The sequence below is a fragment of the Elephas maximus genome, chromosome 9 (genome assembly GCF_024166365.1).
Source record: "Elephas maximus indicus isolate mEleMax1 chromosome 9, mEleMax1 primary haplotype, whole genome shotgun sequence".
NCBI classification, from domain to species: Eukaryota; Metazoa; Chordata; class Mammalia; order Proboscidea; family Elephantidae; genus Elephas; species Elephas maximus.
Genome location: NC_064827.1, coordinates 41,400,185 through 41,544,363, shown reverse-complemented (window position 1 = coordinate 41,544,363; position 144,179 = coordinate 41,400,185).

The following is a 144,179-nucleotide window of genomic DNA, read 5'->3' as shown; positions in this document are numbered from 1 at the left end:
ATAGAGCACTGAAGGAAAAAAAATGCCAGCCAAGAATCATATGTCCAGCAAAACTCTCTTTCAGATATGATGGGGAAATTAAGTCATTTATAGATAAATACAAGCTTAGAGAATTTGTGAAAACAAAAGCAAACCTACAAGAATTACTAAAGCAAATTCTTTGGTTAGAAAATCAATACTATATGATATCAGCACAACACAAGGACACAGAACAGAGCATCATGATATCAACTCAGATAGGGAAATCATAAAAATAAAACAAGATTAATAATAATAAAAAAACCACTCAAAACAGAGAATCAATGATGTCATTATGTAAAAGATGACAATAATCAATAAAAAGGGACTAAATACAGGATCTTCCATATGGAGAGGAAATCAAGGCGATACAGGAAGATACAAGTTAGGCTTATACTTAGAAAAATAGGGGTAAATATTAAGGTAACCACAAAGAAGACTAACAATCCCATACTTCAAAATAAAAGCCAAGATAAACATAAAGACTCAGCAAAAACAAATTCAACTATAATGAAAAAGAGGAACACACAATTTACAAAGAAAAACTTCTCAGCACAAAAAGTAGAAAAATGAAATAGTCAACAACACACAAAAAAAGGAATCAAAATGACAGCACTAAACTCATACCTATCTATAATTAGGCTGAATATAAATGGACTAAATGCACCAATAAAGATATAGAGAGTTGCAGATTGGATAAAAAAAAACATAACCCAGCTATAAGCTGCCTACAAGACACACCTTAGACTTAGAGATACAAACAAACTAAAACTCAAAGGATGGAAAAAAACATATCAAGCAAACAACAATCAAAAACAAGGAGTGGCAATATTAATTTCTGACAAAATAGATCTTAAAGTTAAATCCACCACAAAGGATAAAGAAGGACACTATATAATGATCAAAGGGACAATTTACCAGGACGATATAGCCATATTAAATATTTATGCACCCAATGACAGGGCTCCAAGATACATAAAACAAACTCTAACAGCATTGAAAAGTGAGATAGACAGCTCCACAATTATAGTAGAAGACTTCAACACACCTCTTTCGGTGAGGGACAGGACATCCAGAAAGAAGCTCAGTAAAGACATGGAAGATCTAAATGCCACAATCAACCAACTTGACCTCATAGACATATACAGAACACTCCACCCAACAGCTGCAAAGTATACTTTCTTTTCTAGTGCACATGGAACATTCTCTAGATAGAACGTATTAGGTGATAAAGCAAGTCTTTGCAGAATCCAAAATACTGAAATATTACAAAGCATCTTCTCAGACCATAAGGCCATAAAAGTGGAGATCAATAACAGAAAAACCAGGGAAAAGAAATCAAATACTTGGAAACTGAACAATACCCAAACAAAAAACAACTCAAAAACAACTGGGTTATTGAAGACATTAAGGATGGAATGAAGAAATTCATAGAATCCAATGAGAATGAAAACACTTCCTATCAGAACCCTTGGGGCACAGCAAAAGGAGTGCTCAGAGGTCAATTTATATCAATAAATGTACACATACAAAAAGAAGAAAGAGCCAAAATCAAAGAACTGTCCCTACAACTTGAACAAATAGAAAGAGAGCAACAAAAGAAACCCTCAGGCACCAGAAGAAAACAAATAATAAAAATTAGAGCAGAATTAAATGAATTAGAGAACAGAAAAACAATTGAAAGAGTTAAGAAGACCAAAAGTAGGTTCTTTGAAAAAATTAACAAAATTGATAAACCATTGGCCAGACTGACTAAAGAAAAACGGGAAAGGAAACAAATAACCTGAATAAGAAATGAGATATGCGATATCACAACAGACCCAACTGAAATGAAAAGAATCATATCAGATTACTATGAAAAATTGTACTCTAACAAATTTGAAAACCTAGAAGAAATGGATGAATTCCTAGAAACACACTACTTATCTAAACTAACGCAAATAGAGGTAGAACAACTAAATAGCTGTATAACAAAAAAAGAGATTGAAAATGTGATCAAAAAATTCTGAACAAAAAAACGCCCTGACCTTGACGGCTTCACTGCAGAGTTCTACCAGACTTTCAGAGAAGAGTTAACACAATTACTACTAAAGGTATTTCAGAGCATAGAAAAGCATGGAATAATCCCAAACTCATTTGATAAAGCTAGTATATCCCTGATACCAAAACAGACTTATATCCTTCATGAACTTAGATGCAAAAATCCTCAACAAAATTCTAGCCAATAGAATTCAACAACGTATCAAAAAAATAATTCACCATGACCAAGTGGGATTCATACCAGCTATGTGGGGATGGTTCAGCATTAGAAAAACAATTAATGTAATACACCATATAAATAAGACAAAAGAGAAGAACCACTTGATTTTATCAATTGATGCAGAAAAGGCCTTTGACAAAGTCCAACACCCATTCGTGATAAAAACTCTCAGCAAAATAGGAATAGAAGGAAAATTCCTCAACATAATAAAGGGCATTTGTTCAAAGCCAACAGCCAACATCATCCTAAATGGAGAGATTCTGAAAGCATTCCCCTTGAGAACTGGAACCAGACAAGGATGCTGTTTATCACCACTCTTATTCAACATTGTGCTGGAGGTCCTAGCCAGACCAATCAGGCTCGATAAAGAAATAAAAGCCATCCAGATTGGTAAGGAAGAAGTAAAAGTATCTGTATTTGCAGGTGACATGATCTTATACACAGAAAACTCTGAAGAATCCTCAAGAAAACGTCTGAAACTAATAGAAGAGTTCAGCAGAATAGCAGGATACAAGATAAACATACAAAAATCAGTTGGATTCCTCTACACCAACAAAAAGAACATCAAAGAGGAAATCGCCAAATCAATACCATTTACAGTAGCCCCCAAGAAGATAAAATACTTAGAAATAAATCTTACCAGAGATGTGAAAGACCTATACAAAGAAAACTACAAGACAGTACTGCAAGGAACCAGAAGAGATGTATATAAGTGGAAATACATACCTTGCTCATGGATAGGAAGACTTAACATTGTAAAAATGTCTATTCTACCAAAAGCCATCTATAGATAAAAATCAATTCCAATCCAAATTTCAATGATATTTTTTAATGAGATGGAGAAACAAATTACCAACTTCATATGGAAGGGAAAGAGACCCCAGATAAGTAAAGCATTACAGAAAATGAAGAACAAAGTGGGAGGCCTCACTCTACCTAATTTTAGAAACTATTATACTGCCACAGTAGTCAAAACAGCCTGGTACTGGTATTGAGAATCCAGACATAAATCCATCCACATATGAGCAGCTGATATTTGACAAAGCCCCAGAGTCAGTTACTTGGGGAAAAGACAGTCTTTTTAACAAATGGTGCTGGTGTAACTGGATAACCATCTGGAAAAAAATGAAAAAAGACCCGTACCTCACACCATGCACAAAAACTGACTCAAAATGGATCAAAGACCTAAACATAAAATCTAAAATGATAAAGATCATGGAAGAAAAAATAGGGACGTTAGGAGCCCTAATACTTGGCATAAACAATGTACAAAACGTTGCTAAAAATGCAGAAGAGGAACCAGATAACTGGGAGCTCCTAAAAATCAAACACCTATGCTCATCCAAAGACTTCACCAAAAGAATAAAAAGACTACCTACAGACTGGGAAAGATTTTAGTTATGACATTTCTGATTAGCACCTGATCTCTAAAATCTACATGATTCTGCTAAAACTCAACTACAAAAAGACAACCCAATTAAAAAATGGCAAAGGATATGAACAGGCGCTTCACTAAAGAAGACATTAAGGCTACTAGCAGATACATGAGGAAATGCTCACGATCATTAGCCATTGGAGAAATGCAAATCATAACTACAATGAGATTCCATCTCGCTCCAACGAGGCTGGCATTAATCCAAAAACCACAAAATAATAAATGTTGGAGAGGTTGTGGAGAGACTGGAACACTTATACACTGCTGGTGGCAATGTAAAATGGTACAGCCAGTTTGGAAATCGATTTGGTGCTTCCTTAAAAAGCTAGAAATAGAACTACCATAGGATCCAGCAATGCCACTCCTTGGAATAAATCCTAGAGAAATAAGAGCCTTTACACAAACAGATGTATGCACAACCATGTTCATTGCAGCACTGTTTACAATAGCAAAAAGTTCGAAGCAACCAAGGTGCCCATCAACGGATGAATGGATAAATAAATTATGGTACACTCACACAATGGAATACTACACATTGATAGAGAACAATGATGAATCCATGAAACATTTCATAACATGGAGAAACCTGGAAGGCATTACACTGAGTGAAATTAGTCAGTTGCAAAAGGACAAATATTGTATAAGACCACTATTATAAGAACTAGAGAAATAGTTTAAACAGAGAGGAAAACATTCTTTGATGGTTACAAAAGGGGAGAGGGAGGGAGAGAAGCATTCACTAGTTGGATAGTAGATAAGTTTTATTTCAGGTGAAGGGAGAGATAATACACAATACAGGAGAGGTCAACACAACTGGACTAAACCAAAAGCAAAGAAGTTTCCTGAATAAACTGAACGCTTCAAAGGACAGCGTAGCAGGGGCAGGGGTTTGAGGACCATGGTTTCAGGGGACATCTAAGTCAATTGGCATAATAAAATCTATTAAGAAAACATTCTGCATCCCACTTTGGAGAGTGGAGTCTGGGGTCTTAAACTCTAGCAAGCGGCCATCTAAGAAGCATCATTTGGCCTCAACCCACCTGGAGCAAGGAAGAACAAAGAACACCAAAGACACAAGGTAGTTATGAGCCTAAGAGACAGAAAGGACCACTGAGACTACATCAGCCTGAGACCAGAAGAACTAGATGGTGCCCAGCCATAACTGATGACTGCCCTGACAGAGAACACAACAGAGAACCCCTGAGGGAGCAGGAGAGCAGTGGGATGCAGACCCCACATTCTCATAAAAAGACCAGACTTAATTGTCAGACGGGGACTAGAAGGACCCCAGAGGCTATGGTTCCCAGACCTTCTGTTAACCCAAGACACGAACCATTCCCAAAGCTAACTCTTGAGACAGGGATTGGACTGGAATATGGGATGGAAAATGATACTGGTGAAGAATGAGCTTCTTGGATCAAGTAGACACATGAGACTATGTTGATGGCTCCTGTCTGGAGGGGATAGGAGAGGGCAGAGGGGGCCAGAAGCTACCTGAATGGACACGAGGAGAGAGAGTGGGGGGAAGAATTGTGCTATCTCATTAGATGGAGAGCAATTAGGAGTATATAGCAAGGTGTATGTAAATTTTTGTATGATAGACTGACCTGATTTGTAAACTTTCACTTAAAGCACAGTAAAAATTAATTAAAAAAAAAGGAAGACTGGAGGAAGACTCATTAACAATCTGTGTTATGCAGGTGACACAATCTTGCTTGCTGAAAGTAAAGAGGGCTTGAAGCACTTACTGATGAAGACCCAAGACTATAGCCTTCGGTATGGGTTATACCTCAACATAAGGAAGACAAAAATCCTCACGAAAGCAACATCATGATCAACTATTGAAGTTGTCATATACCATATACCACAGAATAAAGAATGAACAAATTTGTCTTGGAAGAAGTACAGCCATAATGCTTCTTAGAAGCGAGGATGGCAAGACTTTGTGTCATGTACTTTAGACATGTTATTAGGAGGGGCCAGTCCCTGGAGAAAGACATCACGCTTGATGAAGTAGATGGTCAGTGAAAAACAGGAAGACTCTCACTGAGGTGGATTGATAGGGTGGCTGCAATGATGGGCTCAAGCATAGCAGCGATTGTGAGGATAGTACAGGACTGGGCAGTGTTTCTTTCTGTTATGCATGCGGTGGCTGTGAGTCGGAATCTACTGGATGGCACCTAACAACAACAGTCATAGATTAGTTTGTATTTTTTTAGAACTTTATATAAATGGAATCACACAGTAAATGTTCCTTTTTTTAGGCTCCTTTCACTCAGCATAATTATTTTGATATTTATCCATATTGTTGTGTAAACTATACATCCATTTAGTTTTCCATTTTATCGGTAGACCACAATTTGTCCGCTCACCTGTTGATAGACGTTGGGGCTGTTTGCAGTTTTGACTATTACAAATAAAGCTACTATGAATAGTTGTGTACAAGTCTTTGTGTAGACATATATTTTTATTTTTATTAGGTTTTTTTTTTAAATACCTAGGAGAGAATTGCTGGGTCACATGCTAGGTTTATGTTTAAATTTTTAAGGAACTTCCAAATTGTTTTCTATAGTTTAGTTTGCATTTTCTAGAGGTTTATATAAATGAATCGATCATTCAGTATGTACTTTATGTACTCTTTTTTTTTTTTTAAATCTAGCTTCTGTCATTCCATATAATTATTTTGAGATTCATCCATCTTGTTGCATTTATTAGTAGGTAATTTCTTTTTGATTGCTGAGTAGTATTCTATTGTGTGGATATACCACGATTTATTTATCCATTCATCTGTTGATGAAATTGGGATGTTTTCCACTTTTGGGCTGTTACAAATAAAACTTTTATGTACATTTGCATGCAAGTTTTCGTATGGGCATATATTTCATTTTCTAGGAGTGGAATGGCTGGAATCATGTGGTAGGTGTATACTAACTTTTTTTTTTAATTAACTTTTATTGAGCTTCAAGTGAATGTTTACAAATCAAGTCAGACTGTCACATGTAAGTTTATATACATCTTACTCCGTACTCCCACTTGCTCTCCCCCTAATGAGTTAGCCCTTCCAGTCTCTCCTTTCCTGACAATTTTGCCAGCTTCCAACTCTCTCTATCCTCCCATCCCCCCTCCAGACAGGAGATGCCAACACAGTCTCAAGTGTCCACCTGATATAATTAGCTCACTCTTCATCAGCATCTCTCACCTACCCACTGTCCAGTTCCTTTCATGTCTGATGAGTTGTCTTCAGGGATGGTTCCTGTCCTGTGCCAACAGAAGGTTTGGGGACCATGACCGCTGGGATTCCTCTAGTCTCAGTCAGACCATTAAGTATGGTCTTTTTATGCGAATTTGGGGTCTGCATCCCACTGATCTCCTGCTCCCTCAGGGGTTCTCTGTTGTGCTCCCTGTCAGGGCAGTCATTGATTGTGGCTGGGCACCAACTAGTTCTTCTGGTCTCAGGATGATGTAGGTCTCTGGTTCATGTGGCCCTTTCTGTCTCTTGGGCTCTTAGTTATCGTGTGACCTTGGTGTTCTTCATTCTCCTTTGCTCCAGGTGGGTTGAGACCAATTGATGCATCTTAGTTGGCCGCTTGTTAGCATTTAAAACCCCAGACACCACATTTCAAAGTGGGATGCAGAATGTTTTCATAATAGAATTATTTTGCCAATTGGCTTAGAAGTCCCCTTAAACCATGGTCCCCAAACCCCCGCCCTTGCTCCGCTGACCTTTGAAGCATTCATTTTATCCCGGAAACTTCTTTGCTTTTGGTCCAGTCCAGCTGAGCTGACCTTCCATGTATTGAGTATTGTCCTTCCCTTCACCTAAAGCAGTTCTTATCTACTAATTAATCAGTAAAAAACCCTCTCCCACCCTCCCTCCCTCCTCCCCTCGTCCCCACAAAAGTATGTGTTCTTCTCAGTTTATACTATTTCTCAAGATCTTATAATAGTGGTCTTATACAATATTTGTCCTTTTGCCTCTGACTAATTTCGCTCAGCATAATGCCTTCCAGGTTCCTCCATGTTATGAAATGTTTCACAGATTCGTCACTGTTCTTTATTGATGCGTAGTATTCCATTGTGTGAATATACCACAATTTATTTACCCATTCATCCGTTGATGGACACCTTGGTTGCTTCCAGCTTTTTGCTGTTGTAAACAGAGCTGCAATAAACATGCGTGTGCATATATCTGTTTGTGTGAAGGCTCTTATTTCTCTAGGGTATATTCCGAGGAGTGGGATTTCTGGGTTGTATGCTAGTTCTATTTCTAACTGTTTAAGATAACGCCAGATAGATTTCCAAAGTGGTTGTACCATTTTACATTCCCACCAGCAGTGTATAAGAGTTCCAATCTCTCCGCAGCCTCTCCAACATTTATTATTTTGTGTTTTTTGGATTAATGCCAGCCTTGTTGGAGTGAGATGGAATCTCATCGTAGTTTTAATTTGCGTTTCTCTAATGGCTTGTGATCGAGAGCATTTTCTCATGTATCTGTTAGCTGCCTGAATATCTTCTTTAGTGAAGTGCGTGTTCATATCCTTTGCCCACTTCTTGATTGGGTTGTTTGTCTTTTTGCGGTTGAGTTTTGACAGAATCATATAGATTTTTAGAGATCAGGCGCTGTTCTGAGATGTCGTAGCTGAAAATTCTTTCCCAGTCTGTAGGTGGTCTTTTTACTCTTTTGATGAAGTCTTTAGATGAGCATAGGTGTTTGATTTTTAGGAGCTCCCAGTTATCTGGTTTTTCTTCGTCATTTTTGGTAATGTTTTGTATTCTGTTTATGCCTTGTATTAGGGCTCCTAAGGTTGTCCCTATTTTTTCTTCCATGATCTTTATCGTTTTAGTCTTTATGTTTAGGTCTTTGATCCACTTGGAGTTAGTTTTTGTGCTTGGTGTGAGGTATGGGTCCTGTTCCCTTTTTTTGCAAATGGATATCCAGTTATGCCAGCACCATTTGTTAAAAAGACTATCTTTTCCCCAATTAACTGACACTGGGCCTTTGTCAAATATCAGCTACTCATATGTGGATGGATTTATATCTGGGTTCTCAATCTAACTTTTTAAGAACTGTTTTCCATTAGTAGCATCTGCATCACCTGTGAACTTTTTGCAGTTGCAAATTATTGGGCTCACCTGGGACTTATTGAATCCGAAAGTCTGGAGGTGAGGCCCAGCAATCTGTGGTTTAACAAGCCCTCCAGGTGATGCAGATGCATGTTAAAGTTTCCCTAAACCACTTACCTAAACAAAGCAGGTATGGCTTATGCAGTTGAGAATACACTTAAACCTCTCAAAGCAACTGGAAATTCCTATTTATCCTTTAAGAGCAGGGGCTTCCAATCAATTTATTCTGGTTTGAATCCCTGCTGAGACTTTGCATTTCTAGTAAGTTCCCAGTCTATGCTAATGCTACTGTTTGAGATCAGTTCAGAGAACCACTAGTAGAGCTGTGGTTCTCAAAATTTATTACACTTAAGAATCACCTAGGATCTTGTTAAAATGTAGATTCTGATTCAGTGTATGAGGAAGAAAGGCCTGGTGATCTACTTTCAAAAATCAGCCAGTGAAAACCCTGTGGTCACAATAGTCTGAGCCACAGCTGATCATGGATATGGTTGTAGGAGTACGCAGCCTTTTGTTCCACTGTGCATGGGGTTGCCATGAGTAGACTTGATGGCAGCTAACAACAACAACTAATAATAGTAATATCAGGATCATAACAGTATGATCAAAACTGCTCATAGGGATGGCACAGGACCAACCAGTGTTTTATTTCATTGTGCACGGGGTTGCAATGAGTCAGGGCTAACTCGACAGCAGCAAACAACAAGTGGTTTCCCGGCGTTGGCAACCTGGAGGGGAGTTTTGCTCTGGCTATCTGAAGATGGGGCAGTTGTAAAAGCTTCCTGACTGGCAAATGGGCCTGCACCCACTGTGTCGCCGTCATCTAGGTATCCCCAGCGGCTAGTGTTGTTGCTGTTAGTTGCCACAGAGTTGATCCGGACTCATGGCAGCCCCATGTGTGCAGAGTAGAACTGCTTCATAGAGTTTTCAAGCCTAGGATAATGCCTAATATATGGTAAATTCTAAATACACTTTGAATTTTTACAACTGTGAATTCCAGAGTTTGTGGGCACTACACTACATAAGGAAACCCTGGCGGCATAGTGGTTAAGTGCTACGGCTGCTAACCAAAGGGTTGGCAGTTCGAATCCACCAGGCGCTCCTTGGAAACTCTGTGGGGCAGGTCTACTCTGTCCTAAAGGGTCACTATGAGTCGGAATCGACTCGACGGCACTGGGTTGGGTTTGGTTTGGTTTTTTGGTACACTACATAAAGTCATTTAACATTTTCTTGAAGTTTGGATTGAACCCTTGTCTTACTCAAAAATCTTAATTTAAAAAGATAGAAGCAAGTAGCCCACAGCTGCATTCCAGTTTTTCTCCAGGCTAGAAACTATCATATAAACCATTTGATGGAGCCACAGATGGCAAAATTACAACCTTTGTGGCTCTAACACTTAATAGAAACCGTGATCAACTACTGCAATGGACTCTCTTGTAACCCAAATTGATGCTTTTATTGTGCTCTGATGGGCTTGTTACTTGTACTGTCTTCTGGTTAATTGTGACAAAAATCACTGTAATTACATGTATCGAACAATAAATCTTTGGCCAATATCCTTTGGATATAATTTGTGTAACTGAATACCCTCTTTTGAGTATCACTTTAAGAACTAAAAAGGAAGGAAAGAGATGACTCTGACAAATCCAGGGCATTTCTGCATAAGCGTGACTTGGATGACAATAAGCTGCAATAAGAGAGCTAGAATTTATGGCGGAATGCTTTATATTCAGCAGAGCTCTTCTGGGCCCCGGTAGTCAGGAATTTGGGGACACAGATTTTCTTCAGTAAAACTCTTAATTTATGCCCATAATATGCCTATTAAGGATGTGGCAGTAGAGTGATATGATTATCAACTCAGCTTCTTCAGGCCGAAGTTATAGATCCCAAGAGCCACCTATTCTGTTTCTGTGTGATGCTACCTGGATGTGGGCCCCACAGAGGGACAGTGAGTGAATGGAGGCACCTCCAGTGGAAGGACCAAGATGAATAGAAAAGCCTACCTTTTGCCAGCTATTATAATCAGGAAGATGAAAGTTTCCCCTGTAATACAGTTTTTGCTTCTACTTCTAAAAAAAAAAAAATGCTGCAATTAAAGACCAGGACAGAGGATGGGGACATGAATAATGGCGGAGCCCAGCATTAGCACAACACTCCATTAATCACCGCTGAAGGGCAAATGTCTGACCCTCAAAGAAATTCCTAGAAAGAGGGAAAGGGAGAGAAGTGCAGGCGCCTAGGAACAATTATTTACCCTGAGCACGGGATGTAATTTTCCATGTTAGAAGGGACCACCTTTTTTAAACTTTAACATGTATAATGATCTTTATAATGTGATTGTTGTCAGGAGTTGATTAATACCATGATTGACTTGTGGGTATTTTCAGGTATAATGTGTATATATATGATGGATACACATATACATGATACATGTATGTGTTCCCTGTTCATCCAGGGCCCCCTATATGACCTGTATCAAGTGGAAACTGAGTTCAAACTTGTCATTCACAGCAACCCACTCTCCCCTTGAATACACTCACCCCGTGCTCTCCTTTTATGGCAACATGATTATATCACATTATTGGTTTGTAGTTTGGCGGGTACAGGCTGTGAATCTTACTTTCACCATTTCCCAGTGGGTGTGGAATATCCTGAAGACTCATACAGAGTAGGAGAGCTCTAGTTCAGGTCACAGTAGATGCATAAATCTTGACTTTGGAAAGTGTAAAGAGAGTTCAGTTTAAACTAGATCCTCAGCCAGGAGCAGGCAGAGGACCCAGTATCCCAAGGGAAGAGGCTGGCATGATTTTTGTGCCCTAATCATGCTTTCATGGATTCAAGATGGTTTTAGGGGGCAGCAGGAGTACAAGGCAGGGAAACCAAGGCAGACCTTGTGTCCTAGAGTTTAGACCAACACTGCAAGGCAGGAAGTGGGGGAGAACGGAGAGAGGAGCCGTGACTAGGGGGTTACCAGTTGGCCCAGGGCAGATACCAAGTCCATGGGCCACAGGATCTGTTCCAGGCACCACCTTCTCGAGATCCGAGGCTGCTGTGGTACTTCCTGCCTGTGTCACACGGGGCCTGGGTCTGTAAGTAGGGCATCAGGAATTACCAAAGGGAGGGGTTGGGAATGGTAAAATCAGAAAAATAAGGCAGGGGCTAAGCTCTTGTGACGTTTTTCCTGGAGGGCCATTCTGACCAACTCACCGTGGACTGGAGAAAAGGCCTGAGATGGTCCCAGCAGTAGGGGATGGGAGAGAAAAGAAAACTGCAGACAGCAAATTCTCAAACAGATTCAGAGATTATACTAAAGCGGCATGTCCTCACACAGGCAAAGTGTCCCTGAATGGCGCCAACAGTTAATGTGCTTGGCTGCTATCTGAAAGGTTGGAGGTTCAAGTCCACCCACAGGCACCTTGGAAGAACGACCTGGCTATCTACTTCTGAAAAATCAGCCACAGAAAACTCTGTGATGCACAGTCCTACTCTGACACACATGGGGTTACCATGAATTGGAGTCTACTCAATGGCAGCTTGTGGAGGTACCTCAGACAGGCAAGCTTTGCCCACTATCTCTGTACTTTTGGTGGGCCAGCAATTCATTTCCCCAGGGGTACACAGCCTGACCTGTGGCTCCTGTTGTCTTCTATCTCCAACCCAGTCATGGAAGTGTAGAAAACAGTAACCAAACAGGTGATTTCTTTTTCTTTCTTTCTTTCTTTCTTTTTGCCTTATTTGTCTAACTGACTTACTGATTGTGAATTTAACCTTCTTATCTTGAATTCCATGAGCTGAGAGGATCAAGAAGGCAGGTGGAGTTATCTTCTCTCACCATTTTGTGGATGAGAAAGCTCAGAATGGCAGCACTCTGAAAGGGCTTTCTAGAAATCCCTATTCAGAAATCCTCAGCACGAAAAACCAAAGTTCTTCTGCCGAGAAGAACTCCCTTCTCTTTGCTGCCCACTGAGACCTGAAGCTACTGTTTCCAGTGGGAATGGAACCCTTCCTTTCTGCTCGTTTGTGTGTTGTATGACTCAGCCCTAGTTGGAACTGAGACTTCACATAAAGCCACTATGAGCTGGGTTGCCTGTGCTGTTTTTTGGCTTCCCTTGGTAGTACCCTATTTGGAGAAAATTATAACTGAATGGGAAATAAATTCCCTCCGGCCAGAAACCTGGCTTATAAATGCTCACTTGGGGAAGCCCATTTTTCGTTTGCTGTTTAAATAAATCCACTGATATAAATCAATGTTTGTGAGTATTAGGGAAGACCAAGTGAACAGACAAAGCTCTACACATTTATTGCAAACAGAAACACCCTAGAGGCTCTCTAGGAAACAGGGATGGGAGAGGGGTCATTATTTTCCTGCCTAAAGAAAACCATTTCATTAGTTTACATAGAAATACGTTCTGTTTTTAAAAACAGTTATTGCTGAAATCTTGCCAAGCTTGTACCTCTTACTAGGTATATGAATCATCAAGAATATGAAAGACAAACAACAGCATTAGTATTAGCTCTGACCTCAACCCCACCATCTGGCTAGTACTATTAAAAAAAGGGATAAAAGCTCCTGCTTTTGGGAACTGGCCTGACACAACTAGGCCATGGTGTTCTCTGGTTGGACATAAACAAATCTCCCAGAACATCAACATCAGACAAGGACAATCTGTGACTCTGATGAAGTGAGACCAAAAACAAGTGAGACAACTTCATAACCTTGTCTAAGCACAGACAAAAACAATGTCACTGTGCAAACCACAAAAATACTAGATGTCCTCCTGCCCTGGCTGATATGAACCACTCTTGCAGCTTTAGCCTTGATTCATTCCTCCTGTCTTGTAAAAAAAGTCTTGTAGGTAAGATTTATTAAGATGCCCACTCTTGAATTGCCTGTTTGCTCGTAGCATCCAATCCATAGCAAAGTCTCACTCCCTTTAACAGCCTCCTTAGTGCTTAAGTTTCCTCAGCTCTCATCTATGCCTTTTCCTCCTTCTTTGGACACAATTGTCTTTATGACAGAGACTGAAAAGTTGTAAAGCAGACTGTGTTTTACCCTAAGCATTTGTATTTTTGACCTAAAATAAGGGCCTCAGCTGTTCATGCATCCGGTGTAAATTCAGACAGATCTCAGTGGAAAGCAAAGAAGTTTGCTGAGAATTGTTTTGCTAAATGACCAATTTGCTAATTAGAAAAACAAACAAAGTTTGTTTTATTGTGCCTTTGCCACATGTGATGTGTGTGTGTGTATATGTGTGTGACTGAATTCTACCCTACCACTGTCTCTGTGGATTTTTCTTGCCCAGTCTAGTGACCTAGTGGGAGTAGGCAGAATGGGCCAGTCAGGGCTCTATCTGCAGAAGACTGTTGTGGACCAGAAAGGCAGATCCTCAACTGCTTGGAGAGTGTAGTCTTGGACATCAGCTGTCAGCCCCTCTCCTTCACCTTCCAGGCCGAATTGCAATTCACATTGTGGATAGGGGTAGAGCCAGGGGTACAAGCTTGTTCCAGAACACTCAGTTCTCTATGTCCCAGCCTTGGGGACCTTGTACTTGGTTCTTGAGAAGAGATAGCAAAGCTTTGAAAGTGAACTACACGAAAGCTCCATATTCCTGGGAGCGCCTTACAGAACTGAGAGAATAAGACAGGTCAGTGTTGAGAATGAGGTACTGGAAAGGACATTTCCTCACTTCAGCAAGGTCATACACGTCTGTCACTTTGCCAATATTGAGAAGTCCTGGGGCATAGTGGTTATTTAAAGGAAGTGGCTCAGAAGTCAGACTGTCTGTCTTTGACATTGGGATCTATTACTTTGCTAGCTATGTGGTCTTAGTTAAATTCTTGTACCTCTCTACATATCAGTTCCTTAACTTGTAAATGGAAACCCTGGTGGTGTAGTGGTTAAGAGCTATGGCTACTAACCAAATGGTTGGTAGTTTGAATCCACCAGGTGTTGCTTGGAAACCCTATGGGGGCAGTTCTATTCTGTTCTATAGGGACGCTATGAGTCGGAATCGACTTGACAGCGACAGGTTATGGGAACTTGTAAATGGGTATAATAATTGATTTGCTTACTTGGGGACACATCATCAGGAAAGACCAGTTCTAGAAAAGAACATCATGTTTGGTAGGGCAGATATTCAGCAAAAACAAGGGAACCTCTCAATGAGATGGACTGACACAGTAGTCACACTAATGGGCTCAAACACAGCAACGATCATAAAGATGGCATAGAACTGGGCAGGGTTTTGTTCTGTTATACATAAGGCCACCATGAGTTGGAGCTGATTTGATGGCAACTAACAATAACAACAAGCAAGACTGATATGAGGATTCAGATGGAACAAATAAAATGAACACAAAGTCATAGAAAGTGCTCAGTGTAACCTATTCTTCTTTATCATTACAATATTATTATAATAGATATTTTAAATTTATTGATCAAATTATGTTCTATGTTTTCTTTATAAATATATTGACTAATGCCCAACACTAAATTCTCACAGGTTGTAGACCATTTTATAGCTAACACCCATGCCTTCTTCTACCACCATCAGCACTGTCCTTTTACCAAAAGTTAGTTGTCCAACCCATAGATGACAGTGCTGTTTGCTGTTGTGGTTACATAATTTAATAAGATTTTACATAAGCCAATGAAATATAAATGTTAAAAGAGTTGTTTCTCATGAGCACCAAGTTTAATGCTTTGGGAAAACTTCATAATGAAAAATTGTTAAAATATTGATGGCAAATTGGATGTAAATCACATAATTCTAAGATACTGGAAAAATGTAAAAATCTAGAGGGGTACTGGATTCATATTGTCTTAAAAATGTCTTTAAGTTCATGATTCACTTAAAGAAATTGAAGTGGGAATTTTAGCCAAATATACCATGAATGTGATTTAAACAAGCAATACCTTCACAACTCCAATCTGTGATATACATTCAAGCAAAAGCTTTTGGCTGTACATCAAAAGATTGGCAGATGAATGCAAAATTATACATTTTAATTTGAAATGTTTAGTGTGTGTTAGTTTTAAGATTTCTCCATTTTTCTGACTCTTCATTAATCATGAGCCTCTGGTCCCAACTGCATCAGATGAGAGAACTTCTAAAGGGCTCAAGGGAATTTGATAGTGTATCAGAGATGAATTTCGCAGCTACCTTTATGGTAGAGAAATTACCCCATGTTATGGTTTTAATTGCAGCCCTCGTGGTGCAGTGGTTACGAGCTCAGCTGGTAACCAAAAGGCCGGCAGTTTGAATCCACATGCTGCTCCTTGGAAACCATCTGGGGCAGTTCTTCTCTGTCCTATAGAGTTGTTTTGAATCAGAATTGACATGATGGCAATGGGTTTATGGTTCTAATTGTGTCTTCCCAAAAGACATGCTGAACTCCTAATCCTTATATTTGTGAATGTGACCCTGTTTGGAAATAGGGTTATTCTTTTGTTAATGAGACATACTGGAACAAGGTGGGTCCTAAACCTAAATCCCTTCTGAGTGGTGTCTTATAAAAAGGGAAAACAGACAGGGAGAGACACACACTCATGGGGGGAAGAGACCATGTGAGGGACCATCTACAAGCCAAGGAATGCCAAAGAATGTCCAGGGCTATTGACAAGGAGGGACCATACCCTAGAGCTGATGCCCTGACTTGAACTTCTAGCCTCTAAGTTGTGAGACAATAAATTTCTGTTCTTTAACACCACCAATTTGTGATATTTTTGTTATAGTAGCACACTTTGGGATACAGAGAAATTATTGCCCAATATCACTCACGTCAAAAGTGGCAGGGCTCAGACTTGAATCAGCTTGTCTAATTTCAGTGACTGTACTTTTTTTGACTAACACCTGCTACTCAAGGGAGCTAGAATATGGGAGACAGGCAGGACACTTAATTAAAAAAAAATAGAAACATAGAATGAAAGTTTATTAGAAGATCTATTAGAGGGTGATGTTGAAGTAGATCGAGCAGAACAAAATCAGTCATGGCAGGGCCAGGCTATGGAGAACATTTGTTACTTTTACTCAACTTTAGAGGAAAAGACATTCCAAGACTAGCACCAAGCACTCACACTCCTAAGTGTCAGAAGCAAGTAGAGAATTTGTGGCCAGAAGGAGCCCTGTGGAGGAACACATGGAAGAGAGCTGTTAACTCCCTCAACAAGAAAGGAAGAGTGACATTGGCCTGGAATGGATTGCACTGGTGAAGGCTGAACCCGAGGATTTCTTACCAGTCTCATAGTCCTAGACTGAATGTTCAGTTTGACTGCCAGCACTGGCTTTTAGCATAGTTAGGGTTTTCTTGGTATATATCAATTGACAAAATATAATTATAGCAACAAATTCATGGTTACAAAATTTTCATCACTCAATAAGGTAGTCATACTGCAAGTTCTATAAAACAGACAAATGTAATGTACACGCATTATACAAAAAACTCCAGTGGAGAACAAAGCTACGCTTGTCTTAATGATGTCCAGTGGGCTACTTTCTCGCTCCAAACCTGGTTGTGTTAGAAGTCTTCAGCCTTTTTATTCCAAACTTAAAAACTAGTTGCTGTTGAGTTGACTTGGACTCATGGCAACCCCATGTGTGTCAAGTAGAACTGTGCTTCGTAGAGTTTTCAGTGGCTGACTTTCATATCCAGGAGCTCTTGGTTCCTGTGTTAGAAGGGTCACGCCCCTGATCAGACTGCAGGTTGCAGTAGAGTGTCTACATCCTCCTGGGGCCAGGAGGCTAAATGGGATGATCTTATCCTCTCCATTGTCGAACTATTCATCTATTGAGTATCTGAATGTCTCCTGGGTAGGAAAGTGTTGCCAGGTCCGTGCCAGAGGCCTGAAAAGTCCAAAAGAAGGAAGGGACTGTGTTTTATCCAGAGTAGTGACCCACATTAGAAACAGTCCATGCACTATTTATATTTATGGAGAGATTATATAAAAAGAATATTATGTAGGACTGTATGAAAATTTTAAAAAATTTAAGATAAATAGAAGAAATTAAAAATAAGGCTGTTGCTCTCTCTCTGTCTGTATCTATGTCTCCTTTCTTCCTTTGTTTCATCTACTCTCTTTTCTCAGTTGCCTCTTAAAGTGTGGTATGTGCTTTTCCAAATTTTGCCAAATTCGTATTTCTCAAATCTATTTTCTTGACTGGATTTTATCACGAGAAAAAGCAAGGTGCAAAGACTCCTATAAAACCTTTAAGAAATTATTGTAGCATTCACTGTAATGCTAGGCTGTTGAGATGTTTTTCACATTAAAGTCTATTGTCTATTTCTAGCGCTACTCTGATAACATTGCCCCTTTGATCTTGCATGTCTTCCATCCCTTCAATTGTGGTTGTTGTTGTTAGGTACCCTCAGTTTTGACTCATAGTGACACCACGTGACAGAATAGAACAGCCCCATAGGGTTTTCTTGGGTGCAATTTTTACGGAGGCAGATTGCCAGGTCTTTCTCCTGCTGGGCGGGTTCAAACCACCAACTTTTTGGTTTGTAGCCCACTACTTAACTGTTCTGTCACCAGGGATCCCTTCCTTTCCATTAGAGCTTTGAATATATTAACCAAAGGTATTTTAAATTCCCTGTCAAATCGTTTGAATGTCTCTGTCATATTTGAATTTGGTTCTGAGGATTGCTTTGTCTCTGAGTATGTCTTGTCTTTTCCTATGCTTCGTAATTAAAAAAAATCGGGACATCTTGTATAGACAGTAGGCACCATAGTAAACAGTTTTATTCACATAAATGGACGTGACTTTCTTTGCAGGTTTATTTTGCATGCACTGTGTGTGCACGCGTGTGTGTGTACAAGTTTGGGTTGGTCCACTTTCGAGCCGTGCTGGATTTGACATTTGTTCTTGCTATGTTTATTCCCAGTTTACCACAAGCTTCAAATTTCAGTAGAGATTCCTTGTGTGTATGGTGGGGGTGGTTTTGCCAGAGCAACGTTTGCTCTCTTCTGAGTTTAAGTCTTTCCTTTTCACTGTGCCTCAGAGAGTGCAACTTTGCATGTTCTCGTTCCTCTCTTTTATAGCGGTTTTCCGATGTTGCTTGTTTTTCAAATTTTGTTAGCTTGGCAGTGAGTGGAATGCAACTTCTGTTGTTCTGATTAAGCCTCTGAATGCACTGTGCCCCTGGGTCTCAGAGGTATTGCCTTCTTAATTCTCGTACTCATGCTCTACATGTATTTGTGGGCTCCAAGTATAATCCTGCCCAGTAGAAGAGATTTTTCCTCATTCACTTCCCCCTGTTGCAGTAAGGTTTCATAAATGACCTAAGGGCAACCGTGCTTGATTCCTTTTTACCCCAGATGAAGGCTTTTGTTGTGACGTAGAGATAGGGGAGAAGGATCTGGGCAGTTTGTTGCCCCTCCAGCATGGCTGCAGTTGCCCTTCCCCAGGCCTGAACACAATGGACATCTTAAGACTCTTTCTAGTGAGGTTTGTGGAGAAAACGGCAGCAAGACTCCCCAGTTTCTGCAGCCTCCCCCCTCCCAAGGCGAATCACATGTTCTGCCGACCCCACTTGGTGTTCACCCATTTGCAACTATTCTAGATGAACTCTTCTTACCAGTGTCTGGTTGCCTCTCCCCCAGGTGGACATGTGCTCTGTCCCCTTTCTTCTGCAGACACCATCTTTCTTAGATTTTGGGCCAGCTGCTTGATTCTGCAATCTCAGGTCTCAGGTTTAAAAACAACCACAAATTTGAAGGTAGCCTAGCTCTTACTTTGTTGTAAGGGTGTGAGTGATTCTCCTTCCAGCCCTATACAGCCTGGGGCAGAAGGTAGAAATGGCATAGGGTTTTAAGAAGTGCTCTGAGTTGCCTATCACTGTTGTCACTTTATAGGGAACTATCACAATAGACCAGCAAGTTCACTTGGCCAGCTCACCTGGAGTGAAATTGAAATAATAAGCCAGAAGAAACACTCTAGCACTCTCTCTGCTACAGTATGATTCTCACCAGAGTACTCAGACGTGGTAAGCGCCGCAATTCATCGTTATCTCCATCACAAGATCTTTTCCTTCCTCTAGCTCTTAGATGAATCTCCTGAGCATTAATTTAAGTATAATTTTTAAGGAGTGTATTATAGCTTCTTTTTGACCCCATCTGTTAAAGCTGTTTCTTTTTCCCTGTCATAATCTTCCTTCGCTAATTTCTACGGGCAATATTTCTTCAGTAAATGTTCCTGATGCTCCTGTGCCTGCCGAGACAACTAACAGCAAGATTTCTTAAAATAGTTTTTTTTTTTTTTTAAATCTCTAAAACAGCTTTAAAAATTATGAGTAGTTTTGAGGGATATGCACACACACAGTAAAATACAGGTAGTCCCTGACTTAGGACACATTTGAATTACAATGAGCTAGACTTAATTACCATCCTTTTCGGTTTTTTTTTGTCCATCTTATTGTTAGTAATATGGACTACATACAATGTTGCAGCCTCTAATTTCCAGATGTTATTATTCTCATGCCAACCACCAAAGATAAATAAAAATAGGATTTATGAAGGTACTGATAATAATAATAAAAAAAAATAATAAAAGGCAATAATAATTAAAACTAAAAAAAATATGAGGGATTCAACTTACGTCAGAACAGATTTATGATGGCACGGTTGAAACAGAATCCCATTGTAAGTCAGGGACTACCTGTAGTTTTTTTAAAAAAGACTTGGAGATGAGAAGGCAGAAGGGGACAGAAGCTGGTTGAAAGGACATGGGAAATACAGGGTGGAGAGGAGGAGTGTGCTGTCACATTGTAGGGAGAGTAACTAGGGTCATATAACAATGTGTGTATAAGTTTTTGTATGAGAAACTGACTTGAATTGTAAACTTGCACTTAAAGCACAATAAAAAAAAAAAGGGAAGATTAAGTGCAAATAAAAAAAAGACTTGGAATAGTTTGCTTATCTTGATATTTGGGAGTATGTTTCACCGGGAGCTATATTTTTTAAATGTGTGAATAATACAAGCTTTACTTCACTAGGTACTCCCTCATTCATCCATCCACCCATCTATTCACTCACTCATTCATTTATTTAACAAACATTGTCTCAATGCCTCTTTACCAAATACTTCATGAATAATGCAAAAATGCTGCTTGCAGGGAGTTTATCATTTACTCAAGGAGATAGGACATAATAACAAGTAACAATAATATGCAGTAAAATGTGACATTCTTACCATTCCCTAGAAGCAGAGCCTGCCTGGAACAGCGGTTTGCCCTTTCAATTGCTAACTAATTCCACCCCTCTTCCCCACAGTCTCTCTTGTGTACAGTTGCACAACTCAGGCTCCCTCAGAATGAGGTTGCTGGTGTTCCTTTCATGTTCCTTGGGGTTAAAAATCTTTCCCTGATGTACATGCACAATTCCAATAATATTTATGAGAGTTACTAGCTCCAGCAGGAGGCTCTGCCCCTGAAGCTGTTGGAAGGCATTTGAACAGCTTTTCAGTGAAGATTAATGGTTACAAAAAAGAGGGGGAAAAAAAATGAATAGCTTGGTCTGTCAGCTGGAAGTTAATTCAAAGGGATATAGCAGAGGAAAGCCAGAAAGGATACTTCACAAGCAAGGTGTGTCTGAGGAGTTTATGTTGGAGCTGAAGCTTTGATGAATTACAGGGATAATGGGACCGGTAGGAAGATGTCAAAGTTTTGGATAACAACAGAGAAAATAATGAGGGCTACTATTGCAGAATGCCAAGGCATGCCAACAATCTGTTTGTCCAAGAGAATAGTTAAAGTGCATGCGTTCCTCTGGGTTTAATTCATTTGCCAAGATAGCAAAAAGCTGTCCCAAGTGGAACTGTGCTGCCTTAAAGGAGAAGCAGATTATACTTCCCATAACAATTCAGACTTTCAAACTTCCTGCAATTAAACAGAGTTTCGCTCTTTCTGTATTTCTGGTCTTTTCCTGTCTCTTAAGGTTAAGAATCAAGAAGCGAAAAAAGTTAACTATACTGAAGAATAAAGTAAGTAGAGCTTCTGTCCAGGTATTGTAGTTATCCACCAATAATTATTGTTTTGACCATTTCCTCAAACACTGTTGAGCCAAACTTAACCATTTGATCTCCTTTGAATTTTGCATTTTCTCATTGTGGCTGAGAAGCTTATGCCTTCTTAAACAGAAGGTTCTGACTAACAAAGACCTCTGTAAACTTTGATTCAACAAACAGTTTGGTGTTATGTCCAAGTGATCCTCATTCCCTCACTCATTCTACCCACCACCCACTGCTGTCGAGTCAATTCTGACTCATAGCAATCACTCATTCTAGGGAATCTAGAATCTCAGACATTCTGCTGCATTCCATGCTATAGAAAGCTACAAGGAAGAACTAGGTGGTGTGTTGCCATCTTTAAGATCACAACAGAGTTCTCTCTCCTATCATCATCTTGCTATCAACAGAGTCAATTTGTTACTGGAATAAGGTTCTTGCCTCTCACTGGTCAAGAATGAGCAGGTAAGTCACGTAGTTTTCCACACGAGCAAAGCTTTATTGAAAAGGCTTGCAAGCGGAGCCGAGGAGGGCCTGGAGCATTGCGTACCCTCATCTCACAGAACGAAAGACAGGCCCTAATTTTTAAAAGTTCTTGGGTGGGAAAAGATTCATGTTTATTCATAGGCCCGGGTGGGGATATGTTAACTAAGGTGCTTGTGCAGCAGCTTTCCAAGATGGCTCCTGTTTTGGAGGCCTCTGGGATTTGTAGCAGGACTTATTATGGGGTGTTGCATCTGTGCAGTCTCCTGCTCCCTGGGTTCGATTCCCCGGCTGGGGCTGTAGCCCCTCATTGCCCCTGGTGGGAGGTCACACAGCAGTAACAGGTGGATGTTCTGTGTATGTTCCTGGGCCTGGTTTTCTGCAGCTGCTTCTGAAAGGCAACTTTAAAGAAGTTCGCGGGCTGTTTTTAGATACCCTGCCCCATTGTTCTGGGGAACGGCTTTGTTTCTGTGCCCTGGCCCATTTCTTATTACTTTGTTTGCAGATTTGGGGGCCCCTCTGTTCTGTCTTACTAAGTCTCTAGGTTCCACACTCAATCCCCATTACCTCCCTGATAGTATAGTCTTTTTCTCTGTTACTTGTTTCTCCTCTAACCACACCAGTCTCTTCGCTGTTTCTCAAACAGGCATCCTCCGATCTCAGGGTCTTTGCTCCCTGTCTTAAATTTAGGAAAAGCCATTGCTTAAAACAGAATCTGCCAGAACAAGCTGTCCTATCACACTGCCTCGGAGGAAGGCCAGCTTCAATATGGGTCTGAACGGATGTTATCCTGCCCCTCAGAGATGGTCTGCTTTTTGTAGTTTGTGACAGGTCTTTTTCTTTTTTCTATTTTTTAAAAAAAATTCATTTGAGCAAAAAATTCTTCCTGAGTAATAAATATGAAAAGTATACATATCTATAGGCAATTAAAAAAACTATATATTGTTGCTTGCATTTCATGAACCTTAATGAGATTTATGTATTTAAAACAGGGAAATTAACATTAGGTAGTCTTAGAATATCATGTAACATCAGAGATTAACTGCACATGAGGAGAGAATTATATTTTCTGGGTTTTGAATTTGGGCAAAGAGAGTTCTGCTCTGAATGACTAATTCTTTGGATATTTCAACAGGAAATTTTTGTGAAATACAGGTGCTAGAAACTGTTTTGTGAGCATAACTCTTAAGTGACCATAACAACAACAATCATATTGGTGGTTTAGTGGTCGAATTCTCGCCTTCCACGAGGGAGACCTGGGTTGACTCGTGGCCAATGTACTCCACGCACAGCTACCATCTGTCGGTGGTGGTTTCTTTGTTGCCATGATGCTGAGCAGGTTTCAGAGGAGCTTCCAGATAAAGACAAACCAGGGAGAAAGGTCTGGTGACCTACTGAAAATCAGCCAATGAAAGCTCTGTGGTCATAACGGTTCGAGCCACAACTGATTATGGGGATGGTGCAGGACCTGACAGCATTTTGTTCTGTTGCGCTTGGGGTTTCCATGAGTCGACTCAATGGCAGCTAACAACAAAAAATAATATCATACTGCATTCTAAGATTTTTACATGCATTATCTCATCTAATTTTCATAATAATTCTTGACCTTAAGCAATATTTCATATGCTTCAAAAAGAGTGATTTGCTAAAATCACACAGCTTTTCATCATTGAGTCAGAATTCAAATCCACACCTTCATGCCCTTACGCTATATTATATTGCCTCCTCAGAGCTGCTAATTTAGTGTTGAAGCTTAAACCAAAGGCAAATCATCTTAGAGTCTCCTTAAATATCATTACCATCTCGATCTTGCTATTTTTTTTTTTTTTTTTTAGTAGCCCATGGCTGGATTATTCACACACAATTATTTCTGGAGGTTGGGGGGAACTGCAGAGAATGCCAGGAATTCGTTGCTTCCAGTTTGATGTTTTTTCGCTCAGGAGGTCATTTATGCCCTGAGGTTCAAATATATACAACCGAGGGCATAGTATAAGAACAACTGAAATCCTGGCAGTACACATGATGGTAAATACTAGACCGAAGCATTGTAATGGGGTAAATGAACTGCAAACTGAGAGAACAGGAGCGTGTAATTTTGCATTTTGGCTGTGTTTTATTCAATTTAGTTCTGCCCTATGCTTTAGTTGAATATTTTTGGCCAAATTTAGTACTCTATAGTTGGGAGGTTTGCTGATGTTAGCTCCATGCCTTTTCTTGACTTAAAACAAAATTTTGTAAATTTGTTTGGTGCACTGAAACTTTAGGTATTAATTTGTCTGCAGTATTTCCAAATTAAATAAGTTTTTCCTGATTGTAGAAGCTTCCAGAAACAATAGTGCCTTGTACCAAAAAATACTGAGAAAATCTTCCTAACCTGTTTAAAGGCTGCCTCTGAAAATCAGAAAATGTTCCACTGGTTCGTATTTGAATTTGACATTCACACACTCATTGCAGGGTTTGGATCCAGACCACTGTTGTTAAGATCCTTTTCCTTGGCTGACAGAAAGTCTTTTTTTTTTAAATGTAATTTTATTTACTTAATTGTTGTTGAGAATATACACAGCAAAACAGAAACCAATAGTTTCTACATTTACCATTTAGTGACATTGATTACATTCTCATCCTCCTTTCCTGAGTTGTTCCTCCTCCATTAACATCAATTCATGGCCCCCTAAGGTTCCTATCTAATCTTCCGAGTTGCTGTTCTCAATTTGATCCTGTATAGATAGTTTTTAAAAGATCATAATGCTCAAGGCAGACATTTTTTTACTAGTGAAGCTAATCTATTGTTTGGCTTTAAGAAGACTTCAGGGGATGTTTTTGGTTTAAGATTTAATGATTATCTTAGGGCAATATTTTCAGGGGTTCATCCAACTTTCTTGGCTCCAGAAGTCTGGAGTCCGTGAGAATTTGAAATTATGTTCTGAATTTTCTCCCTTTTGATCAGGATTCTTCTATGGAATCTTTGATCAAAATGTTCAGTAATAGTAGCTGGGTACCATCTAGTTCTTCTGGTCTTATGACAAAGGAGGCAGTTGTTCATGGAAGAAATTAGCCACACATTCCATATCCTCCTCCTATTTCTGATTTTCCTTCTTCCTCTGTTGTTCCAGGTTAATAGAGACCAACTGTTGTGCCTTGAATGGCCGCTTGCAAGTTTTTAAAACCCCAGGCCCTACGCATGGAACTAGGAGGTAGAATAGAAGCACTAAACATGTTATTAGGCCAATTAACTGGGATGTCCCTTGAAACCATGACCCTAAACCTCCAAACCAAGGAACCAAATCCCGTGAGATGTTTGGTCATACATAAGCAGCCTCAGCAGCTACTCTTCTTTTGGTTGTTGTTGTAAATATATCTAGCACACAGCTTTTGCCTATTCAACTTTTTATAGGTGTGCAGTGTACTGACAGCTATTACAATAATTGCCTGTGCCACCCTACCCTTAATCAACGTGATATTTCCATCACTGTTAACCCTCCCTTTCCTCCTCCCTCCTGCCCCTGGTAACCACTGATAAACTTTGTTCTCCATACATTTGGCTTTTCTTGTCTTTTTTTTAATAAATGAGGTCAATATTTATCCTTTTGTGATTGACATTTCTCTCAGCATAGTATCTTCCAGCTCCCCCCATGTTGTAGCATCAGGACTTCATTTTTCCTGTTGGATGAGTAGTATTCCATTGTATGTATGTATCACATTTTGTTTATTGAATTTTGCATCTTCTCATTGTGGCTGAGAAGATGATGGGCATTGAAGTTGTTTCCACATTTTGGCTATTATGAATAGTGAGTGCTGCAGTGAACATTGGTGTGTAAGTCTCTGTTTGAGTCTCTGTTTTCAAGTCCTTTGGGTATATACCTAGGAGTTGAATTGCTAGGTCAAATGGTAGTTCTATTTTTAGTTTTTTGAGGGACTGCCACGTTGATTTACATAATGGCTGTACCATTTTGCATTCCCACCAGCAATGAGTAAGGGTTCCAGTTTCCTCACATCCTCACCACTATTTGTTATTTTCTGTTTTTTTTTTTTTTTTTAAATCTTAGACATTCTAGTGGAAGCGAAAGGGCATCTCATTCCGGTTTTGATTTGAATCTCTGATGGCTGATGACACTGGGCATGTTTTCATGTATTTGGTGGCCATTTGAATGTCCTCTTTGGTGAAATGTCTATTCAAGTCCTTTGCCCATTTTATGACTGGGCTATTTATCTTTTTGTTGTTAAATTGTTGAAATTTTGTATATTTTTGGTTATTAGACTCTTGTCAGATATATGGTTTCTGAAGATATTCTCCCAGTTAGTAGCTTGTCTTTTCACTTTTTTGGTAAAGTCTTTTGATGAACAAAAATTTTTAATATTTATGAGGTCTCATTTATTTATTTTGTCTTTCGCTGTTTGTGCTTTTGTTATTATATTGGATAATCCATTGTTAAAAGCTAGGCCTAACAGCATTGCCCCTGCCTTTTCTTCTACGAATTTTGTTTTAGTTTGCACATTTAGGTCCTTAATCCATTTTGAATCTGTTTTTGTGTATGATGTGAGACATGGATCCTGTTTCATTTTTCTACATGTGAAAATTCAATTTTCCCAGTATCATGTTTTGAAGAGACTCTTCTTTCCGCATCACATGGACTTAGCACTGTTGTCAAAAATCAGTTGACCATAGATGTGTGGGCTTATTTCTGAACTCCCAGTTCTATTCCATTGGTCTATGTGTCTATAGGGGCACCAGTGGCACAGTGGTTAAGAGCTATGGCTGCTAACCAAAATGTTGGCAGTTGGAATCCACCAGCCGTTCTTTGGAAACCCTATGGGGCAATTCTATTCTGTCTTATAGGGTCGCTATGAGTTGGAATCGACTCGATGGCAACAGGATGTGTCTACTATTATACCAGTACGAGGCTCTTTTGATTACTGTAGCTGTATAAACCAAACAACCCATTCCTGTTGAGTTGGTTCTGACTCAAAGCTCTATGTTTTAGAAATTGGAAAGTGTGTATCCTCCTACTTTGTTCTTTTTCAACATTGTTTTAGCTATTAGGGGCCTCTCGCCATTCCATATAAATTTGAGGACTCATTTTTCTGTTTCTTTAATGAAGGTTCTTGAAATTTTGATCAGGATTGTGTTGAATCTATAGATTGCTTTGGGTAGTACTGACATCTTAACAATATTAAGCCTTCCAATTCATGAACATGGAATGTCTTTCCATTTATTTAAGTCTTCTTTAATCTCTTTCAGCAGTATTTTATAGTTTTCATTGTATCCGTCCCTGGTTAGGTTTATTCCTAGGTATTTTATTTTCTTCGATGCTATGGTAAATGGATCTTTTTCCCTGTCTCATTGCTGGTTTATAGAATCCCAACTCATTTTTGTTCCCTATCTCATTGCTGGTTTATAGAATCCCAACTTATTTTTGTTTGTTGACCTTGTATCTTGAAACTTTGCTAAACTCCTCTATTAGCTCTAGAAGTTTTCTTGTAGACTTTGGGATTTTGTATTTTATGCCAATAGAGACATTTTGCTTCTTCTTTTCCACTCTGGATATATTTTATTTCTTCTTCTTGTCTTGTTGCTCTGGCTAGAATTTCTAATACCGTATTGAATGGAAGTGGTGAGAGCAGGTACCCTTGTCTTGTTCCTGATTTCAAGAAGAAAGCTCTCAGTTGGATTCACAATCAATGCCCTTGGAAGCAGCAATCAAGAAATCAAATGACAGAAGGTGGAGGGAAGATGGTGGAGTAGTCAGATGCACTAAACCATCCTGGTGTAACAAAAACCCGAAAAAACAAGTGAAACAGATACAGACATCAATCCTGAAACTCTGAACCTTAATGAAGGGATAAAGTGTTAGACTGGAAGTCTCTGAGGAGAAGAAACAACTTACAGAAAACAGGAAAGGAACAGAGATACAGAGTGGAGGTTCCTGGCCAAATGGCATGACTCAGTTAACCATCTTGGAATGAAGAGAATAACCCCATAAACAGAAAGGCATGCCCACAGAACTCCCAATAGGAGACAGAGGTATGGTGTGGACACACCCAGGACTAAATAAGACCACATTTGCTGGCTGTAACTCAAGGAGAAGCCCAGACTTTCTCACTCATTAACCACAGGAGCACACTTCTACGCACACTTCTACAATCCCCACCCCACTGGTGAAGAGTGGCTATAACTGTACCATCATGGCAACCCCAACTGTTGGGAACCACAGTACCAACCCACACTACTGCCCTCCTCCATCTAGTCCCCTCTGCCCCTGCCTTCGCCCCTCTCCTACTTCTCTCCTCTTACTTGCCAGCTGTGGCCCTGAGGGGAGCTGGCCTGGACCCCCAGACCTCTTCGCACTGTCTCTAGACTCCTCCCACCATCTGCTGCAGCCCCAAGGGGACCTGACCTGGACCCCAGGCCCTTTCCTGCTGGCTCCAGACCCCCCCTCTCCACCTGCCATGGTGCCAAGGGGTCCTGGCCCAGACCCCAGGCTCCTTCCCTTCAGATGTAGACCTCTCCCACCACCTGCCTTTGTCCCAATGGAATAAGGCTTGGATCCCAGGCCCCTACCCACTGGCATGGGACCCCCCTGCCTACCACCATGGCCCCGACCCGGCTCTTGGCCTCGTTCATGCTGCAGACAAATGGCCCATCTCTGCCCTTTTCCCCTCTGCTGAACCTACCTTGTTGCACCATAGCTGAGCCACGGGGCCTGAACACCCGGACAAGGTGGTGAGAACTATTGTGCCAACAGACAAGCAAGGAACAAAGTATGCCTGGCTCACCCACGCAGACAAAAAAGTAGGATGAGACAAACAAACCTACAATCAATAAAGAAAATAATACCTCAATGTTTTGGAGATAGCAGATAATACCAAAACATATAAAAAAGCAGGACAAGATGGTTCCAGTAAGCGACCAGAATAAAGCACCAGTTGACCTTCTGGCAGAAGAAAAGGCACTGGAACTAGCTCATAGGAAATTCAAAAGTCTAATACTCAGGGCTCTCCAAGAGATAGAAAAGAGATCAAAGAAAAAGCAGACAAAATCATGGAAAGCACAGACAAAACCAACCAATCATAATCAAAATCAAGGAAGATGTAGACAAAGAAATGGAAGAATTCAGGAAAATAATACAAGAACAAAATGTCAAAGTAGATAAACAATCAGGAATCATACAAAAACAACAATTAGAAATCCAAAAGATAATAAAATTTCAGAAATGGACAACGCAATAGAAGGTTTTAGGAGCAAATTTGAAACAATGGAAGATAGAATCACCAAAATAGAGGACAAATCCATAGATGCCACTTTGAGGAAAAAGCTGAGGAAATAATGAAGAAAACATAAGAACAATGTGGGATACAATCAAGGGCAAAAAATTGCATGTGATCAGAGTTCCAGAACAGGGGGAGAGAATGAAAAACACAAATAGGATCATTGAAGATTTGCTGACAGAAAACTTCCCTAATATCATGAAAGATGAAAGGCCAACCATCCAAGAAGCTCAATGAACTCAATATAGGATAGAACCCAAAAGAAAGTCACAAAGACAAATCATAATTACACTCACCAAAACCAAAGATGAAGAAGCAATCCTGAGAGCAGCTTGAGAAAAATGAAAAGTAATATACAAAGAGGAAACAATAAAGTTAAGCTCTGATTACTTGCCAGAAACCATGCAGGCAAGAAGGCAATGGAATGATATATATAAAACCTTGAAAGAAAAAAATTGCCAATGAAGAATAATGTATTCTGCAAAATTCTCTTAAATATGATGGTGAAATTAGGACATTTCCAGATAAACAGAAATTAAGGGAATTTGTAAAAAACAAACCAAACTTACAAGAATTATTAAAGGGAGACTTTCGATTAGAGAACCAACAATATCAGACAACAACCTGAATCTAGGACACAGGACAACATCAGCCAGATACTGACCTAAGTAATGAACTCTCAAGGATAAAACAAAACTTAAAAGATTCTAAGCAAGGAACTAGAGATGTCAATCTGTAAACAATGACAATGTCAGAACAACAAAAGGTGGAATACACAGTGTTATGGATTGAATTGTGTCCCCCCAAAATATCTATCAACTTGGCTATGCCATGATTGCCACTATTGTGTGATTATCCACCATTTGTCATCTGATATGATTTTCCTATGTGTTGTAAATCCTATCTTTAGGATGTTAATGAGATGGGCTTAGCAGCAGTTATGTTGATAAGGCAGGACTCAATCTACAGAATTGGCTGTATCTTGAGCCAATTCCTTTTGATATATAAAAAAGAGAAGTGAGCAGAAAGACATGGGGACATCATACCACCAAGAAAGCAGTGCTGGGAGCAGAGTGTGTCCTTTGGACCCAAGGTTCCTGCACAGAGAAGCTCCTAAACCTGGGGAAGACTGATGACAAGGACCTCCCTCCAGAGCTGAAAGAGAGAGAAATTCTTCCCCTGGAGCTGAGTCTCAGTAAACACAAAAACTACAATAATGAAAGAAACAAAAAGAAAGTTCACAAACAAAAGGAACTCAGCACAGGAGAGTCAGAGGAACAAAGAAAATGTCAGCACCACAAAAATAAATAAATAAAAGCACTACAAAGTGACAGCAATAAACTCACACCTATTTATAATCACACTGTAAATGGCTTAAATGCACCTGTAAAGAGACAGAGAGTGACAAAATGGATTAAAAAGAAATGACCCAATGGTATGCTGTCTACAAGAGACATACCTTAGACACAAAGACATAAATATATTAAAAACCAAAGGATGGTAAAAAATGTATCATGCAAACAGCAATCAAAAAACAGCAAGAGTGGCAATACTAATCTCAGATAAAATAGACTTTAAGGCGAAATCCACCATAAAAGAAAAGGAAGAACATTATGTAATGATTAAAGGGACAATCCACAAAGAGGACATAACCATAACAAATATCTTTGCATCCAGCAACAAGGCTCCAAAATACATAAAATAAACTCTAACAGCACTGACAAGAAAAACAGACAGTTCCACAATAATAGTAGGATACTTCAACACACCAATCTTGTGTAAAAGACAAAGCATCTAGAAAAAAACTCAGTAAAGGCACAGAAGTTCTAAAGGCCACTATCAACCATCTTGACCTCATAGACATTTATACAATACTCCACCCAACAGCAGGGAGTATACATTCTTTCCCAATGCACATGGAACATTCTCCAGAATAGACCACGTCTTAGGCCACAAAGCAACTCTCAACAAAATCCAAAACATTGAGATAATACAAAGCATGTTATCTGATCACAATGCCATAAAAATAGAAATTAACAGGATGAGCAAGGAAAAAAAAAAAAATCAACTACATGGAAACTGAATAACACCTTGCTTAAAAACCACTGGATAATAGAAGAAATTCAAGATGGAATAAAAAAAATTCTAGAATCAAATGAGAATGAAAACACATCATATGAAAACACAGCAAAGGCAGTGCACAGAGGTCAATTTATAGCAATAGGTGCACGCATCAAAAAAAGAAGAAAGGGACAAAATCAAAACGTTAGCCCTACAACTCAAACAAATAGAAAGAGAACAGCAAAAGAAGCTCATAGCCACCAGAAGAAAAAAAATTATAATAATCAGAGAGAAATAAATGAAATAGAGAATAGAAAAATGATAGAGTCAACAAAACCAAAAGTTGGTTCTTTGGAAGTATTAACGAAATCGACAAACCATTGGCCAAATTGACAAAAGAAAAACAGGAGAGGAAGCAAATAAACCAACTAAGAAATGAAATGGGGGCCATTACAACAGGCCCAACTGAAATAAAAGGGGTCATAACATGGTAGTATGAAAACTGTACTCCAACAAATTTGAAAACCTAGAGAAAATAGAGAAGTTTCTAGAAACACACTACCTATGTAAACTAACACAAACTGAGGTAGAAAATCTGAACACACCCATAACAAGAGAAGAGATTGAAGAGGTAATAAAAAAAACTCCTGACAAAAAAAGTCCTGGTGCCAATGGCTTCACTGGAGAATTCTATCAAACATTCAGAGAAGAGCTTGCACCAATACTACTCAAACTATTTCAGAACATAGAAAAGGAAGCGATACTTCCAAATTCATTCTATGAAGCCAGCATGACCCTGATACCAAAATCAGGCAAAGATACCACAAAAAAAGAAAATTACAGATCAGTATTTCTCATGAATAAAAATGCAAAAATTCTTGACAAAATTCTAGCCAATAGAATTCAGCATCATATTAAAAAAATAATATACCACAATCAAGTGGGATTCATACCAGTTACGCAGGGTTGGTTTAACATTAGAAAATCAATCAACTTAATCCACCACATAAATAAAACAAAAGCATCACATGAAAATCTCAGTCAAGCAGAAAAGGCATTTGATAAAATCCAACACCCATTCCTGATAAAAACTCTCAATAAGGTAGAAATAGAAGAGAAATTCCTCAACATAATAAAGGGAATCTACAAAAGCTACACCCAACATCATTCTCAATGGAGACAGGTTGAAAACATTGCCCCTGAGAACAGGAAAAAGACAAGGATGCTCTTTATCACCACTCCTATTTAGTACTGTGCTGTCCCAGCTAGAGCAAAAGGCAAGAAAAAGAAATAAAATGCATCCAAATTGGTAGAGGAAGTAGTAAAACTATTTATAGTTAAAAAAAAAAAAAAAACTAAAAAGTTTTATAAGACTGTAAATAGTAAACCTATTTACAGATGGTGTGATACTATAGATTGTTGTTGTTAGTGCTGTTGAGTCATTTCAACTCAGAGTGACCCTATGTACAACAGAACGAAACACTGCCCAGTCCTGAGCCATCCTCGCAATCGTTGTGATACTTGAGCCCATTTTGCAACCACCATGTCAGTCCATCTTGTTGAAAGTCTTCCCCCTTTTCACTGACCCTCTACTTTACCAAGCACAATGCTCTTCTCCAGGGACTGATCTCTCCTAATAACATGTCCAAAGATTGTGAGACGTAGTCTTGCCACCCTTTCTTCTAAGGAGCGTCCTAGTTGTGCTTCTTCCAAGACAGATTTGTTTGTTCTTTTGGCAGTCCATAGCATACTCAATATTCTTTGCCAACACCACAATTCCAAGGTGTCAATTCATCTTCAGTCTTCCTTACTCATTGTCCAGCTTTTGCATGCATATGAGGCTTGGATCAGGCACACCTTACATAGAGAACCCTAAAGATTTCACAAGAAAACTACTGATAGGAAAGTTCAGCAGCATAGCAGGATACAAGATAAAAATACAAAATTAGTTGGATTTCTATACACCAATAAAGAGAACTATGAAAAGAAAATCAAGAAAGCAATGCCATTTATAAAAAAAAAAAAAATTTATAGTAGTCCCTAAAAAAAAAAAAAAAGAATAAGTCTAATAGGGACATAAAAGACCTATACAAAGAAAACTACAAAACACTACTGCAAGAAACCTACATATATGGAAAAACATACCATGCTCATGAATAGGTAGACTCAACATTGTGAAAATGTTAATTGTACCCAAAGCAATCTACAAATACAATGCAATCCTGATCTGAATACCAATGAGATGAAAAAACTAATAATTAACTTTTTATGGAAAGTAAAGAGGCCCTGGGTAAGTAAAGCACTATTGAAAAAGAAGAACAAAGTAGGAGGCCTTGTACTACCTGACCTTAGAAACTACTATACAGCTATGGTAGTCAAAATAGCCTGGTACTGGTACAATGACAGACACATCGACCAACTGAACAGAATCAAGAGCCCAGATGTAAATCCATCTACCTACAGACACTTGATCTTTGACAAAAGTCCAAGGCCTATTAAATGGGGGAAAAGACAGCCTTTTTAACAAATGGTGCTGGCAAAACTGGGTATCCATGTGTAAAAAAATGAACAGGATCCATACATAAAAACTAGATAAAAATGGATCAAAGACCTAAATACAAAACCCAAAACTATAAAGATCATGGAAGAAAAAATAGGATCAACACTAATATATGGCCCTAATAAACAGGACACCAACCATAATTAACAATACATAAACAACAGAAAATAAGCTAGATAAATGGGATCTTCTAAAAATTAAACACACTCATCAAAAGACTTCACTAAAAGAGTAAAAAGAACCTACAGACTAGGAAAAAATTTTTGGCTATGACATATCCAACAAAGGTCTGATTTCTAAAATTTATAGGAAAGTCCAACACCTCAACAACAAAAAGACAAAGAACTAATTAAAAAATGGACAAAGGATATGAATACACACTTCATGAAAGAAGACATTCAGGTGGCTAACAAATACATCAGGAAATGCAGATAAAAACTACAATGAGATACCATCTCACCCAGCTGTTAGTGGCATGAATCAAAAAAAAAAAAACAGAATATAACAAATGTTGGAGAGGCTGATGGGAGGGTGGAACTCTTATGCACTGCTGGTGGGAATACAAAATGGTACAATCATTTTGGAAAATGATATGGCACTTCCTTCTAAAGCTAGAAGCAGAAATACTGTACCATCCATCAATCCCACACCTAGGAACGTATCCTAGAGAAAAAAGAGCTGTCACATGAATAGGCATCTGCACGCCTATGTCCATTGTAACACTATTCACAATACCAAAAAGATGGAAACAACCTAAGTGGCTATCAACAGGTGAATGGATAAACAAACTATGGTACACACACACAATGGAATACTATGCAACAGTAAAGTACAATGATGAATCTGCAAAACATTGCAGAATATGGATAAATCTGGAGGACATTATGCTGAGTGAAATAAGTCAAACAAAAAAGGACAAATACTGTATGAGACCGCTATTATAAAAACTCATGAAAAGGTTTAAGCACAGAAAGAAACAATCCTTGATGGTTACTAGGGAGGGGAGGTATGGGGAGGAAAAGCACTAACTAGATAGTAGGTAAGTGGTAACTTTGGTGAAGGATTAGACAGTATACAATACTGGTGAAGTCAGCACCGCTTGACCAGGACAAAGTCATAAAAGCTTCACAGACACATCTAAATGCATCGAGGGACTGAGCTACTGGGCCGGGGGCTGGGAATCATAGTCTTGGGGGACATCTAGCTCAACTGGCATAACTTAGTCTATAAAGAAAACGTTCTACATCCAACTGTGGTTAGTAGCAACTGGGGTCTTAAAAGCTTGTGAGTGGTCCTCTAAGATGCCTCTGCTGGTCCTGTCTAGACTGGAGCAAAGGAGAATGAAGAAGACCAAAGACACAAGGGAAAGATTAATCCAAAGGACTAATGGACCACAACTACTACAACCTCCACCAGACTGAGCTCAGAACAACTAGATGGTGCCTGGTTACCACCACCAACTGCTCTGGTAGGGATCACAACAGAGGGTCCTGGACAAAGAGGGAGAAAAATGTAGAACAAAATTCAAATTCACACACACACAAAAAGACCAGTCTTGCTGGTCTGATGGAGACTGGAGAAACCCTCAAAGTATGGCCCCTGGACACTGTTTTAACTCAATACTGAAGTCACTTTTGAGGCTCACCCTTCAGTCAAAGTTTAGACAGGTTTATAGGGCCAATAATAACACATATAAGGAACGTGCTTCGTAGTTCAATCATGTGTATGGGACTAATGGATACACCAGCAACAAAGCAAAGATGAGAAAGCAGGAAAGGACAGGAAAACTGTACAAATGGAAACATGGAACAGAGTAGAGTGTTGACACATCTTGAGGTTGGCAATCAATGTTACAATACAATTTGTGTATTAACTGTTTAATGAGAAACTAGCTCGCTTTGTAAACTTTCACCTAAATCACAAAGAAAAAAGAAAGAAATCAAACGAGGTATTGCACTGGGGATATCTGCTGCAAAGACCTCTTTAAAGTGTTGAAAAGCAAAGATGTCACTTTGCGGGCTAAGGTGCACCTGACCCAAGCCGTGCTATTTTCAATCCTCCTCATATGCATGCAAAATCTGGACAATGAATAAGGAAGACAGAAGAATTGACGCCTTTGAATTATGGTGTTGGCAAAGAATATTGAATATATTGTATTTTAGGCAAATAATACACACCTTCTACTTTCATTTGCCAACCCCACCCTGCCCTCACAAGGTATTTTCATAAATGCAGTATGCTATTTTTTTTTTACAGCAGCATGTAAAAAAAAAAAAAAAATTAGCATAGTACGGTTTAAGAAAACACATTGTGGGGCAGAGCACACCTTGGCAGACAAAAGCAGAGGCACACATTATTTCCTTAAAAATATCATACTATGGGCTGCCCGAAGAATGAACATCCATCTCAGAAGAAGTACAGCCGGAGTGCTTCCTATAGGAGAGATGGTGAGGCTTTGTCTTATGTACTTTGGACATGTTAACAGGAGGGACCAATCTCAGGAGAAGGACATCATGCTTGATAAGGTAGAGCATCAGCAAAAAAGAGAAAGACCTCCAATGAGGTGGATTGATACAGGGGCTGCAACAATGTGCTCAAACATAGCAATGATTGTGAGAAAGGCATAGGACAGGGCAGAATTTCATTCTGCTATACGTAGGGTCGCTGTGAGTCGGAACCGACTCAAGGGCACCTAACAACAACAAGAAAAGTGATGTGATATTACTTTGTAGAATATATTTCTTCTAGACTCAATGAACTTTGTACAAGGATAATATATATCATCTAAAGAACAAGCATTTCTCTAAAAGCACAATAAAGTCCATGCATCTCCCTTATTGCTTGTTTCAGCAACATAAAATAATTGTTTATGGCCACAAACAATTTTTTATTAAAATATCAGCCAGCCCTATGCAGGTAGTCCCTGACTTGTGATGTATTCGAGTTGACTAACCACTCTTACTACTGTCCGTTTTTTTTTTTTTTTTTTTTTTGGTGCACCTTATCATTAGTGATATGTACTACATACGATGTTGCAGTGCATAACTTGCTGATGTTATTATCAAGTGTTCATGTGAAGATGTTCGAAGATCAAATTTTTAATGATAGTGATAATAAAAGGCAGTAATAATGAAAATTAAAACAAAAGAGATATTCATATTACATCAGAACTGACTTACAGCAGAGTTGTCAGAACAGAACACCTATATTCTAATTTTGAACCAAAAATTTCAACGTGAAGGGGGTTGGCTTAACCAAGTCATGCATCACAAAGGACATTGATAACTGCAGGTGTGAACATCCATCTCTAACAGATTCTGGCTGCTTTCAAGAAGAGCAGGTTAGTTTCCAGCAATAGTGACTCATTTAAGGAAATGTGGTATTATGGCCACGACCTTATGGACTATGTGAATGGCATTTTCTAACGCCGTTAGTGCACAACCTGCATAACCATACGCAGCAGCCTTGAATGCTCATGAATTTCATGGTCAACACTGAACATGCCAGCAAAGTTAACATGAGCACAGGTTTTGAAAAAGCAAAATGTGTAATTGCAAATGAATCAGAAACATCTTTAGATTCTCAGTTAAAGAAGGCTTTACTTACATTTTGTTATAGTACTGAAGGATAGAGTGATATATAATTGTATGAATAATGTGTACTTTTATATAGGTTATAAGGAGCCCTGGTTGCACAATGGTTAAGCGTTTGGTTGTTAACCAAAAGGTTGGTAGTTTGAATCCACCCTATGGCTCTGTGGGGAAAAAACTGGCCATCTGCTCCCTGTAAAGAGTACAGCCTATGAGTTGAAATCGATGGTGCCTAACAACAACATGTAGGTTAGCAATTTTTTCATTCACTGTTTCTACATTAAAATTCAATTGACTCTATTTAAGGATTGAAGAATGTGGTAATTTAATCTATGGTGTAGGCAAAGAATATTGAATATACGATGGACTACCAGAAGAATGAACAAATTAGTCTTCGAAGAAGTACAGCCAGGATGCTCCTTACAAGGGAGAATGGCAATACTTCGTTTCACTTACTTTGAACATGTTATCGGGAGTGACCAGTGCCTGGAGAAGGACATTCTGTTTGGTAAAGTATAGGGTCAGGGAAAAAGAGGAAGACCCTCAATGAGATGGGTTAACACAGTGGCTACCAAAATGGACTCAAATATCGCAATGATTGTGATGATAGTAAAGGACCAGGCAGCTTTTCATTCTGTTGTACATAGGGTTGCTATGAGTCAGAACCAACTCAATGGCACTTAACAACAACAATTCTTATAATACTACCGTTGTTCTCATTTTGCAGGTGTGTACACTGAGCCTAAGAAAGGTTGGTTAACTTGCTGGAGGCCATACGGCTCTTAAGGGATAGAATCAGGATTCAAATTCAGCTTGGCCTGACTTCTGAGCTATACGCCATTGGCTTGACCTATACCATTCCACCTTCTTTTTTTTTTCCCCTGCAGAAGTCTGTGCCTGTATTGGCAGGCAGGGTTACTTGAGGGGGACGAAATGGGAGGAGTGGGTGGCCCAATGCCAGGCCTGCCTTACTTCATGGGCTTGTAAGTAGTGGAGAGCTCACCCCGTAGTGGTGGATCGTCTTGGAAATCAAGGTTCTGCCATTGTAGATGCCTACCATCTGGAGCAAGATGATTATATTACAAAAGTGCATTTTCCCTACCTTATGCCTCTCCACTGGGAAATGCCTCCTTTTTAGCTTTGCGCAGCCATTTGCATAGCAAATGCTACTTCCACCACAGGTTGAAGATCCACCAGACCCGCTTTGTCCTGCATGGGCTGTGCAGCTGCATCAGTGGCTTGTAGGACATTCTGTGGTAGGTGAACTTGCAGAAGGTCCTTGTATCCTTTTGCTCTACTTCCGTCATCTTATCAGCTCTTCAGAAAGGCCTATCCCACCTTCATGAGGGAAAGTGACTCTTCTAAGGGCATAGAGTTGGCAGTGGTGGTTCAGTGGTAGAATTCTTGCCTTCCATGTGGGAGACCCCATTTAATTCTGGGCCAATGCGCCTCATATGCAACTACTGCTGGTTTACCAGTGGAGGCTCACATATTGCTATGATGCTGAACAGGTTTCAGCTGAGCTTTCAGACTAAGACGGACTAGGAAGAAAGGCCTGGAGATCTATTTACAAAAATCTGCCAGTGAAAACTGTGGATCACAATGGTGTGATTGGCAACTGATCAGGGGGGTGGCGTGAGACCAGGTAGTGTATTGTTCCAATGTGCATGGGGTTGCCATGAGTAGGGGGCTCACTGGAGGGCAGCTAACAACAACTAGGGCACAGACTTGGCTCTTCAATCTGTCCAAAGAGGCATGCTTCTCTTCGGATGAGCTCAAGCCAAGGATCACACAGCTTGGAAAGAGCTCAAGTCCCTGGGGGAGGGGAAGTAATTAAAACAATGACCTTGACTGTTCCACCCATGGCTGTGAGAAATTTTCTAGGGAAAATTTGGATCAGGTTTTCTGGCTTGGCTGAGGCGGTAGGGACAACTCTGGAAAGGGCACAGGGTTATAGATTTGGAGCCTGGTCTTCTAGTTAGCAGTTTCCACTGATGAAGGGAGAGCTGGCCAGATCATTAAGAGTTCAGATGGGAAGGAAATTAGCCAGTCTTTTTGAATTAACTGCATGTTCCATGGGTCAGTGGTTCTGAACTAGTTGGACACAAAATTGGTATACTGGGGACACAGAGCTTTCCTGACATTTCAAAACTTACTAAGACTTCTCCACTTCTCTGTTCCGTGTTTACCTGCAAGTGAGATGGATACCCTGTAATTATTTGGCATGCAAAGGGAAACCTTGGACATAGTCTTTATCCTAATTATCATCTCTTTCCTGACTTCTTGCTATTTTTTTCTGCCAGACTTATTTACCAGAGGTTATCAGCTGGTTTTCTGCCCTCCCACAGTCTAGTACCAGGTGCCATGTATGCATGTGGGTCTGACCTTGCTGGAGTGAAAGGCCACTGTGCTCATTCACCAAGGCTACATGAAGAGGTCTAGCCAAGTGGAGGTCAAGAAGAAAGCCAGTCAGGGATTGTACATCAATGAGGCCTGCACTGATCTCACATAAAACCCAGTGCCCTGATCTCACATAAGGGTTAAAAATCCAATGAAAAGAGATTTTGGTAGTTCCATTCTCTTTCTCCTCACCAAATAGATTAATTAGTGGGATGTGAAACATGCTGACTGAAAATTACCACTTTGGGTGACACCAGGAATGTTTTCTCTGCATTTGTGAAACCGCTATTTCCATAAATAAGGCATGTTTTGTGGGCAATAATGTTTAGAAACAGCGCTGAATGAGTCAGAACTTGCAATGGTTCATCTTTATTAAAAAGCTTAACTTGACAATGATCAATTTGATTATGACCACAATGGTGCAGGGAAAAATTAACTCGTTTAGTACCTTGAAGGAGCTTCATCACATAGGCTAAGCCATTTCACATGGCTCTTATTGATAAGAGAGATCAAAAACCTAATGATTGGTTAATGAATTACTGCTTGGTTGACAGGAAACTATGTTGGAGGCATTTAAAAAAATTTTTAAAAATAATGCGTTCGGGGGAAAATGAGGCTGTTGTACACTATCTGCTAATAAGAAAAGGATAATAGATTAAACAAGTTACTTGTCCGGGGTAACCATTAAATATTTATGCAGGACACAGCAAATAAGCATAAGAAGGGGTTTGGCAAGTTAGCAGCGCAATTTATCTTTAAAACATTTTACAAAAACAAGCTAATTAATCCTCCCACCCTCTACATGATAAAGTTCAAAAAAATTAGTACACCCTTCTCTCTCTCTTTTTTGTTCAACAGTTTTATTTAAATAATTCTTAATATGAGTTAGGTTTTTATTCTACTTGATGCCTTAGTGATAGATTCATTGTTGCCCCAGAGACCCATCTGATGAAGTGGTACTCCTAAAGAAAAGAGAAAGCCAGATATACTTGGCCAATCACAGCCTGAGAGCTCATTTATAACTTTCTGAATTGGAGCCCAGGGGACTATGGCTCTTGACAAATAAACGATTCTTACCATACATTTCTGGTTTGGGAGTGGGGGTGTTAGGGGAAGTTAAAAATTAAATCCAATAAAAATGACTGTCATGACTTGACTAAGCCATCCAGTATCTTTCTACAGACAGCCTGCCTTATATTTACATAAATGAACTTTGCAGCTAGTTCATCATCTTAGTCTTAATGTCTAGACCTTTGATCCCACCCCCCACCCTTGCCTGGTTGATCGCTTTGTACAGATGAGATGGGCAATTGAGAAAGTAAGACATCACTGCCTCTTTCTTTTAAATACATAGGGATTGAGCACCAGGTGCTGTTCTCAGCAAACTTCTTCAATCCTCGCGGGGTTGGCTATAGCAACTTGGAGCCTCCCTGGACTCAGTTTTCCCTTCCAAATCACTATCTCCAATACTGAACAAGGCAGAACCTGGTCACATTATTTTCTTGCTTACCACATTTCAATGGTTCCCTAAGATTTTCATAATATAGTTGAAACTCCTTAGCTTGGGAATAAAAATCCATTCTAAACCCCTGGCTTTTTCTTTATTTTTGAATTTAAACTTTTTAGAATTAAAAAAAAAAGGAAATATTTCAATAAGCAGAAACCTGCAGAAAGTCATCCACCTAATGCCATGTTCCTCTAGTCTTCATCTCCTGCTCTGTGCTCCAGCCATGATACAGTATTTGTAATCCTCAGATTCCTCTTACTGTTTAACACTTCCATAATTGGGTCTTCTGTTTTACTGCCCAAATATCCTCCTCACTTCCTGCTCATTTCTCAATGCTCAGTACACCTCTATGACATGTTTTCTGAGGTCTCCATGTAGAAATGTCTACTCCCTTCCCTGCTCTCCAGATTCACACTCTATATACTTCTATTATTGCACCTGGAATACTTTCTTGGAGTTAATTACTACATTGTAACCTCTAGTTGGAAAATGTGGCCTTGGTGATAGAAAAGATGCTGGAGATCGAATGATAGAATTTTGCAAGACCATTGACTTCTTCATTGCAAATACCTTTTTTCACCAACATAAACAGCAACTATACACATGGACTTCACCAGATGGAATACACAGAAATCAAATTGACTACATCTATGAAAAGAGATGATGAAAAAGCTCAATATCATCAGTGAGAACAAGGTAAGGGGCTGACTGCGGAACGGACCATCAATTGCTCATATACAAATTCAACTTGAAACTGAAGAACATTAGAACAAGTCCATGAGAGCCAAAGAGTGACCTTGAATATATCCCACCTGAATTTAGAGACCATCTCAAGAACAGATTTGATATGTTGAACTCTAATGACCAAAGACCAGATGAGTTGTGAGAAGACATCAATACCACCATACATGAAGAAAGCAAGAGGTCATTAAAAAGACAGAAAAGAAAGAAAAGACCAAAATGGATGTCAGAAGAGACTCTGAAACTTGGTATTGAACATTGAGTAGCTAAAGCAAAAGGAGGAAAAGACAAAGTAAAAGAGCTGCACAAAAGATTTCAAGGGTGGCTCAAGAAGACAAAGTAAAGAATTATAATGACTTGTGCAAAGAACTGGAGATAGAATACCAAAAGGGAAGAACAACTCAGCATTTCTCAAGCTGAAAGGACTGAAGAGAAAATTCAAGCTTCGAGTTGCAATACCGAAGAATTCTACAGGGAAAATATTGAACGAGGCAGGAAGCATCAAAAGAAGATGGAAGTAATACACAGAGTCACTGTACCAAAAAGAATTTGTTGATGTTCAACATTTCAGGAGGTAGCATATGACCAGGAACAGATATTAGTGAAGGAAGAAGTCCAAGCTACACTGAAGACATTGACAAAAAACAAGGCTCCAGGAATTTGTGCAATACTAATTGAGATGTTTCAACAAATGGTTGCAGCACTGGAAGTGCTCACTCATCTATACCAAGAAATTTGGAAGACAGCTACTGGTCAATTAACTGGAAGAGATCCATATTTATGCCTAGTCCGAAGAAGGGTGATCCAACAGAAAGTGGAAATTACCGAAAAATATCATTAATATCACAGGCAAGTAAAATTTTGCTGAAGATCATTCGAAAGCAGCTGTAGCAGTGTATCGACAGTGAACTTCCAGAAATTCAAGCTGGACTGAGAAGAGGATGAGGAACCAGGGATATCATTGCTCATGTCAGATGAATCTTGGCTGAAAGCAGAGAATACCAGAAAGATGTTTACTTATGTTTTATTGACTATGCAAAGGCAGTCAATTGAGTGGATCATAACAAATAACGGATAACATTGTGAAGAATGGGAATTCCAGAACAGTTAATTTTGCTCATGAGGAACCTCTACATAGATCAAGTAGTCCAAACAGAACAGGGGACACTGCGTCCAAAAAAAAAAGGGGATATTGCTTGCTGAAAGTGAAGAGGACTTGAAGCACTTACTGATGAAGAAAATCAAAGGCCACAGCCTTCAACATAAAGAAAACAAAAATGCTTACAATTGGACCAGTAAGCAATATCATGATAAACAGAGAAAAGATTGAAGTTGTGAAGGATTTCATTTTACTTGGATCCACCATCAACACTCATGGAAGCAGCAGTTGAGAAATCAAAAGATGCATTGCGCTGGGCAAATCTGCTGCAAAAGACCTCTCTAAAGTGTTGGAAAGCAAAAATGTCACCTTGAAGACTAAGGAGCACCTGACCCAAGCCATGGTGTTTTCAGTTGCCTCATATGGATGCGAAAGGTAGATGATAAATAAGGAAGACTGAAGAATTGATGCCTTTGAATTGTGGTGTTGGTGAAGAATATTGAATATACCATGGACTGCCAAAAGAATGAAAAAATCTGTCTTGGAAGAAGTACAATCAGAATACTCCTTAGAAGCAAGGATGGTGAGATTACATCTCACATACTTTGGACATGTTATCAAGAGGGATCAGTCCCTGGAGAAGGACATCATGCTTGATAAAGTGGAGCGTCAGCGAAAAAGAGGAAGGCCCTCAACGAGTTGGATTGACACAGTGGCTGCAATAAAGGACTCAAGCATAACAGTGATTGTGAGGATGGCCCAGGACTGGGCAGTGTTTTGTTCCGGTGTGCACAGGGTTGCTATGAGTCAGAACTGACTCCACGGCGCCTAACAACAACAGTCTCTTTGAGGGCAGGGGCCATGTTGTTCATCAATCCTCCAAAGTCTAACATAGAATTTTACACATGGTGCTCAGCAAATACTGATTGATTAGATAAATGTATGAGCCCTATATAGAAAATAGTGTTTTAGGCTGAGTTCTCTAGAGAAGCAAAACCAGCAAATTGTGTGTATATACAAACATAGAGGGATTTATATCAAGGAAATGGCTCATGCAGTTGTAGAGGCTGGAACGTCCCAAGTCTGTGGGTCAGGGTGTACCCAAGATCAGCAAGTCAGAGAGCAGGGCTCTTGCTCACAAACTGTGAAAATTGATGAACCCCAAGATCAGAATTCATCAAGACCCCAGGTAAACTGCTAGCTCAAGTCCCAAGAACTGGAGGTCAGATGAACAGGAGCTAGTTGCAGGACTCAGAGCGAGTAAAAACCCCTGAGCCCTGCCAGAATGTCCACTTACATTCAGGCAGGCCACATGCTCAGGGAAACTCCCATTCAACTGATTGGCTACTCACAGCAGATCCCACCATGGAGGTGATCACATCATAACAGATCTCATCATGGCAGTGATCACAACATCATGAGACCACCAGATCACTGAGAACCATGGCCCAGCCAAGTTAACACACAAACTCAACCATCACACCCAGAGTCTAACACAGAATTTGATACGTGGTGCTCAGCATATGTTGATTGATTAGATACATGTATGAGCCCTATATAGAATTTATTGGAAGGACTGGACACTCACAGGATACAAGGGGAGGCTTGGAACACATGGTAGCCAGAGAGCACTGAGCAGTCCTGAGGAGGAACTGCACAGCAGTCTCACTTGGGCATCACTACCGAATGAGTAGACTCTAGTCACATGTATCCAATTCCCAGAAGGCAGAGTAAGTGTGGAACTTAAAGCATGTATTCCCTTTCTACTCCCCCACCTCCCCAGTCCAGGCCACGGGGTAGTGGAAGAGAGCTCCTAGATTCTCTTTGGGTTCTGTAGCAGGAGGGCAAGCACTCTGTTGTGCTGTCTCACTAAGACTGCACAGTGGGTGAAAGGTAGCTTCCCTAAAGCAAATCAAAATGCTGATAGAAAGGGGGGATGGATGCTGGGTGGTCATAAATAAATCAAGCCTCTTCTATGAGGTCTTCCCTGACTTGGTCAATATGATGGTTTAGATTGTTTGTCAATTGGCTGGGCCATGTTTCTCAGTATTTATATGTGATTACCCCCATAATGGGATCTGTTGTGAGCAGCCAATCAGTTGAAAGGGAGTTTCCTTGGGCATGTGGCCTGCATCCAAATATAAGTGGGCATTCTGGCTTTTGTCCTCTCTGGATCCTGCAGCTGCCTCTTTATTTGTCTGACCTTTAGTTCTTGGGACTTGAGCTAGCAGCTTATCTGCTGATCTTGGGATTCGTTGATCTTCATAGCATGTGAGCAAGAGTCCTGCTCTCTGACCTGCCAATCTTAGGTTTGCCAGCCTCTGCAGGTATGTGAATCAGGAGAAGCATCTATCCTGATCCACAGACTTGGGACATTCCAGCCACTACAATCATGTGAGCTGTTTCCTTGATATAAATTTTTCTCTCTCTCTATATTTATATGCTTTACTGGTTTTGCTTCTCTAGAGAACCCAGCCTAGGACAGTCAAGTAGATTTGATCAAGTCTGCCTTGTTGCCACCACTGCACTTGAACCTGGCATTAGGGGAGAAGCCAGTGGTGGCAGCAACAGGAGGAAATCCAGGAGAGCAGGAAGGGAGTACCTGCCCAGTGTTCTGGTATTCATGCTGGTTGGAAGAGCTTTAGGAAGGCGAGGGAGAAATAGCACCAGACAAAAGACCTATGTCTCCACATTTCACAGGCAATTGGAATCAGTGGTCTGACAACAGGCAAAGGTCTCCAGTCCTAGAAGACATGGGGTAGGTATTGGGGAGTTCGGGATGGATGCAGGCATGGAGATGCATTAGCAAGGGGGTAACGCAGGGCTCAGGTCTAGAAGAACCAACTCAGAGATTTATGGGGTAGTACAAGATATAAAAGGATCTTATTACATCTTGGCACCTGGAGTTCACTTTTTCCTGGCAATACTTCCAGTCTCCCTGAATACTCTAGCTCTTTAAAGGTGAGAAAGGGAAAAAATATTTCAAATGTTGCTCTTCATACTACAAGGGGTGGGGTAGAAAGAACTCTGAGAATAGCCTGAGAGAATCTGGGCTTCATGGTTAGCTCAAGTAGATAGGTTCAGAATTAGTCTAAATTAAAAAAAAAAGGGGGGTGGGAGGAGAACACGTTCTGTTTGGGAGTGAAGAGGGATGTTTGGAGATGGGGAAATCAGCAGAAATTATTTTCATATTATTTTCTAAATGATAAGAGAAGTAGCAGTGTGCCAAAAACTATGCCAAGTGTGTCATACCCATTATCTCATTTAGTTCCTGCAAGTACCACTTGAGGAAAATTTTATCTTCCCATTTAAAGAATGAGGAAACTGAAGCCCAGAGATGTAGTTAACCTTGTGTCTATTGATTTGCCCAGGCTACAAAGTTAGTAAGGGGCAGAGCCAGACTGGAAGTCAAGTTTACCTCCCTCCAAAGCCCGTGCTGCTAACCACCTCAATGCACTACCTTTTTAAGAAAGCTATGATAGTTGAGAGGGTTATAAATTAGGCTAAGACACGAAGAAAAGACCAGGATAAGATAAACACTGTCTTCAAGATTAAGAAAAGAGAATTAAATAAAATAATCTCACTTCCCTTCAAACTAGATGCATTTTTAAACTTTTGTTAAAGATGAGTGTGAGTGACTCTGCCTCAGGGGAGGTAGAACTGCCCAAGAGTGGGAGACCAAGGAGGCTGTGAGAGCTGCCAAAGTTCACATTGTCCTGCGTTAAAGAGTGAAAACTCACATTTCGAACTGGGAGATTTCTCAGTTAAGACCTTTCTTGGTCCTAGCACGTTGCTTTGGCCCAGCTCTAAGTAGGACAAGGTGGAGTTAGGGAAAGTGGCAGAAATTATCGAGTCCATGGTATAATGCAGCCCTGTGCTCATTTTAAAAACCCTGGATTGAAAGAAAGTCTTGTGTGTGGTATCAGGGGAAAAGTTAATTGAACACTGACATTGCTTTTTAAAACCTGCAAATTATAGGCTCATTATTTGCTGAGAAAAGATGATCTTTTAAAAATTTTGATTTTTTTTTTTTTCTTGTTGATACCACTGGAAAAATTCCTCACAATTTCACAATTCTATCTGGTACTGAACTTCAAGATTGATAAAAGAAATGTTCATGACATCATCCACACATTGTTGGATAGGAAAATTGTCTTTTTCTGGCATGCACCTGGGTCAGGAGTTTCAGAAGAGCAATGCCTACTCTTTTTTTTGATCTCCTGTAGGGTAAGCTGAAAAGAACTGTTGTCTAGCGAGTCTGTAAACTGGATGAACATCATAGGGGCCAAATATCCTGGTGAGAGGGTGGCGCAGAGGATCGTGGAGGCCGTGGAGGCAACGTCCACAGTCTATGGTAGCTCAAGCCCAGGAACAAAGGGAGATTTGGGCTGTAGTGCCAGGTCAGCCTGTAACTAATGACTCGAACAATTAATTTAACCCCAGAGAACCTCAGGTTTTTCAAATGTATAAAGGAGAGAGATTAAATGGTCTTTAAAAAATCTCTAATTAAGAGTTCTTTTCTACAATTTTAGGATAATTCCTAGAGTTGATTCAGGCTCTATTTTTGCAATAGAAAAGGGACAAATAGAAAATTTGGAAGGGATTTAAGCTTACGTTTTTTAAAAAATTTTTTTTATTGGTAGCTGTAATTATCAGAGAAAAAGGAGAATTGGACCTTGTTCATAAAAACATGTTTTTATTGAGATTTAGGTCTTGCCAGGACTTCTTTTCTGAATTACGACCTAATCATGTCTCCTGCTTGTTTCTTATTCCAGACCTGTTCTCTGTGAATCCCCAGCAGTGAGGTGGCCATTAGCAGAGGTGCGGCAGTAACAGAATGTCGTCCTTTGTAAACACACCCTCCTGACTGCCAGAAGCACTGGTAATTTCTCCTAGGCCCTGGCACCTACCGGCTGCAAGCAGCGCTGAGTCAGAGGACAGAGACCAGAAATCCCATTAGCAGTCGGAAGAGGCAGAGGGCAGGACATACTCTTGTTCTCAAAAGGGAGATGAGCAGATGAGCGCTGTGAGAACACCCTGCAATTTTAAACAGGCTAAAACCTCCAGCTCCTCATCACCTCACTTGGCAATTCTGGGTTTACTGGCTGTTCCGGAACCACTGTTTACAGAGACAGGATTTGATCAGCTTGGGCATTGCTTAATACCTCCCTATGAAGGAAATAATAGGTGATGGAAGGATTCTTGGAAACTGGTTCTTGGGAAAAACGGAGGATCTTGGAGAAAAGGACAGTGAGAAAGAGCGACTAATAGGAAATCAACTAGAATTAGGAGGAGGCTGGGGCTGGGAGGAAGCCAGGAAGGAGAAGATGGACCAGAGTGGGCAAAATTGAATAGCAGAATAAAGGGAAGAGAGAAATTGTCACCTGAAGAAACAGAGGATTTAGAATTCAATATTTAATTGATTTTAAACCCGCTGAAGATGCATTTATTAAGTTGTTGTTTTTAGTTGCTGACTTATACGGAATAGTATAAGTCATTTTGTACAGAATAGAACGGCTCCATAGGGATTTCAAGGCTGTGAACTTTCGGAAGCAGATCTCTAGCCTCTGAGTGGGTCCAGACCACCAACCTTTTAGCTCGTAGTTAAGCACTTACCTGTTTGCTCCACCCAGGGACTCCACTTATTAAGTAGCTATTGCATATATAACTGTTTAGATAGTATGTGTACGATTATAGTAGTTTACCAAAACCTGGTTTAACAAGGGATTTATGGGAAATACTTTTGGGTATGAGAGACAACCTGGGAAACAGTTTGAATAGCAATATATTAGAATTTCTAAAGCATTTTAATGTTTTGTAGGGACATAGGAGATACTCTTACAAATCTAGACTCTGCGAGGAAATCTAGAATTAATTCAAAATTATTGGGTGAGTGAGCTTGGCTATGAGGGATTAAAACAACAACAACAAAACTCCCCAAATCTAGTTTATTCTAGAGAAGGTTACAGTATGGTTGGGGAAATAAGAGACAGGAAAGGAGTAAAAACACACAAGGGAAATTAGAATGGTCCAAACTCTCAAACTGGTCCCAGGTTCACTCCTTCGCCCCTACTCTGAAACCCTTTTATCTGGCACTTCATTGCTCTCGTCTGTTTCAGGGACATCTTGCTGAAGTGATACAAACCAAAAAGAGCCATCGGTGATATTTGTTGCTACCAATGACTGTACATTTGGAAAAGTGAGGTGGAAAAAGGATGGATGAGAAACCAGAAGGCCTGGATTCTGTGTCCTGCCTCCTTGACTTAGCCATATTTGATCAAGTTTCATTACTTCTCTCCCTTTTCTCATCTGTAAAATAGGGATGATAATGTCTGCTCTTCTTAGTATCTGTTCTTACTTAGGTAGTGTACACCAGATGTGAATGCAGGTTTCTGGAATGAATGGATGGATGAACGGGCCTTGTGCATTATGAGCAGTGCAAAAAATGTGTCGTAATTATGGGAAGTGTTTCCAGCTCACTGCTTTTGTCCAAGGCAGGAAACACAGGAGGATGCAGCTGAAGTTTCTCACCAAGAGCTATGAGAAAGAAAATTTTCTCCCTTTTTCTTGCTAGTGCCTGATCTCTCTCAAATCCAGGACTTGGTACGTGCTGTAGCCTCTTAGCAGCATCTGTGGATTTTTTCTCTGTATTTTCAGGAAGTCTACTTTGACCTTTATGCCGGGTTAGATGCTTCTCTTACGTGTCTCTGCTGCTGGACTTAAGGCAAGATGCTAGGGCAAGGAGAACCCCTCCCCCTTGATTGATTGTGATTAGTTAGAGAACAAAGATAGCAAATCGCTGTAGTTTTCGCTTCCCTTATGCCATCTCTGGTTATTGTATTCGTCATATTGTTCTTTTAGAACTGCAGAATCTCATGTTGACTGAATCAGAGTTATTTCTATTTTAACAATATATTCATGTGATTTATATATACATTAAATTTTGAGAAGCACTGACTTAAAACAGGGTTTAACTTTATGCTGAGATGTCTTAAGATTATTAATTAAAAAATTTTTTATTGTACTTTGGATGAAGGCTTATAGAACAAAATCATTAATCAATACACGTATTATTTTATGACATTGGTTGCCAACCCCAGGATGTGTCAACACTCTCCGCTTCTTGACCTTGGTTTTCCAGATACCAGCTTTCCTGACCCCCCTACCTTCTTGTCCATGTCCTTGGGCTGGAGTGTCACTTTAGTCTTGGTTTGTTTTATAGGCCTGTCTAATCTTTGGCTGAAGGGTGAACCCTAGGAGTGACTTCGTGACTGTGCTAAAAGGGCGTCCAGGTGCCATACTCTTGGGGTTTCTCCGGTCTCTATCAGGCCAGTAAGTCTGATCTTTTTTTGTGAGTTAGGATTTTGTTCTACATTTTTCTCCAGCTCTGTTTGGGGCCCTCTATTGTGATCCTTGTCAGAGCAGTTGTTGGTGGTGGCAGGGCACCATCTAATTGTGCTGGACTCAGTCTGGTGGAGGCTGTGGTAGTTGTGGTCCATTCTTTGGACTAATCTTTTCCTTGTGTCTTTGGTTTTCTTCATTCTCCCTTGTTCTAGGTGGGTGAGACCAGTGGAGTATCTTAGATGGCTGTTCACAAGTTTTTAAGACCCCAGATGCTATTCACCAAAGTAAAATGTAGAACATTTTTCTTTATAAACTATGTTATGCCAGTTGAGCTAGGTATTTCCGAAGACCATGGTCCCCACAGCCCTCAGCACAGTAGTTTGGTCCCTCAGGGATTTTGGATGTGTCTATGGAGCTTCCATGACCTTGCTTAAGGTTATTCTTATGGATTGAATTGTGTCCCCCCAAAATGTGTGTCAACTTGGGTAGGCCATGATTCCCAGTATTATGCAATTGTCCACCATTTTGTTACCTGATATGATTTTCCTGTATGTTGTAAATCCCACCTCTATGATGTTAATGAGGCAGGACTCAATCTACAAGATTGGGTTGTACCTTGAGTCAATCTCTTTTGAGATATAAAAGAGAGAAGCAAGCAGAGAGACAGGGGGACTTTATGTCACCAAGAACCAGGAGGGGAACAAGTCTGTTGGACCTGGGGTCTCTGCTCTGAGAAGCTCCTAGACCAGGGGAAAATTGATAAGGATCTTCCCCCCAAACTGACAGAGAGAGAATGCCTTCCCCTGGAGCTGGCATGCTGAATTCAGATGTCTAGCCTCCTAGACTGAGAGAATAAATTTCTCTTCATTCAAGCCATCCACTTGTGGTTTTTCTGTTATAGCAGTACTAGCTGACTAAGACATTTATTTAGGACCTCTTGTTTTTTGATGGCATCTAGCTGATTATGCCAGATTCACTATCCCTTTTCTCTGAAATACTCATGAAGACAAAATCATACAAAGCTAAAAGGCCATGGAAACTGGGAATATTTTTTCAATGATTTGATGAACTCCAATAGAAAATTTCATTAATTAAAATGTTACTTGTGCATACCTGCCTCTAACCCAGGTGGTAACTTTGTGCAAATTACAGTAAGGCGTCCCTCCCTAAAGACATTTTGCTGCCATTTGCAAGAAAGCTATCCTAATAATTATATAAATCTAGGATAACTACAAAATGGGTGGTGCTTCCTAAAGTTATGAAAAGAACAACCTGACAATCATAAGAAGTGGGCTGGAATAGAGTTCTGTGGCAGAGACACACTCACTGTGTATTCCTATTTCAGTAACATGAATCCTTTGGTATTCTGATGGGAGCAATTTTTATGGTGGCCAAGATTGTTTTAACCCCCACTTTCACTTTCTTTTGCTGTGTAAAAATAGAAAATTAGTGGTTCTCATGATTCTTTGGGTTGGCCAGGGCAAGGCTGGAAAGTTCTTCTGCTGGTCTTACCTGTGACCTCTCATGGATCTACCAATTGGGCGATGTTTGAGTACTGGAATGTTCAAGGTGGTTTCGCTCTTGTGCAGTCTTATCAGGTAAAGTTGGAAGGTTGGGTCTGTCTCTCTACCTGGTATCTCCACCTAGTCACTCCAGCAGGATAGCTGGACTTCTTAATGGTACTTTGGGGCTTCTGAAAGTGCAAACATAGAAACTTCCAGGCTTTTTTAAGGCTTAGAGCTGGAACTAGCTCAGTGTCACTACTGCCACATTCTACTGGTTAAAGTGAGTCCCCATTCAATTCAGGTGGAGACTATACAAAGATGTGAGTATGGGAAGTGTGGTTCATTGGGACCATCATAAGCTATTGTCCACCACCCTACTTCCCACCACCCCCAACCCATTTTTATGTTGTTGTTGTTAGTTGCCCTTGAGTTGGCTCCAACTCATGGAGACCTTGTATATAACAGAATGAAATATTGTCTAGTCCTGTGCTATCTACATCATCGTTTGTATGTTTGAGTCTACTGTTGTTGCTGTTGTATCAATCCATTTCATTGACAGTTTCTTTCATTTTTTACTGACCATCTACTTTACCAACATGATATCCTTTTCTAGTGATTGATCTTTCCTGATGAAGTGTCCAAAGTAAGCAAGTTGAAGTCTAGTCATCCTCACTTCTAAGGAACATTCTGGTTATATTTTAAGATATCTTTCTTAAAATCCATCACTAATTGCCTACTATTTTTTATTGTGGTGAAAACATACACACCAAAACATCTGCCCAACCAACAACTTCCAAATTTACAACTCAATGACATTGATTACATTTTTATGTGTGCCACCATTATGGCTATCCTTATCCAAAATATTCCATCACCATTAACATAAGCTCCCCTGAACAAAAACTCCCCCTCTCCTCTCCCTCCCACAACTGATAACCATTAATAATCTTTGGTTTCTATATATTTGCTTATTTCATGTGAGATCATACAGTATTGGTCCTTTTGTGAATGACTTATTTTGCTCAGCATAATGTTTTCAAGGTTCATCCATGTTGGGGCATACATCAATATTAAATGCCATCAACAGATGAAGGATAAACAAATGTGGTACATACATGCAATGGAATACTACTTAGCTACTAGAAGAAATGAAGTCTTGATACATTCTACAATATGAATGAAGCTGGAAGACATTATGCCAAGTGAAATTAGCAAATCCCAAAAAGACAAATATTGTATGACCTCATTTATATAAAAAAGATAAGAAAAGGCAAATGTATAGAAGACTAAAGACTATTATTAATGGTTATCAGAGGTGGGAGAGAAGGGAAAAAATGGGGGTTAACAATAATGGAAAAACTACATTGATTAAGGGTTGTGCACCTGTAAAAAATTGAATTGGCAAAAGTTGTGTGATAGATATATTTATAACAATGATGGGGGAAAAAAAGAGTAGCTTCTAAGGCTGTTTATGTACAACCAAACATCTCATGAGATTTGGTTTCTTGATTTGGAGGTTTAGGGCCATGGTTTCATGGGACATCCCAGTTAATTGGCCTAATAACATGTTTAATGCTTCTGTTCTATTTCCTATCTCATTGCATAGTGCCTGGGGTCTTAAAAGCTTGCAAGTGGCCATCCAAGGCAAAACAATTGGTCTCTTTTCACCTGAAGCAGCAGAAGAAGAAGGAGAGTAAGGAATAGGAGGAAAATATGAATGTGTGACTAATTGCCTCCAGGAGACGAGAAGAACTAGATGGTGTCCAGCTATCATCACTGAACATTTTGATCAAGGAGTCTATAGAAGAATCCTGATCAATAGGGCAAAAATACAGAATTTCAAGTTATCATGAACTCCAGACTTTCAGGAGCCATGGAGGATGGAATAATCCCTGAAGCTATTACCCTAAAATAATCTTTAGAACTTAAACCAAAGATATCTCCTGAAGTCTTCTTTAAACCAAACAGTAGTTTAGCTCAGCTAGTAAAATATGTCTGCATGGAGAATTATGCTCTTTTAAGAACTACTCATAGGGGATCAAATTAACAACAGCAACTTGAAAGAGTAGATAGGAACCTTAGGGAGCAGTGAATTTATGTTAATGGAGGAGGAACAACTCAGAAAAGGAGGATGAGAATGGCTGTACAACTTGAAGAATATAATCAATGTTACTGAATTGTACATGAAGAAACTGTTGAATTGGTATCTGTTTTGCTGTGTATATTCTCAACAACTACAACAAAATAAATAAAATTTAAAAAGCCCAACGACTTCATTTTTCTTTATGGCTGCATTATATTCCACTGAATGTATATACCACATTTGGTTTACACATTCATCTCTTGATGGACCTTTTGGTTGTTTCTACCTTTTAACCGTTGTGAAAAATTCTGCAATGAATATCAGTGTATAAGTTTTTGTTTGCATTCCTGCCTTCACTTCTGGGTATATACTGAGGACTGGGATTCCTGGATCATATAGTAGTTCTATGTTCAACTTTTTGAGAAGCTGTTTTTCACAGTGGCTGCACCATTTTACATTCCTGCCAGCAATGGATGAAGGTTCCAGTTTCTCCATGGCCTCACCAACACTTGTTTTCCATTCTTTTTGATCATTGCCATACTAATGGGGGTGTGGTGATATCTTATTGTGGTTTTGATTTGCATCTCCCTGAATTTTTTTTTTTTTTAATAGCTAATGATGTTGAGCATCTTTTCACGTGATTCTTGGCAATTTGAATATCCTTCTTGGTAACCTGTCTGTTCAAGTCCTTTGCCCAATTTCTGATTGGGTTGTTGGTCTCTTTATCGTTAAGTGGTAGAAGTTTTATATATATTTTGGATATATGATTCCTGAAAAAATTTTCCCAATCTGTATGTTGTCTTTTCACTTTGTTGATAAAGTCTTTTGACGTACAAAAGTATTTAATTTTTATGAGGTCTCATCTATCTGTTTTGTCTTTTGCTGCTCAGGCTTTTGTATCATTCCATAATTTTCATAAAGCAACAAGAGTAATGAGAATAAATACTTGTTTGACCCTAGAATAAAAAAAATAGGGGGCCCAAAATATGACTGAGATGTAATTTCTTACCTACTCTTTTGTGTGAGGTGGTCAACCATATATATCTTATTTATAAAAGTAAAACAAATTGCCATTTTCTGCACCAGAATGTTAAGGAGCAATTTCATTATTGTTACATAACTTTTGCATTATTTATTAAACCAACAGTAGTGTGGTGTCAGGGCTAAGGCATGGACTCATAGTCAAGAGACCGTCCTAGTACTGCTTCACTATCAAATACGTGTAGAATTTCCATTAAGTGACATCACCTCTCTGTGCACTGGTTTCCTTTCTGAAAAATAGAAAAGGTGTAACCAGAATTTCTTAGAATTATTCTCAGTATATAAGTTTTCAATATTTAAACAGATGACATGTCCTTAAGACAAGAGACTCATTTATTTTAAATAGTAGTACTCTTTAATAGAGCCAAATAACTCAATGACAAAAACAGACAGCTTGCATTTGAAATAAATCCCTTAAGGTTAGGACCAGGTCTGGCACGTAGTAGGTATTCAGGTATTCATTGAAAAAATGATTATAAATCATTAAAAAGAGTAAATGTGCAAAAATTCTTTATATTTCCTCTTCTTAACACACTTCCCTGTGACAAGGAGATAAATGAGAGTAACCTTTACTCTAAATTTAGAACACGAGTGTTTAACCTTTCAAACTTGCTTAATAATACAAACCACAGACTGATGAGTTATCTTTTCATTACTGAATCAATATATCATGTTTCTTTAGCTTCTGCTTAAGCCTAATAATGCAGAAAGTCATTACATATACAACTGTGGTAAATCTTAAATTCATTTCAGTTTGGCTTAGGACAGAATGCATATATTGTTAAGAAGAATACGATGACATAAAAAGTCTGAAAACTTCAAATAAACTTGAAGGTATCTGAATCAGAAGAATGCCCCCATTATTACTTCATTGTTTTTGGTAAGAAAGATGGCATGAGATTACTTGTGCCAATGTCTTTTTTGACAGAAATCTGTGATTAATTGCATTGTACAAATAGTTTTTCAGTCAGGGCATTTGGCATTTAATTTTCCTTCCAAGTATATAGTGATTAATGTTTTATTAACAAAAATTGTTATTGACATAATTGATCTATAGTTTCATAATAAATTACACTATCATTAGATAAATATTCTAAATATTCTATTTGTTATGGAGGACATCCTTTAAAAGACATCTGTCTACCTCATAGTCACTTCTTCTTTTTCTGCAATTGTCCTTCAATTTGCATTGATAATTCTTGCAGCAATTTTGTCCTATGTAAACACACCCCACACCCCATCCCCCAGTCACAGTTGAGGTGCACACCTGATCTGAGGTGGGCCCTTCAGGTAATTTCTCCTTCGAGAATTAGAAATCGGGTCTGAAGTAGACAGGGAAAATTGGAGTTTCCTATTTGCTTAACATGTAATGTTTAGGCTTGGCAGTTGTGGATGGCCATCTTCTGCTATGGGAGTGAGAAGCAGAGAAAATTGGTCTACAGAGACAGCATAGAGTGACAAAGATGAAAAACAAAGAAAGGGTTCCTGACCAAACTCTAGTTCCCATTCCCATCCCTTCCTGAGGCCTGCCTTTTGGTTCCTTGGGATACCCCTGTATCACACACTCTACTCCCACCATTTATTTCATTTTGTACTTATGATACCTAAAGTTGGTTTCTCTACTTGCATAAATTGCCCATCAATTACATTGGCCCAGCATATTTTTAATCTCTTCTGTGCGCTTGTCCACTAGAGCCAAAGAGAAAGTCAAAGGAGAGTAGAGTGGAAACCTGGTCAGGTATAGCTCATTGAGAAGCAACCATTAAAATTAATTTTGGAACTTCTCTATGAGTCATTCCTAGTTTGAAGCCATCATTTTCATCTAGTAGCCTGAAGGGGGACTTCACTTATATTAAGAAAAATGTCCAAGACGGTATATATTGCTTAATTTATTTTTTAAAATGTTGATTTCATACTGTCAGACCACAGATGTACTTTAAAATTTTGTTTTCTCTGTCAGTTGTTTAGCATTTTGAATTCAGAGTTAAGGTTTTGTTTCTTGTTTGTTAAAGTATTGCTCATTAATTGTTAAAATATGCATAATTCCTCTGTGGTATTATGAAAAAATGTAAAATTCATTAGGCGAAAACTGTAGTACTCACCTTGGGATTAAATAAGATATATGCCCAGTACCTGGCACATAGTAAGGTCTCCATAAATATTGGGCTGTTATTTTCAGGTTCAGAAGAAAACAGCTCAAGACTTTATTTATTTATTTTGCAATCATATGTGATTCTTCCCACACACAGTTTAAACATGATTCTTTTACTATACACCTATCTGCATGGAAAAGTACTGCAAAGAAATGTGGAGAAATAATGTGCTAGAGCTTCTTGCCAACATCTAAACAAAGGCATTCCTGCTGCTTGATCTCCTTAGGAGGGCTATTGAAGATAAAGACATAAAATAATTCCTTTTAAGGGCAAAATGAGAATAGGATTTTGGCATGCTCCAACTCCAACAACAACCTAGAATTGTGAAGTCTTCAAATCTTGCACTTAACCATTCCTTGCCAGTTCTTCCTTCTGCCAGTTGGTTGTTGATGCCTGGGAATGAAGCTGATAAAGATAGATGGGAAGGGAAAAGGTGGGCAGAATTCTTATTACAGTATTTCTATTTCCGGCAGATAGCTACTTGGTTATGTAGAGCAGCAGATTCATCTGGAGGCCTTTTTTTTAGTGAATGTTGCCTTATAATGAATGCTAAATAAAACAGATAGAATCCAGATTAATTTTTAATGAGCAGCAGTTGCGTACTGCATGTCATAATATTAAAATTAGTACATAATTAAAGTAGACTCGTACAGAATAGTTCACTTGAGAGTTGAGTAGTGGAGAACAAAATTGAACATCTCCAAATGCAACCCCCAGCTCTGTATCCAGATTTTTGAGACATGGAAGGTAATCAGTATTTTCTTGAGACAAAGTCACACTTAACAGAGACTTTAAGAGATCTTTGGGTACCCTGAGTAGGGCTAAAACTTTCAATGTTCGTTCATAAGAAGGTGACACTGGACACTAATTAGGACAAAATCGGCATATGTCACAGCCTTGCCCCGAGCTCTGTTACCATCATAATGACTTTTCTTCTTCCATGTTTTCACTGGTTAATGATTTCCACCTTTCTTAGGTCAGATTGTAGGGTCAAACCTTGTCCCTCTGAGAAAGTAAGCAACCATTGTTACCAGTTGACACAGTTTTAAGTATAGATTGGAGTTTATTACATTGTAGATATTATAACAGAACAATGGGCATCCCAAAATGACAAATACCCTGAGATAAAATTCCTTGCCCTGCAGTTCCACTGTGATTACTCTAGCAGCTATGTTATTGCTTCTGGAGAGAACACCTGTTTGTAAAGAGAGAGTGACTCTGGATTTCAGCAGAAACGTGCCTTAGTGAACAGATGTTGCTTTTCTCTATTCAGCATCTATCTTCCCTTCCTCTGCCATCAGCACCCAAATTTTCCTTGCAGATATTGTTACCAATTGCCAATCTGACACAAAGGGTCCTTGTCTATTCCAGAGTAAGAATACACACGAAAGACAAACTTTGTCTTCAGCAAGCTTTATTTCGCTTGAGTCAAGCAAAAGGAGTCAGCGTGGATCTAAGCCACGCTGACTCAGAAAGGGAACAAGGCTAGGGCTTACATGGGTTCAGTGGAGACAACGGAGTAATGAATATTTAGCGGGCTTCTTTCAAGAGGTGGGTATGTCTCAGAATGGCGGCATAGGTTGCGTGTCAACCAACCAATCCAACATGGAACCTGCTGATATTCAAGATGGAGTCCTCTCAGCAGACCTTGGCATCACTTATTATGGGATATAGTACAAGTGCACTGATCTTTGGCAGTACATTGCCATCTTCAGAGGGCTAAGAAAGGTTAAACAGTGGTCACACTTTGTTCTTCTGCCCATGCGGGAGCCTGTAAAGGCGGAAGGGACTAGAAAAACACTAAGAAGGAGATAGTTATTCACCCTTATCTCATGCTGACAGGGTGTGGTTCCTGTTTACCCAACTTCTAAATGGCAATCTTTTAACATCTCTTTTGTTCCGCCAGCATGGTTAACCCTATCTGTCTCAATATCACCCCTCTCACACTCTCAGTCAATACACTTCAGATGGGATTGACTTTACCCTCATTCCAAGAGTGGGCTTGTGATTCAGGTCTGGCTAATCAGAGCATCACATCACCACGTCAACTGTGATCACATCACCACGTCAACTGTGATTGGTTCAGGAATGAGCATGTGACCCAAACCAGCCCAAACAGAGCCAATAAAACCAGGGGCTGATTACCCAATAAGCAAGATGTGCATGGGCTTACTTGTGCTTCCATACTAATCTGTAGTACACAATTTCACATGGGTTTCACCACATAGTACATACTTTCACCTGTTTCTCACCACATCTTTGATGAAATTGTGCACTACAGATCAGTAAATGAACATAATTAAGCCTGTGCATACCTTGCTTACTGGTTAATCTGCCCTTGAATAAAATTCGGTTGTAGAAATATTAGGAAACTGTTAGAAAAAGCCCTCATTCTGTGGCATTACACCTGAGAAGAGGTACACCTGGAACTGGAGGCCACACCAAGGCACAAGCATTTTAGAGAATGAAACCAACACAGAAAAATAGCAAAAAGGTTGGGGTAACTTTCTATAACATTGTTTAAATACATAGACAGAACTGTGCCTGGAATTGATCTATACCTGGACTTTTCAGTTACTAAACTGATAAAGTCCCATTTTTGATTAATTTCATTCGAGTTGGATTTTCTACTGTAGCAACTCAAAGAGTCTTGACCAATACCATGCCTTTTCTCTAACACCAGTTTAACAAAGTTCAGGATACTTTCCCCTGCCAAGTTCTCCCGGTTGCCACTGGAATATGGGAACTGCAGCACTTAATTTGGTCTTTAGAATCACTCCAGAATCCTACTTCTATGGGTAACCCATATAGCCTAGGAAGTGGTGGAGGAGGAGGAACTAGAATCATGTAAAGTGGAAGAAGTTAATGATCCAGCTGTCCTTTTTTCCTGCAACACCCAATTAGAGAAAATTCCCCCAGGGCTGAGCTTCTCAAACTTTAACATGATCCAAATCACCTGAGGATCATCTAAAAAGGTAGATTATGATTCAGTAAATCAAGGGTGGGGCATCAGATTTTGCATTTCTAACAAGCCTCCTGGTGGTGTAGTGGTTAAGAGCTCAGGCTGCTAACCGAAAGGTGGGTGGCTCAAATCGACCAGTCACTCCTTGGAAGCCCTATGGGGCATTTCTACTCTGTCCTATAGGGTCTCTATGAGTCCAGATTGACTCAGTGGCAACGGGTTGTTTTTTGTTGTCCAGGTGGTCTGGATGCTACTGGTCCAAAGACCACTCTCAGAGTAGCTAGATGTGAGGGTTTTGCTTTGGCGTGGCCTGTTCTCACTTCACCCTATCTTCAGTCTAGTCTAGACCAATGACTGGAATTCTCCAAGGGACAGAAACAAGAGGTTATCCTTTAATCTCTTACTCCCCTCATTAAAAAAAGCTGTTGGGCTGGAAGGAGTTTTTCCTAGGTTGCATGGGTTCAGGAGCAGATTAACCAGTAAGCAAGGTATGAACTGGCTTACATTAAGGAAGGTATACACGGGTTTACTTGTGTTTACTTACTAATCTGTAGTGAGCAATTTCACATGGGTTTCACCACATCAACCCATGTGAAGTTGTTCATTACAGATTAGAAAATATGAACAAGTAAGCCTGTGTATACCTTGCTTGTCAGGTGATCTGGCCCTGCATGGGTTTATAGCAGGGCTTGGAACTGGTTATTTTCTGGTTTGACCCCCGATGAGAATTTGAATTTCAACCCCAGATATACTAATCAGAATCTACATTTTAATAAGATCCACAGGTGATTCTTAACTTAGGGATTATAGTTATGGATGAAATGTTAAACACCCCTGCTTTCTAGATGACAAATCACTTATTTTTATTCTGAAATAATTTATATATCTAACTCTAAAATAAAAACTCCTACTTACATTCTTGCTGTTAACTTTAAAGTTTTCCCAGGAGACAGAGCCCTTATTACAGATGATCAAAAGCTAGTTTTGCCCTGACCAAATTGAAACACACAGTGTCTTTTTCTCCCCCCAGGCAACTGTGAGCATCAATATAGATTTTCCACACCAACTACAAAGTGGGAGCCCAAAATCTGTTTCACAGTTTTAGGAGAATGGATTAGTGGTCAGCCCTTTATTTAATGAACACTTAGTTATACTGAGCCCACACTTTTTAAATGTTTTTTCCAAAAATTACAGAATAAGTGTAATGATAGGGATAATTCCATTGCGGTACTGAAAGAGAGGAAAGAGTGAAATAGAGGATTTGAATAATTTCTGCAACATAGAAAAAAAAAAAAAACTGTTGCTGTCAAGTCGATTCCGACTATTGCGACCCCATAGGACAGAGTAGAACTGCTCCATAGTTTCCAAGGAGCACCTGTTGGTTTCTAACTGCCTGCTTCTTGGTTAGCAACAGTAACTCTTAACCACTATGCCACCGGGGTTTCCAAAGCAGATAGTAAAGGATGGAAGAACAATAATTTAGAGGCGAGGAGCCTTCAGTACAGCACAGATAGGAAGGAGCCCTGCAGAGGGGAATGGATGATTCTAGTCTCTAGCACAGAGGTGACTGTGAGTTGGACCAGCGCTTTGTTCCATGAATGTGGTTGGCTGGCTACTGCTGTAGGGGTCATTCTCTAAAGCAAAACCAGGAATTGCCACTGGGTGTGTGTTTTGGGTGCACTGGATTAAAAACTAGAATGTAGGTTGTTTTCCACCACTTTCAAAGGTATTTTAGTAGCAAGTTGGTAGCAGATACCATGTTAAGCCAAAAGTCTGGGAAGTAAAGCCTTTTAAAAAATATGGGAGAGGTTTGGGCATATTTTAATATAACTGGAATTGGGGAAAAAAATCTGAAGAACCGAAAGAAAGAGGACAGCAAGGCAATTAGTAATGAGGTGGGGCGTATGTGTCTCTCTGTGTGTATTTCAAAGCAGTGACAATAATTTCTCAGAAAGAAGGTTGAAAGGAGACGATGTTATAATAATTAGACTTCAGGAATCTGCACCTTCTTAGAATTATTAGACTGTGATACAAGCTTTATTAGTATTCCTACTGGGCCTTTTGCTTTACTTCAGGCAAAGGATTTTATTTCCCTGAAATATGATTCCAATATAATGATCATAAGCCTTGGTTAATTTTAAGACATTTCACTTCTCTTATGAAAAAGGACTCATCAGCAGTCCCTGCCAAAAATTTCATTAAAATACCTTTTAAGCTTGACTTTAAGGTCATTTTTAGTATTCGTTGCACCGTTAGTTAGAAAACTTCAGTTTCCTTTATTCCTATTAGAAACCTTCTTCGGTAGCATCTTTGGCTTAGTTTGGCATTTTGCTGACTGCCCTGTTTCCCTGAATTTAACTCTAATGGAATAAATGGCTCTATTTTTGCTTTGCTCTATTTTCTTTAGCTATTAGTTTTGCAGTGCCAATTGCTGATAAACCTAAAGCTGTCATTTATTAATTTATCGAGATGCTTGTCACATTCTCCACAGTGTCAGGGAAGATGCCAATTAAATTCATTACAGCAAAAGTGAGGTCACAGAAAATAAATTTATATATTCGGAGTACCAACTCACGTTGAATTGAATCCCAGTTTCCTGAAAGTGCAAAATGTCTCATCTGTAAATTTAATATATCCTTATTGCTACATCCGTGCAGATGTTCAGCAAATATAATTCAGTTACCGCCTTAAGAAAATGCATTGAGGAACAGTATAAACTTTATTGTGTGTGTGAGAAAGTTCTACCAAAGAGAACACAGGTAACCTAGCCTCTAGTTCCAATTACATGCCTGTTTCCACAGCAAGCCAGAGTTTACAAAGCCTGGCCCATGTCTCCAAATTACCTGGGAGTCCTTTAAAAATACAGCTTCTTGGACCCCACCTAGACCCCACTGAATTAGCCTCTGGTGTTGAGGCCCAGGACCCTGTATGGGTGTAAAGATGCTCTGGTGATTCTGAAACAGTTATTCCTCTGAACACCGTTTGACGACCAGTATCTTATACAGGGAATACATAGCTCAGCATTCAGATTGATTAAGTATGGTGAAAGGACACAGCCCTGATGCACATCTTTCTTGACTTTAAAACATGCAATATTTCTTTGTTCTCTTCAAACAACTGCCTCTTGGTCTAAGTATAGCACAATTAATGAGCACAACTAAGTGCTCCAGAATTCCCATTTTTCTCAGTGTTATCCATAATTTTTTTTTATGATCCACACAGTGAAATGCCTTTGCATAGTCACTAGAACACAGGTAGGCATCTTTCTGGTGTTTTCTGCTTTCAGCCAGGATCCATCTGACATCAGCAGTGATATCCCTTGTTCCTTCTTCTGAATCTGGCTTCAGTTTCTAGCAGTACCCTGTCGATGTGCTGCTGCAACCACTTTTGAATGATCTTCAGCAAAATTTTACTTGCGTGTGATACTAATGATATTGTTCAACAATTTCTGCGTTCTGTTGGAGCGCCTTTCTTTGGAATGGATCCAAATATGAATCTCGTCCAGTCGGTTGGCCAGGTAGCTGTCTTCCAAATTTCTTGGCATAGTTGAATGAGTGCTTCCAGTGCTGCATCTGTTTGTTGAAACATCTCAATTGGTATTTCATCAATTCCTGGAACCTTGTTTTTTGCCAGTGCCTTTTTTTTTTTTCAGTGCAGCTTGGATCTCTTCCTTCAGCACCATCGGTCCTTGATCATATGCTACCTCCTGAAATAGTTGAATGTCAACCAATTCTTTTTGGTACAGTCACTCCATGTATTCCTTCCATCTTCTTTTGATGCTTCCTGTGTCATTTATTGTTTTCCTTGGCAGAATCCTTCCATATTGCAACTCGAGGCTTGAAATTTTTCTTCAGTTCTTTTGGCTTGAGAAATGCTGAGCGTGTTCTTCCTTTTTGGTTTTCTATCTCTAGGTCTTTGCACGTTTCATTATAACACTTTGTCTTCTCCAGCCGCCCTTTGAAATCTTCTGTTCAACTCTTTTACTTCATCATTTTTTCCTTTCACTTTAGCTACTCTATGTTCAAGAACAACTTTCAGAGTCTGTTCTGGCATCTCTTTTGGTCTTTTCTTTCTTTCCTGTCATTTTAATGACCTCTTGCATTCTTCATATATGATGTTCTTGATGTCATTCCACAACTCATCTGGTCTTCGATCATTAGTGTTCAACTCGTCAAATTTATTCTTGAGATGGTCTCTAAATTCAGAGGGAATACACTCGAGGTTGTAGTTTGGCTCTCTTGGACTTGTTCTAACTTTCTTCAACTTCAACTTGAATTTGCATATGAGCAATTGTGGTCTGTTCTACAGTTGGCCCCTGGCCTTGTTCCGAATGATGATATTGAATTTTGCCATCGTCTCTTTCCACAGATGTAGTTGATTTGATTTCTGTGTATTCCATCTGGCAAGGTTCATGTGTATAGTCACCATTTATGTTGTTGAAAAAAGGTATTTGCAATGAAGAAGTCATTGGTCTTGTAAAATTCTATCATGCGATCTCTGGTGTCATTTCTATCACCAAGGCCATATTTTACAACTACCAGTCCTTTTTCTTTGTTTCTGACTTTTTCATTCCAATTACCAGTGATTATTGATGCATCTTGATTGCATGGTCAATCAATTTCAGACTGTAGAAATTGGTGAAAATCTTCAATTTCTTCATCTTTGGCCATAGTGGTTGCTGCATAAATTTGAATAATAGTCATATTAACTGGACTTCCTTGTAGGCATATGGATATTATCCTATCACTGACAGCACTGTACTTCAGGATAGATTTTGAAATGTTCTTTTTCTGGAACTAGTTGTAATTTAATTCACTTCATCAGCTTACAAACATGTATTAAGTCCTGCCATGTGTCAGACCTTGTGCTAGGATCTAGGACTTGAGGAATGGAGTTTAATTCTCCTGGAATCCAGATTTTCGGGGTCCATAGATTGACCCACTCAGGGCATTACCCTGTGATCTCCTTTTCAACCTCGAGTCTTAAGAAAACTGCTTTCCTAAAGCCACATTTGGAGCCCTAGTGGAGAAGTGGTTAAGAGCTCAGCTGTTAACTAAAAGGCCAGCAGTTCACATCCACCAGCCACTCCTTGGAAGCCCTATAGGGCAGCTCTACTCTGTCCTATAGGGTTGCTTTGAGTCAGAATCAACTGGATAGCATGGGTGAAGTCACCTTTAAGTCAAACGCTAGCCTAGAAGTAGCTGAGTAAAGATCGTTTTGCCTTAGGCATTGTACTCTTTTGAAGAATTATCTATGTGTAGTCAGTTTAAAGAAACAGAAGCTCCAAGGTCAGGATAGAAGCTGTGTTTTAGGATAAATTGTTATTATATAAACACTGTTCTGACTCCGTTTCCATGGCAATGTCAATAACATGGAGTATAAGAATCTTTGAAAATTCTTTAATCTTTGGAACATTTTTGACTCCCTTGTCGAAATGTTACCCTGATTTGCAAATTATATTAAATAAACTTCAATCAATTTCTATTGTTGGCTTAATATTTTTGTTTTAACAGACTAAAATGATGAAAAGTCATGTGCCTGATTTCTAAGAGCTTCAAGTAAAATGGGAGAAAGCTTCAAACAAGTATATGTTGTCCACCATGATGATTCTATGACAGAAGCAAAGTATAGGACATTGTTAATTATAAGGAAGAGAAGGGAATATTCTTCCTAGGCTGGTAGGGGCTGCTTAAGTTGAGTGCCAAAAGATGATGTGCTAGTTATCCACTGTGGTGAACAAATTGCTTCAAACCTTAGTGGCTTCAAATGATAACATTTGTTATCTTATAGTTTGTGTGGGTGAGAAATCTGGGCATGACGTAGCTGGGTGGTTCTTGCTCAGAGTTTCTCATAAGGCTGCAATCAGTGTGTCAGCCAGGCTGCAGTCATCTCAAGGCTTGATGGGGGAAGGGTCCATTCCTAAGTTCACTCATGTAGTTGTTGGCAGGATTCATTTCCTCACAGGCTGTTGGACTGAGGGCTTCGGTTACTTGCAGGCTGTTGGCTGAAGTCTGCTCTCAGTTTCTTGTCATGTGGTCCTCTCTGTAGGGCAGTGACAACATGGCAACTTGCTTCATCAGAGCAAGCAAGAAGAGACAGAGAGAGAATTTGATATCCTATCACTTTTGCCATATTCTGTTCATTGGAAGGAAGTTCGTAGGTTTAGCCTGGTAGAGGCATAATGATGGCAATGAGCACCCAGGGCAATCTCTAAGTTGTGCCCCCTACAATTTCAAGGTGAATAGACGCGGGTAACTGTGACAAGTCAGCAGAAACACCTTCCCCTCTTTTGTCTAGCTGCCTCAGTCAGGGGCCTTTCATATTTGTGGTGCCTTGGAATGTCACTCTGCACCTCGTCTGGTGCCCTCTTGGACCCGGGTGCAAGTGCCCCTTACTGGTCCCCTCGCTATGCCTCTGATCCCTGGGGCTCATATTGGAGGCTTCCTACTACAAATGAGTCACCATTCATCCAGGCGGACTTGGGGTAGTGGAAAAAGAGAGTCACATTCAGGAAAGAGAGGTCCATGAAAGCATGAGCAAAGCATGACTGGAGAATTTCAAATATTTGACTGGAGTCCAGGCTGCAGGGGTGGGATGAAGAGTGGTGGTGGTGGTGGTGATGATGACGGCAGAAATTGAGGCTAGAAAGGTAGGTAGGTCAGATACTGGTTTTGAAGGGCTTTGTATAGAGAAATAGAGAAAATTGAACTTTATCCCAAGGTTCTGGGGAGCTATTAAAGAATTTTAAGCAGAGGCGTGATTCCACCTTTGCTTTTGAAAGATTACTATTTTGGCCCTGTTGATAAAGAGGTTATTTATCCTGCTTATGGCTGATCCCATCAGACCCTCCTAATCAACCTGCATGACAGATTTTCTGGTCTGTGGAGGCAAGGAGCTCAGGGCTATGTAATGAGCCATCAATAATCTATCACTAGATTATGAAGCTGCTTGGAAATAGCAGGAGGATGGGAAACTGATCTCTTTCTTGCCTTGATTTCAGGAATACCGAGAAAACTTAATCAGATGAAGTTGCTGGTTCATCCCTTGGTGGGATAAAATTTAATTAGTTTTTATAGATTGCTCACTTCAACTCCGCTGTTCGAGAACCATCCCACTGTCTCCATCTTGAAGCCTTATTGTTCTACGGTTGGGAAGTTTTGAAAAGCCCTTAGCAACATACTAAAAAACACAATAAATACAGGCATTCTCTGGTGACCTTTTAGAGATTCAGAACTTTTTTTTTTAAATAGAAAACTGTAAAACTGTTTTGTTTCTCAGTTCCTTGTTTGTAAAGCGAGAGGGCCTTGAACACTGTGGTCTCTGAGACCCTAAAGAGTTCCACATTCTGAGATTCTATGTAGTAGGCATAATTACTTAGAAATCTGCTTGTTTATGTTACTTCCAGAGATTATTCTTAGGGCAGGGTATAGTCTTCCTGTTCTAGCCTGACACATTAATTCTTTGATGTTTTTGGGTCATGGTATTGTGGAAAATCTTTCTTCTGGTATTATTGTAAAATGTTTAGAAAAGCAGTTATTACAATAATGCTAGAACTTGTAAATACATTTACTTTCCACTGTATTCCTGACAGGCTGAACTTTTCTTCTCTTCCAGTAGAGATACTGCCATTTCTAACAAGGAGTATATAATGCATGAAAAGAGGGACAGCCTAGAGTGATAGAGCTCAAGTGGCAAGTCTGTCCCAACTTTGTCAGTCAGCTGGGAAGTAAAAAGAGGCCACGGGTGCACCTGAGTTTGCCCAGAGCCATCTCTAATGCTACAGAGAGCAGTGCTGTAGCTGTGCAGTACTGTGGCTAATCCAAGCATGTTTCTTTTGAACTGAGAAGAGGACTGGGAGATTAGATTATATGGAGGTTAGATTACAAGGTCTCTCTATTTGTCACTACCCAAAAAGAGTTTTTGACCTTAACACCACACGAAGATGGCAAAAGAGTTCGTGGGGGCATGATTAATCCCTTGCTATGCAATGACAGCTACATATAATTTGTTATACATATTTATCTACTAAAGGAAAATGTGGGCTATCAGGAGGCTTAAATACATTTTTTTTATTAACTTTTATTAAGCTTCAAGTGAACATTTACAAATCCAATCAGTCTGTCCCATATAAGTTTACATACATCTTACTCCGTACTCCCACTTGCTCTCCCCCTATTGAGTCAGCACTTTCAGTCTCTCCTTTCGTGACAATTTTTCAGCTTCCCTCTCTCTCTATCCTCCCATCCCCCCTCCAGACAAGAGTAGCCAACAAAATCTCAAGTGTCCACCTGATATAATTAGCTCACTCTTCATCAGCATCTCTCTCCCACCCGCTGACCAGTCCCTTTCATGTCTGATGAGCTGTCTTCGGGGATGGTTCCTGTCCTGTGCCAACAGAAGGTTTGGGGACCATGGCCACCGGGATTCCTCTAGTCTCAGTCAGACCATTAAGTATGGTCTTTTTATGAGAATTTGGGGTCTGCATCCCACTGATCTCCTGTTCCCTCAGGGGTTCTCTGTTGTGCTCCCTGTCAGGGCAGTCATCGATTGTGGCCAGGCACCAACTAGTTCTTCTGGTCTCAGGATGATGTAGGTCTCTGGTTCATGTGGCCCTTTCTGTCTCTTGGGCTCTTAGTTGTCGTGTGACCTTCGTGTTCTTCATTTTCCTTTGCCCCAGGTGGGTTGAGACCAATTGATGCATCTTAGATGGCCGCTTGTTAGCATTTAAGACCCCAGATGCCACATTTCAAAGTGGGATGCATAATGTTTTCCTAATAGAATTATTTTGCCAATTGACTTAGAAGTCCCCGCAAACCATGTTCCCAGACCCCGCCCTTGCTCCGCTGACCTTCGAAGCATTCATTTTATCCTGGAAACTTCTTTGCTTTTGGTCCAGTCCAATTGAGCTGACCTTCCATGTATTGAGTGTTGTCTTTCCCTTCACCTAAAGCATTTCTTATCTACTGATTAATCAATAAAAAACCCTCTCCCACCCTCCCTCCCTCCCCCCCTCATAACCACAAAAGTATGTGTTCTCCTCAGGTTTACTATTACTCAAGATCTTATAATAGTGGTCTTATACAATATTTGTCCTTTTGCAATTTCGCTCAGCATAATGCCTTCCAGGTTCCTCCATGTTATGAAATGTTTCACAGATTTGTCACTGTTCTTTATCGATGCGTAGTATTCCATTGTGTGAATATACCACAATTTATTTACCCATTCATCCGTTGACGGACACCTTGGTTGCTTCCAGCTTTTTGCTATTGTAAACAGAGCTGCAATAAACATGGGTGTGCATATATCTGTTTGTATGAAGGCTCTTGTATCTCTAGGGTATATTCCCAGGAGTGGGATTTCTGGGTTGTATGGTAGTTCTATTTCTAACTGTTTAAAATAACGCCAGATAGATTTCCAAAGTGGTTGTACCATTTTACATTCCCACCAGCAGTGTATAAGAGTTCCAATCTCTCCGCAGCCTCTCCAACATTTATTATTTTGTGTTTTTTGGATTAATGCCAGCCTTGTTGGAGTGAGATGGAATCTCATCGTAGTTTTAATTTGCATTTCTCTAATGGCTAATGATCGAGAGCATTTTCTCATGTATCTGTTGGCTGCCTGAATATCTTCTTTGGTGAAATGTGTGTTCATATCCTTTGCCCATTTCTTGATTGGGTTGTTTGTCTTTTTGTGGTTGAGTTTTGACAGAATCATGTAGATTTTAGAGATCAGGTGCTGTTCTGAGATGTCATAGCTGAAAATTCTTTCCGATTCTGTAGGTGGTCTTTTTACTCTTTTGGTGAAGTCTTTAGATGAGCATAGGTGTTTGATTTTTAGGAGCTCCCAGTTATCGGGTTTCTCTTCATCATTTTTGGTAATGTTTTGTATTCTGTTTATGCCTTGTATTAGGGCTCCTAGGGTTGTCCCTATTTTTTCTTCCATGATCTTTATCGTTTTAGTCTTTATGTTTAGGTCTTTGATCCACTTGGAGTTAGTTTTTGTGCATGGTGTGAGGTATGGGTCCTGTTTCATTCTTTTGCAAATGGATATCCAGTTATGCCAGCACCATTTGTTAAAAAGACTATCTTTTCCCCAATTAACTGACACTGGTCCTTTGTCAAATATCAGCTACTCATACGTGGATGGATTTATATCTGGGTTCTCAGTTCTGTTCCATTGGTCTATGTGCCTGTTGTTGTACCAGTACCAGGCTGTTTTGACTACTGTGGCTGTATAATAGCTTCTGAAATCAGGTAGAGTGAGGCCTCCCACTTTCTTCTTCTTTTTCAGTAATGCTTTGCTTATCCGGGGTTTCTTTCCCTTCCTTATGAAATTGGTGATTTGTTTCTCTATCCCCTTAAAACATGACATTGGAATTTGGATCGGAAGTGCGTTATATGTATAGATGGCTTTTGGTAGAATAGACATTTTTACTATGTTAAGTCTTCCTATCCATGAGCAAGGTATGTTTTTCCACTTAAGTATGTCCTTTTGAATTTCTTGTAGTAGAGCTTTGTAGTTTTCTTTGTATAGGTCTTTTACATCCTTGGTAAGATTTATTCCTAAGTATTTTATCTTCTTGGGGGCTATTGTGAATGGTATTGATTTGGTTATTTCCTCTTCGGTGTTCTTTTTGTTGTATGTTAATTTTATAACCTGAGACTCTGCCAAACTCTTCTATTAGTTTCAGTAGTTTTCTGGAGGATTCCTTAGGGTTTTCTGTGTATAAGATCATGTCATCTGCAAATAGTGATAACTTTACTTCCTCCTTGCCAATCCGGATACCTTTTATTTCTTTGTCTAGCCTAATTGCCCTGGCTAGGACTTCAAGCATGATGTTGAATAAGAGCGGTGATAAAGGGCATCCTTGTCTGGTTCCCGTTCTCAAGGGAAATGCTTTTAGGTTCTCTCCATTTAGAGTGATATTGGCTGTTGGCTTTGCATAGATGCCCTTTATTATATTGAGGAATTTTCCTTCAATTCCTATTTTGGTAAGAGCTTTTATCATAAATGGGTGTTGAACTTTGTCAAATGCCTTTTCTGCATCAATTGATAAGATCATGTGGTTTTTGTCTTTTGTTTTATTTATGTGATGGATTACATTAATGGTTTTTCTGATATTAAACCAGGCTTGCATACCTGGTATAAATCCCACTTGATCAGGGTGAATTATTTTTCTGATGTGTTGTTGGATTCTGTTGGCTAGAATTTTGTTGAGGATTTTTGCATCTATGTTCATGAGGGATGTAGGTCTATAATTTTCTTTTTTTGTAATGTCTTTACCTGGTTTTGGTATCAGGGAGATGGTGGCTTCATAGAATGAGTTGGGTAGTATTCCGTCATTTTCTATGCTTTGAAATACCTTCAGTAGTAGTGGTGTTAACTCTTCTCTGACAGTTTGGTAGAACTCTGCAGTGAAGCCGTCCGGGCCAGGGCTTTTTTTTCGTTGGGAGTTTTTTGATTACCATTTCAATCTCTTTTTTTGTTATGGGTCTATTTAGTTGTTCTACTTCTGAATGTGTTAGTTTAGGTAGGTAGTGTTTTTCCAGGAATTCATCCATTTCTTCTAGGTTTTCGAATTTGTTAGAGTACAATTTTTCATAATAATCTGAAATGATTGTTTTAATTTCATTCGGTTCTGTTGTGATGTGGTCCTTTTCGTTTCTTATTCGGGTTATTTGTTTCCTTTCCTGTATTTCTTTAGTCAGTCTAGCCAATGGTTTATCAATTTTGTTAATTTTTTCAAAGAACCAGCTTTTGGCTTTGTTAATTCTTTCAATTGTTTTTCTGTTCTCTAATTCATTTAGTTCAGCTCTAATTTTTATTATTTGTTTTCTTTTGGTGCCTGATGGATTCTTTTGTTGCTCACTTTCTATTTGTTCAAGTTGTAGGGACAGTTCTCTGCTTTTGGCTCTTTCTTTTTGTATGTGTGCATTTATCGATATAAATTGGCCTCTGAGTACTGCTTTTGCTGTGTCCCAGAGGTTTTGACAGGAAGTATTTTCATTCTCGTTGCATTCTATGAATTTCCTTATTCCCTCCTTGATGTCTTCTATAACCCAGTCTTTTTTCAGGAGGGTATTGTTCATTTTCCAAGTATTTGATTTCTTTTCCTTAGTTTTTCTGTTATTGATTTCTAGTTTCATTGCCTTGTGGTCTGAGAAGATGCTTTGTAATATTTCGATGTTTTGGACTCTGCAAAGGTTTGTTTTATGACCTAATATGTGATCTATTCTAGAGAATGTTCCATGTGCGCCTCAAAAAAAAGTGTACTTTGCAGCAGTTGGGTGGAGAGTTCTGTATAGGTCAATGAGGTCAAGTTGGTTGATTGTTGTAATTAGGTCTTCCGTGTCTCTATTGAGATTCTTACTGGATGTCCTGTCCTTCCCCGAAAGTGGTATGTTGAAGTCTCCTACTATAATTGTGAAGGTGTCTATCTCACTTTTCAATTCTGTTAAAATTTGATTTATGTATCTTGCAGCCCTGTCGTTGGGTGCATAAATATCTAATATGGTTATGTCTTCCTGATGAATTGTCCCTTTTATCATTATGTAGTGTCCTTCTTTATCCTTTGTGGTGGATTTAAGTATAAAGTCTATTTTGTCAGAAATTAATATTGCTACTCCTCTTCGTTTTTGCTTATTGTTTGCTTGATATATTTTTTTCCATCCTTTGAGTTTTAGTTTGTTTGTGTCTCTAAGTCTAAGGTGCGTCTCTTGGAGGCAGCATATAGATGGATCGTGTTTCTTTATCCAGTCCGAGACTCTCTGTCTCTTTATTGGTGCATTTAGTCCATTTACATTCAGCGTAATTATAGATAAATAAGTGTTTAGTGTTGTCATTTTGATGCCTTTTTATGTGTGTTGTTGACAATTTCATTTTTCCACTTACTTTTTTGTGCTGAGATGTTTTTCTTAGTAAATTGTGAGATCCTCATTTTCGTAGTGTTTGACTTTATGTTTGCTGAGTCGTTACGTTTTTCTTGGCTTTTATCTTGAGTTATGGAGTTGTTATATCTCTTTGTGGTTACCTTATTATTTACTCCTATTTTTCTAAGTAAAAACCTAACTTGTGTTGTTCTATATTGCCTTGTATCACTCTCCATATGGCAGTTCTATGCCTCCTGTATTTAGTCCCTCTTTTTGATTATTGTGATCTTTTACATATTGACTTCAGTGATTCCCTGTTATATATATATGTATATATATATATACACATATATATATATTTTAATTAATCTTAATTTGTTTTTGTGATTTCCCTATTTGAGTTGATATCAGGACATTCTGTTTTGTGACCTTGTGTTGTGCTGGTATCTGATATTATTGGTTTTCTGACCAAGCAATATCCTGTAGTATTTCTTGTAGCTTTGGTTTGGTTTTTGCAAATTCTCTAAACTTGTGTTTATCTGTAAATATCTTAATTTCCCCTTCATATTTCAGAGAGAGTTTTGCTGGATATATGATCCTTGGCTGGCAGTTTTTGTCCTTCAGTGTTCTGTATATATCGTCCCATTCCCTTCTTGCCTGCATGGTTTCTGCTGAGTAGTCTGAACTTATTCTTATTGATTCTCCCTTGAAGGAAACCTTTCTTTTCTCCCTGGCTGCTTTTAAAATTTTCTGTTTATCTTTGGTTTTGGCGAGTTTGATGATAATATGTCTTGGTGTTTTTCTTTTTGGATCAGTCTTAAATGGGGTTGGATGAGCATCTTGGATAGATATCCTTTTGTCTTTCATGATGTCAGGGAAGTTTTGTGTCAGGAGTTCTTCAACTATTTTCTCTGTGTTTTCTGTCCCCCCTCCCTGTTCTGGGACTCCAATCACACGCAAGTTATCCTTCTTGATAGAGTCCCACATGATTCTTAGGGTTTCTTCATTTTTTAAAATTCTTTTATCTGATTTTTTTTCAGCTATGTTGGTGTTGATTCCCTGGTCCTCCAGATGTCCCAGTCTGCATTCTAATTGCTCGAGTCTGCTCCTCTGACTTTCTATTGCGTTGTCTAATTCTGTAATTTTATTGTTAATCTTTTGGATTTCTACATGCTGTCTCTCTATGGATTCTTGCAACTTATTAATTTTTCCACTATGTTCTTGAATAATCTTTTTGAGTTCTTCAACAGTTTTATCAGTGTGTTCCTTGGCTTTTTCTGCAGTTTGCCTTAGTTCGTTTGTGATGTCTTGAAGCATTCTGTAAATTAGTTTTTTATATTCTGTACCTGATAATTCCAGGATTGTATCTTCATTTGGGAAAGATTTTGATTCTTTTGTTTGGGGGGTTGGAGAAGCTGTCATGGTCTGCTTCTTTATGTGGTTTGATATGGACTGCTGTCTCTGAGCCATCACTGGGAAACTAGTTTTTCCAGAAAATTCGCTAAAAAAAAAATGCAGTCAGATCCCTATCAGAGTTCTCCCTCTGGCTCAGGCTATTTGGATGTTAATGAAGCTGTCTGGGGAGGGTGGGGGAGGGATCAGAGAGATAGGAGAGTAGCACTTCAGAATATAGCCAGAGTTGCTTGTCTTGCTTGGAATGACTATTATATCTGAGATTCCCGCGGGGCGCGTCACCTATGTGTGCTGGCTGTGTGGAGATTGCCCCCGGGGGGTCTGGCCCGCTGGAGTCACGGTCAGATCCTCCGCTGCCAGCCCCACGCCCAACGTTAATGTTCCCCTGCTGGGACGGTGCACTCTCGACTCCAAAATCAGTCGCTGCCTCCCGGGGACTTCTCGTCCCGCCAGCTGCGTCACCGTGCCGCCTCCGCGAACTGGCTGGGCCCCCTCCGGGGTTAGTTCAGGTGAGTGGAGCAGCTCCCCGTGCTTGTGCCGTGACCGCATGTCCCAGCTGGGACGCTGCTCTCTCCGCTCCAATACCAGTCGCTGCCTCCTGGGGACTTCTCCCACCGGCTGCGTCGCCACGCCACCCGCGTGAACCGGCTGGGACCCCTCCCGGGGTTAGTTCAGGGGGGTTGAGCAGCTCTCCGTGCTTATGCCGTACCTGCGCCCAGTCAAAATTCCGGCGGGACGGTTCGGTTCCCCGGCTGGGACGCTGCTCTCCCCGCTCCAAGACCAGTCACTGCCTCCCGGGGACTTCTCCCACCGGCTGCATCGCCACGCCGCCGGCGCGAACCTGCTGGGTCCCCTCCCGGAGTGAGTTCGGGGACTAGGGCTGGGCCCCTTGTTTGTGCCGTCTGCTCCCCTGGGCTCTGCCCCAAATCGGGCGCCGAAGGTTACCTGACTGTTACGCTGGCTCCAGGCTCTGAAAACAATCGCTGCTTCCCCGTATTTGTTCGTTCTCCGTCTCTAAATCTGTGTTTGTTGTTCAGGGTTCGTAGATTGTTATGTATGTGATTGATTCACTTGTTTTTCCGAGTCTTTGTTGCAAGAGGGATCCGTAGTGTCTACGTAGTCCGCCATCTTGGCCCCCTTCTTAAATACATTTTTAATACTTTATTTTTAAGCTGGGGGAGGTGCTAAATACACTGGTGTTTATTATATTATTCTCGTTCATTTTCTTAAATGGAAAAAGAGTAGGTAGCAGTGGGATTTTTAAATAGCTAAATTTTTGGTCATCTATTTCTGAAAAAAGAATGAACTATTATTACATAAAAAACACAACGGCACACAACAACAACAACAACATTCTTAGTGTATGTGAAGAAAATATATTATTTTAGAAATTTAAGAGTGGCCAGGTCAATTGGATTGCTATGAGTCAGAATCAACTAGATGGCAATAGGTTTGATTTTTTTTTAGGGCAATTGGAAGTGGCAGATTAGGGACACAAGGAATTTGGAAAATTTGATGGGAAGAAAGGATGAAAAAAGTGGCTGTGGATACCTCTACTTTTGAGAAGGACAACAGTGGTGGAGATGGGATGAGACTTAACATAATGTACATTCATGATGATGACAACGAATGGGATGTTAGTATGCTAGGGCGTGGGTGGTGCATATACTTGCATTTAAAGTGAAAGGTCAGTCACAAAGTATTAGTGATCATCACCTCATTCTGTGAACAATTACTGGGAATCATTTTGGGTATGAAAAAAAAAATCACTAATATAACTTCTTGTACACTTACCCAGCAAAACCCAGTTTAAGATCCATGGAAAAATTCTTCTTCCTTTCTCTTACATACAGTGAACTATCCTTGGTCAGAATCTTTTTCCATTCCAAATCTTTACTACTTTCCTTAGCCCCTCAACCCACAAGCCTCCTTGATTTCTACCTCACTGAGGCTATTAGGGAAACCCTGGTGGTGTAGTGGTTAAGTGCTACAGCTGCTAACCAAAGGGTCGGCCATTCAAATCTGCCAGGCCCTTCTTGGAAACTCTATGGGGCAGTTCTACTCTGTCCTATGGGGTGGTTATGAGTCGGGATTGACTTGACGGCTCCAGGTTTGGTTTTTTTGGAGGCTATTAGGTGTGTCCCCTGCACCTAAATGCATATCTCTGTCCACAATCATCCCTCCAACTTTTCCTCCAGTATCAGAAAAAGAAGATATTACTTCTTCTTGTTCCAGGCCATCACCCCCAGCTCCCTCTTTTCTGGATGCTCTTTCCCCTTGATTCCAAGATGACCTACGTGGCTCTCCTATCCTAAAAAAAAATTCCTCTTTTGGACACTGAATTCCTCTTCATTTTTTTGCTTCTGATTTTATCAAAGCTTTTTGAAAGAATGTTGCTATCTCCACTTTCACAGTTCCAACTCTCTCCTCAGTCCACTACAGCTAGGCTTCTGCCCTTGTCGGTCCATTGAGACTGCTCTCCCTAAGGTCCAGTGACTCCTAAATTGCCATATCTAACGGGCATGCTCAGAACTATTTTACTGGACTTCTCTGTTGTGTTTACTTCGTTTTTTGAAACTATATTCCCTTAGGTACCATGAAGTTTTACTGTTTGCTCTCCTTCTGCTTCTTAGACTAATTCTTTACGTCTACTCAATGAATTTGCCTTAAAAAAAAAATTAACTGACTCATCTAAATGAATGATAAATATTGGATACACACTGAAGTTATTTCTTGTTTCTGTTCAAGTTTTTAAAAAGATTGGGTACCCAAATGAAAATCTTACTGTTAACTTTTGTTTTTTATTTTAGTAGGTCATACGTTTATTTTAGTAGGTCATTCTAATTTTATTAAATTAACTTTTTACTTAATATTAGCTTAGTAGAGAAAGTATCCTCTTGGATCTGCTTACCTGTTCTCTTTGCAAGAAGCTGGGTGGGCTTTAAATTTGTTCAATAAACAGCTGAATTCAGAGTATTCAACTTATAGGATAAAAATATATACTGTAGTTTGGGTAGTGCTTTAAAAATTATGCAAGCATTAAAATCTGTAAATGAGAATTCAATTTGAGCCCTAGAGGTAGAAAATGTGATTAAAGAGAACATAAGAGCTTTCTTTCTCTGTCTCTCATTCTCTCTCTCTCTTTCTCTATCTAATCTTTTTTTTCCTGGGCAAGAAGAAGAAAAGACAAATCTTACTGGCTTTTTTCTCCATCAGCAGAAAAAAGGCAACACAAAGACTTAGAAATACAAAGTTGCTTTTGGCAGTTTAATAGATTTTCAGCATATCATATTATTATATACTAATCCTGTGTTGGCAATGTAATGTGGAGAAATGGAGTTAAGGATAAATTTTTTACACATATAATTTATTTCATTGTTGTCTTTTATAGAACAGAGAGAAAGCGTTGAATGTGAACATATTTTTCTTCCATCAGTAATATTATCTTCTTACTGGATAGAACTAGCCTCTTAAAAATCTAGCCTACATAATTCAAGCCACTTTTGGTCATTTTATTTATTCAAAAATTTCAAATATAATGAATTTTTTAAAAAGAAACATCTAAATGGCTTGAAAAGAGGGCTGTGAAGGCTTACGCAGGATAAGGCAATAGTGTTTATATTTATTCTTTATTTTATCACAAGAGATTTTGTTTCCTTTCACTTGCTCACATGCAATATAGCCGGTTTATGCCCCATAAACACCAGCAGCCTTTTGCAATGGAGAGGAGGGTGGCAGAGCTGCCTGACTAATGGCAGCTTAACGACTCTGATGTGCAGGGATCCGATTAAATAAGGCTTCTGTGTTGTCAAGATTTAGAATCTACTGATGCACCAACACTTACTCATCTGCTTTTTATTTATCTTTGAAGGTTCGCAGGTCAGCTCCGTCTGATTGCTCTGGCTCCGTTCCAGGTCTAGCTGAGGCCAAAGGACAGGCTCAGTTACAGTTTCACCAGGCGGCAGTTTCTGAAGGATAAATACTCTCATTTGCAACCACCGATTGCTATTCTCTTTCTCAGTCTCTATTTCATGCTACTTGATTGAATTTTTGCCTTTTACTCACAGGGCATGTTTTATTTATGTCTTTATAAAAGTGGAAACCCTGGTGGTGTAGTGGTTAAGTGCTAGGGCTACTAACCAAAAGGTTGGCAGTTCGAATCCACCAGGCGGTCCCTGGAAACTCTATGGGGCAGTTCTACTCTGTCCTCTAGGGTCTCTATGATTTGGAATCAACTCAAAGGCAGTGGGTTTTTTTTTGGGTTTATGAGTATGTGTGTATGCACATATGTATATAAGCAAATAAATTATAAGTAGATAATTTATAGTTAACTACATATAGAGATATATTTACTTATTATCACAGCCTTCTTTCTGTCTCTGGAATAACAAGGAGCGTTTCTGAATCCCATACTGTTGGGAGGGACTGTTCCACTTAATGGAAACCCTGGTGGTGTGCTGGTTAAGTGCTATGGCTGCTAACCAAAAGGTTGGCAGTTGGAATCCACCAGGTACTCCTTGGAAATTCTACGAGGCAGTTCTACTCTGTCTTATAGGGTCACTATGAGTTGGAATTGACTTGATAGCAACAGGTTTGGTTTGGTTATTTTTCTGCTTAGTAAATATACATACAATACATAAAAGGTGACCAGATTAAAAAAATCAATCACAAAAGCCTCCACTGAAAAGAAAACTACACAAAGTCATCAGAGACCCAGTGCGAGTGTAATCCATCCCACACTCAGTGCCTAGGAAGGAAGCGACTGGTGAAGCTGAGGACATGTGGTTCGTTGGTCAAGCAGGGGTTACTGCCTGTATTGCTGGAGCAGGCATCTCAGACCGAGACGTGAAAATCTCCTCATGTCCATTTGGCTTCTGACCTCTGAAGCAGTCTATTGCTTTCACCTTTGTTGACAGTTTATCAGTGAAGCTGGAGGATGAACAGAAGCTTGGTCTGCCCTTCCGGGACTGGATGGTTTCTGCCTGAACAACAGCAGGGGAGAGGGGCCTGAATCAGTAAACATGGTTTTACTAAACCATGAGGTTGGCTGCAAGTGAGAGGGGAGATGATATATTGTTTTGTTCAATTGTCATAACTGTACTCGAGATTATAGAAGAGAAAGCTAAGACTCATGAAAGCCAGTAACTTGCTAAGGCTAGGAGACCCTGGTGGCGTAGTGGTTAAGTGCTATGGCTGCTAACCAAAGGGTCAGCAGTTCACATCTGCCAGGCACTCCTTGGAAACTCTATGGGGCAGTTCTACTCTATCCTATAGGGTTGCTATGAGTTGCAATAGACTTGACGGCACTGGGTTTGGTTTTTTTGGTTTGGTGCTAAGGTTATGCAATGCATCATTAGAGGGAGCATTTGTTCTGTTATGCATGGTGTCTCCAGGAGTTGGATGTTGACTGGATGGCAGCTGAAAACAAGAAGTAGGAGTAAACCATAAAAGTGGCTCATAGGTATAAAAAGATTAGAGACCCTAATCTTGCTCTGTACCATACAAGGGAATGGGGAAGGTGAGGAGTGGGTATGAATTCTACCTTTTACACAGAGACCTGATGGTCCTGCTCTGCCAGGAGCTCTGCCTTGAGTTGCCTTTTCACCAAAAATGATGGGTGTGTGCTGATCTACTGACTCTCTTTCTCTGATAAGTGCTCTAAATTTCCTAGTGTTTGGAATGCAGTGTGTTGCTTTGAAGCCTGCCCAAGCTCACTCTCCTAAACTAATCTCACATGTTTCAGGCTCATTAGCTCACAAGTTAGGTTCATTTGAGTTACATTTGTTAATTTACACTACTAGGGAATTACACTGTGTGTGTGTGGCTATGCCCCAGTGGCCTGAGAGAATGATCGTTGTTTATTACCTGAGTCATTTCACCAAGGGGAAAGATTGGTCTTAATCAATTTTATCTGTACACCATAATTCAGCTTTCTATACTTGACCTCCTGCAGCCAGAAACCACTTTTGAATAAAATCAAACCATTGAAGTAGTAGAGAAAATCCAGCACACTGAAGGGACCAAGTGTTAGGATAGGGACGTTACAGCATCTCAATTATGAAATAATCATTTTGAACAAAAGCAAAACAAATGTCAGCTTCTCTTGTGGTTCAAACAGAATTATTTTTCTCAGATTTTGCAAGATGTGAACTGTACTAGTATTTTAAGATTCTGATATTTTTCAAAAAGAAACCAAAACACATATACAATATCACTTCAAGACCAGTTTAAGAGAGCATATTTTTGTTGGAGCGAGGTCCAGAAATGGGCTGGCTTTTGTTTGAAGACCAATACCTAAATTCCTTTTTTTTAATTAAAATATTTTCTTGTGTTTTCGGTGAAAGCTTACACAGCAATTAAGTTCCCACTTAACAATTTCTACACAATTTATTCAGTGACATTGGTTACATTTTTCAGTGTGTCAACTTTCTCATTTTCGTTCTGGTTCCATTTCCAGTAATCTAGTTTCCCTGCCCTCTGGCCTTCTTGTCTTTGCTTTTGAGTAAATGTTGGCCATTTGGTCTCATGTAGATGATTTTTTGAAGGAGTACAGTAGTCACAACCTAAATTCCATTTTAAAATCTGGCCTAATGCTGGATTCAAGTTCCGCTCAGCTGACTCAGTGGGTAAAATTGGGAATAGACTGAGCTCATACAGACTGGTTTGAGCTGTACAATTCGGCAGTTTTAATAGCTCAGAAAGAGGATGATTGCCTGTATTATCTCTGTCCCTCTTGTCTCTCTCTCACACATGCACACACGAGAGCAGGAGCCACAGAGTGAAATAACAGAAACTATTTCTGAGGTAACTGTCTTGGGTCACCTGCAGAAGAAATCTACCCTGGCGGAAATCAAACGTCCTTTACTTTTGAGCCCTGGTGGCAAAGTAGTTAAAGAGCTTGGCTGCTAACCAGAAGGTCAGCAGTTCAAATTCACCAGCTGCCCCTTGGAAACCCTATGGCACAGTTCTACTCTGTCCTATAGAGGCTCTGTGAGTCTAATTGACTCAATGGCAATGGGCTTTTTCTTTTTCTTTTTGTTAAGTCTGAGTTTTTGAGGAAGAGAAAGAAGTACAGTAGATAAAGACACTCAACTTAAACTCTAAGTCTTGGGCAGTTGTAGCCAAATATTGAGAATTCTCTGTGAGTACTTTACAAGCCTGGACACAATGAAGAGTCAATTCTTGTGTCTATTTGCAAGGGGAATAAACACTGTGCACCTAGGGATTAATAAAAAAAAAAAGGGATTAAGAGCATCAGGAAAAATGGCAGGTTCAGGAAAGGAAAAAAGGAGGATCCGGACCAGAGCAGGACAGAGCTATTTATTTCTATTATCTATGCTAAATAAAGGTCTCCCTACCCCCTTTTTTCTCTTTTTTTAGTGAGGAGGAAGTAGAAACTAACACCAAAACCATACTGAATATTATGTGCAGTTCATTATGTACATTAAGTAGTGTGCTTTAATTATTTTTAGGAAATTGTCAAGTCTAATCCATTGCGTGGGGTCACTTATTCCCACCTAATATTTTCCTTTGTTATTATAAAATTTGTAGTAGAATGTTTTCATGTATTGTTGAAGAGAAATGGCTGAACTTAATGGACTCCCACTGATAGTTTTATTCAAGATCCTAGTGGGCAGAGCAGGTCAGTAGCATCCCCTAAAGACTGGCATCTACTTAAAGCCTGTTTCTTGGCTGGGCATGCCACATGATTTATTTGTACATACAGGAGGATCCTAGGGACCATTGGCTGATTGAAATACTTAGAATCAAATGATGGATGTGTTCACGTTTGATTTCATTTGGAAGGAGAAAGAACTACAGCAGTATAAACAGTGAAAGAGACTTCAGACCTCATCTCTAATTAAACACTAGAATTCTAAGGAATTCGAGGTCAGGGCAGTAAATGAGTTATCCAGGGAGACACACACACACAGACACACACACACACACACACAGACACACACACAGACACACACACACACACAGTAGCAGGGCTAGGACTGGAACGTAGATCTCCAGACCTTATTTCTTGGCTCTCCACCTCCTGCTTCTTGATTTCAGCAAATTTGCTTGTTCCGGCAAGGGAGAAAGCCTTTCTTAATCCGTCCCTGGAATAAAATTTCCTCAGCCATTTGCAACACTTCAGAGAATAGAAACATAACAGCATCATTGTTTTGCATTAATACTTCCATTTTCAGCCATCTCGGCTATCAATCAGAACTTTTATCTTCTTGCTTGAAGAGACAAGGGCATTTAATTCACAACAATTTCCTTTTCTCTTTCTCTCAGCAACTCTACTAAATAAAACATGATGGATCACACTCCACATTTGCATGCCAGCTAAAACAGGGCAGAGGCTCTGCTAGAACAGAGAGGAGCCTGCCCTTGCTCAATACGACAGGGTGGAATGGAGGTTAGAGCTGGGAAATGCTCAAATTCTGCACATGTGAGCATTTTTAACCTAAGGAAAGGGATCCAGTTAACAACCAGAATGCAAACTAGAAGCCATGCTAAACTTTAATAAATAATTTCCAGTCAACTGGGAGCTTAAAATCCATTGCCTTGATCCGGTTCTGACTCAGTGACCCTATAGGACAGAGTAGAACTGCCCCCATAGGGATTTGAATTGTTGACCTTTTGATTATCAGCCAAACTCTTAACCACTGTGCCACCAGGGCTCCAACCAGGAGTATAAAGTCCTGCCTAATTAAGGCTAGTTTTTATAACACTTGAATCTTAGAAAGCAGAGCTGGGGTAAAATCTGGCTAAGTATTCATGTTTCTGTAGTGGTCCTTTGAGTTAATTCTCTCCTTCCCACAGCAATTAGAATAGAGATTTTTTTTGAACCTGTGCATTTACAGAGACTATTCACATCTCTACTTTTCTTCAGAATGCCCAAGAGTGCTTGTCTTGTACGTGTTTTAGAGCAACCCATAAATATGGTGCCTTGCAATTTCTTGCACATGGAGCTATATATAGATTGTACAGTTGACAAAACCATAAGGGGTTGGTCCAGTCCAGCTACCTGGCTTTGTACAGACAGAAGATTGCATTTGTACTTCTACATTCTCATCCAAAGGGAGTTTATGGTTTGCTTAAGATCAAGGGTAAATAATGAGGTGGTGACTTGAATGGAAGTCTCCTGCTTTTTGGTGACAATGCTGTTTTCATTAATTCATTCAAGAGATCCTGTGTGCTAACAGTGTAAAGATAAACAAGGTGCAGTGTCTTCCCAAAAGAAGTATGCAGGCTGCTGAGGGATTAAAGATAAATAAGAATTGATAATACAGTATGATAAGTGCCTTTATGGATAGAGTATGAGATTCTGTGGAAGCACAGAGAAGTTCGTAATCTAATTTGAGGGTGAAGGAAAGCTTTCCGGAGAAAGCAAAATCTAAGCTACAATTGAAGGAAGGAGATGAGTTAGTTTAGTGAAGGGGTCAGGGAACCAGGCAGAAGCAATAATCTTGAGGTGAGAAAGCCTGGCTAATTCAAGGGAAAAATGTGCAGTATATGCACATTAAGAATGATGAGAGAAAAAGTTGGGGGGAGAAATTGTTTAGGGCTTCATAAACCATGCTAAAGAGTTTGGACTTGCTATTTACTGCAATGGGAACTGACTAAACGATTGTCAGAAAAAGAATGACAAAAATAAGTTTATTTTATAGAATAATTACTAAGGCTAGATTAGAGAAGGTCAAGAGAAACTTGGAACAGACACCACCTCTCTAACCCTGCCACAGCCGGTGATCTCTACAAACTCTTCATCCACAATTGACAGAAGGAGACTTATTTTATTAGGAAATGAACAAACACTGGAAATTCTACTGAACTGTTAACCAAATTTCTTAGTCTCTTCAAGTTCCAGAAGTAGGATAGTCCATTGTTCTGTTCCCAGAGGGCAAGATCTTGCCAGTTGCCGTGGCCTACCGATTACATCTGCGCTTTCGGATGTCTCACTCCATCTTAGTCTTCCTAAGTCTTAAATTTCCTACACTGGCTGGTGATTACAGCTTGAGTGATTACAGCTCTAACAATAAGCTACTTCATCCAACGTTCCCCGGCAGGACTCTTAAGTTTATAAGCTTTTGAATATTCAGAGGTTAATCTAATAGCACAGCAATTTTTTCCTTCCTTGAAATTCTCTATTGTTTGGCTCTTGACTTGGGGATTTTCTGTCCACTTGGGCTCTATGAAATCCTAGACTTTTTGACCCTCTAATTATGTTTTAAAGATTTGTCATCCTTTTCCCAAGGTGTGTGGTCCTGTTCCATGGGGTCTACCAATCTACTTTAGGACCAGTTATGTTTGCTAAGTCTACATATTGAGAAATAATAAATCCCCATCCATCTCCACAAGTAATTAGGGGAAAATCAGAAATAATTATCTTGCAGGATTCACTAGCTCCTCATTGACCATGACACTATCTTAGCCTACCTAGTTTGGACCTCACATTAGTAGAGACCAAGATAGCTCTCAGGAACAGTCCTCACACAAAGCACACCAGAGGAATGTTTGTTCAGCCCCATTCACTTTTTTTTTTTAAATAATTTTATTTATTTTGTCATTGTTGAAAATACACACAGCAAAACAGACACCAACTCAACAGTTTCTATATGTACCATTTAATGACATTGATTACATTCTTCAAGTTGTGTAACCATTCTCACTCTCCTTTTCTTAGTTGTTTCTCCTCAATAACATAATTTCACTGCCCCCTAATGTTCCTATCTTTCAACTTGCTTTTGTCAATTTCATCCCCTCAAAACCCTGGTGGCATAGTGGTTAAGAGCTATGGCTGCTAACCAAAAAGTCGGCAGTTGGAATCCACCAGGCACTCCTTGGAAACCCTATGGTGCAGTTTTACTCTTTTTTTTATAGGTTCAGCTCTACTCTGTCCTGTAGGGTAGCTATGAGTCAGAACTGACTTGATGGCAATGGTTTTGGACTTTTTGGTAGGTAGTTCTTAAAAGAGAATGATGCTCAAGGCAGACATTTTTAGTAGTTAAGCTAAACTATTGTTTTTTTTTATTGTTTGGTTTTAAGAAGGCTTCAGGGGATATTTTTAGTTTAAGTTTTCAGAATTATTTCAGGGCAATATTTTCAGGGGTTCCTCCAACCTTTGTGGCTCCAGGAAGTCTACGTGAATTTGAAATTCTGTTCTGCATTCTCCCCCACTTGATCAGGATTCATCTATAGAATCCTTGATCAAAATGTTCAGTAATGATAGCTTGGCACCATCCAGTTCTGGTCTCATGGCAAATTAGGCAGTTGTTCATGGAGGCAGTTAGCCACACATTTCATATCCTCCTTGTATTCCTGAATCTCCTTCTTCCTCTCTTGCTCCAGGTGAATAGAGACCAATTGTTGTCACTTTTTATTTAGATAGACTTTATTTTTTTCGAGCAGTTTTAGGTTTACAGGAGAATTATCCAGAAAGCACAGAGAGTTCTCCCATGTCCCCTCCCTCAGTTTCCCCTAGTGTTAACATCTTGCGTTGGTGTGGTATATTTTTATAATTGATAAGCCAATATTGATAAATTATTAACTAAGGTCCATAGTTTACATTAGCCCCATTCACTTTTCAGTCCCAGTATGAGTCTGAATTTAGAGCTTGGGATAGGTCACTTCTAAAGTCAAGAAAGGGTGGTACATACCCATTCTGGGGGCTTAGAGAGTAGCCTAACCAGGAGGGAAGTGGTGGGAGGATCTGGGGAAGGCTGGAGCTGCTGAGACCTCCTCTCCCATGACCGGGCTCCCCTGCTTTCATTTTGGGCCGTTTTCTGTACTGAGCAGAAAGCATTGAGAGTGCCGCCTCCTGCATTCCTACATGGGTGCTCCTGTTGAACCTATGGTTGATCAGATCTCGACATCTCTTATCCCCCTCCATGTCGATTGCTGTGGAATTGCCTTGTCAGAAAATTGACCTGATATTACATCAGCCTAGTTGCCTGAAACAACCTAGATAACTTTCATGAAAGGCCATTCCATGATCTTAAACCCATTTCTTCCGAACCTATAATATTTGTTCAGTTAACATTTCCTGAGTTGTATTAAGTCACTTACCTTCCAAATTATGCAGATAGAAGCAAATGGCTCAAAATCTCCGCACGCAGTCTGTACCTTGCAGTGTCCCAGTGCTGACTGTGCAATGGGGGGTGGGGGTAGGGAGTGGGGGGTCAGGTCCATCATTTGGGACCAGAGATGTTGCTGGGCACTAGGCTGGCAAGTACCTGTCAAGGTGAAGTTGATGGATGGATATGCACAAGGGAGGTGGTTATTTTAATAAGGTTTATCTGAGTTAGCCCAGAATAACCAGCTGACTGTCTCCACAGGGAACGTCATTTGACATAAATGAAGACAAGGACAATGATCAAGTCTGAAAGAGAGTTAATTGAAAAGGAGTAGCCTGCTCTGATCTGCAGATTTAGCTTCCCAGGATACTTCAGGGAAGCCAGAATGATTCAAATGATTTTACATGCAGGGATTTCCCCTGGGTGACACAAATGCCATAACTTTATTGCCCTCAAATCAGGAAAAGGCTAACATCACAGCAGCTGAAAGGAGTTAGTTTTGGTTGCATCTCTTAATTGCAGTGCTCATTAAAAGGGTGTTTTTGTCTTTTAGAGTTAGATGAGCTTTTAAGAAATATCAAAGGAAAGAGAAATGGGTGAGTAAGGCAGTAAGTATCTGATTCTTTTTCCTCTTCTAACCAAATGTCTCAGCCTTTTGGTTGAAAGATAAAATTGGTTAAGAGCCCATTTCTCTATTAATTCATATGGAAATCAAAAATTAGTAAGCATCTGTTTTGGAAGAGCTGACATTAATTTTGTCTTGGTGACTATGAACTTTTTATAGTTTATTCTTTACCAAGTCACTGAAATCTCTGCTGCAATGTCAGAGAATAACAATGTCTTCTGTAGTAGAGACGTCATCTCAGACCACCACCTGATTTACGCCAGTGTCCCCATCCTCCTCTATCAATAATTACTTGAGTACATTTTTCTTTATGGTATTTAGTAATACATGATATTACATACTTACTTGTCTGTCTTTTTTAACCTGGTTGACTGTGACTTCCTTGAAGACAGAGACTTTAATGCACTACTGTACCTTCAGCACCTAAAATAGTGCTTGGTGCTGTTAAAACGAATGACTGAATACCCTGGGCAAGAAATATCAAGTTTATTTATTAGCTATTTTCACTTTTTTCCTTTGTTTTGAAAGTCATTTTATTACAGATTTCTTTATTCTTTTATGATGAAAAATAATAACAAACAGGATAAAAATACCATTAGCAATAAACAGTCAAAAAACCAGATATACTGAACCAGAGCCTACAGTTTAACAAGATCCCCAGGTGATTCTTAAGTATGATAAATTTTGAGAACCACTGCGCCACTGTAGTTCTCAGAATCGGTCCCTTAGCGGCATCATTAGCAACACCTGGGAACTTGTTACAAACGCAAATTCTCAGCAGGGGTTTGAACTGGAATGAACAGATTTAAAGCCCTTCCCAAATTAATTATACTGGGGGAAAACACCAAAAATTAGTGGGTGAGGAAACTTTAAAACCAACTAGTTGCTGTTGAGTTGATTCCAACTCATGGTGACCTTATGTGCTGTGGAGTAGAACTGCACGCCCTATAGTTTTCATGTTTGTGACCTTTCGGAAGCAGATCACCAGGGCTTTCTTTCTACGCACCTCTGGTGGGTTTGAACTGCCAACGTTTTGGTTAGTAGCCTAGCACTTAACAGTTTGCGCCACCCAGGAACTGCCTTTAAAAAGTGCCAACAGATGAGCAGCCTAAATATAAATATACCGCAAAAATAATTTAGGTAAATGATGTAAGAGTTGTACCATAAATTTCATCACACAACTGGCACATACGATTAATTTATGGTTGTCATTGTTATTCAGCTTTGATTAATAAACTTTGCTGTGATTAGCTGTGGATTTTTTAAATTGAAATTCTTATTAAAATAATTGTAGATTCACATGCAGTTGTAAGAGACAATAGAGATCCTGTGTACCCTTTACCCAGTTACCCCCCAATGGTAACATTTTGCAAAATTGTAGTACAATATCACAACCAGGATTTTGACGTTGATATAATCCACCTATCTTATTCAGATTTCCTCAGTTTTACTTGTACTCATCTGTGTATATGTGTGTGTGTTGTGTGAGTATTTAGTGCTACGTGATTTTATCACATGTGTCGATTGGCGTATCTGCCACCACATCAAGATACTGAACAGTTCCATCACCTTTTATAACCACACCCACCTCCTTTTTACCCTCCTCTCAGGTCCCTCCCCCCATATCTTATTCCTGACATCCTCTAACCTCTTCTCCATTTCTATAATTTTGTTATCTCGAAAATTCTATATAAGTGGAATCATACAATATGTAATCTTTACATAGTTCATTCATTCCTTTTTATTTCTGAGTGGTATTTATGGTATGTATGTACCACAGTTTAACCATTCACCTGTTGAAGGACACCTGGGGTGTTTCCAGTTTTCGCCTATTATGAAAAAAAGCTGTTATGAACAATCATGTATAGGGTTTTGTGTGAGCACGAGTTTTTATTTCTCTTGTATTCAATTTTAAGCCAAGCGCATTTAAAGAGGGAAAAGGGGAATATGAAAGTTTTCTGCCAAAAATATATTGCAAAAATTGTAGTTGTAAAGGTTTATTGAGCTTTGGACAATTGTGGATGGGCTGTATGGGACAAATTGACATCATGTGCCTCCCGATGTGATGCACTGAGAGGGACATAACATCACTTATGTAGTATTCCTGCCAAAAATTTATAGCCAGAATCTAATCATAAGATCAGACAAACCCAGGCTGAGGAACATTCTTCAAAATAAATGGCCTATGCTCTTCAAAGCGTCAAGGGAGATTAAAGGAGAGTGAAGGGATGTGGAAACTAAATGCAATATTTGTTCCTGGCTTGGATTCTGGACCAGAAAAAAACACTTCAAAAAAAAAAAAAAAGGACATTATTGGGACAATTGGTGATATTTGAATAAGGTCTATGATTTGATAACTGTATTGTATCAATGCTAAATTTCCTGTTATTGATAACTATACTATGGTTAAATAAGTGTATGTCCTTGTTCTTGGAAAGTATATGCTGAAATAGTGTATATGCAACTTATTCTCATAGGGTTCAGAAAATAATTATGTATACATATATGGAGAGAGAGAATGATAAAGCAGATGTAGCAAAATACTAGCAATTGGCGAATGTGGTAGGAGAGTATGCAGGAGTTTTTGTATTCACACAACTTTTCTGTAAGTTTCAAATAATTTAAAAATGAAAAAAGAATCATCATTCCCTTTCAACTGGCTCAGCATTGAGAGATGTCAGGGAAGGACATCTGAAGAAGGAAAGGGAGAGGATTCTAGAAAAAAAGGATAGAGTTAACTAGAAACTTGTAGAGAAGAGGATGAACAATTCCCTACTGAAGAGAAGTGAATTCACACAGTGTCTTAAAGGTGCTGGGCAGGGGTCTGTAGAGGTAGACCAGACCACAGAGCATGTGCAAATCACATACCTCTCATTCCTTTGAGAGTCTCAGCACTTCAGAATAGTGCCTCAGATATAGTAGGGGGCTCATTATTGGACACTATCCCACATGGTTGATGGGAAGGAAGCAGTCAGACTGTAGGGCAAGAGGTACTGCACATGTATGTGCTTGTTAAAGATAGTCCCTGGAGAGAAGATGCTACTTGGAGCATCTTGGAATTTCTTGGAGTTGTCCTTACAAAGAAGCCTAAGTGTTTCCATCTTGCAGGACCTTGAGTACCTTTTGATTTCACTTCTCAACCAAGGCTTTCAGTAGCATCTCTATTAGCCCTCGATGTTTCCTGGTTGAGGTTCCAGTGAGGACCCTGAACCATGGTTTTCATCCATGTATGTTAGCACAGAGTTGACATTTTTTTTGTTGCTAGTTTCTCATTAAAATAAAGAACTTTTATTATTTTATTTTTCTTACTAATGCATGTACATTTCGACAGTGTAGAAAGGATGGACGTATAAATATGTAATGAACTCTCAAAACTTCTCATCTTGTAGAAACAATACTATCTTACTGAAATTATCAGTGAGAACGTTTTGGTGTCTATTTTCATGCATATACATGCATGGGTACTTATTTAACAAAAATGTGACCATATTGTGAATACCATTTAGTAATCTGTTTCTTCCCCACATTTCAGTACGTTGTTCACATTTCTCCACATGATTACATTTAATTTTACAATGTTATTTTTAAGGACTTCATAATATTCCCTGATATTAATGTGCATGGAGTAGTTTATTTACCCAGTCTTTCAAAAAAAAAAAAATTTTTTTTTTTTAATTTTGGGCTTTTAGGTTGTCACCAGTTTTCTCTTGTTATAATCAGTGCAGCAATTAACATTTGTGTAGCTGAATATTGTCACTCATCCATAATTATTCCTTAGGCTAAATTGTTAGAAGAATTGTTAGATTAATTTCTATGGACATTTCCATAGATATGCCAAAGAGCCCTTCAGAAAGGTTTGGAAATCATTTTATTCTCTCTCCAGTAATGTATGAGAATGGAAGTCTCCCCTCACCTTTGCCAATATTGACTTTTTGTTGTTTTAAGTCTACGAGTATTGGCCATTTTCTCATCAATATGATTGTGGATTTTGTCTGTTTTGGTACCAAACCTGTTGCTGTTGAGTCGATTCCGACTCATAGTGACCCTATCAGACAGAGTAGAACTGCCCCATGGGGTTTCCAAGGAGCACCTGGTGAATTTGAACTGCCCATCTTTTGATTAGCAGCTGAACTCTTTTTTTTTTTTTATTGTGCTTGAAGTGAAAGTTATCAAATCAAGTCAGTCTCTCATACAAAAACTTATATACACCTTGCATGCATACTCCTAGTTGTTCTCCTAATGAGACAGCACACTCCTCTCCACCCTGTATTCCCTGTGTTTGTTTAGCCAGCTCCTGTCCCCCTCTGCCTTTTCACCTCGCCTCCAGACAGGAGCTGCCCATATAGTCTTATGTGTCTACTTGAGCCAAGAAACTCACTCCTCATTAGTATCATTTTCTGTCTTATAGTCCAGTTCAATCCCTGTCTGAGTAGTTGGCTTTGGGAATGGTTCCTGTCTTGGGCTAACAGAAGGTCTGGGGACCGTGACCTATGGTGTCCTTCTAGTCTCAGCCAGACCATTAAGTCTGGTCTTTTTATGAGAATTTGAGGTCTGCATCCAACTGTTCTCCTGCTCTCTCAGGGATTCTCTGTTGTGTTCCCTGTCAGGGCAGTCATCGGTTGTAGCTAGGCACCATCTAGTTCTTCTGGTCTCAGGCTGATGTAATCTCTGGGTTATGTGGCCCTTTCTGTCTCTTGGGCTCATAATTACCTTGTGTCTTTGGTGTTCTTCATTCTCCTTTGCTCCAGGTGGGTTGAGACCAATTGATGCATTTTAGATGGCCACTTGCCAGTGTTCAAGACCCCAGACGCCACTCACCAAAGTGGGATGCAGAATGTTTTATGAATATGTTTTGTTATGCCAATTGACCTAGATGTTCCCTGAAACCATGGTCCCCAGACCCCTGCCCCTGCTACTCTGGCCTTGAAAGTATTTGGTTGTATTCAGGAAACTGCTTTGCTTTTGGTTTAGTCTAGTTGTGGTGACCTCTCCTGTATTGTGTGTTGTCTTTCCCTTCACCTAAAGTAGTTCTTATCTACTGTCCAACTAGTGAAAACCCCTCTCGCCCCTCTTGTAACTATAAAAGAATATTTTGTTCTCTGTTTAAACTATTTCTCAAGTTCTTATAATAGTGGTCTCATACAATATTTGTCCTTTTGCAACTAACTAATTTCACTCAGCATAATGCCTTCCAGATTTCTGCAAGTTATGAAATGTCTCATGGATTCATCATTGTTCTTTATTGATGAGTAGTATTCCATTGTGTGAATATACCAGAATTTATTTATCCATTTATCTGTTGATGGACACCTTGGTTGCTTCCATTTTTAGCTGTTGTAAACAGTGAGTAGCCGAACTCTAAACCACTATGCCGCCAGGGCTTCCTTTGTTTTGGAACAGTGGTTCTCAACATTGGCTGCACGAGGATCTTCTGGTAATCATTTAAATAATACTGATGCTTGATTCCCAGCCCCAACCTATTGAACCCATTCTTGCCCAAGTTATTCTTTTTTTTTTAACACATTTTTTTTTTTTGTACTTTAGACAAAAGTTTATAGAACAGACTAGCTTCTCATTAAACAATACACATATTGTTTTATTACATTGGTTAACAATGCCACAACATGTCAACACTCTCCCTTCTCAAACTTGGGTTCTGTATTACTACCTTTCCTATTATCTCCTGCCTTCTAGTCCTTGTCCCTGGGCTGGTGTGACCCTTTAGTCTCATTTTGTTTTATTTTCTCCAGTCTTTGGTTGAAAGGTGAACCTCAGAAGTGACTTCATTACTGAGCTGAAAGGGTGTCCAAGGGCCAAAGTCTCAGGGCTTCTCCAGTCTCTGTCAGGCCGGCAAGTCTGGTCATTCTTTTTGAGTTAGAATTTTGTTCTACATTTTTTTTCCAGCTCTGTCCAGGACCCCTGTCATCCCTGTCAGAGCAGTCAGTGCTAGCCGGGCACCATCTAGTTGTACTGGAGTCAGTCTGGTGGAGATCGTGGTAGTTGTGGTCCATTAGTCCTTTAGACTCATCTTTCCCTGGTATCTTTAGATTTCTTCATTGTTACTTGCTCCCGAAAGGGTGAGACCAGCATCTTAGATGGCCACTCAATTTTTTAAGACCCCAGATGCTACTCACCAAGGTAGAATGTAGAACATTTTCTTTATGAACTATGTTATGCCAATTAAGCTAGATGTTCCCCAAGTCCGTGGTCCCCATAGCCCTCGGCCCATCAATTCAGTCCCTTGGAGAGTTTGGATATGTCTATGGAGCTTCCATGATCTTGCCCAGGCAATTCTAATATTCGGCCATGGTTAACAACAACTGTTTCGGGCTATGATGCTAGCTGATGTGGGAACAAACTGCTGCAATATTAATCCAGTTTTCAAGATCATAGTAAGGTATGAGCTCATATCAGAAAACCCATCCAAAGAGCCAAATCAGCTGATGAATATTATTTAATGAGGTTGCTATGAGTCAAAATTGACTCAACAGCAGTGGGTTTTTTTTTTTGGTGGATAATCAAGGCTGATTATATTTCCAGTGACATTAGTTCAAGGCAATGTTTGTGACAGTCAGAGAGCTGACCAAGATTGGGCATCACAGTGAGAATCTCTAAGCTCCTGTTCAGGAACATGAGCTTAACGAGCATACGAATCATCAGGAATAGAGGGATGGCTTCTCAGCAGACTATGCATTTGTGTGTGTGTTTTAATTAAACTTTTTGTTTTGAGGTCATTGTAGATTCTTATGCAGTTATATGATACATTACAGAGAGATGCCACATACCCTTTAACCAATATCCGCCAAAGGTAGCATCTTGCAAAACTATAGTACAGCATCATAACCAGGATATTGACTTTGATACAATCAAGATAGGAACATTTCCATCACCACAAGGATTCCCCCATGTTGCCTTTTTATAGCTACATCCATTTCCTTCCCAACCTCACTCTCTCCCGAACTCCCGGCAATCACTAATCTATTCTCCATTTCTATAATTTTGTCATTTCAAATACAGTATAAATGTAAGCATGCAGCGTTTATTTATTTATTTTTTGCTCAGAAAAGTATCTCTGGAGATACATTCGGGTTGTAGCACATATCAATAATTTGTTCATCTTTATTGCTGTGTAGTATTCCACAGTATATTTAACCATTCACCCATTGAAGGACATCTGGGTTGTTTCCAGTTTTTGACAGTTAAATAAAGCTGCTATAAATATTCATATACATGTTTTGGGTGAGCATAATTCTTAATTTCTTTGAGGTAAGTGCTTAGGAGTGCAATGCTGGGCCATATGGTAGTTGCATGTTTAGTGCTAAAAGAAACTGCCAAATTGTTTCCCAGAGAGGTGATACCATTTTTTACATTCCTATCGGCTGTGTATTGAGTTATCCAGTTTCTCCACATCCTCATGAGCATTTGATGTTTTCACTATTTTTCATTTTAGACATTCCGATAAGTGTGTAGTGATAGCTCATCATGACCATAATTTCATCTCCTTAAAGACTAATGATGTTGAACATCTTTTCATGTGCTTATTTGCCATCTGTATATATTTATTGAACTATCTATTCATGTCTTTGTTCATTTCCTAATTGAATTGTTTTTTACTGTTGAGTTTTGAGAGTTCCTTATATATTCTAGATACTTGTTCTTTGTCAGATAGGTGGTATGCAAATATTTTCTTCCACTCAGTAGCTTGTCTTTTCATTCTCTTAACAGGGTCTTTTGCAGAGCAAAGATTTTAAAATTTGATAAAGTCCAGTTTATCAACTTCTCCTTTTATAGATTGTGCTTTCAGTGTCAAATCTAAGAACTCTTTGCCTAGACCTAGATCCTAAAGATTTTCTGTATTTTTTTTTCTAGAAGTTTTATACATTTACATTTAAGTCTGTGATTCATTTTGAGTTAATTTTTATATAGGTTTTTTTCCCCCTTATTGTCGTTCAATTGCTCCAGTACCATTTGCTGAAAAGCTATCTTTCCTCCATTGAATTGGTTTTCCACCTTTGTCAAAAATAAGCTGCACACATTTCTGTATCTATGTTTGCATTACCTGTTTTGCTCCATTGATTTATGTGTTTATCCCTCTGGCAGTATAACACAGTCTTGATTACTGTAACAATATAATAAGTCTTGCTCTTGAACATTAAGAGTGAAGTCAGGGTGAGAAGGTATTTTGTAAGGGTTGAAAGATGATGGATTTTGGTTATACATGTTCAGTTTAAGGAGCCAGGCAGGTGTTGGAAATGAAAGTTCAGAGCTCAGGAGAGAGGTTAGGGCTAAATATAAAAATTTGGCAGTCACTTTCACAGAAGAGAAGAAAGAGAGGTGAACAAAGTCAACAAAGAGGAAGGATAGAAGAACTAGGAAGGTGTTATGGCTTGGAGATCAAGAGTGGAGAAAATGTTAAGGATGCGGTCAGAAGTTTTAAATGTAGAGAGGTCACAGATCATGAGGTCTGAAAATAGGCTATTGGGTTTTGTGCTTTTCTACATGGGTATTATATTATATTATAGTGTCTTTCCTTTCTTTTATCTGATTTTTTCCTCAAATAAATTAGTATCAAGGAATTTATCTTCAGTCTCACTAATTGTGACTTCCATTGCCTCAATTCTGCTCCTACGACCTTCTATTGATTGAGTTGGGTAATTCTGAAATTTTATTGCTTATTTTTAGATTTCTATTTGCTGTTTCTCTGTGGTTCCTAGCAGCCTGTTAAATTTGTCGTTCTGTTCTTGTATTGTTTTCCTGAATCCTTCCATTGCTTTGTCTGTGTGTTCCTTGGCTTGGTCTAAGTTTTGCCTAATCTCCTTCCTGATCTGTTAAAGAGCTCTGTATATTAATCTTTTGAATTCTAACTCTGGTAATTCCAAGAATTTATCTTCCTCTGGAAGGTTTCCTGGTTCTTTGTTTGGTTGCTTATTGGAGCCATCTTGACCTGCTTCTTAATGTGATTAGATATTGACTGTTGTCTCTGAGCCATCAATAAGTTATTATATTTATTTATTTTTTGCTTGATGTGTTCTAATTTTTTGTTTTGATATGCCCAAGTAGGCTGGGTGTGTGAGCTACTATGGTTATTGGCATTTTTTGAAGCTCTCATGTCCTGTCGTTAGGTGTTTAGAGCAGTTACTAGGTATGTGAGCGCAGGAGTCTGTTCAGTTTTCTTGTGTGGATCAAGCCCAAGTGTCCAGATAGTCAGTCACTGAGTGTGTGGTACAGACTCTTATCTACAGTCCTAGATGGGCAGAGCTGCATAGGGGTGTTCGGGGCAGGCACAGATATCTGACTGCAGTAGGGGGTTATGTGCTGAGCACAGCAGGGACTGACAGCTGCCACTGAGTGCGTGGGTGGAAGGTGTATCCCTGTCCCCTAGAGTGTGTAAGTGTGTGGATTTACAACCGGACTTTGGGCACCCAAAGTTGTTGGGTGTATGGACTGGGAGACACCACTTATTTTTGGACCCCTGTCGTGAGTGGTGAGATGGAATGGGTGATACCATCAGTCCTCAGGCCCCTGATGTGGGTGGGTGAGGACCCTGCTTAATGGGCAGGGTGATGTCAAATGTCATGAATCTGCAGCTCCCCCTTGGCTGCTGTATTTGAAAATAAGCTTAAGGTATATGCCCTGTTGTTCTGTGCTGATGAAGGCCTATGCTGTTAAATTGGCCTGCAGGGGTATAGGGCACCAAATGTCTGTAGACCCTTTATGCCAGTGTCTAGGCAAAAGGGCAGTGCCTTCCCTGAGTTCCCAGCTTAGGGGGCATGCGATTTTTAAAGCCATAAGACTTGTTTGGGTGTGGATAGTTCTGAGTTCCTGGCTTAAAGGCTTGGCTTTAATGAGGGCCTGTAGTGTTGAATTGGCTCACACAGGCCTAGGCAAGGGTGAAGGGCATTACAAGCCCATGGATCCTTTATGCCAGTGCCTACGCAAAGGGGCAGTATATGCCATGAGTTCCTAGCTAACGAGGCGTGGCAGTTGTTGAATACTGCCAGACTGGTGTTGGAGTGGAGCAGGGAGGGGGGCAGGTGAGGGGAAGATGGCACTTCTCTGCTGTGAAAGCCCCAGAGAGGGAGGGATTATTTTGACCCTGCATGGTAGGTTAGATGCTTGGGCTTAAATTTTGCAGGTCCAGTACCACTTCCCCCTGGCTCTGGAGGCTTGTACAGACTCTCTGCTGCCCGGTCTCTCCCTACATATGAAACACTTTCCGAGTGCTACTGCTCACCTTAGCCGAGTGCACCAGCTGACCCAGCCTTCAGGGTGCCATTTATCTCACAAATGGCACTTCTTTGCTGCTTCTGAACTGTCTCTCCTTTCCTCTACCACTCAGTCCAACTTCTCAACTATGTCTTTGATGATCGGGGCTCCTAGATTGCCATATATAATTGATTATCTTGTTTTTTCGAGTCATTGTTGTAAGAGGGACCACGGGAAGCATCTAAGTATTCTGCCATCTTGGCCCCACCCCTCCCAATGGGTACTGTATTCAAATTGCATTCTACAAACTGAAGAGATTAATAGGAGGGAGTGATAAATTACTTCTCTGGTCTACTCTTGCCTTTCTCATGTGGGGATACCTGGAGCCAATGAACAGGACAGGCAGGGAAGGGGAGGGGTAGATGTCCCAGGTAATTTTCAGCTGTTCTAGTGAAGTGACATGATCAGACCTGTTTTTAAAGGGAATGGTAGATCCAGTACATGGGCAGAAGCTGGAGTCAGTGAGATGAGGTAGGAAACTAATGCAATATTTCAGCTACAGGATGATGAAGTCCTGTACTAGGTCTGTGGCTGTGGGAATAATTTTCAGGAGACAAATGTTAGGCACTTTGCATGGCAACGCAATACCTTGATGACACTTGTTTAGCAGAAGTTTTCTTCCCAGAGGTGAAGTTGATGCAGGGCATATGGCATGGATTACAGGAACAGGAAGAAGTATGCTCATTGTGCTATTTATAGTTCTGGTACCCAATATGGAAAAATGCACTTGAGAATCAACATCCTAAAATAAAGAGGATATCAAGATCCTTCCCTTCATTATTCAGAAGTAAGAAGTTAATTTTCAATTTTTTTAAAGCAGAGGAAGGTGAGATTGGTCCAATTTGGTGCGTCTCTTTTAATGGAAAGATGTTGGGATTCAAGGACTCTCCTTTCTTTCTCCGGTTTGTGTTTGAATTCTCCTCCATGTGTGTATGAATGTGGTTGCTGTCTGCTCCCCAGCTGGTAGCAGTGTGGGGGGAGAGGACGTGGAGCTTTGTTCTGAGAAGCAAATGAAATGATGGGTATGAACATAGAGCAGCCAACTCTAAATGCACTCTTTGTTTTGGAAAATAGAGCAGAGGCAGTTTGCATCCAGGCTCGGACTTCATGGGCAATTTTGTTCTAATATGAATGTTATTTCACAGTTTACTCAGTGCTTAAATTTCACTACATGTGCCTCCAAATGACTTTTGCCATAATTCATCATTATTTAAACTGAACAGTTTTCCTTAAGATTCCAGGAGAGATTTTAGTAAAAAGTAACCCTAAGTTTTGAAATGACATAATCACAGTACAGATGATACTCAGCCACTACTGAGTACTGCTGGCTTAAAAATGGATTCTCATTGTAACAAAGTAGATTCTCATTGTAACAAAGCAAGAGGAGTCAAGTCAACACCTCCATGTTCCCAAGCCACACTCACATCCAGGATTTTCATCTTCTGGATCTTGCTCTGATAATTCTTCAATACCTTATTTGCTCTCTGATGTCTTCAAGAACATTCTAGATTTTCTAATTTTTCTACAAGGGAAAGTTAGTCCCAGTCACCTGATCTGCTATTACCAGAAGTACAAACACTGAAATGGCTTCTTTTTCAAAGAGCCAGCCTAAAAATAAATAGTTACAGTAAATATTAATGGCAATACAGCAATGATTGTGAGGATGGGGAAGGACCAGGCAACATTTCATTCCTTTATACATAGAGTTGCTATGAGTCAGAACGACTACAACAGTGACAACATCAATGTCAATAGCCCTTATGCCAACAAGTTCTGTTACTCAGTACGATCCTTTCTTGAAACTAGAACACCAGAATTTTAGAGTTGGGAGAGATATTACTAGTCACCTTGTCTTTGCCCTGAATTTACTGAGGACAGGGAAGAGGAAGTGATTTGTGTAGTAGTGGTTAGAGCCAGGATTATTACCCAGGTCTGACTATACCTCCCCACTGCTACCCACACAAAACAGCTATTTTTAAAATTGTTTAAGAAAAATATTTTTTAATTTTATAAAATAAATGAAGCCACTCTACAAACCACCAGTAGGAAATGCATTTTGCAGGATGATTGAAATTTTCACATAAAATATTCTCTGATATTAGGAAATATATATATATATATATTTTAGACACATCTTAGGAGCCCTTGTGGCACAGTGTTTAAGTGCTCCGCTGCTAACTGAAAGGTCAGCAGTTTGACCCTACCAGCTACACCACAGAAGAAAGATATGGTAATCTGCTTGCATAAAGATTACACCCTTGGAAACCCTATGGGGCAATTCTACTCTGTCCTATAGGGTTGCTATGAGTCAGAACTGACTCGATGGCAACGGGCTTGGTTTTTGGTTTAGATACTCCTTAATGGTTCCATCACTACTTTTTTACCAAAATTTCTTCCTAGCCTCTTTGGCAAATTTCCAAAGTCATTTTAATTCATAGCCTTTTTTACATTAGAAAGAGCTGCTACCCTCCAGGTTGCTTTTCCTACAGGTGTTCCTTTTGACAATGTTGCTGCTCTTTTTTTGTTCCTGTTCTGCTTTGGTTGAGCAGTCAATTTGTCTTTGATTATTCCATGGACCTCTTCTGTTTACCTGTACGATTTTCTCTTATATCTTTCTTCAATGAAATTTAAGTAAATTTCACCAGATTATAGGGAGAGGAATCTTTATTCTTTAATCAAAACTTACTAAATCCAAATGATCTATTCAGCGATATTTCAACAAAATATAGAAAAAAGTTTCTAAACCAAGTAATTATTATGATGCATAACTTCCATAACATGCATTTCAGAAATATAATTAAATTCCATGTAATTTACTGACTTCATCATTGTATCTGCATGAATGAAGCTTAATTACTAAGCTACTTATAAGCACATTTAATTTATAAAGTGTCATGCCAAACAATTGACTTCTTTGCTTCAATTTCTGTAAAATGGTTAAAACTCCAGAGGAAGGAGAATGTTACAAGCCTGTATACAGGATTATTTATAGTATGAATCTGGGTTTCAGGTACTTCTGACTTCCAAGTTTTGTCTAGATTACCCGAGAGGATTGCTCTTAATTATGTTTTCTAACTGAGACCACTGGAGAATTGTCTTCTTGCTCAGTGCCTGTGCTAATTGTACTTCTTCTCTTGCGGAAAATAGAAACAACAATTTTTTTGTAATTTCTCATGAATTTGGAGAACATCATACAAAATCGGAGTAAAGGGGAGAAATAGCAAATTCTTATGGCTGTGGCATGATAGAACTGGAAAGGCCCCTGGGGAATATTAGACAAATACTAATCCATTTTCCTCTTTTTTTAGATGGGAAAACTGTAGGTGGTTTTACAAAAACTGTTATTTATTTATTTATTTTTGTAGATGGTAAACTACCACCTGTCAGCTTGCTGTACTATGGTGGCTTGTGTGTTGCTATGATGCTAGAAACTATGCCACCAGTATTTTAAATACCAGTCATCTATGGTGGACAAGTTCCAGTGAAGCTTCTAGACTAAGACAGACTAGGAAGAAAGTCCTGGCAATCTCCTTTAGAAAATTAGCCAATGAAAAACTTATAGATCACAACAGAATATTCCCCATATAATGCTGGAAGTTGAACCCCCCTAGGTTAGAAGGCATTCAAAATATGACTGGGGACACAATAGCTGCAAAAATGAACTTAAACATACCAACAATCATGAAGGTTGTACAACAACGTTTCATTCTGTAATACGTTAAAGTTTGCCATAAGTCAGAGATGACTTGATAACAACTAAGAACATTACAGAAATTTCCTCTTTTTGTAGGATGGGTTAACTGTACAAATTCCAGAGAACTGCGTGACTTAATGTAAATGCCCACCAGCCAAAGACCACCAGGGTCACCTATAGTCACAAAAAGTTGAGTTTGTTACTTGATGAAATGGAGGAGACTGACCTCATGGCAAGTGTGGGGCATCTCAATATAACCCAAACTATAACCAAACAAATTACCATTGAGTTGATTCTAACTCATAGTGAACATATAGTACAGTAGAACTGCCCCATAGGGTTTCCAAGGAGCACCTGGTGGATCTGAACTGCCGATCTTTTGGTTAACAGCTGTAGCTTTTAACCACTATGCCACCAGGGTTTCCTCTCAATATAAGGATGTTATAAAATTTGGCTTTATGGTACATGATTTGAGGGAGGGCTCAAGGAGGCAGGGGTTTGCTATGGATTGGGTACTGTCAGGAAATGGAGTAATTCTATGACTGGGAATCAGTAGTTTTTATCCTGGAGGCAGGAGGAACAGAGTGGGGCCAAAGCTATAATTAATAGGTAGAGAAGCATCAGGCACTCATGACATCTGGGAGAAGAGGATGTGTGGTCATTTCTGTGGTTTGCACAATGTATTTTTTTTTTTTTTCTGGGCTCAGACATAATTGCAAAGTGGTCTTGTTTTTGTCTTGCTCCATCATAATCACAGAGTGACCTTGTCTGATGTTGGTGCTCTGTGACATTGTTTAAGTTCTACAAGAGAACCACTTAGCTGTCAGTGCCAGGCTAGCTCCCAGGTGACGGACGTCAAGGCTTCTTTATTTTTTCTCCCTGAGTCACCCAGAATGACAACAATGGGAGTGGTAGGGTCCTGTCTTAGGCATAAAATCCTTTGACTTCTAGGACAGAGGTCTTTTCATTAATGCACAGCAGACCGCAAACACCTACAATGTGGGAAACTAAGTGAAGTGGAACAAAGTTTAAATTCTGTCTCCACCACTTAAGTGATGTCTCTAAATTTCTCTTTCCTCAGCAAGGCCGTCAGTCTCTATCTGGTAGGGGTATTATGAGAAAAAAATGTGACACTGTATGACCAGACCGCGGTAGATTCTGAGGCTTCTCCTGATCCTTTTCTTAGATGCTATTCTACTTCTTCAGCCTTCTTATCCCTACCCTGATTGAATCAATTAGAATTAGATTCAATTTCAAACAACAGAGATCTAAATGAAAGTGGTTAAATAAAACAGAAGTGTATTTCTCTGTCGTATCAAAGTCCAGAAATAGGTAGGTTAGGGCTGATGTGGTGGCTTTGCTTCACAGTGTAGTCAGGGATCCAGGCTACTTCTATCTTTTTGTTCCACTGTGTAGTTTTTTTTCTTAAGGTTACTTCATAGTCCAAGATAGCTGCCCCAGTTATAGCCCTTACATATGTATTCCAGCCAGCAGGGAAGAGGAAGGGATGAAGAAGAAAAGGGACAAAAACTTTGCACCAGTTGTCTTTTAAGGAAGTTTTCTGGAAGTTGCTACACCACTGTTATGCTCATATAATAACCATATCTACCTGAAAGGGAGACTGGAATATGTAGTCTTTATTTTTGGTGGCTATGCGTCCAGTTAAAATTGGGATGTTCTATTACCACCTAAAAAAGGGAGGACCTATTGAACAACTGATCACCTCTCTCACTTTTGCATGGTTTTTTTTTTTTTTAGTGTGCTTTAAATGAAAGTTTATAGTTCAAGTTAGTTTCTCATACAAAAATTTATATACACATTGTTATGCAACCCTAGTTTCTCTCCCTGTAATGTGACAGCACACTCTTCCTTTCCACCCTGTATTTTCCGTGTCCATTCAACCAGCTCCTGTCCCTTTCTACCTTTTCTCATCGTGCATCCAGACAGGAGCTACGCATTTAGTCTCATGTAGGTACTTGAGCTAAAAAGAACACTCTTCACTAATATCATTTAATGTTTTATAGTTTTTTTTTTTTTAGTCCAGTCTAATCTTTGTCTGAAGAGTTGGCTTTGGGAATGGCTTTAGTTTTGGGCTACTAGACAGTCCAGAGGCCATGTGTTCTGGGGTCCCTCCAGTCTCAGTCAGGCCATTAAGTCTGACCTTTTTGCTAGAATTTGAGTTCTGCATCCCACTTTTCTCCTGCTTTGTCAGGGACTCTCTGTTGTGTTCTTTGTCAGGGTGGTCATTGGTGTTAGTCAGGCGCTGTCTAGTTCTTCTGGTCTCAGACTGATGGAGTCTCTGGTTTATGTGGCCCTTTCTGTTTCCTGGGCTCATATTTTCCTGTGTCTTTGGTGTTCTTCATGCTCCTTTGCTCCAGGTGGGTTGGGACCAATTGATGCATCTTAGATGGCTGCTTGCTAGCTCTTAAGACCCCAGACGCCACTCTCCAAAGTGGGATGCAGAACGTTTTCTTAATAAATGTTGTTATGCCATTTGACCTAGATGTCCCCAAAACCATGGTCCCCAGACCCCTGCCCCTGCTACTCTGTCCCTCAAAGTGTTTGGTTGTATTCAGGAAATTTCTTAGCGTTTGGTTTAGTCCCATTGTCCTGATGTCCCCTGTATTGTGTGTTGTCCTTCCTTTCACCTAAGATAATTGTTGTCTATTATCTAGTTAGTGAATACCCTCTCCCCACACTTGTAACCATCAAAGAATGTTTTCTTCTGTGTTTAAACCTTTTCTCGAGTTTTTATAATAGTGGTTTCATACAACATTTGTCCTTTTGAAACTGACTAATCTCACTCAGCATAATGTCTTCCAGATTCAACTGTGTTATGAGATTTTTGAGGATTCATTGTTGTTCTTTATAGTTGTATAGTATTTCATTGTGTGACTATACCATAATTTGTTTATCCATTCATCTGTTGATCGGCACCTAGGTTGTTTCCATTTCTTGCTATTGCGAGTAGCGCTGCAATTAACATGGGTGTGCATATATCTATTCATGTGAGGGCTCTTATTTGCATTGTTTTCTGACCTCCTTCTCATTACCAAGGACCTATTCTGCATCTTAGTCCCACAGAATTTGAAGACCTTGCTCCCTGTCCGTCCTGGCCTTCCATAGATTCTCTCTGGAGATGTCACTGACATCTCCCACCTGTCTACCTGCTCCTTCTCTTTAAATCAGGGTACCATGGAGTTTGCTTTTGCTATATTCAAGTGGAAATCCTCCTTTACACTTGTCTTAGTTATCTAGTGCTGCTATAACAGAAATACCACAAGTCAATGGCTTTAGTAAAGAGAAATTTGTTCTCTCACAGTTTAGGGGCTAGAGTTTGAATTCAGGGTGCCAGCTCCAGAGGAAGGCTTTCTCTCTTTGTTGGCTTGGGGGAAGGTCTTTGTCATCAATCTTCCCCTGGTCAAGGAGTTTCTCAGTGGAGGGACCCTGGGTCCAAAGGATACACTCTGCTCCTGGCTCTGCTTTCTTGGTAGTAGGAGGTCCCTCTCTTCTCTGCTCATTGACTCAAGATACAACCTAATCCCGTAGGTTGAGTCCCACCTTATTAACATAACTGCCTCTAATTCTGCCTCTTTAACATCATAGAGGTTAGAATTTACAACACATAGGATAATCACATCAGATCACAAAATAATGGACAACCATACAATACTGGGAATGTTGGCCTAGCCAAGTTGACACACATTTTGGGGGGACACAATTTAATCCATAACAACACTCATTCCTACCACTTCTAGTTCTGATTCTGTTTCTAGTGTGGTCTGCACATCTGGGTTTTGGACCTTTCCTCATTCCCACTTCAGGTAACAGAACTTGGTCTCCTCAGAGTTCAAACCTCAGCTTTCCCTATCTGGCTTGGCATTCTCATGGCCTTTGGCCATCAGGATCAACTTTGGTAGAAATCATTCACACTAGCCCTGGCTTCTATGACCTTGTTGGCTTCTTTAATGGACCACATTGCCCCTCCATCCACCCTCAGGCCCATCCTTTCTCGATCTATGCTGACTGAGCAAGGCAATGTGTTGGCAGCCTCAGTGCCACTATTGAGCAGGTCTGAAATTTGTCTTTCTGGTACTTGGTGTATCTGTAAATGAGCTCCAGGCAGCCATATTATAGTTTGCTTTCCCAGTGTACAGCCTGAGGAAAAGGTGTAAGAGATGCCAGACTCTAAAGCTCAGACTCAGATGGATAAGACTGAATTTGTATCAGTAATGAGTCATACCTGAAGCCCCTGTTGCTAGCTTGTGAAACATAGTAGGCAGAAAATTATTCCACATAAAGAATTCAAATCATGTACAGAAGTCAGGTTGGAAAAATATTACAGCCTATATATCTTACATAAAAAAATCTGGAAATATTAATCAATATGCATGTTATTTTGATATTTTCTTTTCCCATCTTTATTCTAGCATGAGCATGCAACCATGTGATGAGAGAAATTACTATAGTCCTACCTTTATGTTACCGACCTCCTCCTTCTCCATCCCCCAATACGTTACCAAAACTATGCCTCCATGTTCTGCTGGCTAGTCACAAGATGGGGTCAATTTGGAAACGAAGAAAGTGCTATTTGGAAGAATCCTGTCAACCCTAATATGTTCTGTCTGAGGCCTGATTGGAATACATTTTCTCAACACAACATACAAGGAAATCATCTGATGAGAGCAATTCCTATGCACAATAATATTTATTCCCTTAGTCACCTAGTAACTACAGCATGCCAAAAAACCCGACTCAAATCAGCAAACAAAAAAACTGTAAATGTGTTAAAAACTTCAGATTTCTAAATAAATGCTTTCTCATGTTGATGAGAGTATGAATCTAGTCCGAACACATATCTAAGATGAGAATTTTCGATTCCAGTAAAACATCACCAGTAAAACACGTATTTTATCTTCCAAAATATCACTGAAAGCAGATGATTAATAAGAGACTGATGGTAGTAGATGGTAGTAGAAGAATGTTCAACAGGAGATATGACCAGTTTTGGGGATGATATCAGATAGAGGAATGGGAACTGATTTAGAGCAGAGGAGTTACTGATTGGACAGATTGGAGAAGCCAGGCCACTCACTTTGCAAACCCCAGAAGATGTTGGACTTGCAGGAACTGGACAAGAAAAAATGAGGGGTAAGACATGAATCTGGCACTGAGGGATTTGTTCAAACTCTGTGTAATTATACCCACTTCCTGGTTTCCAACTTGTACCTTGGCGGGGCTACATTACCTTCCTCTTCTCTATCCTACCCCCTACCCTATATACTCACCCCTGCCTCAAGGGGACTGAAGGATTGAAGGAATTAAACTCACAACACCTTGAGCCCAGGGATTGAGGGATAGCAGATGCTGGTTGAGATGCAGAGATTAAGTGAATGTCTGTGTGCAGAATATTAGACTTGAACTCCTGTCACCTGTCAACCACCAATCCTATACTTTGCCCCAGAAATTCCAGCTGTGGGCCCATAAGCCCGTGTAGGAGAAAATGGAGAGTTTCAGATGGAAAACCCTCTAGATAACTAATATTTGATGTCTCAACAAAAAGCAGCTCATCCCTTAACCACTTTTTTCAATGAAACCCCTCCCTCCAAATATTTAAAGCCTTACTGTTAAGGCTTACTCTTAAGAAAGGCCTTTCACATAAAAGAGACTTAGAAGAATGCAGGGGAAAAGAAAGAAGCAGGGGGAAGAAAAAGACTTTTAAAAAGAAAGCTGTCTATTATTATCCTCAGTGAGATAACATAAGATACTTTTTTTTTTAAATAAAAAATACAGTGCCACAAAAATGATCAATCAAAGGAAAAGAAAGTGCTCTTGAAAATTGAAAATGATTTTCCCAAACTGAAAACTTCAATAAAAGGTTTGGGAAATAATGTTTAGGGAGTCATTAAGAAAGTAGAACCAAAAGACAAAATGATGAATGACTGGAGATAGAAGATTGGATAATTGCAGATTGTGTCCGAGAAAACCAACACCCAACTAATTATGACTTCTAGATAGATGAGAAGAAATTATTTTAAAAAGCATTTTCAACAGTATTACTCGAGCTGCTTTGTAATTGAAAAGGCCCACGAGTGCCATGATTACAAAATGAAAAAGGTCAGCAAAGTCTGGAGTAATCAGAAATACACTGGTCTTCTCACTAGCAGTGTAAGAAGCTAGATAACTTCCAAATCTCAAAAAAAAAAAGAATTTTCTACCCTGATAGACTATTAATGAAAAATGAGGATGGAATAAAAATATTTTCAGACAGGCAATGCCTCAAAATATTACCTTCTATGCACTCTGTCTCAGAAAACCACTGCCAGATGTATTCCTACCAAAACTAGAGGGAAAGAAAATGCTGAGATAAAGGAAAATATTGGATCCAGAATATAGGGTTCTAAGACAAGAGAGCAGAAAATCAAGGTCCCCAGATGACAGCTGTGTGGCAGGACTAGGAAACAACCCAAACCTGTTGGACTAGAAGAATGGAGCATTGTAGGAGGAAGGAATTCAGGGATTAGTTGATGGTTCTGGCCATGTAGTAAGCAGGATTGAGAGACTATAGGTACATAGAAAAACATGTAAATAAAAAAAAAAATGGGAAAAATTATTCACTGCAAGTAAACTAATGTTGTATAGGAGAGGAAAATAATTAGAAATTATTACTTGGCACAATAGTGAAGTTATATATAATCATTAATAATCATTATATAGTCATTAATAATACTGAATATTGATTTCAGAGAAATTATGATACCATTATTTTAAGATGATTGTTCAATAAAGTTCATCGTTTCAATCTCATAATAAAGAAGTCACCCTTTCCTCGACTTTTTGTTTTGTTGTCCAAGGTGGTATATGACAACTGGTAAAAGGTAAGAGTCAGCTGCAAAGTGCATTATGGATCCTGATTGTAATGGAATGAACCCATTTGTAGAATCTATTGTTATTCAACATTAGTGGGGAATGACTTCGAAATTCAGTGGCCAAAGGGGAACAGTGTGACATACAGGAAGTATGTTTCTTTAGTAAGAGAAAATAGAGAATTTGTAATTAAATCATTTTAGTCAATTAATAATTTAAGAGACAAGTTTAATACATCCTTTTTTTTTTTGCCTTTGATGTCAACTGGAGTTTAACATATTAATTGCCCCAATCCGATATGAAATAATGCAAATTTAATCCTATAAATGCTCTTTCCTATAAAAATGCTAGGATATAAAGCAGTTCTAGGTTGGGAACTAAGTTCCTATTGGGAGATGTCTCATTTTGGGATATCAAATATTTTAAATTCAGTCTGGCTGAGGACAAATTATTCAGAGGATACCTTTTGGATATAAGCTTTTTATACATGGCTAGGAATTCTGCCACGTATTTTGCCCCAGATTCCTCTGGTTTCATTGATAGTGGACAGGGCTGGTAGTCAGGCCTGGTGCCAAGGCCGGATAGCCCTGGACTTGACCTGACCATGCTTTTCAAGAGAACTGGTGCCTTCTGAGCATAAGCCCAAGGAGAAACCAGCCCCAGGTAGGGGCAGAATGCTGAGTTCCTTTTCTTTTCCCTCCAAAAGCTCTGTCGTTAGCCAGATGTGACACAGTGAGGTCAATCACTAATGTACAAAGACACTTATCCTTAAGTCAGGGAAAGATGACGTGACCAACATTACTCCTTGTCATGGATTGAATTATGTCCCTCCAAAAATGTGTATATCAATTTGGCTGGGCCATGATTCTTAGTATTTTGTGATTTTCCTATATGTTGTAAATCCTGCCTCTATGATGTTAATAACGGAGGATGGAGGGCAGTTGTGTTAGTGAGACAGGACTCAATCTACATTATTGGATTTTGTCTTGAGGCAATCTCTTGAGATATAAAAGAAAGAAGCGAAAAGAGAGACGGGGGACCTCATACCACCAAGAAAGTAGTGCCAGGAGCAGAGCACGTCCTTTGGACCCGGTGTCCCTGTGAGGAGAAGCTCTTAGTCTGGGGGAACATTGATGAGAAGGCCAACAGAGAGAGAGAGCCTTCCCCTGGCGCTGACACCCTGAGTTTGGACGTTTAGCTTACTTTACTGTGAGGAAATAAGTTTTCCTTTGTTAAAGCCATTCACTTGTGGTATTTCTGTTATAGCAATACTAGAGGACTAAGACAGCCATAATTCCCAGTATTGTGTGGTTGTCCTCCATTTTGTGATTGTAATTTTATGTTCAAGAGGATTAGGGTAAAATTGTAACACCTTCTCTAAGGTCACATCCCTGATCCAAAGTAAAGAATTTTTCCTGGGGTGTAGCCTGCACCACATTTTGCCTTACAAGAGATAAAAGGAAAGGGAAGCTAGCAGAGAAGGGGGACCTCATACCACCAAGAAAGCAGTGCCAGGAGCAGTGTGAGTCCTTTGGACCCGGGGTCCCTGTGTGGAGAAGCTTTTGCTCCAGGGTAAGATTGATGAGAAGACCAACAGACAGAAAAAACCTTCCCCTGGAGCTGATGCTCTGAAATTGGACTTTTAACCTACTCTACTGTGAGGAAATAAACTTCTCTTTGTTAAAGCCATTCACTTGTGGGTATTTCTGTTACAGCAGTACTAGATAACCAAGACAGTCCTCATTTTGCAGATATCTGTAGTTATTTATAGAGGAACTATAAGGTGCAAGGCAATGTGCTAGGAACTGTCACCAATGCACGTGTGAGGGTCTCTGTCACTGAGGAAGTTATAATCTAGTAAAAAGTAGAGAATGTCAGGTTGGCCAGAGGTAAATATTCAATAGAATTTTTCCCCAACCAAGTTCTAGAACAATTGAGAAAGACAAAGTTAACAGAAAGGTATGATTGAACTACCAGCTTTGGTATTCATAGAGTTGCTGGAAAATGTGGCTTACATATGTGGCAATAATGGGATTCTTATTAATGTACCCAGAATCAGGCAGATGTGGCTTCCAAGCCACTTCTCCACCCCTCACTTAGGTAAACCACAAGCATAGAGGAGCAGCCTTCCGACTATGCTTCCAAAAAAAAAAAAAACAGGAAAGTGTTAATTCCTGAGGGAAGCTATGCATATTCTGTTGATTATTTTAACTTTACCAATTAGATAGGTCTCTTGTGTTCTCATAGGAGACTCTATTGTAAAAAAAATTATTTTTTTCTAACATAATTATCTAGATTCTATCTTGTGGAATTTCCCAAACAAGAGATAAGAAATCAATGAATTTTGGGTGTGCCAAAAAAAGAAAAAGGAGAAGAAGAAGAAGGGGAGGAGGAGGAGGAAGAAGAAGAAGAAGAAAAAATTCATTGTTGAACGTATCTTTTTTGCTTTCACTTTTCTGGTTTATGTAATTCCACCAGGTAGAGCTCTCTCATCAAATCAACATCTAACCCAGGACTTGATGCAACCCAATATTTTCCTTCCTGGCTTCCATTTAATATACTTCATCTTTAGTATCCTTACTATATAAACTTTTGGGACATGCTCTCAGTTCTATCACCCCACCATCAGTAAAAATCTTTCATTTTAATTCACTCAGAATATTTCACTCTGCTCATCTGATGTATTCTCCTTCTGTGGCTATTTTAAGGGTATAGATGACACAACCTTGCTTGCAGAAAGTGAAGTGGACTTGAAGCACTTACTGATGAAGATCAAAGACTACAGCCTTCAGTGTGGATTACACCTCAACATAAAGAAAACAAAAAATCCTCACCATTGGACCAATAAGCAACATCATGATAAATGGAGAAAATATTGGTCTTGTCAAGGATTTCATTTTACCTGGATCCACAATGAATGCCCAGGGAAGTAGCAGTCAAAAAATCAAATGTTGTATTACATTGGGCAAATCTACTGCAAAAGACCTCTTTAAAGTGTTCAAAAGCAAAGATGTCACCTTGAGGACTAAGGCGTGCCTGACCCAAGTCAAGATGTTTTCAATTACTGCATATGAAAAGCTAGACGACAAATAAGAAAGACTGAAGTAGAATTGATGCCTTTGAATTATGATATTGGTGAGGAATATTGAAAATACCATGGACCGCCAGAAGAATGAATAAGTCTGTCTTGGAAGAAGTATAGCCAGAGTGCTCCTTGGAAGCCAGGATGGTAAGACTTTGTCTCATGTACTTTGGACATGTTATCAGGAGGGACCAGTCCTTGGAGAAGGACATCATGGTTGGTAAGGTAGAGGGTCATCAAAAAAGAAGAAGACCCTCAATGAGATTGACACAGTGGTTGCAACAAGGGGCTCAAGCATAACAATGAATGTGAGGATGGCGCAGGACTGGGCAGTGTTTGGTTCTGTTGTACGTAGGGTCACTATGAGTTGGAAACAACTGGACAGCACCTGACAATAACAACAACAAGAACAGCTTAAGGATTCTCCTTCTGTGGCCATTTAAAGGGTGTGTCTTAATAGTTTTCCTGGATCTTGGTACCCTCCAGAGAACTCATTCCAGTGTGTTCTCTGAGATCGATTTTCTCTGCTAGATTTTGTTCAGTGCTAGGCACACTTTCTAATTTAGTAACAATGAAGACAATTAAACAGTCTCCTATTTAAACATTGCTTCTGAAGCTTGTCTGCTTGTTGGCACCACCTAGAAAGCTTTAAAAACACTGATGCCAGGTCCTTTCCTAAAAGAATCTGATATATTTGGTCTAGGGTGCAGTCACCAGGTAATTCTATATCAGTAACATTTGAGAACCACTTAACTAAAACATGTCCCCTGTTTCTAATACTTTAGGAGCAGTTAGACCCTTTCCCACTTTATGTCCATCTATTCTGACTTAGAGTTGTGATTTCTTCCTTATCTGTTTAGCTTGTTTATGAACATCTGAACAGTCCTCTTAAGGAAATCTCTCTCTTGTTTTGGCTTAATCAACATGTCTGTTTTATTGAATTTTCATTCATCAATTGTTCCTATTGTAATAGAAAGACTGAAGCAATCCAAGAAGTTTGCATACTTTCTTTACCCTAAGGATAAAGCAGCAGTATATCGACAGGGAACTGCCAGAAATTCAGGCTGGTTTCAGAAGAGGACGTGGAAACAGGGATATTATTGCTGATGTCAGATGGATCCTGGCTGAAAGCAGAGAATATCAGAAGGATGTTTATTTGTGTTTTATTGACTATGCAAAGGCATTCGGCTGTGTGGATCGTAACAAACTATGGATAACATTGCGAAGAGTGGGAATTCCAGAACACTTAATTGTGCTCATGACGAACCTTTACATAGATGAATAGAGGCTGATGTTCGGACAGAACAAGGGGATACTGATTGGTTTAAAGTCAGGAAAGGTGTGCCGTCAGGGTTGTATTCTTTCACCATACCTATTCAATCTGTATGTTGAGCAAATAATACGAGAAGCTGGACTATATGAAGAAGAATGGGGCATCAGGATTGGAGGAAGACTCATTAACAGCCTACGTTATACAGATGACACAACCTTGCTTGGTGAAAGTGAAGAGGACTTGCAGCACTTACTAATGAAGATCAAAGACCACAGCCTTCAGTACGGATTACACCTCAACATAAAGGAAACAAAAATCCTCACAACTGGACCAATGAGCAACATCATGATAAACGGAGAAAAGATCGAAGTTGTCAAGGATTTCATTTTACTTGGATCTGCAATCAACAGCCATGGAAGCAGCAGTCAAGAAATCAAAAGACGCATTACATTGGGTAAATCTGCTGCAAAGGACCTCTTTAAAGTGTTGAAGAACAAAGATGTCACCTTGAAGACTAAGGTGCTCCTGACCCAAGCTATGGTATTTTCAATCGCATCATCTGCATGTGAAAGCTGGACAATGAATAAGGAAGATCGAAGAAGAATTGACGCCTTTGAATTGTGATGTTGGCGAAGAATGTTGACTATACCATGGACTGCCAAAAGAACGAACAAGTCTGTCTTAGAGGAAGTGCAGCCAGAATGCTCCTTAGAGGCAAGGATGGCGAGACTGTGTCTTAGACACTTTGGACATGTTGTCAGGAGGGATCAGTCCCTGGAGAAGGACATCATGCTTGGCAGAGCGCAGGGCCAGCAGAAGAGAGGAAGACCCTCAACGAGGTGGATTGACACAGTGGCTGCAACAATGAGCACAAGCATAACAACGATTGTAAGGATGGCCAAGACTGGGCAGTGTTTCGTTCCGTTGTGCACAGGGTCGCTGTGAGTCGGAACCTACTCGACGGCACCTAACAATAACAACAACAAGGATCCCGTGTCTTTTTATTTGGTAATTGAAAAATCCGCCACTCTTTTCTGGGTGCAACCTAATTTGGCTCTAAAATCTAAAGTCAGCTTGAGACCAAATGGTGGGGTGGCTATTGGGCCTATGGACAAGTATCATGAATTCAGTGTTAGTTGCTCTGTTGTTCTCTTCTGATCTCTAATGCAGAATGGAATTAAAGGCTGGGGACCAATCCTGTATGGTCTATCTAGGTAATTTAAACATTTAAAGCTCGAAGCTCATTAATGCTCTGTAAAACTCACCTGCACAACAGATCTGTCTGGAAAACAATAAAATGAATATTATCCATCCATTGATGCCTTAGTAAGTTTCACACTGTCAAAACACTGCAACTCAACAGCAGGCAAAGCTGTACTTGTGGAGCTCAAAGTCACACTGCAGCAGCCTCCACCCAACGTCCATGTGGCAGATCTCTGGATATGTTGCTATGGCCTGGTACCTGCAGCTCAGTCTATATAAAACAGCCACTCACCTAAGTTTGAAGCTGCTATAAGCTTTGATGAACCATCAAGGTTCAAGTGCCACATGATAATCACTTGCACAGGCAACTCTGCAAGAGTAGAGGAGCCCTCTTCTGTAAAACCGAATGCTTGAAGGAGCAGATCACAACATGTGCCTCCTGTAGTTAGGCTGGCCCAGCTTTGGTTTTATCCCAAATTCACCAATCATCTAAATCACTCTTCCAAGAGTGGGCCACTAACAGAGGCCCCTCAATATGTGGACCTGAAGCCAGGGGAGAGGACATTCCCTCCAGCAAAGGAGGTGAAACCTGAACACAAATGCCCTTTACACCAGCAGCATGAGAGTAACACAGCTTCTTAGTTCTGAGGAACAAAGGAGGACTCATTGAAGACTGTGGTCATGAGAGAGACAGACCTTGTACTAGATCTCAGAGGGCAGGAGGTGCAGCACAGAACAGGGCAACTGTAGAAGCAAGAGACTGAGAAAAAAGGCACAGAGGTGGTGTGGCCAATGAGGTGAGCCGTTTTGATTCTATCGCCACTGTTTAAGCTCTGTCTCTCCTCTGGCATTCTTTCCTTAATTAGCTCATCTTGCCCTGTTTATCAAGGTATTCCTGTTTAATATTTTATAAGATACCTTTTGTGAAACTTCTTCTGTGGCTTTTTGGGTGCAAACGATGGAGCACTGTATCTCAGCACTTCTAGCTCGGCAAACTTTCCAGTTTGGTCTCCAGTGAGAATCATGTCCCGGAGAGTTGTGGTCTCAAGTGGCTGAGCTCTGGATGTTGTTAAAGGTCATGAGGAAGTCAGAGATCTGCTGGAGAATCTGGCTTTCTTGTGGGATCGTGTGATAGATGGTATTGGTATGAGGAGAAGGGTCATGTGGTAGGTGCTGTTGGCACAGGACCAGCCTGAAGGAGGTAGTTTCTTTGAGTGAGGCTGTGAGTTTGTATTGAAATCAGGTATGAGTCTCTTGCCCAGAAACAGAGAAAAAATGGCCAATTAAGCTTCCCTTCATGGAAAAACACCCATCCTGTATTCACTGCACTCTTGTGAAAAGCGGCACAAATGATCTTTAATGTATAAATGTTTTAGCATATGAACAAATTTTGTAACTCGTAAACATAATTGGGAAAAACATTGTGACTTTTCAATGACGTGAATATCTTCTAGACAACACACACCCAGATACAGCAGAAATTTAGTCCTCCTTACAATCTGTAGTTAGCTAGCTGTCAGGAAAAATACATAAGTTGAGAATTATGAAGTATGCAAATTTAAACATTAAAAATTCATCTTAAGTGAAAGCAGAGAGGTGAGCCCAGTAGAATGTTAATCATCTTAAAAGGTAATATCTTTATTTTTTAATAATCGTCGTCATTGTCAGGTTCCGCCTGAATCTGGCCTCTGTAGATCTGCATTTCCCACATCTGGAAACATCTGGCCTCAGACTTTAGGATATCACTAACACCGTATCTTTGTGACTTGAAATGGAGAAGCTCATGTGGATAATCAGGCCGTGATTGTTCCAGTTCTGATAGCTGAGTGGTCTGTCCCCTTTACCTTTCAGTCTTTGGATTTGGCCTCCGCCTAGAAGCCAGACTTCTCAGGATAGGGTTTATTTTACACTCACTCCTTTTCCTCCCCAGATAGACTCACAGTACCCTTTTAAATCTTATTACTGGTCCTATTTTAAATATAAGGAAACCTTTTGCAGAGACTGTTGTGAGTATTAAATGAAATATAATGCACGTGACACCATCTAAATCATAGGTACTCAACAAATGTAAGCACCCACCACCCTACTTTCTCTTCCTGGGCATTTACTGGGGAAGGGCAAACATTGTACATATTATCCCAAGGATCTAAGTTATTTGGTAAGAAATCTCAGCTATCTACTATAGCATTCCAAACCAAAACCAAGCATATGGCCGTCAAGTCGATTCTGACTCATTGTGACCCCATTGGACAGGATAGAACTGCCCCATAGTGTTTCCAAGGCTGTAGATCTTTACAGAAGCAGACTGCCATATCTTTCTCCTGGAGAACTCTGGTGAGTTTGAATCATTGACCTTTTGGTTAGCAGCTTAGCGCTTAACCACTGTACAACCAGGATTCCTACCATATCATTAAAACAAACAAATAAAACAAGACAACCTGTTGCCATTGAGTCAATTCTGACTCATAGCGACCCTATAGGACAGAGTAGAACTGCCCCACAGGATTTCCAAGGAGCAGCTGGTGGATTTTAATTGCCATCCTTTTGGTTAGCAGCCATAGCTCTCAACCACTGTGCCAACCAGGGCTCTGAGTGGAATATCAAAGGAGAATATTCACAGTTATTGGAAAAGGCTAAAAGAGCCCTGATAAACCACAAAACAAACCCACCGTTGTCAGGTAGATTTGGACTCACGGTGACATCATGTGTTACAGAGTAGAACTGCTTCATAGAGTTTTCTTGGCTGTAATCTTTATGGAAGCAGGTCTCCGTGCTTTTCTTCCACGGAGCCACTGGGTGGTTTCAACTGCAAACCATTTGCACCACCCAGGTTCAAATGAGATAGTATAACTAAAAGTATGAATCATACTTTTCTATTTCTTTGTGGCTCTCAAACTTTTTTTGTCTCAAAACCCCTTTAAATGCTTAAAATTATTGAAGACCTCAAAACATTTTTTATTTATATGGGTTATATTTGATGTATTTGATTTGATATATATTTATATGGGTTATATTTGATGTACTGGTTCAGTGGTTAACAGTTTGGCTGCTAATCAAAAGGTCAGCAATTTGAATCCACCTGCTGCTACTTGGCAACCCTATGGGGAAGTTTTATTCTGTCTCACAGGGTTGCTACGAGTCAGAATCAACTCGATGGCAATGGGTTTTGTTTTCGTTATTTGATGTATTAGAAATTAAAACAGAAGTATTTTATACTATTTATTCATTTAAAAATAACAATAATGAACTTATTACATATTAACATGAATGACACATTATATTTTCCAAAAAAAATGTAGAGAATGACATTATTTACTACTTTTGCAAATCTCTGTAATGTCTGGCTAATTGAAGACTGCTGGGTTCACATATATACTTCTACATTTGCTTTGTTGTAATATGTTGCTTTGGTTGAAGTACATGAAGAGAATGTGGCCTACACAGATATGTAGTTGGGAAAGAGAGGAGCACTCTTACAGGCTTTTCAGATAGTTGTGAATATTTTCCTTTGATATTCCACTCAGACTCAACAGATGGTCATTTCTAAATGGTGAGTTGCCATCTGGGATCTTAAACCATATCATGAACATTTTGTATTTTATAACATTAATGTCCATTGGTCTAGCTTTCACTTTAAATGGATCTTTCACCCATGTATGATTTTATACATTGTGCAGAGGTTATTTGGAAAATATTGGTCTCCCGAGTTACGCAAGTCTTCCAAAAGTTAACACTTTTTATTACAGGATATTAAAAAAAAATCACATTTGTTAAAGTTACCATGATCTGATCAGAAAAATCTTGAAGTATTGGAAAGACGTCAAGCTCATGCTGGTAGATACGAGTTTTTCAAAATTCTAACCTTCACTTGAAAGTCCAAATCTTGTCAGTGACCACAAATGTTCTTAGTTATTTTTCCAGAAGTGACAGGTTTACTCTGTTCATTTTCAAGTAAATATCTGTCAAATACCCAAGTCTGAAAACCATTGTTTGTCTACCAGCTGTGTTTTCAATTAAAAATGGTGTTCTATGAAAAAAAGCAACAAGATCAGACTGTAACTTAAATACTCGTGCTTTTCCCTCAGACAACCATCTTATTTCAGTTTGCAGCAGACATGCTTTATGTGTATGTCCTATTTCATCACAAAGAACATTAAAAAGATGTGTTCTCATGTGGTAAAATTTAATAAAATTAATAACCTTATTTCTTTATTAAGGACATTTTTAAGCAAAACTAGCTGTTTTCTCTCCCTGAACATGCTTGACTCTGAGGAGTATAATTACAACTGGAACATGTTCATTTTGATGTCACTGTCTTGGTTTGTGCTAAGGTGCTGGCAGTTTTAGCCATGATTGATTTTGCATCATATGTACAAATTTTGTACGTCAACATATTAAAAAATAAAAATAACTTCTTAGCACTTTTATGAAATTACTTTTGACTTTGCAGAGTGCCTGGTAGGGTCTTGAGGATCCCAGGGGTTCTCGATCCATATTTTGAGCTGCTAATATATGCTTTAGATATTCTGTGGTCTAATACAGAATATGTACACAATAAGGAACGTCAATTCCATTATTATTATGTATTATAAATTTTATTGTGTGTGTGTGTATGTGTGTCTGGACCTATGGTAATAAGGGCTGAGTTGATTATACACCCCAGTTTCTGGCACATTACCATCACAGGTCTATAAGAAAGGCCCTCTCTTCAAGCTTCTAAGTTTTAATAATTTCCACCTCTTTTCTTTGTTCCCCCAGACCTAGGAGAGGTATCTGTTTCAGCAGTCACATCCTCTATGATAACTTTAGTGTTCCCTCTGTGGCTGTTCAGCCATCCAATACTTGGTGTGGGAATAAAGAACACCTAAGTGAGAACAAACAGTCTGTTTATTCAGAGCTTACTAGAGCAAAGGAGTCAGCCACCATCCCTTGCATTTGGCAGAGGTTTGAAGGCAGAAATAGCTTTATAGTGATAAAAAGGGAAGGCTTCAGGTATGCTCTGACTGGGGGCAGGTTTGGCATGAGAAAGCTGGAGGCAGGCTAACTAGAAGTGGAGCATTCTATGTGATTGGTTTGGGGGGCATATTTGGCTTTCTCTGGTCTTGAGTTGGGGGCACAGGCAAAAAATTAGGGAAGGTGGCAGTCAGTGAAGGAGCCCTGGTGGGGCAGTGTTTAAGCACTCAACTGCTAAACATAAAGGTCAACAGTTCAAACCCAGCAGCTGCTCTGTGGTAGAAAGATGTGGCAGTCTACTCTGTCCTACAGGGTCCTACAGGGTCGCTATGAGTTGGAATTGACATGATGGGTTTGGTTTTTAATGGTGATTGGCCAAGTCCTGACCATCTGGGCCAGTTGCTACAAGGTTGTGAACCTTACATGTGTGAATATATAGCAATAGAACATTGTATGTTCTGTTTTTACGTATTGTCTGGCCATTGTCCGTTTGTATATTCAATCTGTCCTTTGTTAATGCTTCTTTATATTAAGTTTTCCCTGTTAAAATAACTGCTTTGGTTATTGTTTTCTGATTAAATGCTGATAAAATCACTAATCTGTGTGCCCATAGTTATTGTACCCACATATAGTTAATCTAACAAGATTGCGTTTAATAGAGCAAAGTAATTGGGTAAATTATTAGACGAGCATTTAAATGACCATATTTCACCACAAAAATGAAATATGAAAAAGGATAAAGAAAGAAGGTGCAATGCTAGGGTGACCAACCATCCTTGTTTGTCCAGGACTGAGAGGTTTTCAAAATGCAGGACTTTTTGTGTTAAAACTGGAACAGTCTCAGGCAAACTGGAACAGTTGGCCACCCTCTGACAATGCCCAGAGGTCTGCTTCATTAACAATTGTCAAATAAAAAACAAATTTGGACTTAGTAAGGAGAGATTATATTTGAAACAATTATTGCAAGTGTTGGCAGGATTACTGCAATATGAAGAATGCTCTGATCACAAGATTTATAGGTGTCTTGAGGGTTAGGCAAAAGGGTTTTTTTTTTCTTTCTTTAATAGGGAAGAGTAAATAAGAGTATGCAGCCCAGGTGGTGCAGTGGCAGTGATTAAAGTGCTCTGCTGCCAACTGAAAGCTAGGTGGCTTGAACCCACTAACAGCTCACAGGAGAAAAAACCTGGTGATCTGCTCTTATAAATGTTTTGGCCTAGGAAACCCTGTGGGGCAGTTCTACTCTGTCCTATTGGGTCGCTAGGAGTTGGGATCCACTTGACGGTACACAGCAACAACAAAGAAAACTGACAGAATCAGGTGTAGAGAAGTGGGATAAGGTAGTCATTTCGTTGATCCAAGAATGTTTTTACCCTGAGGCCAGAGGGGCTGTTAAGGAGAGGTTGTACCTTGCTCAGGCTGAGAGTGTGCCAAAATCAGGGACCTGGGGGAAGGAGAGAATCCTAACCAAAGTCTGATTATCAAGTATTTTGTTCCAGCTGATCAGTGAAGACAAGTAGTTCAGCTAATCACTTATGAGGCAAAGACTGGGAATTTAGAGGGTCTGTGTCTAGCCTCGTCGTGGGTAAACAAGGGAGGCATCCATGAGACTTATCTAATTCATTTGGGGGAGGGTGGGGTTCTTTGTAGGAATCCGCTTCCCAAAACACATAAGGTTGGGGTGGATTTCTTAACCTTTGCTATTTTCCAGGATTACAGGGCTCCGGTCAAGTTCAACATTGTCACAGCCACTGAAGTTTTCTCTCTACCCAAACAATATGATGCACTCCAATCAATGACAGCAGCATTCTGTCCTTGATTCTCCATGGGAGGGGAAATCTAACACCAGACTTGGTGGGGAGGGGGTGAGCAAGAGTAATTTCATAGCCTAACCACCACTGAGGGTGCCCTCTTTCTCCAGGGTAAACAATGGCCTGAGTTTGGGAGGAGACAAATTATTCCCTAAATCTAATCAGCGATAACAGGTGTTAAAAGTGTTCAGAAAACCATACAGTACTATAGGGGATGCTCACTTTCCCTCCACCTTCTTTATATCATGTTGACTGAGGATGATTACATTCATAGGTGATCTTTAAATTAGGCAAAAATGTACATTTGTTCTAAAACAACGGAACAAAGGAAATGGAGATAAACATTTAATGTTTCTGAAGACATTTGCTCAGGCTCCCTAACAGAGGGCAATTTAATTCCAAAAGATTGCATGTATTGATCGAAGTACTAGCCCCTAGATACTTAACAGGTGAATGAAACCAATGAAAAGGGTACTTACTGTTCACATTTTCCAATATCAGAAAACAAGTATTAATAAAGGGAGAAAGTAAATTTTAGGAAATGATACTTTCCCCAAAAGGTTTCATTTATTGAAAATGTTTTCTGAAATAGGCTTGTAGATTATTAGCATAAAACAATATTTGCCTTTAAAAGAAAATGAGGTCAGAGAGTACAACTTCCGGAAGATTACCTTCAGGTGCCGCTCTGGAGAGAGAAGATAGCCTTAGCTCCTGGAAGCAGAGCTGGGCCTTAAGGGAGCTTCAAATCTTGAGAAAGCCCCTTGCAGTATTGTGAAAATGTGTTTGTCCCTGTTTTTCACTTTTCTGTTTCCTCTCCATATTTTTCAGAACCCTGGTAGCACAGTAGTTAAGAGCTACAGCTGCTAACAAAAATGTCAGCAGTTTGAATCCACCAGCTGCTCTTTGGAAATCCTACGGGGCAGTTCTGCTCTATCCTATATGGTCGCTGTAGTAGGAATCGACTTGACAGCAACAGGTTTGGTTTGCTTTGGCTTCTTTATAGGTCTCTTTAGAGGAGCCCTGGACTGCTAACTAAAAGGTTGGATGTTTGATCCCATGAGCTGCTCCACAGGTGAAAGATGTGGCAATCTGCTTCCATAAAGATTTACAGCCTTGGGGACCCTATAGGGTAGTTTTACTCCATCTTATATGGTCACTATGAGTTGGAATTGACTCAACGGCAGTGAGTTTGGTTATGGTTTTTGGTCTCTTAATCTGCACCCAATTGTTGTCTACCTACTGACTCCAAAATGGTGCCTACAATGGACCTCCCTTGAACAATGGGATATGTAATCCCTTCCGGGAGTTTCTATCTGAAGATACTTCATTAAAAGAAAAAAAAAATTACATGCAGATCAGGTGCTATGCTTTTTGCCTATGAAGGTTAAAGTAACACCTTTAGCATTTGTTATCTGTGGTATATAAACAAATCACCTTGCAGTGTGAGAGACTGAATATACAAATGGACAATGGCCCAACCGTATGTAAAAATAGAACTCTGACCTACTATCTTTGCAGCAACCAGACCAACAAGTCAAACCACAACTTCTATAGCAATCAGTTCCAAGTGGCCAGGACTTGATCAATAACTGCCAGTTTCCCTAATTTTTGTTCCTGTTTCCAACTCAGGACCAACCAGAGAATGCCTGATATGTTCCCCAGACCAATCAGACAGGATGCCCTACTTCTAGTTAGCCAGCATCTAGCTTCCCCATGTCAACAACCTCCAATCAGAGCATATGTGAAGCTTTCCCTTTTTTCCACTATAAAGCTTTTACACTCTCCTACCAGGAACTGACAGAATTCCAACTGAGATGTTTCAACAAATGGATACAGTGCTGGAAATGCTCACTCATCTATGCCAAGAAATTTGGAAGACAGCTACCTGGTCAACTGACTGGAAGAGATCCATATTTAAGCCTATTCCAAAGATAGGTGACCCAACAGAATGCAGAAATTATCAAAACAATATCATTAATATCACATGCAAGTAAAATTTTGCTTAAGATCATTCACATCATTGACAGGGAACTGCCAGAAATTCAGGACAGATTCAGATGAGGACATGAAACCAAGGATATCATTGCTGATGTCAAGATGGATCTTGGCTGAAAGCAGAGAATACCAGAAAGATGTTTAAACCTGTGTTTTATTGACTATGCAAAGGCATTTGACTGTGTGGATCATAACAAATTATGGAAAACATTATGAAGAATGTGATTTCCAGAACATTTATTTGTGCTCATAAGGAACCTGTACATAGATCAAAAGACAGCTGTTCAAACAGAACAATGGGATACCGATTGGTTTAAAGTCAGGAAAGGTGTGTGTCAGCATTGTATCCTTTCATCATACTTATTCAATCCGTATGCTGAGCAAATAACCTGAGAAGCTGGACTATATGAAGAAGAATGGGGCATCAGGATTGGAGGAAGACTCATTAACAACCTGAGATATGCAGATCACGCAACCTTGCTTGCTGAGAGTGAAGAGGATTTGAAGCACTTACTGATGAATATCAAAGGCTGCAGCTTCCAGTATGGATTATACCTCAACATAAAGAAAACAAAAATCCTCACAACTGGACCAATAAGCAACATCATGATAAACAAAGAAAAGATAGAAGCTGTCAAGGATTTCACTTCACTTGCATCCGTAATCAACACCCAAGGATTCCTTGATCAGCAGTCAAGAAATCAAAAGACACATTGCACTGGGCAAATCTGATGCAAAAGACCTCTTTAAAGTGTTAAAAAGCAAAGGTATCATCTTGAAGACTAAGGTGCCTGACCCAAGCCATGGTGTTTTTAATCACTTCATATGCATATAAAAGCTAGGCAATGAAGAAGGAAGCCTGAAGAAGAATTGAAACCTTTGAATTATGGTGTTGAAGAAGAATATTGAATATGTCATGGACTGCCCAAAGAATCAACAAATCTGTCTTGGAAGAAGTACAACCAGAATGCTCTTTAGAATCAACGATGGTAAGACTATGTCTCACATACTTTGGACATGTTATCAGGGATCAGTCTCTGGAGAAGTACATCATGCTTGGTAAAGTAGAGGGTCAGCAAAAAAGAGGAAGACCCTCAACAAGGTAGATTGACACAATGGCTGCAACAATGGGCTCAAGCATTGCAACAATGGGCTCAAGCATCACAACAATTGTGAGAATGGCACAGGACCGGGCACTGTTTCACTCTGTTGTACATAGGATCACTGTGAGTCAGAACTGACTCGACTGCACTTAACAACAACTACAACCCACCTTTGAGAAGCTCCTGTATGTGCAAAGAGTTAAGCCAAAAGGCTGGTGGTTGGAACCTACCCAGAGGCACCTTGGAAAACAGTCCTGGCCATCTGCTTCTGAAAGGCCACAGCCTTGAAAAGCCTATGGAGCAGTTCTACTCAGCACACATGGGTTGTCATGAGCTGGAATGCACTCAAGGGCTACTAACAACAGCAACAACAGCCTGCCTTTCAGTTTCTGTCAAATGTGAGTGATGATGGTTGACTCTCACTGTTATTCTGACTAAATAGCCTGTTTGTTCTCATTTGTTCTTTGTATATTTCTGCCAATGTTTGTAATGCCTGTTGAGTTAAGAAGTAGAGGAATCAACAGTTATTTAGATTGTCAAGTTCTTTGGGCATGATGTTTGGTTTTAGAAATATTACTGCTTTTAACCTTCACAAAAATCCCATGATAATGCCCATGATTGAAAAGATGAGTGGACAGAGGCTCAGAGAGGTAACTTGTCCAGGGATGTTCAGGTTGCTGTGAACTGGTTTAATCAATTTGGTCCTTCTTAACTATTAGGCTCTTTTTACTAGATCATGATAAACCAAAAACCAGTTGCCCTTGAATTGATTCTGACTCATGGCAGCCCCATGTGTGTCAGAGTAGGACTTTGCTCTGGAGGGCTTTCAATGGCCAATTTTTTAAAAAGTAGATTGCCAGGCCTCTGGACACCTTTTGGTTAGTAGTTGGCCATTTTAACTGTTTACACCATCCAGAGATTCTCTGTCTCTCTCTTTACCTACCTACCTACCTACCTACCATCTATCTAATCTATAATTGTTTAATATATGCATATAGTAATTGTCTCCTTATCTGTCTATACAAACTAGGTTGTGATATCCTTGAACGCTGGAACTGTGGCTTTTATCTCTGTATCCTATATGCTTAGCTTAATTTCAGCATACCAAAGGATCACATAAATGTTTTCAAATGACTGAGTGAATGAATAGCACTAACTCCCTTTGCTAGGTAAGGCCACTGAAAACAGAGCTGACATAAACCTTCCCATGTGGTAGCTAAGAAATCAACTAGGGCTTTGGAAATTCTGGTATACAAACAACTGTAGAGTAGAAAATTCTGATAAATGAAGGGCAGTGGAGATTAGAGTTGAGTGCCCACTGTAAAGCAGTAACTCATATCAAAGAGAATCATTCAAAAGTCAGTGAAAATAGGTGCTGTGGTTTGTTTGAATAATTTAGGCAGTTCTACACCCAATACATCAGTGGTGGGTAATTTTCTGCTGTATTTTTCCAGAACATGAGATGAAGCTATCACTGACATTATTTCTACTTTCAAAAATGTTCCTGAAAGGGAAATCTGAGATAAGTGATAAAAAAAAAAAAAAAGCTCCGTTTTAGATATTGCTGAGCTATTTAAATGAGAGGAGCAACGATTTGGTTCTCTCATTTGGACCATTTCACTGAAAGTAGGATGTGTTGTTTTTGAAAGTCTTGGTTTCTCTTATTTGAAATTCTTTCCTGCTTTGCTAAGAAAAAAAAAAGCTTACCTATTTTATTGTGTATAGTTTTTTCAAGTGTCCAAATAGATTTAACTGTGGATAATAAGTGGAGCTAAAATTAAATTGAACTAATTTTAAAATCACTTAGAGATGTTTCTAATAGCTTCCTCCAAAGAGATTTAAGTAAGATTGCCATGGGATGGGTCAAAACCATCTCCACAACAAAAACAACAACAATTAGTATGCAAAAGAGGAGTATGTGCATTTAAAATATATTCCTGGTGATAAGCATTGATAGTAGTAGAAAATGTAGACCTTATTTTAACCCTCAACTCAAACACTCCATACACACCCCACAAGGAAATGAATGGACAAGGGACAAAGCCTGCCTGGCAAAGAAAAAGAGTAGTTTTTCCTCATCAAGGTTAAAAAAAACTCAACCTTAGATACATCTACTGTTCCCATCCTGTCTGGAGCAAAGGAGAATGAAGACAACCAAAGACACATAGAAAATGTTAGTCCAAAGGACTAATGAACCACAAGCACCACAGCCTCCACTAGCCTGAGCCGAGAACAACTAGATGGTGCCTGGCTACCACTTGCAGCTCTGACATGGATCACAATAGACAGTCCCAGACAGAGTGGGAGAAAAATTGTAGAAAACTCAAATTCACAAAAATAGACCAGACTTACTGGTTTAACAGAGACTGGAGGAACTCCAAAACTATGGCCCCCAGACTCCCTTTTAACACAGGACAGAAGTCACTCCAGAAGTTTGCCCTTCAGCTAAAGATTACACAGGTCCATAAAACAATAACACATGTGAGGAAAGTGCTTCTTAGCTTGATCATGTAAATAAAAACAAATGGGCAACACCTGCCCGAAAGGAAAGCCGAGAAGGCAGGAGGGAACAGGAAAATGGGACCAATGGAAATCAGGAAACGGGTGGAGAAGGGAGACTGTTGACATGTTGAGAGGATTACAACCAATGTCACAAAACAATTTGTGTATAAATTGTTGAATGGCAAACTAATTTGCTCTGTAAAACTTCCACGTGAAGTGCACATACACACACACACACACACGCACATACACAAAAGATTATAGCCTAGGAAAGCCTATGGGACAGTTCTACTCCGTCATATGGGGTCACTATGAGTCAGAAGCAACTTGATGGCATCCAACAATGACAACAACAACAACAAAAACAAAACTCAACCTCATGTCCTTCCCACCCTGGAAATGTCACAGAGCACTTTCAAGTACCCAATATCATTTAATCCTTGGAAAAATCCTGTGAAAGAGGCAGGGCAGGTATTTTTGTGCCCATTTTATGGTTAAGAAAAAGGATGCCCAGAATAACTAAGTTATTTCTGTATAGCCAAGCCTCTAATAAGAGACATATCCATTTAGCAGAAAGCAGCCATTCAGTACTGCTTCATGATGGAGACTGAGTTCATCCATTGCCCAAATTTATGTAGAAATGGAGTAGTTTTCTCTAGTAACCTCAGTAGCTTCATTGATGTCCATTATCAGATTTTGTGGGAAGCAGAGAAATTATTAAATGGGACCACTTATACTGGGGTAAGAGGAGCCTTAGTGGAGCAGGGATTAAAGTACTCAGCTGCTAACTAAAACCACCAGCTGCTCTGCAGGAGAAAGATGTGGCCGTCTGCTTCCATCAAGACTTACAGCCTTGTAAACCCTGTGGAGCAGTTCTACTCTGCCCTGTGGGGTTGCTATGAGTCAGAATCAACTGCATGGCCGTGGGTTTGATTTTCTTGGATGGGGGGGCTTACATATGCAAATAATTCACTTGAAACATGAGTGAGCCATCTATGATTGTGTCTTTTAACCTTTGTGCTTCAAAGCATGTTCTTGAAGAAGAGGCCAGATTACTCATTGCTTTAGATTGAAGGTGAAGTCCTATTTTAGGAAATTAAAGTAAAATGACCAAAGTTTAATGTAACATCCAGCTGCCATCTCCAAAGGGAATCAGAAACTATAGCCCAAAGATCATGATTTGATTTTTGGTATCTCCATTACCCTCTGGGATCAGTGGCAGTTCAGTGGTAAAATTCTCACCTTCCATGGGGAGACCAGGCAGTGTTTGATTCCCTTGTGCATGGGGTTGCCATGAGTCTGGATCTGACTCCATGGTAGCTGTGTGAGAGACCCAAAATTAAGGTGCTTAACCCTAGTAAAATGGCTGGTCTGAATCTGAGTCCAAACTCCATCTTAACTTCTGCTTACTTACCTAGCTACTGTTAACCTTTGACATAAATTTAAGCCTGTAGTTAAGGAAATGTTACTTTCTGTGGTTAGTCTAAGGATGTAGAAAAAATGTTCCCAAAGGGGGTCTTGAGGTAAATGGCATGTCAGAAATCTCCCACCAAGCAGCTTTCAGGAAACATCTTGCTCAAGAAGCTATTTTTAACAAAGTATTCTCAGAAGGAATGTGCTATGATTGTCTTGTGACCACCCTGTATGTTGCACTTTAGTCATGTATTTCTGTGATTTAAGAATATAACCAACCCAAATAGTCCACCTATATGCTTTGTACCAATCCCTTTCGATTTCCCGCTTTGGGTAATTCCACCTCCCACTTGCCTAAATCGCTGAGCACTGTTCAAAAATACTGTACTGTTAGTTCTTGATTTTACCATATATCTGTACACCTTCAGCCCGGTAGAGCGTTTGGTTTCACTTTGTGGGACTGAACATTTTCCCGGTTCAAACTATTTTGAACCTTCAATTTTTTTTTTTTTTTTTTTGCTTTTGACAGAGTATGAGTTCTTACTCTTTGACACAGTCAACAACAAAATCATCCTCTACATATTTCTGTATAGTAATTAAATGTAGAAGTTCAAAATGAAAATAGTTACAAAGAGCTGAGATACAGGGAAAACCAGATTTACTTGAAAGAGGAAAGAAAAGTAGTTTGCATTTCCTTACTACATAAAAAAACAAACAAAACCCCCCCCCAAAACAAAAAACCCCAATTCCGACTCACAGGAACCCTACAGGACAGAGTAGAACTGCCCCATAGGGTTTCCAAGGACCTCCTGGTAGATTCTAACTGTAGCCTTTTTGGTTAATAGCCATAGGTCTTAACCACTATGTCACCAGCGTTTCATAGTTCACCATATTTTAATGTTTTCCTCATATTTTATCAAATACCAATAATACCAGCAAAAACAAAAACACAAAACAGCCATGTGGAATTTGTGACTACTTCGGAGGCATCTCTAGTTGGACTTGAACCTCTAACCTTTCCATTATAGCCTGCTAAACCTCTTGAGGAGCCCTGGTGGCACAGTGGTTAAGAGCTTGGCTGCTAACCGAAAGGCAGACTGTTTGAATCCACCAGCTGCTCCCTGGAAGCCCTATGGGGCAGTTATACTTTGTCCTATAGGATTGCTATGGGTCGGAATCCACTCAACAGTAGTGTGTTTTTTGTTATAAAATGATAAGACATACCATTTCCATTGTTTATTCCTGGTATATCTTTAGCATCTTGGACAGTGCTGCAGAGATAGTAACTGTTCAGCATTTGTTGAGTGGATGAATAAATATATTGATAAAGGAGACTTAGTAGTAGTGCTTCCTCATATTTCAGGCTCTGTGTTACATGTTGGGAGATTATGGGAACAAAACAGATAAGGTCTGTGCCTTTGAGAGACTCAATGTCTAATACAGGACACACACATATCACTGATCACACTCACATATAATTATAAATTGTGAAGGGATATTAGTTGTTTCAGAAAACTTTTCATTTTTTTTTTCTTAAATAAGAAATGGTTACCCTTAGGGAATGGTTTGGTTTCCCTTATACAATTGATACCCATGGATTAAACTTCCCTTTTATTCTATTTTCTAGGATACTCAGAACTAATTTGAGCCAAATTTCAGAAATTATGTTGACCTTATGATCAACATGTTTGTACTCTCATTTTAATTGATCTTAACATTCTAGCCATTCATTCATTCAATAAATACTTATAGAATACCTACTATGTACCAGACTGAGTCCTAGGTTTACAGTATTGAACAAAACAAATATGATCTTTGTCTCTGTAGAGGTTACAGTATAGAGGAAAGAAATAAATTACCTAGTAATTACACAAACAAATGTAATAACCACATGGAAAAAGTCTTAGGAGGGAAAATCGTGGTGCCATGAGAGAGAATAATGGAGAGGAGAAGGGGGACCTAATACCTCTCCAAGGAACTGATATTTTGAATGGAGACCTGAAAGATGAGTTGTGCAGATGATGAGAAAGAAAATTGTGTGTGTGTGCGTGTGTGTGTGTGTGTGTGTATACGTATGTATGTATGTGTAGGGAGGTGGTTCAAGAATTGAGTTGATGGAGGTAAGAGTGTGCCATTTCAGACAGAGGAAGCAGAGAAAGATCAACTCTCTAATAACTGGAAGAAGCCCAAGTTGGTCGATGCTTATTGAGCTATAGGGAGAGGGGCACTAGATGGCGAAGGAGCTCGTGTAAAGCTTAGAAGGCTTCTTTAAGAATTTGATTTTTATCTTCAGAACATTAAAAGCTATTGAAAGATTTTAACCCAAGAGGTGACATGACTGGATTTCCACTGTATTAAGTTTACTCTTTTAGCTGCTCATGAAATGGATTGGGGAGAAAGAAGTGGGGAATTTCAAAACACTTTGTAAAAAATATTGTTAATATAAGCAATTCTTGTTTTTTGAATATCTTCATTAATATATATAACATTGTAGACTTTTGTTTAAAATTCATACTTTTTATTACCATAAAGAACAGTCTCTCTTGTCCTACTTTAATTGTTTTAAATAGCCTTTTTTAAACAGATATTGAATGTTGTCAGAGATTTTTCTGAGAAGAGACTTTGAAGATGCTTGAAAGGAGAAAAAAGTAATAGAAAATAAGAAATGATGTGGAAAAAAAAAAAAGAGGCTGAATGCATCAAAAGTACTCTCCTACCAGTTTGCCAGCTTAACTGGAGATGAAACTCTTCTAATTTTTGTTCACCTAAAGATACAAAGGCCTCATCAATAGTAAGAAATTGATAAATGTTTGTAGAATTAATTAAGACATTCTTATCTTTTTCCAAACTTCCTTTGTTTCATAATGGGAAACTGGGGAAATTTTTTTTCTGTCCCTTTCCCCTGCCTTATCTCTCTGTTAAAGCAGAGATGACTGTGAGGTCCATGAAGCCATGGATCTTGTCTGTTGTGTTCACGATTATATGCCTATCTAGTTCAGCCCCTTGGACATAGCAGGAAACATATATATGTGTGTGTGTAATATGTGTTTGTGGACTAAAGCAATACATACAGCAATATGGCCTTTTCTTTTTCCCATTATGAAATTGGTTGTTTCTGTAAGACCATTATTGGGGCAACTTTATATACTCCCTATGCAAATGGCATGGTGGCATCAGAGGTCTTTTAACTTCAGGGGTAGAGAGGAAAATCAAGATCAGCATCAGCAGCCCAAGACTGATCCCCATGGAGCAGAGGTCAAAAATACCTCTTCTCTCCAGTATTTTTGCCAATGCTGACACCAGCTGTCCCTCTCACAGCACTCTCTACTTCTCTGCTGGGTTCGATAATTAGTTGCAGTGGCCATGCAGAACTCACAGATGATGGTCATGATTATGAGGTTTTTTGGGGAAATGCAGTCATACGTTGCTTAACGTCTACGATACATTCTGTGTAAAAGGATGTTATGTGATTTGGACGTTTGTGGAAACACCATATTACTTACCAAAGTATATAAGCTTCCTCAGCCTCTGTTCCCTTCTGCAGTACCCCCCAATTCAGCAGCTTCTCTAGGGTGCCTCTCTGATCCCTCTTCTCTGGCCCCAGATCACTCACTCCTTGCCCTTTTCTAAGCCCTCCTGTAACCCCTGCCTTATAGTCCCTTCCCCAGCATCCCACAGTAGCCCAGCTGCACTAACCTGATTTGGAAGAGCAGCTGCACACTGCATGCTGTGAGCAGACCACGGAGGTTCTGCTGAGCTTTGCAGCCGTGCAGACTCTTAGCCCAACCACTCAGCCTGACTTGTCGAGGTTCACTGACCTTCAATGACTAGTCTCCACATCACCTCAAGACTCCCTGCCACCCTCTCCCTCTTCCCTTCCTCCTCCCTCTGCCCCTTTCTTCCTGGATCCAAAGAAGTGTATATACTTTGCTGTATACACTGTATATACTTAGCAAAGCTATATGGGACCATGGACATATATGTAGTTCAACGTTGCCCAAATGGATGTTTTGTGGTGCATGACTGTAATAGGTTACAATTCAGGATCAGGAACAGCTCAGGATACAGTTCTTTGGTAAGGACAGTTTCTCAGTTCTGCCCACAGGCATGCCTCTCCCTGGCCTTTGGCTTTTTGGCCCTTGGCAACTTTGCCTCCCAGCCCCTTGGCCCCTCAGGTCTCTTGGGCCTCTTGGACCAACCTGGCTTCTGCCCTGCTTAGGTAAGTGTCACAAAGCTCTTCATCTCCACCAATAAGTACCCAGAGGCACCCCATTCCACCAGGAAGCCTCCTGTGTGAAGGCATTCAGCTTTCTTACCCCATTGACCTGCAAGCCCACTGTGCTGTCTCCTGCCAGTCTCCTGGTTCTTCTACTGCTAGTTCTCTGCTGTACTTGCCACCACTTCTCACTGTCTTGCACTGTCTCCAGTGTTACAGCTGTCTGTGTCCTGGGTCTAGGAGGTTTTAGTGCAGGGATCCCAGGTCCAAAGGACATGCTCCACTCCCAGTTCTTCTTTCTTGGTGGCAATGAAGTCCCGCCTTTCCACCTCTGTGATGGCTTATTTTAAGCCTAGCGGGATGGCAAAACTGACCAATCCCTTCATTAGGATTCCATATACCTTATTTGCATGGTCCGACACCCAAAAAGTGTCATGCACCCTATTTGCATTGTTAGGAAGCTGTCCAATCCCCTTGGTGGGCCACAAGCATCTTATTTGCATAGCCCCACCCAATCATTTGGTGGGACTTACAAGACCAAGTCTAGAAAGGCTATATAAAAGTGATCCATCATACCACAGTCCCCTAGCCTGGAAAGAAACCAACTCTAAAGTTTGAAATCCTTAAATTCCATGATGGTTTCCTTAAGAAGACTGAGTAGAGATGCATGTGAATTTACATTTGCAGGCAAAGGTGGAGGAGAATGTAGCCTACACTTCAGTCTTGCTGTCATTTAGGTGGCTTATTTGCTCTGAAAACAGCTGTAAGTGGCTTTTTAGTCTATCACTCATCTCGTCTGGCAATGGAATTGCTCCTCTTGTTAGCGACATGCACAACATTGAACAAGAAGTGCTTTAGGCCGTCTTTCAACACGTCATCACAGCCAGACCATCTAGCAAAAACCTTGAAAAATGCGCTCCATGTAGTTCACACACCAAGTATCCACAGCTAAATTAAGATGCTAATGACTGTGTTGATGACTGGAGTGCTACTGAGAAAGAGATGTTTCTTCTCTGCCAAACCCGTTTAGAATATTTTAAGCAACTGGACATTTTATTTCCATGAAGACTCTGTTTTCAAGGTTTTGAACAAAGAGATAAATCTTATTATGCACCACCGAAGGCTGTAATAGTTGCAATGGGCCAGATATAGAAATGGGGTGTTTTAAATGTCATCTCACTACCTTTCTTCCAGCTTAGTAAAAAGAAGCTGATGATAGCTTCAGCAGCTGACTCAGAAGCTTCTCTTGAACTCATCAGGACATCTTCTAGGAGAGGAGACTCTGGCATCCTGTCTAGGCCCTGGGCCTTCTTATTAGCCTTTCAACTGTTTCCTGTCTAGTTATTCTCTACTTATGGCTCATATATTTCCACAAGGAAGTGTCTTACCCCAAATTGCCTTTCTTCAATGACTCAATAAAAAAATTCTATTAGTAGAATTTTAAGTATAAGTTTATTACAAGACTAAACTTCTGATCTCTCCATCCTTACTCCACACCTACTCATTAATCAGTCTTCACCCTCTCAATCAATGTTCAAGGCAGAAACTTGGAAATCATCTTTGACACCTCCATCTTCTCCACCCCTCATACTGGATCCATCAAATCAGGTTGTAATTCAAAAGCATCTTTTAAATCTGAGTCTTTCTTAATTTCCACTGTTACAACTCTATTTCAAGACACATCTTCTTCCATGAGGACTAGTATTATAGCCTCTGAATTGGTTAATAATTACATCTATATTGTTATCTCTGTCTAATAATGGGAGGTTTACTAAAACAAATATTTATACATCACCAGTAAGCAGTGGCAAAATATAGATAAAAAGCATTCTTGGGAATAAACTTAATGACAGATGTTCATATTTTTGCATAAGTTAAACCTGGAAACTATTGAAATACTGGAAGTGTAGAAAAAATATTGAGCAAAAGCAGATCTGTGACATTCTCTTGGATGTGATGGGTATTTTCGCTCTGTTTTGTGTATGTAATTCAATCCCAATTAAATTTTTCTGAAGATTAAAGTTTAGATTTCACAAGAAATATCTGCAAATTTTTTCAGATTAGGTACAAACATCTCCACACACAAGCAAATGCTGGGTAAAATAAACCAAAGAATATTTGGAATCAACCAAGAGGGATAAATCACCATGGGACAAAAAATGAAGAGAATATAAAACATCAGAACTGTACGATGTTGCTGCCAATATCCTCATAGGACTATTGGAAATATACTGAGATCCTAACAACTGGGTATGTTTTTCAGACACACACAGAAGAAATATTTAAAAGCAGAATGCTCTACACGGGTTTCAGTGCATAGGGAACTAGAGCTGAGCTTCTTGGATAAAACTAGAATCATCAAGGGCTACTCCACCCCTGAAATAAATATCAGGAAAACTTCATCCACAGCAGCAAGAAGGTTCACCTTCAATGTGGTTGTCCACAGGGAAAAAATTCCATTGAAAAATGAAAATTCTAGAAATGTGTCAGGAATGAGGTAAAGAAATTTAGAGCAAGTTAAATCCCCTGAGATTGGCAAAGTTGAGTAGGAAACTGCCAAGCAGGGCATTTTTACAGTCCAGAGAATATTTTACGTTCCAGAAAAGCAATGTAACATGACAAGATGAAGATGAGCTCATAGTTCAAAGTGCTCAAACCACGAAGAAGGAACCAATGTGGAAGAGCATCACAGATACAGTAAGTAGAAGAATTTAGATGCTTAGAACCAGAAATAACAAAAACAGTCTGAAAGAAAATTTACAATACATTTATTTAAAATGTTCAAAAGTCAAAGAATTAAAAATATATAAAAAGAATGAGAAAATTTGAAGTGAATCTTTTTCTGTATATTAAATAACGTCTCATTGTAAGGATTTAGTAAATTAGACACAGTTGAAGATAAAATTCGTGAACTGGAGAGTAAATCTGAGGAAATCACTTAGAATACACCACTGGGAGACAAAGTATAGAAAATTTTAAAAGATTGTCAACAGATATAGAGGCCAGAATGAGAGCCAATATTTTCTATTAAGCAATATTTTGATTAATCATGGTTAAGAATTTTCTACAATTGAAGAAAAACATGATTTCTAAAATTGAAAAGTCTCATGCAGAAAAAAAAAAGAAAACAAATTTCATGTGGCGACATCATGGTGAAATGGCATGATTTCAAAGAAAAAATTATTACGAAAGCTATTAGAAAGAAAATAAAGGTTGCTTATAAGGATGAATTTTAAACTGGCAGCAGACTTCTTATCAGTAATAATATATATCAAAATATGATGGGATTATATTCTCAAAATGCTGAGAGAAAATAACATTAAATGATAATTTAAATTCTGAGTTAAATATGCATAATTTAATTAAATGTACCTTAGTTTGAGTGGACTAGTTTATTTTGTAGATTAAAAAGAGTCTTAGTGATTTTACAGAACAAAAGCTTATTTCTTACTCTTGCCCAGTTTGTGGCAGTTATATGCACTTGTTCAGGTTAACTCTTCTATATTCACTGACTCCTTGATTCAGAATGCTCCAATTTCTTGGTTGCAGGACCTCACCATGAGGCCTCCATATTTGCTGCTGAAGGGAAAGAAAGGGCAAAGGGAGCTAACACCTGTTTCTTCTCGGCTTCAGCCCAGAATAGATGTATGTATGTCACTTGCACTCACAGACCATTGGATAAAACTAGTCAATTAACCTCACCCAGTTTCAAGGGGATTGGTAAATGTTATCTTTCATATGACTGGAAAGAGAGGAAAACCAGATATTAGGAGCACTAGTGATGTCTACCACTGTCCAACTCTCTAGTACCAGATTTTCAGTTCCTTCTTCCCAAACACAGAGCGTACTAATCCTTTCTTTAATCGAGAAAACCCCAATGTCTCCTTCAGTAACAAAATCATAGTTAAGTTCAGGATCTCTATGGGATAAAAGTGGTCCTTTTATTAGATCCAAATATAGCTCCTGTTGGCCGAGAGGCCTGTAATATAAAAGCTGTCAATTGGTAAAATACAATTTACAATGGTGGAATTGGTTTTGGTTAAGCAGAATAAATGCTTCCATTCAGAAATGAGGAGAATAGAAAATACTCAGTAGTCACTGGTCTGTAGCAACTTTGAAGTTCTGATGGCAGACATTGGGAGGGCACTCTTACCTGGAAGTGGGGAATATTCTAATCTCTAAAGAGCTCTTTTATCTTCTGGCTTTGTCTTTCAAGAGGTTCTTTTTTAATTATTCCCCTTGGCCTCATCTGAAGTAGTATCAGGAAATGTCTTCCTTGGGAGATGTTTTCTCCTCCTACTTTCTGCTCATAGAAAGTTGGATGTCCAAAGATTAGTTTAAGTCTAGAATACTCAAATGTATTTTTATTTTGAGCTTTTAGTTTAACTCTCTCAAAATTTAATAGGTTTCATTTTTCTTTGATTGAAGTCAATTCCATATGCTAGTGATTACCTCTAGAGTTCCTTTCAAAGCATGATTCTCCAGACATGCTCTATGTCTTTGCCTTCTTCTCTCTCTGCCTCTGTCTGTTTCTCTCTCTCAACTTAATGAGAGCTAAAATGCAGGTGTTAGACCACTGAGGAATGCATACTCCTTTATTCTCACCTTTGCCTTATGTAATTTTATCTAATCGAAAATTTTAATTGGATGTTTTCCAATAAAAAAATAACAAGTGGTGAAGTGGTTCAAGACATAGAGAAAAGTTTTATGTAAAGCCCTGGGAAAAAAGTCAGGAGCACATCTCTTTTGAGGAACAGTGTGTCTGGAACAGAGAAGCTGGGTGAGGGAATAGGGCTGGAAATAAAGAAGGAGGGATTATATAGGGCTACCTAAACTATATGGAGCTCTGGTGGCAGAGTGGTTAAGTGTTTGGCTGCTAATAAAAAAGTTGGTGGTTCAAATCTACCAGTTGTTCCTTGGAAACGCTATGGGGCAATTCTACTCTGTCCTATAGGGTTACTATTAGTTGAAATTGACTCAACAACAATGGATGTTTTTTAACCAAACTATGGGGAGGGATTGGATATTATAACAATAGGAATTCGTTAAATACTATCTTTCAGAAGATCTTTTGAAGTATCACTCTGCCTATAGGATGAGGCAGTTCAAATCCGCCAGGTGCTCATTGGAAACTCTATGGGGCAGTTCTACTCTGTCCTATAGGGTCGCTATGAGTCAGAATCGACTTGACAGCACTGGGTTTTTTATAGGATGAAGAATAGATTGGAGAAGAAGATTTAAGGAAGAATGAAGGTTATGTGGCTGTTAAAATAGCTTAAGTGAGAGGTGAGAGTGACCTGAACTAGGGTTACGGCAGGGAGATGGAAATTAATGGATGGATTCAACATACATATGTAGGAAAAAGAATAAACAAAAATTTGTGAGAAAAGGGGAAAAAGAAGAGCGAGGGATGAAGCCAAGACTTCTGGCTTGAATGCTGTTGTTGTTGTTGTTAAGTGCTGTTGAGTTGGTTCCGACTCATAGTGACCCTATGTACAACAGAATGAAACACTCCCAGTTCTGGGCCATGCTCACAATCGTTGTTATGCTTGAGCCCATTATTGAAGCCACCGTGTCAATCCATCTCATTGATGGTCTTCCTCTTTTTTGTTGACCCTGTACTTTACCAAGCATGATGTCCTTCTCCAGGAACTGATCTCTCCTGACAGTATGTCCAAAGTATGTAAGTCGTAGTCTCACCATCCTTGCTTCTAAGGAGTATTCTGGTTGTACTTCTTCCAAGACAGACTTGTGTGTTCTTTTGGTAGTCCATGATATATTCAATATTCTTTGCCAACACTGCAATTCAAAGGCGTCAATTCTTCCTCTGTCTTCCTTATTCATTGTCCAGCTTTTGCATGCATATGATGCAATTGAAAATACCATGGCTTGGGTCAGGCACATCTTAGTCTTCAAGGTGATGTCTTTGCTTTTCAACTCTTTAAAGAGGTCTTTTGCAGCAGATTTGCCCAGTGCAATGTGTCTTTTGATTTCTTGATGGCTGCTTCCATGGGTGTTGATTGTGGATTCAAGTAAAATGAAATCCTTGACAACTTCAATCTTTTCTACATTTATGATGATGTTGTTTATTGGTCCAGTTGTGAGGATTTTTGTGTAATCCATACTGAAGGCTGTGGTCCATACTGAAGGCTGTGGTCTTTGATCTTCATTAGTAAGTGCTTCAAGTCCTCTTCACTTTCAGTGAGCAAGGTTATGTCATCTGTATAACATAGGTTGTTAATGAGTCTTCCACCAATCCTGATGCCCTGTTCTTCTTCAACTAGTCCAGCTTCTCAGATTATTTTCTCAGCATACAGATTGAATAGGTATGGTGAGAGGATATAACCCTGAGGCAAACCTTTCCTGACATTAAATCACGCAGTATCCCCTTGTTCTGTTTGGGCGACTGCCTCTTGATCTATGTACAGATTCCTCATGAGCACAATTAAGTGTTCTGGAATTTCCATTCTTCACAATGTTATCCGTAATTTGTTATGATCCACACAGTGGAATGCCTTTGCATAGTCGATAAAACACAGGTTTAAGCATCTTTCTTGTATTCTCTGCTTTCAGCCAAGATCCATCTTGACATCAGCAATGATATCCTTGGTTCCATGTCCTCTTCTGAATCTGGTCTGAATTCTGGCAGTTCCCTGTCGATACACTGCTGCAGCTGCTTTTGAATGCTCCTCAGCAAAATTTTACTTGCATGTAATATTAATGATATGTTTGATAATTTTCACATTCGATAGGATCACCTTTCTTGGGAATAGGCATAAATATGGATCTCTTCCAGTTGGCTGGCCAGGTAGCTGTCTTCCAAATTACTTGGCATAGATGAGTGAGCACTTCCAGTGCAGCATGTGTTTGTCAAAACATCTCAACTGATAGTCTATCAATTCCTGGACCCTTGTTTTTCACCAATGCCTTCAGTGCAGCTTGGACTTCTTTCTTCAGTACCATTAGTTCCTGATCACATGCTACCTCCTGAAATTGTTAAACATCGACCAATTCTTTTCATTATAATGACTCTGTGTATTCTTTCCATCTTCTTTTGATGCTTTCTGCATCGTTTAATATTTTCCCCTTAGAATCTTACTTGAATAAGTGGATGGACTCAGGTTTGGTGGAGATAAAAGTATTTGTTAGATAGAATGGGTTTGAAGAGCCTGCAAGACATTAAGTGACAATATTTGACAGATAGCTGATGGGTTGCTAAGCTGCATAGAGAGACAATCTGAGGTTTAAAACCATGAAATTAGACTGGCACAAATCTGAAAATTTGTGCAATTGACTCCAACATTGCTCAGAATTTGAGATATAATCCTGGAGAAAACCAAGAGTTGGATTGATTTGTGGCTTGGTTATGCCAGTCAGTTGGAAGAATAATTGAAAAAAAGACTTGAACATTTTAGTAAGAAAGTTCCATACACAATTGACTAAGGAATCTAAGCTGAATTAAGACAGAAATGGGCATAGAAAAGCATCTGAAGAAGAGAGAATAGATGTTATGGGACTTGAGGACCCTGTGGAAAGGAAGAGGAATAGTTTCTGCTCTCACAGATTCTAGGTATGTCTTCATGGTGGCTGGCCCAATGCAGGATTGGATAGCTGGAATTGTAGTTCCAGGAAAAAACACACACACACCAAACCCATTGCTGTTGAGTTGATTCTGACTCATAGCAACCCTATACAACAGAGTAAACTGCCCAATAGGGTTTCCAAGGTGTGGCTGGTGGATTTAAATTGCTGACCTTTTGGTTAACAGCCAAGCTCTTAACCACTGTGCTTCAGGGCTCTAGAAGGTCTATTAATTTATCAGCACAGCAGCCTGTTTTAAACATTGCTGCATCCCCCCATCCTGGGGTCTTCATAAAAGGTGGCGTTGTTCCTCCTGGGAGAGTTGCTGTGGCTTACTGGTTGTCCTTCCCCTCTGTTTACTGGGAACTCAGAATATGTCCACAGAAGACAAAGGCAAGACAAATGAGATAGAGATAAAATGAAAAGTGAGTGGAACTTTGCCAGGTGTCTACCCATAGTGCCAGAGCCCTGCGGGTATAGTAGGTAAGAGCTAATGCTGCTAACCAAAAGGTCAGCAGTTTGACCCGATCAGCTGTTCCTTGGAAATCCTATAGGGTAGTTCTACTCTCTTCTATACGGCTTCTATGAGTCAGAATCGACTCGATGGAAACAGGTTTGGTTTTTTGGTTTTTATCAGTAGTGTCATCTTAAATATTTAGAGAAAGCTTCAGCACGTGTATAGTATCAACACAGTTATATGTGAAGACTAAATCTAAAATACTATAGGGCTTCTGTGAGTCGGAATTGACTCAGTGGAAACAAGTTTGGTTTTTATTAGTAATGTCATCTTAAATATTTAGAGAAAGCACCAGCACATGCATAGTATCAACATAGTTATATATGGAGACTAAAATACTGCAGTATGAACAATGGAAAATAATATTTTACTTAGGATCCTGACACAGTGTGACTTACATCATTAGGGCTCGATGACAATATTTTTGTCCAGATTTTCAGTAGGGATAATAATATACCTCTCAATAGTCTCTAGGTCAACGTCTCCTGAAATGTGCCCATGAAAGTTCATCTCCCAACCCAACTCAATACCTGCTCCATTTAATAATATATACTCGAGGCTTGTTTTCTGCCATAGTCCATAGCAGCCATAGGTCAGGTGGCTTATAGCTTCCACAGCAAGACCTGCCTGGGGACAGAGAGGAGAAAGAACAGGGAGAGGGAGGGGTCATGCTGTACAGTAATCATAGCCTGAGCAGTATTCTATCCCATTTCATTTTTTTTTTTTAGACCCAAAGAGCTAGGGGAAAATAAAATTTTTATTTAAAAATTCTTGGTAGGAGTAAGCCATGCCCCTCCCCTTATAAATCCAGTGGGAGAATGTCTACCCTGTTATGAAGTCAAGAATCAGTATAGATTCACACTATATATCATATTCTGCCACTATGCATAAAAGACTCATTTTTCTAGTTTTTGGTGCAGATCTCTGAAACGAGTACAATTAAAGAGAGTTTAGATTTACAGAAACCTCATAGTCAGAGGGTCTGTGGATACTAGCATTGTGATTACGGCTTTATCACTTGATAATCACAGAGATGATTTTTAAGGATTCCCACATGAGCATATTGTGCATAACAATTTTTCCTGTAATCTTGAATCAACCCAGAAAGCTTGTTAATTGCTTAAACTACTCCAAGCTTGTTTGGGTAGAAAATCACCCGGAAACCTATTAGCTCTTTATCTCCTTATGGCCGGATATACAGGCCTGAGTATCAGTTCCAGAAAAGTTATTTTTTGAGATGTCATTCAATATTTCATCAGTTCCCAGCACACTTGGTGCCTTGAAAATATCCTCCATAATCTTTCTTCCCCCTGAAGCATTTATAAACAAATTTAATTCCTTGTTAGAGGCTAATTGGAACTGCCATATAACTGTGCCTCTGAAACTTTCTAAAAACATTATCCATATGTCAAGGTCTTCCCTGAACTGCCTGGTTATCCTACTGAGAGAATCATTTCTTTTTCCTCCTGCTGACTCTGTGCTCCATCTATTTTGTAAGCTAAATATCTGCTATAAAAACATGGTCAGCACAACTCAATATTAGCAGCAATGATGCACCTGTGTCAGGTCCAGTGATAATAATTGGAACAGTATACCCTGGCATAGCATCAGTGGCATAGGTTGTGCAAGGCTGGACTATCTCCTTCATCTTTGGTATATTTTGAAACTAGCTCATTTTATGTGGTAGCTGAGGAGTCTTTTGGAGAATAAACAAACAAGGGACATTGATCAGGGTTCATACATATATAACCATATCTGGAAGTCTTTGAGGTGTGTGCAGATACTATGATGCAAAATTTCAGGGAAGAACCTTGGAATTGATGAGGGAGGGCATATGTTGAGAGAAGAAGGAGACAGGTATGCTAAGCTGAACTTAAATTCTTAACACCGCTGGAGAATAATCATTCTGTATTTTTTTATACAGTATAGGAGCTCTTATTTTAACTCGCTCAGTGTAATGAACACTATCCTATGCTTCTCAACCCCTATCAGGACCAAGTCACTCATCCCTCCAGCTGCCAGAATATTGCCTGCCAATGACCCACAGCTGGGTGTGCTTTCTAGGCCCACTCCTAGCACCAAATGTCTTGGATTAAGTCCCTTTCAGGAGACTGCCTTCAGCAGAAGAGAGCTGCCTTTCTCAAGGTTATAACCCAGTTTCTGTGAAATTGGCTGAGACCTCAGTTGCAAGTGCAACATAGTTCAATTTCTCCTTTTGCCTAATCCTGCTTCCCTCCCTCCCTTAATCCTGGTTACATTCCTCAGCAGACTCCTGCATACAAATCTCTGCACCTGACATAGGTGCATTGTGCTGTGGATCTTAAGTTGTCCTGATGATATTTTCATAGCAGATATTTATCCATTTACTTGGGTAACTCTTATATTTGAGAAAGGGAAATACTCGGATGTATCAAGTGCTGTTGGACATAGGGTCCCAGCTGACATTAATACCTAGGGACCCAAAGCATCATCATGACCTCCTGGTTAGAATCAGGGCATAGAAGGGCCAGATAATAAATGGAGTTTCAGCACAGGTTCATCTAACAGTATGTCCATGGGCCAGTGGTCATTACCCAGTCCTTGAATGTATGATTGGAATGGATGTACTTAATATTTGGCAGAACGCCCACATTTGTTCCTTGGCCTGTGGGGTAAGAGTTATCATGGTAGGTAAGACCAAATTCAACTTCGTCTTTGCCCGGTTCTGGGTTTCCCTCCTCTCTTCTAGACAGTGATGTGCTGGGAAATGTTTAATAACTGGATCTCCAAGGAAAAAAGGCTCTTATTGTCTCATTGTTGCATTTGACAGTTTCCAAGATATAGACTCTCACCATGACCAATTTTAAACTACCAAATTAATATCATTTAACACAGAGTTGGGAAGAGATGCCCACAATTGCTTCTCATAGATTAGTACGAGTTGGCTCCAACACACCACTGCAGGTGTTCGTTCTTAAACACACTCCTCAATAATTATCCAGTTTGAAAAATCTCTGTCTCAGAGTCTGTTTTTGGAAAATCTGATCCAAAGCATTCAGCCGTCTCTTTCCATGCATACAATCTGGTATATATAGTATACATAGAAATCTATAACATCTCTGGTTTCAAGTAACCATGCTGTAGGGTCTAGTTTTAAGAAGCCCCATGCAAGGAATATTTGCTTCTGTACTCTTTTATTTTCAGTGGATTGAAGAACAGCAATTCTGAATGAAGTAGCTGTGGCACTGGTGCTATGGGTTGTGTGGAGGAACGTGCTAAGCATGCCATGTGTCTTAGCAAAGTAGTAGATGATGGGTATGGAGAAAGTAGGGGTTGTGGCCTGAAGTAGCAATGCGATATTGGACCTGGAGTTTCCTGACTGCATATATTTGAAGAACAGCCCAGGGACCATGAGAGACTTGATGTTACAGGCAATAGCATGAAACAGTGGCTGACCAAATTCACTGCTGAGGTCTGGTGACTTTTTGTTCCACCATGATAGAAGCAACTATATTCCAGATTTTGTGTTATGTCTTTTATATTACATTATTTATAATCCTTACAAGTACCCTGCAAAGTAGGTGGGGTTATCTCCACTTTATAGATGTGGAATCTAAAACTGAAGGAAATTAAGTGACTTGACTAAGGGCATTCATTAAAAAAGCTGGAATTTTATTGCAAATATATCTGGTTCCACGTGACGTCTGCTTCCATTCCCTCCCCACCTCAATGTTTATGGCTGAAACCTGGGCCTGGGAACTATGAAATCTACAACATACGTTGAGAAGAGTAATATCAGTTGACATAAAAGATGACGGCCTCTGCTTTGCTTCTTAGAAGTGTAGAGCATCTCCCTTAAGAGAATAGAAAAGTAAGAATTAAAATTCAGGTAAGATGAAGGATGAAGGGATATATGATCAAAGTCCATAAATCATGAAAGGCACACATAGAGATTTGCCCAAAACAGGATTATCGGGAGATTTGGAATTGGGTTATCCTTTTTAAAGTGAAGCACATCTTAAGATAGTGAAGTTATGTATCTCTTTACTGCAAGGATTAGTATAAGTGTGAAATATGGGTATGCTCAAGAAGATATTAGATATTCCTGAATAT